The following is a 144,179-nucleotide window of genomic DNA, read 5'->3' as shown; positions in this document are numbered from 1 at the left end:
CCATGTCACTGATCCAGGTCTCCACACTTGGGGGCCTCGCATCTTTCCACTGCATCAAGATCCTCCGCTGGGCTACTAGGGACGCAAAGGCCAGGACACTGGCCTCTTTCGCCTCCTGCACTCCCGGCTCCAACGCAACTCCAAAAATCGCGAGTCCCCACCCTGGTTTGACCCTGGATCCAACCGCCCTCAACACCGTTTCCGCCACCCCCTTCCAGAATTCTTCCAGTGCCAGGCTTGCCCAGAACATATGGGCATGATTCGCTGGACTCCCCGAACACCTGGTGCACCTGTCCTCACCCCCAAAGAACCTGCTCATCCTAGTCCCGGACATGTGGGCCCGGTGCAGCACCTTGAATTGGATGAGACTAAGCCTTGCACATGAAGAGGAAGAGTTGACTCTCTCCAAGGCATCCGCCCAAGTCCCGTCCTCTATCTCTTCAGGATGGAACCCTCTTGAGAGACAGAGAAAACATTAACCTTCGATGGCAAGAATGCCTAAATCATAATCCAACCATAGATGAGGACATATAGTCATAGAGGTTCACAGTATGGAAACAGACCCTTCGGCTCAATTTGTCCATGAGAAGTTTTGAGGAAATCATCCAAATCCCCATTAAAGATGATATTGGACTCCCAATAAGCATGGATGAAGCCGAAGCCCCCATTAAACACGTGAAGAATGGAAAATCCGCACGGCTGGACAGGATCCAGGCCAGCACGGTAGCACGGTAGTGGTTAGCACAATTGCTTCACGGCTCCATGGTCCCAGGTTCAATTCCCGGCTGGGTCACTGTCTGTGTGGAGTTTGCACGTTCTCCCTGTGTCTGCATGGGTTCCCACCGGGTGCTCCAGTTTCCCCTCCACAGTCCAAAGATGTGCGGGTTAGGTGGATTGGCCATGCTAAATTGCCCTTAGTGTCCAAAAAATGTTAAGTGGAGGATAGGGTAGATACATGCGCCAGTACTCGATGGGCCGAATGGTTTCCTTCTGCACTCTAAATTCTATGATGATTCTATGATCCCAGCAGAGATTTTCAAACTTGGACGAGAAGAGATCACCGACCATCTTCTTCAGCTGTTTCTGCAAATTCTTGCTGACCTCGGGGATGCCGTCATTGTCACTGTCTTCAAGAAAGGAGACAAAGCGGACTGTGTGAACTACCAAGTAATCTCCCTACTCTCCATCACCAGGAATATCATAGTCGAATTCCCGGTAGCCACCTTCTGAAATGAAATGAAAATTGCTTATTGTCACAGGTAGGCTTCAAATGAAGTTACTGTGAAAAGCCCCTAGTCGCCACACTTTCTCCCCGTGTCTGCGTGGGTTTCCTCCGAGTTTCCTGCCACAGTCCAAGATGTGCAGGTTAGATGTATTGGCCATAATAAATTGCCCTTAGTTTCCAAAATGGTTGGCTGGGGTTGCTGGGTTATGGGGATAGCGTGGAGGTGTGGGCTTGGGTAGGGTGTTCTTTCCAAGGGCCAGTGCAGACTCGATGGGCTGAATGGCCTCCTTGGGCACTGTAAATTCTATGATTCTATGATTCTAAGAGAAAGATTCCCAGTGGAGTGAACATCACCAACAGTATGGAGGGAAAACCTTTCAACCTCAACCGGTTGAAATCCAAGAAGAAAACGACATTGACTTTGCTTGTGGAACTTCAGCATGCGGATGACAATGCCATCTCCACTCTCTCAAAAGAGAATTTCCAAGCCAGTCTTGACACCTTCACAGAAGCATACCAAAGAATCAGTTTCAACCTCAATCCCAAAAAGACTCAAGTCCTATAACAAGCTACCCCAGGGCAGGATCCGGTCACTTCCTCCATCAAGATCAATTAAGAAACCCTACCAAACATGGAACATTTCCCCTACCTGGGGCACCATCTCTCCTCTCAGGCTGGCATCGATGTGGAGATCCAACATTGTATCTAAACCTCAAGCGCCTCCTTCAGATGCTTAAGGAACAGTGTCTTTGAGGATCGTGACATCCGTACTGACACCAAGATCCTCTTGTATGAAGCTGTCATCCTCCCAACACTTCCATATGGCTTAGAAACTTGGACTACATTAGATGCTACCTCAAGGCCCTGGAAAGGTACCATCAATGCTGTCTGAGACGGATTCTCCACATCAACTGGGAGGACAGGCATAGTAACGTCAGTGTCCTTAAAGGTACCAAATGCACCAGCATCGAGGCCATGATCATACAAAACCAACTCTGCTGGGCCGTCCATGTGCTGAGGATGACAGATCCTGACTGCCAAAGCAAATCTCTTCGCCCAGCTCAAGGAAGGCTTCTGAACAAAAGGAGGACAAAGGAAGCACTTCAGACACCCTAAAGGTCTACGTCAAGAAATGCAACATAGATGTCAATGCTGGGAGACTCTTGTTCAGACCTTCACATGTGAACAAATACTTGGAGGAAGCTTCTGATTGAAGGAACAAAATTCTTTGAGGACACCTAACAGCAAGAGGCCCGGAAAAGGAGCCTGAGAATGGAATAGCAGTGATCTAGAGTCCAAGGGCCAAACCCACCTCCCAGAAACACCTGCGAAGTGAGCAATCGAAGATGTGTCTCTAGGATATGGCTCTTGAGCCATACAAACATCCACAACCCACGGCCAGGAACACAGAGTTTCTTTGGTGGGCAATCATACTTGTTCGTAAGTGATCACCGAAGAAGACATCATAAGTTAGTTATTTTTACAGCACAGAAGGAGGCCATTTGGCCCACCTTGTCTGCACCGGTTCTCAAAAGAGCAACTTCACTGGCCCAATTCTTCAACCCTATCTCTGTAGCTCTCTAAATTAATCCCTTTCAAATGTGTATCCAGTTCTCTTTTTAAACCTCGTGTGGAATGCATCTCCACCAGTCTCCCAGGCAGTGTATTCCAAATCCCAACAACTCTCTGAGTAAAGAAGTTTCTCCTCATCTCACCCCTCGCTGTCTTGCTGACCATCTTGAAATTGTGACCCCCCCCCAGTCATTGACATAACAACTTGTGGAAACAGAATATCTTTATTTACCCTGTCAAAATTGTTCAGTATTTTGAACACCTCAACAAGGTCACCTCTCACTCTTGTCTGCTCCAAGGAGAACAAGCCCAATTTCTCCAATCTTTCCTTGTGTCTAAAATTCCTCATTCCTGGTATCATTCTAGTAAATCTCCTGTGTTCTCTCTCTCTAGGGCTTTAAAATCTTCCCTTAAATAAGGTGCCCAGAACTGAACACAATACATCAAATAGTAGTTTGCCCAATGATTTGTAGGGGTGTAGCATCTCTTCCTTGCTTTCATACTCTATACCCCTATTTCTAAACCTAAGGGTCCTATAAGACTTGTTAACAACTGTTTCAACTTGCTGGCCACCTGCAGATAATTATGTGCTTGAACCCTCTGCTCCTGTACTCCCCTCAAAGTTGTGCCATTGAGCCTATATTGTCTCCCTATGTTTCTTCTACCATAATACATTACTTCACATTTTGTTGCATTGAAGTTTAACTGTCAGGTGTCTGCCCATTTGGCCAACTTGTCAATGTCCCTCTGAAGTCGCTCAGCGTCATCCTCTAGCTTAGTATCGTCTGCAAATTTAGAGATTTTGCCCTCAACACCCACCTCTAAATCATTTATATAAATCAGAAAAAGCAAGGGTCCCAACACTTAGTCCTGGGGAACACCAATTTCAAATGCCCATCTATACCTTCCCTCTGTTTCCTATCTCTTAGCCAACATCTAATCCATGCTGCCAAGGACCCATCATTCCCACACATTTTTAATTTGCTAACCAACCTGCCATGTGGCACCATATCAAATGTTTTCTGAAAGTCCAAATGTACAACATCCACGGCACTACCCTCACCCACTGCCGTGTCACTTCGTCAAAGAACTCAATTAAATTTGTCAGATATGACCTGTAGCCACCTAAGATGGACTCTGGGCTAAAAAATGGAGAACTGCTAAGGCTGCAGAGAAAAACCAGTCTTAGCAAGGACAAGCAGTTTGCAGAAGACTAATTAGCATTCTGCACGTACACAAACCAGTTTGTGGCCAGGTGCAGAGTCTCAGCCAAAGGTGTAAATGGCAACAAGATCTACATAGTAATGAGGTGATCCAGATCCAGACCCCACACAATAGAAACATTTAAGCATGAACGGATACTTTTGAGTAGACGCCCAGACAGAACGGCACCACTGTATCCAACACAAAGAACCATAGGGACAGCCCACCCATCGAGAAATGACCCTCAGATTGGGGGGTTTGGAAGAAATCGATTGGGAAAGGCCCAATCGATACATGGCAGGTAAAAGACCCGCCCCGAAGGATCACGGACTTCTAGGGACTATAAGAATAGACCCCGCACATGGTTCGGTCTGTTGCTTCCAGACTCCGGCCCAGACTTGTTACATCGCATCCTGACTCCAGTTTCAGCACCGGCCGTTGAGCATCAGCCATCGAACTGTAAGTGCCAATACAACGATCGCTACGTGATCCAGACTTTGCTAGACCCTGACAACTTTAAGTACCTGAGAGTTGCAGACCAAGAACGGGACGAAGGCCTTGCTCCCTGACCTTGACTGTTCCTGTCTAGATAAGTATTTTAGTTGTTTAGTATTAGAAGTAAGTTAGTCTCTTTAGCGTATGCATGTGTATTTATTATATTTGTCATAATAAATATCAATCGTTTGGACTTACTAATCGGTGTACAGATTTATTACTTTGAACCTGACCTTGATATACTTGTGAGGTGTCTAAATACGGCACCTGGCGACTCCTGAGCATAATTACATACACAGAGCCATAGCAGTGTTAAGCACACGGCCTTTAAACGGAGGCGTGTTAATACAAAGCCATATTGACAGTCGAGCATTAACTTATTTTTCTCTAAGTGTGTATTTATCTCATCTTGTATTATGGCCTCCATCAGGTTTCCCACTATTGATGTCAAGCTGACATTTCTGTTTACTGGGTTATCCTTTGCCCCTTTCTTAAACAATAGCATCATATTTGCAATCCTCCAGTCCCACAAGACCAATCCTGTGTTCAGAGAGGCCTGGAAAATTTCTGTCAACAGCTCCACAATATGCTCCCTTACATCTCTCAGCAAACTGGTAACTTGTCTACCTGCAGTGCTGCCAGCCTTTTTAGCGCCTGTTCTTTATCTATCACTATACTGCTAGTTGCTCAACGCCCACATTTTCAACTGAGCCATTCACATCATCTTCTAATTTGATAAAGGCAGAAGCAAGTACTCACTTAGTCCCACTGCCATACCCTCCGCTTCAGTGAGCAGTTTACCCTGCTTGTCCCTTATGGCCCCCACTCTATCTTTCACTAATCTTTTATCATTAATATGTTTGAAGAATATTTTGTTATTTGTTTTAGCACAGCCTGCCATCCTTTCCTCATGCTTCCTCTTGGCCTTCCTTATTCCAGACTTAGCCTCTCTTCTGCATTTAAGATATTCCTGATTTCTATTGCTATTATTATTCTGGCATGCATCATAGGCCTCTTTTTTCTTCCTTATTTTATCATTAATATCCTCAGTCATAAGAGTCTGTCTTTGAAAGTGAAATTGATTACATTGACCAGCCTTGTAAACTTGTTATATGCATTTCAGTGCTTTTCCAATGGAGAAAGCGCCATAATGCAGTGAAACAATTTACAAGACGTCCTGACAACGTCATCTTTTCGACTGTGATTTAAATGGCTCTGGCAGATAAAATAAACTAGATTTGACATTTGAAAAAATCTAACCACCTTCTCCCTTACATTAATTGACAGGCCATTGGCTTTGAAATTGCTATGAGCACCTGCCCTTCCCAAAGATTATTATATTATTTTCACAGCTGTGCCATTATCTTGCTTTTAAATAAATTTAGAGTACCCAATTATTTGTTTTCCAATTAAGGGGCAATTTAGCATGGCCAATCCACCTAACTTGCACATCTTTGGATTGTGGGGGTGAAACCAACGCAGACACAGGGAGAATGTGCAAACTCGACGCAGACAATGACAATGGGATCGAACCCAGGTCCTCAGTGCCGTAGGAAGCAGTGCTAACCACTGTGTGACCGTGCTGCCCTACACTGCCATTATCAAAGCTTGTCTGAGTTTCAAATGGTAAAATGTTTCAGCACAAAAGGTGTTCCATTGATCTGAAGATCAATGACAATATATATATATTTATTTTTTTTATTGTTTTTTTTCATTTTGTGCACTGTACAATAGACAACAGTATGTGAATTGGGTGCAATATTGATGATAAGAACAAAGAGCAATGCACCAAAGGGGCAGGCCCTTCGGCCCTCCAAGCCTGTACCGGTCATGATACCAACCTTGGCCAAAACCATCAGCACTTCCTTGTACCATATCCCTCCAGCAGCCGCACCCAATCCAAATTATTCAATTCCTGTCTAATGTTATCGTAATTTGCCTTTCCCCAGTTTAGCACCTTAATTCAAGGGTTACCCTCATGCCAATCCAAAAGTACCCGACAACTTACGGAATTGTGGTCACTACTCCCAAAATGTCCGCCTACTGAAACCTCTACCACCTGCCCAGACTCATTCCCCAATACCAAGTCCAGTACTTCCCCTTCCATGGTTGGACTATCTATATATTGCATCAAGAAGCCTTCTTGGATACACCTTACAAACACTGCCCCATCCTAGCACTAAGTGAGACCCAGTCAATATAGGGGAAATTAAAATCACCCTCCACAATAATCCTGTTACTTTTGCGCCTATCCAAAATCTCTCTACCTATCTGCTCCTCTTTCTCTCGCTGGCATTTGGGGAGCCTGTAATAAATGGCCAACATTGAGATTGCCCCCTTTCTGTTCCTAAGCTCTCTCCAGATTGCCTCATTGTATGAGCCCTCGAGGTGTCCTCCCGCAGTACAGCTATAATATTCTCCTTAGCCAGTAATGCTACTCTCCCACCCTTTTACATCCCCCTCTATCTCTCGTGAAGCATCCATATCCAACTACATTCTCCAACGTTCAGCTGCCAATCCTGCCCTTCCTTTAACCATGTTTCTGTGAGAGGCACATCATAATTCCAAGCACTAATAAGTGCTCTAAGTTCATCTACTATACTTGCTATACTTCTGATGTTGAAATAATTACATTTCAAACCATTGCCTTTGAGCAGACAGGGTGATGGTATTCTCTTATTTTTGTTCTCTATTTCCCCGTCAGTTATTACACCTTCTAAGCTAACGCTCTGGTTCCCACCCCCCTGCCATATTAGTTTAAATCCTCCCGAGTGACACTAGCAAATCTCCCAGCCAGGATATCGGTGCCCCTCCAGTTTAGATGTAACCCGTCCTTCTTGTACATGTCACACCCGCCCCAGAAGAGATCCCAGTGGTCCAGATAACGGAAACCCTTCCTCCTACACCACCAGTTTAGCCGCGTATTTAGCTGCACTAACTTCAAGAAATTTTAATAACTAATTGTCCCTTTGATCCACTTTCTGGTTTGTTGGCATAATCCAATAGGATAACCAATAGTCCAAGGTTTTTTCACATGACAGAATCCATTTTTCTCAGGATCAATTATATGGAGGTTTTCATTAGATAATGGGAGGTTTAGTTTTCCCCACAGAATATAAAATACGTTCCTTTGACATGGAATCGGAGGACTGCGCATGGTGTATACTGGGTGAATGCTATGAAGGATATATTGGGGGGTGGGGGGGGGGGGGCAGAGAGATGGCATAGGTGACCAGAGAGGGTATGAAATGAAATGAAATGAAAATCGCTTATTGTCACGAGTAGGCTTCAAATGAAGTTACTGTGAAAAGCCCCTTGTCGCCACATTCCAGCGCCTGTTCGGGGGACAGCATGGCCAATCCCCGAACCTACACATCTTTGGACTGTGGGAGGAAACCGGAGCACCTGGAGGAAACCCACGCAGACACAGGGAGAACGTTCAAACTCGACACAGTCACCTGAGGTTGGAACTGAATCCGGGTCCCTGGCGCCGTGAGCCAGCAGTGCTAACCAATGTGGCATCATGGGAGGTAAGGGGTCAGGTAAAGGGGGCTTTAGATACTGTTGCGATGCTGTTTTGCAGAACCAAGGTGAAGCTTCTAAGTGGCCTACGAGCACACCCACACATTTCACGCACTACACTACGACCCTGACCCTGGTGTGAAAAGACAACAATTGGCATGCAAAATCACACATCAATTGGGTGTACAGTTTGCTAGGCGTGGAAGTGCTCAGGTCAAGTTTTCCCAAGCCTCACGGACGATTTGGCACAAAACAGAATATTGACCATAGAATTTAACTCCTGCATTTTGTATAGTGCACCGAGACAGTGCAAAGAGTGATAACTTACTTGCTTCTCAATCAAAGTAAATTAACAGTAATTAAACACATTTTTACACAATTTGACCATATAGTAAAGGAATATAATGTGTGCTTTCAACAGGATTAAACTAAAGTTTTCCCTTCTCTTTTATTTGAATCTCAAAAGATGTTAGTTGGGAGATTACATCCCTTTTTTGCAAGCTATTTCATCTGTATTTAACAGTAATTAAAGCTGTCCAATACGAACTCATTTAAAATGTAATATAGTTCAAATAAATGTAACCATGAGTGATAAAGGCAATATGACAGAAATTACCTCTGTTCCTAAATAATGAGAACTTCAATTAGTTTGATTTGAACTCATCTGGAATGAGGAAGAATGCACTAGATGCGAAAAAATATAAATATATTAGGAATGTCAGAAATTGTTCTGATGGAACAGTTGTTAATTAGTTTGTGATGTAGCATTACTTCAGACTGATTTTGTAGATGATGATTATTCATATTTGTGCCTATTTTAATTATTACTTGATTCTGGTGCAATTTAATAGTGAGTACCCTGTTGAGGATAGGATTTCGATGTGCTGTTATTCTAATTTGTGCCAATTAAAGCTTTAGCAGGAGAGATCATTAAAATTATTCATTTCTACATGAATACTCTTGTTTCTCTTTGGCCTTCCCTCAGGTTAGAGGATGACTTGATTCCATTCTGGTTTGATGGGTTTTGAGATGGCTGATAAGTCCAATGTGCAGTCTGTGGACTCTGCCACATGTGGTGTGGATGGTGCTTGAAGGGTTGATGAGTTATTTGGAGGTTTGTGCGCTCCATCCGATACCTCAACTTCGCCCTGCACATTCTCAACAATGTCTCTCGATGTGTTCGGTCCCTTCCTGAATTTGCCTTCTCTATTTTGGTCAGGAACACTCCTATGAGAGGGTGGGGATGTTTAACCTCTTTAGGGATGCTTTGACAACATCCCTAAAGCATTTCTGCTATCCTCCTGGAAATCTCCTGCTGCAACCGAGTTCTGAGAAGAGCAGTTGGTTCGGGAATCTGGAGTCAGGCACACAAATGACATGTCCTGCCCATCGGGAGTTTGTTCAGAGTGATCAGTGCCATGATTCTGGGAAGACTGGCTTGTGAGAGCACACTGCTGTTAGACAGTCTTTGAATATTCCAGAAATTAGATTTAACCTAAAATTCAGACAGCAAAATGAGATTACAATGCTTGGATCATTTAAAAAAAAATTTTTTTTTAGCGTATCCAATTCATTTTTTCCAATTAAGGAGCAATTTAGCGTGGCCAATCCTCCTATCCTGCACATTTTTTGGGTTGTGGGGGCGAAACCTACACAAACACCGGGAGAATGTGCAAACATCACACAGACAGTGACCCAGAGCCAAACCGAGCCTGGGACCTCGGCGCCGTGAGGCAACCGTGCTAACCTCTTGCGTCATCATGCTGCCCCTTGTTTGGATCATTTAATAAGAAAGTTGACTTTTATTTTGACTAGCGATATTCCTGGGCTTATCCAGACTACCATTAATAACCAAGTACAATAGAGTTAAAGCTGAGGTGGCCGTATCTGCCACTCTCTTCTCACTGGCAGCAGGGTGAACCCTGCTGCTTTACCAACAGCTGAGATACACCCTCGACAAAAACTCAGTAATACTTGCAAAGCAGAGGTATTTTAGTAGCACAGAGAGCAGGGTGGCCGCAAAGACACCTTACTGAGTAAATGCTCTCAAGGAAGAAGCAGTGACCCTTTAAATTAAGCTTTCATTTATCTTTAGGCGGCATGGTGGCACTGTGCCTAGCATTGCTGCCTCACAGTGTCTGGGACCCAGGTTCGATTCCGACCTCGGGCGACTGTCTGCGTGGAAGTTTGCACATTCCTCCTGTGTCTGTGGGTTTCCTCTGGGTGTTCTGGTTTCCTCCCACAGTCCAAAGATGTGCAGATACGGTGGATTGGTCATCCAAAATTTCCACTAGGTGGGGTTACGGGGATAGGGTGGGGGGTTGGGCATAGTTAGGGTTCTCTTACAGAGGGCCGATGGGCCGAATGGCCTCCTTCTGCATTGCAGGGACTCTATGATTTAGTGGGCCATAAAGGAGCTGGAGTGCTTTTCTACCGAGGGCCCTCCACTGGTAAAGAACACAGAGAGGGAGGTGCTGTTGAAGTAACCTTGATGAGTTGCTGCAGTGCATCCTACAGATTGTATTTACTGCAGCCACACTGGAGCAATAATGGTGATATTGATCCTGGTAATAAGAATGTCAACCATGCAAACTGCTCTGTTCTGAAACCTATCAGACTCCTAGAGGTTTCTTAATTGCTGCATCTAGGTGATGAAGCTGACAATCTATCTCTTTCTGTTAATAGATGATTTTGTGGCTTCTAATGGCGGCGGCATGTAGGGTGAAGTCATGCACAATGTTGTGCTCGCCAGGTTACTTGTTACCCGGCCCTTTTTGGCTGGTTTCTGGGGTAATTCCTATCTACTTGAAGATACAAGGTAATAGATGATTTTGTATAGTTGCTAGTTCCAGTGAAAGGCACTCACAAGAAACAATAACCAGAGCAAATTTTCTCCCATTAAGGCCAAACATTGGGTGGATAGAGGTCATGACTCTAACTTCCAAACTCCCTTCTTGAGCTTCTGGAAAATATTTTTCTACTCAGATTGCTCTTCTGAAAATTAGTTTTGTTTGGCATAGCGTGTGAATGAATAAATATTTCCAGGATATAACTGCTGCTGCCAATAGATCAAATCTGAACAGTATGGATAAAAAGCAAAATATATTGCAGAACTCAGAAATCTGAACCAAAAACAAAAAATAAAGAAATACACAGCTGGTCTGTAAGCACCTGCTGAGGGAGATGTTAGGTTAATGTTCTGCTTTTTTTTCAGAATTCAGTGAACTTATCTGTGTGGTCCCTGTGTTTTCTGTTTTGGTAAAGTATAAGGACATGTACGATGGAGTTTACAGGCTTTTCCCTCAAGATAGATAAACGCTTTATGTATCTATGATAGTGTGCTTGTATGAATTTTAGGCTTTACAAGGGTTTGATAGATCATTTTTATGAATCTGTGTAGAATTCCCTTACCTTTATTAGTTATAAAATTTTATCTGACAATAAAATCTGTTTGGTGACATGTGCAGTAAACATTTCTTATTCCGTTTGTTTACAAGTGTAAAAAAAAGAACCTTTTTTGGAAGAGAAATGTTTCCAAGACCACATCTGTCATCAAACAGTACTTGGTTAATTTCTAAATGAAGATATATATTTTCTGCTCATCAGTGTTGTGGAATGAATTTACTTTTACATTTTCTGCCCATTCAGTGTCAACATGAAGAGAAAGCCAGCAGAGATTGGTAAACCGAAAAGGTAATAATCTCTGCATTACTACCTGAGCCATGAGCCAATTGCCATAGGATCAATTAGATTAAGGAGGTAAATGCGTGGCTCAAAGATTGGTGTGGGAGATATGGGTTTGAATTCTTGGGACATCAGCACAAGTGCTGGGGAAGAGGAGACCTTTTTCGATGGGATGGTCTTCACCTGCTGGCACCAGAGTCCTAGCGAATCAGGTAACTAGGGCTGTAGATAGGGCTTTAAACCAAATGTGGGTGTGGGGGGGGAGGAGGGATGGGGGGCAGTGGAGGGTTCAGTTGTCGGGGAAACTGGAAAACCCAATTTAAAGGAGGAGGTAAGAGTGCAGGTTGGCAATGTGGTAATGTGGTAGACGGTAATCAGAAAATAAAAGTGAGGGACAGAACATGTGACTGTCTTTGTGCACCAAGGAATTATGGAAGATATGGAAATCTAACATTAAAACAAATTTAAAAGCTTTGTATCTAAATGCAAGAAGCATTCGTAACAAACTTAATGAACTAACGGTGCAAATAGAAACAAAAGGACATGACTTGGTGGGGATTACTGAAACGTGGTTACAAGGAGACCAGGGCCTGGATTCTTCACCCCCGACACCAAAATCGCATTCAGTGATGGGGCGGAGAATCCGTTTTGGCGCACAAAATCAGGAGCAGCGGCGGTTCTTCAATCCTCTGCCCCCCAAAAATCGATGTACTCATGGAGTACACTGCGCCGAATGTCCACCGCCTCAGGCCATTGCCTGAGGCCTGCCCCATGTTGCTCCATCCCCAACAGGCTGAATTCCCGACGGCGTGAACCTCTCATGGTCCCACCATCCGGGATCCTCGGACGGCAGCTGCGGACTCAGTCCGGGGCCGCTACAGTCAGGAGAGGGTCGATCGCCGGGCAGGTGGGGTTTCATTTGGGCCTGGGGGCAATGTGTGTGGGCATTCCAGGACGCGCGCTGAGTCCGCCATGGAGCGCGGCGCAACCACTGGAGGCCGTCACCGTGCGCATGCGCAGCCTCTGACCCAGAAGTGCGGGGGGCCGAATCTGCAGCTCGAGCTGCGAGCTCTAGGATAGCTGCCTGCTAGCCCCCAGCAAAAAGGGGAATCTGTGGTGGTTTGACGCTAGTTTTCCTGGAGTAAAACCCCACAGTTTTCCCGACACATAGTGACTTAGTCCCAAAAATGGAGAATCCAGCCCCAGGACTGGGAATTGAATATCCAAGGGTATGCAGTATTTTGGAAAGATAGGGTGAAAGGAAAAGGAGGTGGCGTAGCCCTGCTGATGAGGAAAGGGATCAGTGCTGTAATGAGAAATGACATAAGCACTGGAGATCAAGATGTGGAATAAGTCTGGGTAGAAATGAGAAATAACAAAGGGAAGAAGTCCTTAGGAGAAGTAATCTATAGGTCCCCAAACAGCAAGTTCTGCGGGGAGCACAGTATGAACCAGGGAATACTGGGGACTTGCAAGAGAGGTACGGCAATAATAATGGTGATTTTAATATGCACATAGACTGGAAGAATCAAATTGGCAAGGGTAACCTGGAGGCAGAGTTCATTGAATGCATTAGAGGTTGTTTCCTGGAACAGTATGTTGGGGAAGCAACCAGGGAGAAGCTACTCTCAATTTGGTATTTTGTAATGAGAAGGGATTAATTAATGACCTCATAGTTTAGGATCCACTAAGGAGTAGTGACCATAGTATAGTAGAATTCCAGATTCAGGCGAAAAAGTGGAGTCCCACACTGGTGTTCTGGAATTAAACAAAGGAAATTACATAGGCTTGAGGACAGATTTGGCTCGTATAAACTGGGCAGGAAGGCTAAAAGATAGGACAGCTAATGAGCAATGGCAGTTGTTTAAGGAGATACTCAATTCCTCACAACTAAAAGATATCCCAGTGAGGAAGAAAGATGGGAAGAGGGGTAAAAAAAATCATGGCTAAACAAGGAGGTCAAGGACAATATAAAGACAAAAGCTAAGTTATATCATATTGCAAAGGCCAGTGGCAGACTGGAGGATTGGGAAACTTACAAACATAAACAAAGGGATACTAAAAAAGTAATTTTAAAAAGCTAAGGTAAATTACAAAAAAGAAAACTAGCATAGAATACCAAAAAGGATAGCAAAAGCTTCTACAGGTACATAAAAGGGAAGAATGTCGCCAAGGTAAATGTTGGCCCCTTGGAAGATGAAACTGATGAGTTAATAGTGGGGAACACAATACAAAAGTAAATCAATTCTTTGCCTCAGTTTTCATGGTAGAGGACACAGTACCATTCCTATGGGAACGGGCAATTTAGAGGTATTAGAAAGGGTGGAATTTGGAACAATCAGCATCAATAGGGAAACGGTACTCAATAAATTCTTGGGATTGAGGGCAGACAGGTTCCTAGGGCTTGATGGCTTACATCCTAGGGTGTTAAAGGAAGTGGCAGCAGAGATAGTAGATCCATTGGGTATGATATTCCAAAATTTCATGGACACGGGAAAGATTCAGTGGATTGGAAAAATGCTAACGTTATTCAAAAAAGGGAGGGAGGCAGAATGTGAGAAATTACAGTCCAGTTAGTTTAACATCTGTTGTTGGGAAATTGTCAAGGATGTAATATTAGGACATTTGGAAAGCCAACACGCTATCTATCAGTCTAATTTGCTTGAGTTCTTCAAAAATGTAACAAGCAAAGTGGATAATGGGGATCCTGTAGATGTAGTATATCTGGACTTCCAGAAGGCGTTTGATAAGGTGCCACACAGAAAGTTGATTCACAAGATGAGATCACATGGTATTAGACGTAGCTTATTAGCTTGGGTAGAAGACTGGCTAACGGATAGGATACAGAAAGTCAGGATAAATGGATCATTTTCTGGATGGCAAGATGTAACTAGTGGGGTGCCACAGGGTTCGGTCCTTGGGCCCCAGCTATTTAGAATCTATATTAACGACTTGGATACAGGGATAGAAGGTTCTAAAGCCAACTTCGCAGATGACACAAAATTAGGTGGGACAGTAAGTTGCAAAGAGGAAATAAGAACTATAAAAATGGATATCAATAGGTTAGGAGAGTGGGCCAAAATGTGGCAGATGGAGTTTAACATGGATAAGTGCTAGGTCATGCATTTTGGTCGAAAAAATGGAAAGGCAACTTATTATCTAAATGGGGAGAGACTTCGGGGTGCTCCGATGCAGAGGGATCTGGGTGTCCTTGTGCATGAGTCACAGAAAACAAGCATGCAGGTACAGCAGATAATAAGGAAAGCAAATGGAATGTTGGCATTTATAGCAAAAAGAATTGAGAATAATGGTAAGGAAGTGTTGTTGCAACTATACAAGGCATTGGTACGACCGCACCTGGAGTATTGTGCACAGTTTTGGTCCTCTTATTTGAGGAAAGGTATAGTGGCATTGGAGGCAGTTCAGAGGACGTTCACTAGATTGATTCCAGAGATGAGGGGTTTGTTGTATGAGGAGAGATTGAACAAATTAGGCCTATACTCTAGAGTTTAGAAGAATGAGGGGAGATCTAATTGAGATATACAAGATGACAAAAGGTATGGATAAAGTAGACGTGCAGCTGATGCTTCCTCTTGTGGGGCATTCTAAAATGAGAGGTCAGAATCTTAGAATTGGAGATAGCAAACGTAAAACAGATTTGAGGAAAAACTACTTCTCCCGACGGGTTGTGAATATGTGGAATTCGCTACCCCAGAGTGTGGTGGATGCTTGGACAGTGAGTAAATTTAAGGAGGAGTTAGATAGATTTTTAATTGGTAATGGGTTGAAGGGTTATGGAGGATGGGCAGGACAGTGGAGTTGAGGCCAGGATGGGCTCAGCTATGATCACATTGAGGATCTTAGGCTCGGGAGGCTAAATTTCCTACTCCTGCTCCTAGATCAGGTGTTCTAGGGAGGTGATGCTCTGACTGATTTCGCAATCCAGCTCTTGGTCTGTAACATTGTAAAGTAAGAAGTCTTACAACACCAGGTTAAAGTCCAACAGAGGAAGGAACTGCGCTCCGAAAGCTAGTGATTCGAACAAACCTGTTGGACTTTAACCTGGTGTTGTAAGACTTCTTACTGTGCCCACCCCAGTCTAACGCCGGCATCTCCACATCATGTAACATTGTAGGTAGCAGATGAGGAACATATCAGCCATAATAGAATGGTGGAGCAGACTCGATGGGCCAAATGGCCTAATTCTACTCCTAAACCTTATGAACTGATGAAGGGCAAGTGAACTTGATGTGTTATTTTGAAGTAGTCGTCGGGGGAATGTCTAGGGACGTTATTTATATTCACTTTCAAAAGAATCTGCAAAAATTCTTCTTACGGCACTGTTAGCTCAAGTTAAAGCTCATGTAATTAAGGCAAATTATTGACCTGGTTTGGAAATTGGGTGAGTGACAGGAGACAGAGATAGGGATAGTGGTTAGGCTTTCCGATTGGCAGGAAGTGACTCGTGGTGTCCCACAATGATCTCTGTTGTGCTCTCAACTATTCATTGTATTTATTAATGACTTAGATGATGGGATAGAATTCCACGTATCCACATTTGCTGATGACACAAAGATAGGTGGCATTGTACGTAGTGTACATGGAAGCATAAAATTGTAAAGAGATGTGATTAGATCTCGTGAATATGCAAACCTGAGCCAAATGGATTTCAATGTAGGCAAATGTGAGGTCATCCACATCTGTTCACTTACATATTATGCCTCGAGCAAAGTACTTTCGAAATGGTGAAAAGTTAGTAATGGTCCAATTGGAGGCCCAGGTTCACAAATCATTAAAATGTGATAAACAGCTGTAGAAAATAATCAAAAGAATGAATAGATATTGGCCTTTGTGCTACGAGGATGAGAATATAAAGGGTGGATGTTATACCACAATTATACAAAAGCCAGGTTACACCATGCCTGGAGTACTGGGAGCAGTGCTGGGCATCACACATATGGCGGCACAGTAGCAGTGGTTAGAACTATGGCTTCACAACGCCAGGGACCCAGGTTTGATTCCCGGCATGGGTGACTGTCTGTGCGGAATGTGCACGTTCTCCCCGTGTCTGCGTGGGTTTCCTCCAGGTGCTCCAGTTTCCTCCCACAGTCCTGAATGACGTGCTTGTTTGGTGAATTGGGCATTCTGAATTCTCCCTCTACGTACCCAAACAGGCTCCGGAGTGTGACGACTAGGGGCTTTTCACAGTAACTTCATTCCAGTGCTAATATAAGCCTACTTGTGACTGTAATAAAGATTATTATTATTAGGAAGGATATTTTGGACATGCAGAACGCACAGCATTAATTTACCGGAATAATGATTGGACCCTGGAGACTGAGATTGTTTTCCCAGGGATTCAGAACGTTAAGGGTGATTCTATAAAAATGAGATATTAAGGGGAACAGGTAGGTTAGTCAGAAACTCTTTCCACTGGTTGAGAATCTAGGACTGGGGGTGAATGGTGGTGGGGGAAAGGGGTTGGTGTTGGTGGCACAGTGCAGAAAATAGAGCCAGAAAACACAAAAGATGGTATCAGCTTGGAACTCCCTTCATCAGGACAGTACGGCGGCGCAGTGGTTAGCACCGTTGCCTCATGAAGCCGAGGACCCAGTTTCAATCCCGGCCTCGGGTCACTGTCCCTGTGGAGTTTGCACATTCTCCCAGTGCCTGCACGGGTCTCACCCCCACAACCAAAAGATGTGAAGGGAAGGTGGATTAGCCACACTTTTTACCCTTAATTGGGAAAAAAAGAAACTTCCTTCTGCAAATGGGAATTGATGCTCAATCAATTGTTAATTTCAAAGCTAAAATTGATAGCATGTTGATAACCAAGAGCTATGGAACAAAGTCAGGTGTATGGAGTTGGGTTGTTGGGTTAATTGGTTGGTGGGTTAATTTGGTGGGCAGAGCCTGGGAACATGGAGTTACTTGGAGGGTGTTTTCCACTGAAGTGAGTGACGCATGTGAAACTGCAAACACTTGGTGGTGACGGCATGAGGGGAGAGCAATGAGGAAAGAAAAACCCAGCTGGAGCAGAGCCTGGTACTGAGGTTATTCTACTGGAGGGATGGCGGCGGAGCTGAGGTTGGGATAGCATGGGACGGCTAGTTGGTGGAGGTAGAGGGAGGGGGAGAGGGGATGCGGTTGCTTAATGACCGAAACAAAGAAAGGTAAATTGGTAAGGATGGCATAGAAGGGGAGTTTGGACAAACACATACAAAGGGGAAATGGCATGAGATGGCAATGGCATAGAGGGCTGGCATGGGAACAACGGAATGCCATTGGATGGGCATGACGTGGTCGGAAGACAATTGCATGGGGGGATGGTATAAGGGATGGCATAGAGAAGGTGGAATGTCATAAGATGTGCAAAACATGGGTGTGTGAGGCATGGAGGGTGGCATGGGAGGGGAGTGGCATAGGAAGGGGATTGGGCTACAGCATAGGCTGTAGATGGCATGAGACAGAGGGGGTGGCACAGGAGTGGGATGGCATGGGGAGAAACAGGGAGAATGAGAGGTTTGTATGGCATGAAGGAGGAACAACTTGGAGGGGGGCAGCATAGGATGAAAAATGGTGGCATGAGAAGATGGAATGAATGTGAAGGATGACATGGAAAGATGGAATCCCTAATGTGATTGCCATCTGTGTCCAGTATGCCTCTTGTCTCTCAGTGTGCCAACCATTAAAGTCAGCCTCTTTGTGAGGGTGAAGACACTACTGTAGGAAAGCTAGCCCTTTTTTGATTTTAATCGTACCTGACTACTACATTCCAACAATCTGTGTTCACGGGGTTCTAAGTCTCTTCTGCTGCAAGCATTTCATTTCATTTCAGTGACTAGAGGGACACTTGTCACTTCCTTACAATTTGAATAAATACCCATTAACCTCAAGCTTCGACTTTCATCACCCAGCCAGCCTTATAACCAGCTCAATAATTTGCCTTCAATTCCATGGGCTTTGATCTTGGCTTAGTTACTTATGTAGAACATTACCAAATACCTACTGAAAGTGCACATAATGAAATGAAATGAAAATCGCTTATTGTCACGAGTAGGCTTCAATGAAGTTACTGTGAAAAGCCCCGAGTCGCCACATTCCGGCGCCTGTCTGGGGAGGCTGGTACGGGAATCGAACCGTGCTGCTGGCCTGCTTAGTCTGCTTTAAAAGCCAGCGATTTAGCCGAGTGAGCTAAACCAGCCCCTAAGCTAAACCAGCCCCTAAAAACTACATCCTATAAACTACATCCACAGGCATTTTCATGTCTGCTACCTTAGTTACTTCCTCAAAAAATTTAACTGGGTTCATTAAACATGAATCAGAATTTATTAAGTGATGTTGACACTCTCTAATTAGCTCCAATTTTGCTTATGTGTTCACTTACATTCTTAATTTTTGATCCCAATAATTTTCGGCAACAGGTGTTACACTAACAGATCTAAAATCTCTTGGTTTTTCACTTTCTCACCCTTCTTGAATAATGTGGTTGCATTTGCTCCTCGCCTCTTGCCTTAGCCTACTTGCACACTCCTGCTGCAATTGCTATGGAAGTGGACCAGAAGGGAAATGGAATTTCAGCTCCAGCTTGTCTTCTACCTGAAACCTCTGTCAACTTCAGTTCCATTGCTTTATCGCCTCTCCTTGCCATCAATGAATCTTCATTGATTCCCTTTCCCTCACCATGTAGATCTTGAAATTATTGTCCACATTCACATCACCGTGGGCATCTCCCGACCTGTGGAACCCGATCAGCTCTACATTGCTGCATGCACACTCATCTCTTCTAATTCCAGCTTCCTTCGCACATTGCCTTTTATTTGGTCCAGCTTCTATAGCTCAGTTCTAACCCAACTCAATCTTATCCAAAATGTGCTTTTGACTTTTCCCATGTTACATGGGGTCACCAAAGTGTTGGTTGATCGCGCTTTCATCTCCAACATCATTTGGCAGGTGGTTTTACAGCTGGATGTCCTTCAAGTCGTAATGCATCCCTGTTTATCTAGGCTAAGGACTGATACCAATATGTGCTGGCTTGCCCGAACCAGCACTTTAGTGCTGCACTATCCTCCACCATTTCACATGGATTAATTATTTCCACCCTTGCAGGTGTCAGCTGCATCCTCAGCCTTCAGTGCATGGAACTCAAAATCAGCATTCGCGACACACACAGAGGGGACACTACCACAGGGGGGCATTACACCAACCCATATATAAGGACACAGCACACATGATCTTCCTCTTTCCAGTGGAGACACTCAGTGAATACACAGGGTTGAGTTGAAACACATCACACCCACCATGTGGATTGTAGCAGACTGGTTCGTCAGTCTGAGTAGCTATAGCAGGATTAACAGGAGAGTCGAATCCAAGTAGGAGAATCGTTGAGCATAACAAAACATGGTACCAGTGAGTGACTGTTAAATCCATATAGTTACAACTCAGTAAACAGTGACAACCAGCAACAGTACCCAGGCAGGATGATGTTCAAGATTCCGATTCCACAGCAGCTCATGTACCATGGCAATCTCAGTGAAAACTGGCGTGCATTCAGGCAGAGATTTGAGATCTACCTGGTAGCATCCGACTTAGATGGCATGGCGGATGCAGGGAAAATAAAACTTCTACTTACCATCATGGGTCCAGAAGCAGGAGAAATCCTCGAGACCTTCAATTACTCAAAGGGGCAAAACAAGTACGACTTCCAGGCAGTCCTGGACAAATTCTAAGAATTCTGCGAGGAAAATACAAGATAAAACAGTAAAAGAGGCGCCAATATTAACCACAAGGCGAAGGTAGGCTTTCCATTGCAGAAAACGGCAGTTTTGATTTGCGGCCATATTGGAAAAGGAGCTGCGCATGCGCAATTGCGAAAAAGGCCCCAAGTAAAGGAACAGTGATCTGCGCACGCACAATCGCTTCCTACACTCTACGCACAAGCTTCGTGACGTCAGAGGCCCCGGACCATGCCCACTTAAAGGGGAAATGTCCCAAAACAAGAAAACATTTTTTAAAGCCTCAAAAAAAGATTCTTTCACCTGGAACGACAGCACAATGCCTGAAATTCGACCAGTAGCTGAAAGTAACATCCGCAGAACCCTGCAACAAGCAGTTAGCAGAGCCCTAGAAGATGATGTTTTTTGTAGACAATGACTCAGGTGAAGATTTAATCTTGGGAGATGGCTACCCCAGTACCAAATCCAAACTGCAATCAGAAGTGTACCGTGAAGACCCCGACGACGGGTTCTTCAGATTGGGGAATCCTCAGCCCAGCACATACGACATCCCAACTTGTGAGTGCAGGATTATGCTGCGGCCTGACGCCAAGAGACATGGAGTGGTACAAACCCACAGAGAGTGGCCTGCTGCCACACAGAGAGTGGTCCACGCACTGCGAAGAGTGCCCGACTCCACACAGAGAGTAGTCCGCGCACCACGAAGGGTCCCAGCCTCCATATAGAAAGCGATGAAAGACTCCACAGCGAGACAACTGCACATTTCCACACAGAAAGTGACTCCAGTGACACAAGCCTCCACAGCAAGCTCGTGGACAGCCTCCATGATAGAAGCAGCGCTAGACTCCAGAGCGCAGTCCTTGCATGAACAAGAAGTGATGACGGTCTCCACAGCGAGACCAATGCACGATTCCACACAGGGAACGCTGCAAGACTCCACAGAGGGAGTGACACAAGCCTCCAAAGCGAGCTCGTGGACAGACTCCATGATGGAAGGAACACAAGACTCCAGAGCGCAGTCCTTGCATGAACAAGACCATGAGGGTCTAGCAACCTCCTCTGAGCAACCTGCAGCAGATGGTGCGGGTCTGCCATGCCCAAGTGAGCAACAGAAAGACTATGACAGTCTGCTACGCTCAAGTGCACAGCAAGAAGTCTATGATAGTCTACCACGCTCAAGTGAACGGCAAGAAGACACTGAGGCTCTACTCACTGTATGTGCGATAAGTGACAACGGCATCCCACTTCACATACCAGATGTGCAACATGACAGACCTCAGCTAGTGTGTACAGAGGCACTCGACAATCACAGTGAGACTACTGGTGACTCCGGTGACACCACGTTAATTCAATCCTCATCTGCTCGAGCCTCTCCACAAGCAAATGCATTCCTGAACGTTTTGACTCCGGACATGGAGCATCAAGAAACCTCAGAAGATGCAAGTGAACCTGCAATGACTCCGGATGGGGAGCATCAAGAAACCTCAGCTGAATCAAGTAAGTCGGACATGACTCCAGACGGGGAGCATCGACAAGCCAAAGCTGATTCAAGTAAGCCAGACATGACTCCAGACTGGGAGTGCCGCGAACTCAGTGACGGCACGCTCAAGGAAACAGCAGATGCCACCAAGGACGCTGACACGAGTAACTGTGTGAAGGACTCGTATTATCCACAGACTGTGGTCCTTGAGCGCAGCAAACATGACAACAAAACCAACCAACGCAACAACATCAAAGACAATAACGAGAAGCGTAGCAAAGGCAACAATGTCGACAACAAGCACGACAAAAACAACAACAATGGAACTACGACTGGTACGACATGGTACAACTCTGCCCATGAGGGACGCTGTTACTGCTCAGCTCAGTACAATGATATACCATGGCAGGACGACACAGATTGCATACATCGCTACCACAAGCATCGAAAGAAAACAAGAGTCCACATCAGACAACAAAGTGATTTGACCACTTCTTGGTTCCTGTGGTGAATGAGATTCACACGGTATTATAGTTACCAATGTCACTCTGTTCCAAGTATATATATGTATCAATATTGTAAGTGCAGTTGCACTACCTGACCATCATGGGGAGTAGCTCTGGGAGTACTCGAGAGTTTGTACTGGGCTCCCCCTTGGCTCCGCCCAGAACTCCTCCCCCTGGAGCTGCTGTATAAAGATCTGTGCCACAGAGTCAGCCAGCCAGTTCGCCGAAAGTTCAACGGCTAACAGGCTGGCTCTGTTGTAAGTATATTAAAACCGCTATTCTAATCCTACAGACACGTGTCCGTAGAATTGATGGTTCCATCAGTTCCTTACACACAGGGACATTGATGGCGTTCACAAGGCCATGCCACCATCAACATCATCAACTCACCAACCAAACAAGAAAGCCACTAGACCATATTAATTTATGAACTTTGGACTTATACATATTATTTGGACTTATTGTTTAATGATCACTGTCATCATGATTTGTACATGTCATCATTTATCTACCTATTTTGTTCAATTTTCTTTAACACTGTACAGAAAATATGTAACATGGAAAAAGGGGGATGTGGTGATATGCATCACTGTAAATACACAAGGGGTTAATGTAGATACACTAGGACTCTGTAAATACACAAGGGGTTAATGTGAACACATTAGACCTAGCTAGACACTAGAGGGAGAACCAGAGACATCATGACACACAGACAGTCAACCAATAGGTCAGTAAGATAGGACACGACCAATGGGTATTCAAAACACACACAGAGGTGACACTACCACAGGAGGGCATTACACCAACCCATATATAAGGACACAGCACATATGATCTTCCTCTTTCCAGTGGAGACACTTAGTGAGTACAGACAGAATTGATTGAAACACATCACACCCACCACGTGGATTGTAGCAGACTGGTTAGTCAGTCTGAGTAGCTATAGCAGGATTAACAGGAGAGTCAAATCCAAGTAGGAGAATCGTTAACAGTTTAATAAATGTGTTAAAGCTATCTCCAAGTCTGAACCTTCCTTTGTCAGAGTGCACATCAAGGAAGCAGCTTATGCTACGTCAAGAGCGTAACAAAACAGATAGCATAGTGGTTAGCACAGTTGCTTCACAGCTCCAGGGTCCCAGATTCGATTCCCGGCTTGGGTCACTGTCTGTGCGGAGTCTACACGTTCTCTTAAAGGTTGTAAGATTTCCCGTCTCTACTACATGTTTTCTTATACTCTTGACGTAGCATAAGCTGCTTCCTTGATTAACATATTTATTAAACTGTTAACGATTCTCCAACTTGGATTCGACTCTTCTGTTAATCCTGCTATAGCTACTCAGACTGACGGACCAGTCTGCTACAATCCACGTGGTGGGTGTGATGTGTTTCAAATCAACCCTGTGTACTCACTGAGTGTCTCCACTGGAAAGAGGAAGATCATGTGTGCTGTGTCCTTTTATATATGGGTTGGTGTAATGCCCTCCTGTGGCCGTGTCACCTGTGTGTGTGTCGCGAATGCCCATTGGTCATGTCCTATCTTACTGACCTATTGGTTGAATGTCTGTGTGTCATGTCTCTGGTGCTCCCTCTAGTGTCTAGCTAGTCTATGTGTATTTACATTAACCCCTTGTGTAGTTACAGTGATGCATATCATCACACTACATTCCCGCTTCTACTATGTTCCAGACTCCCACCACCCTCTGGGTGAAAGATCTTTTCCTCAGATCCCCTCTAAAAGTCTTGCCCCTCACCTTAAAGTTATGCCCCCTCGACCTTGACCCTTCAGCTAAGGGGAACAGCTGCTTCCTGTCCACCCTGTCCATACCCGTCATAATCTTATACTTAATCTTCTCCATAATCTTAAATTTAATGTAAGGTAGTATTATTACAGTTGTACAGGCATTAGAACAAAGAACAAAGAAAAGTACAGCAAGAAACAGGCGCGTTGGCCCTCCAAGCCTGCGCTGACCATGCTGCCCATCTAAACTAAAATCTTCTACACTACCTGGGTCTGTATCCCTCTATTCCCATCCTATTCATGTATTTGTCAAGATGCCCCTTAAATGTCACTATCGTCCCTGCTCCCACCACTTCCTCTGGCAGCGAGTACCAGGCACCTAGTACCCTCTGTGTAAAACACTTACCTCTCCTCTCAACCTTGTCCCTCGCACCTTAAGCCTATGCCCCCTAGTAATTGACCCCGACAATGGGAATAAGTCTCTGACTATCCACTCTGTCTATGCCCCTCATAATTTTGTAGACCTCTATCAGGTCGCCCCTCAACTTCCTTCATTCCAGTGAGAACAAACCAAGTTTATACAACCTCTCCTCTTAGCTAATGCCCTCCATACCAGGCAACATCCTGGTAAATCTTTTCTGCACCCTCTCTAATGCCTCCACGTCCTTCCGGTAGTGTGCCGACCAGAATTGAACACTAATGAGAACAAATCTGGAGTATTGTGTACAGTTTTAGTCTTATTATTTAATAAAGAACATAATTGCATTAGAAACAGTTCAGAGAAGGTCACTCAGTTGATTCCTGGGATGAAAGGGTTAACTAATGAGGAATGGTTGAGACTGTATCTGTTAGGAGTTCAGAAGAATTAGAGGTGATCGTATTGACACATATAAGATCCTGAGGGGACTTGACAGGGTGGATACTGAGAGATGTTTCTCCTTAGTGTTAAATATGTTTTATTCATTTATGGGATGTGAGAGTTGTTGACTAGGTCAGCATTTATAGCCTGTCCTTAATGGCCCTTGAGGAGGTGGTGGTGAGCTGCCTTCTTGAACTGCTGCAGTTTCTGTGGTGTCATTTTTTCATTTCAGTACACTCCCAGAGCTGTTAGGGAGAGTGTTCCAGGATTTTGGCCCGGCCACAGTGGAGGAATAGCGATATATTTCCAAGAAAGGTTGGAAATGACTTGTCGGGGAACTTCCAGATGATCGTGTTCTTATGTGTCTGCTCTCTTGTCCTTCTAGATGGGAGTGGTCAGGTGTTTAGAAATGAAAAGAAAATTGTTTATTGTCACAAGTAGGCTTCAAATTAAGTTACTGTGAAAAGCCCCTAGTCGCCACATTCCGGCGCCTGTTCAGGGAGGCTGGTACAGGAATTGAACCATGCTGCTGGCTTGCCTTAGTCTGCTTTCAAAACCAGCAATTTAGCCCTGTGCTAAATTAGCCCCTGAGAAGGTGTTGCCTAAGGAGCTATGGTAAATTATAAGAGAGATTATACCTAGGGGGCACAATTGAAAGCTAAAGGGCCTGCCATTTAAGATGGAGATGAGTAGCATATTTTTCTCTCACAGAGTTGTTACCCTATGGCATCCTGTTCCCCAGAGGCAGTGTCATCGAATACTTTTAAGGGTGATTTAGAAAGATTCTTGATTAACAAGGGATCAAAGCATATAAGTATTAGACAAGAAAGTAGAGTTGAGGACACAATCAGATCAGCCATGATCTTGTCAAACGGCAGAGCAGGCTTGAGGGGCCAAATGGTCAACTCCTGCCCCTAGTTTGTATGTTTGTACGTATGTATGTTAATGTTCACTTCTAATCCTTCAAAGCAGTTTGGGACTTATTGAATGTATAGCTCTTTATAAACATAGATTGTTATGAGATTCATCATCTGTAAACCTGATGTATTTTTCAAACTTAAAACAATTGTGTGAACAGCCTTGTTCCACACTAAAAGAGGTAACACAAAAAAAAGAAAAAATACTGCAAATGCTTTAAATCTCAAATAAAAAAATAGCAAATACTGACAGTGGACCTGTAAAGAAAATTGAGAATTTATTGTTTTGGGTAAATCCCCAGAGATAATAACAGAAGATTATGCAAATATTTTAGTACAGTTGAGAAAAAACAGAAGCGAAGAAAAAAAACATACATTCCAATTATAAAAATAAGTTAGTGAGTTGGTTGACCTCCAATCTACTTAAAATGTTGATTCCACATTCACAAGATTCCCCTCCCAAGGGGAGACCTGGAAAAAGCGACAAAGTCTGAAGATGCAGGAATGCTGATTTTTAAAAATTATTTTATTGGATATGAATACTTGTTGCCTATTCCTAATTTCTCTCGAATGTGGTGGTGAGCCGCCTTCTTGACCTGCTGCAGTCCATCTAGTGCTGATACATCCACACTGCTGTTAGGAAGGGAGTCCCAGGATTTTGATCCAGTAGCAGTGAAGGAATGGTGATATTGTTCCAAGGCATGGTGGTGAGTGGCTAGAAGGGGAACTCGCAGGTGGTGGACGGTGCTCCCATGTAACTGATGCCCTGTGCTTCTAAGTGGTAGAGTTTGTGGGGTATGGAAGGTTGTCGAATGAGCATTGGTAGACTGCAACAGTGCATCTTACAGATGGTACACACTGCAGTCACTGTTCACTGATTGTGGAGAGAGTGAATCTTTAAAGTGATGGATGGGGTGTCAGTATAGCGGACTGCTTTGTCCTGGATGGTGTCATTTTTCTTGACTTTTGTTGGAACTGTACTATCCAAACAAGTGGAGAGTACGCCATCACACTCTTGACTTGTGTCTTGTAGATTATGGATAGGTTTTGGGGAATTCGGAGGTGAGTTACTCACCACAAAACTCTCAGCCTTTGATCTGTTCTTACAGCCACAGTACTTATATGGCTGGTCCAGTTCAATTTCTGATCTATAGTAATCCGGCAGGACGTCGATGATAGTGCATTTGGGGATGATAATGTTGTTGAAAATTAAAAGTATGGTTAAATTATATCTTGTTGGGGCAGCACAGTGTCGCAGTGGGTTAGCCCTGTTGCCTCACGGCGCCGAGGTCCCAGGTTCGATCCCGGCTCTGGGTCACTGTCTGTGTGAAGTTTGCACATTCTCCCTGTGTTTGCGTGGGTTTCGTCCCCACAACCCAAAGATGTGCAGGGTAGGTGGATTGGCCAAGCTAAATTGCCCCTTAATTGGAAAAAATTAATTGGGTACTCTAAATTTTTTTTTAAAAATTATATCTTGTTGAAGATGGTCATTGCATGGCACTTGTGTGACACGAATGTTACTTGCATCTTATCCGTTGACTAGATCTTGCTGCATATGGACAGGGATTGCTTCAGTCCCTGCGGACTCCCAAATGTTACTGAACATCGTGATATCACCAGTGAACAACCCCACTTCAGACTTCATCATGAAGGATGGGTAATTGATGACCCAAGATGAACCATGTTTGTGTTGAATGGCACAGCAGGCTTTATGGGCAGGCAGGGTGGTCTACTGCTGCTACGATTCCGTGTGAACATGGTTGGGCACAGGACACTACCCTTGGGAACGCCTGCAGCGATGTCCGGGGGCTTTAATGATTGATGCCCCAAACCATTTCCCTTTGCGCTAGGTCTGACTAAATCCAGTGGAGTTTCCCTTCAATTCACAATGATCTCGGTTTCGCTACGGCTTCGTGCTGCCACACTTGGTAAAACGCCGCCTTGTTATCTTGAATTCAGCACTTTTGTCCATGCTTCAATCAAGGCTGTAATGATAACTGCAAATGCTGGCAAACTGTAGCTGGAATAGTCATCGTAAGAGTCGAGCAGCATTGTGGTGAAGTATCAACTGCACCCAGATCATTAACCAGCAGCACCACCTAACCCGCTAACTCTCTATCATCAGAATCAACCAAGGGATGTGATGAATTCAGTCATCACTCTAAACAAGAAAGCAAAAACAATCTACATAGCTCTGATAAAAGGTCACCCCCCCCCCCCCCCCTCAGCAGATGCCGCCTGCCCCGCTTGATGTTTTTAGCACTCACGATATTTTTATTTTATAATGTAAATAATTCTGCCGCTTAAACTATTTCCACGACAATAACTGAGTTAATGTTACTAAGTTAGATTTCTGAAGTCCCCCATTCCTTGTTTGCTTTCTCTGCCAAATCTTAACGCCGTGATTTTGCAATTTTCAAATCTGGTAATTTGATAAGACTCTCTTCCCATCCATATGTATTCACTTTAGCCCTTTTCCTGCCTTTTCTTTGCCCATTGCCAGCATTTGTTAAACTCAAACTCAGTCTCATTAACAGCGATCGTCATCTTCCCGCCTGCTCCCTGCCCATTGTCAGCTCCTCGTTCTCCTTTATCCCCTCAAGTGCCTCGTTGTTCCTCAGACCTGACCCCAATTTGTCCGCACCTTGTTTCCCCCAAGCTGCATTTTACCTACCCACACTTGGCTTCTCCTGTGTTCACTCTGACTCCCCGAGTGAGGGAAAGGTGCTAGATTAAGCCCAAAGCGCGCAATAGTCAATTTTCACTTTCGAAATGTACGAACTGCATTAGCTCCCTCTCAATCGGGTTGTTTAAGTCGATACTTCTTGTGTTGCAGAACGTTTCCCTGACCAGTTGTGGTCATATTGTAGTTTGTCGTTCATTGTGGTCTTCGCAGCCTGCCGGGGGTTGATGTAGCTGCACCCAGCTCCTCATTCATCCCAAACCTCTCTCTTAATCTCCCTCTCTCACTCTCCTTTCCTTCACTCCCCCTTGCTCTCTTCTCACTCACTCGCTTTCCATTATTTCAACTTCCACTTACTCTTCTCCCTCACTCCCGCTTCCACGCTTCTCCCTCACCCTCCTCTCCCTCACCTTCCCTTGCACTCTTCTTCACTCTCCCTTCCACTCTTCTCCCTCAATCTCACTCCCCCTTACTTTTCCCCATCATTCTCCTCTTCCTCACTCCCTCTTGCTCTCTTCTCCCTAACTCACTGGCCCTTACTCTTCTCCCTCATTCCTCCCTCCTCCACTCCCTTTTGCTTTCTTCTCCCTCACTCAGTGCCCCCTACTCTTCTCCCTCATTCCTCCACTCCCTCTTGCTTTCTTCTCCCTCACTCGCTGACCCTTACTCTTCTCCCTCACTCTCCTCCCTCTCTCTCCTCTCTCACTTTCCCTTGTACTCTTCCCCCTCACTCACTTCCTCTTACTCTTCTCCCTCATTTTCCTCTCCCTCACTCCCTCTTGCACTCTTCTTCCTCCCTCATTCTCCCAACTTTCCCCTCACTGCCTTCCAGCCACTCATCTGTTACTGGTGACGTTGCCATTCCCCTCCTCCTCACTGTTACACTGAGAGTTCTGGTGGGCTCCCGCCCTCACCATCAGCTGGAAATGCACCGTCTTTGGGAATAGCAGCGCTCAGCGCCTTTCTCTCCGCCTTACCTCCGGATCCCACCTCCTGGGATCAAAACAAAACCGGATACCACCTCGCATCCATCGGGACCCACGGCGGAAAATAAAAGGTAACAGGAATTTCGGAGAGAGTGAGAGAGAGAGAGAGAATGGAAAAGCAAACAGCCAGTTGAAAATTCCATGCATGTTCTCCTTGTGTCCCCCCCGGGGTTGCGTTTCCAATTGGAGATTGAAGGAAATGACCCGGGAATGTGGTGTCCTGGGACCTCTCTGAGGGGCTGCCCACCAGGGAGGGTGCTTAGTGTTACTGGCTGAACCTTGCTGTAAATCATTCACTTCTGGGCTGGAGCACAGGAGGTTAATGGAGTTTAAAGTGACTCGGTTTGTTGGAAGCCCCAGGGTGGGGAGAGAAAGGGCTGTTTTGTCCCCCCCCCCCCCCCCCCCCCCCATGTCCCCCTGGTTAGTTCTCCCCCCAGATACTTTATGCCCTTTAAGAACAACCCCGGTGGACTCTGCCTGTGCAGGGAGAGGCTGCCAGGGATATGTGCTGACTGCCGAGGTCTGATTTTAACCCGTGTGCTGGTCGTTTCTCCATCTCCCCTACCCCGACTGCGGAAGGATTTCGGAGCCTCTGTCCGACCCACTCGTGTGGCGTGAGCCACGGAGCGGCCGGAATGGTCATTGAGGAAGCAGCAACCCCAGAGAGGAGGCTGGTTGTCTCCCATGCTTTCTACTCGGTGCCAGGGTGAGGGCGCACGGATCTCGTGTATTTTCCTGGAAACGTGAAGCTGCAAACAACTCAAACCTCATTTGTTTCCCTTTTTAGATTGAGTTGCCATAAACTGAAAAAAAAATGCTCAGTAAGCTTTGATAAAATCTTTTTCTTAACTCTTTAATCACTAGTTTCTATTCACTCCCTCGAAGTGGCATTATTGTATTCTACTGTAGAAATAGTGGAATAAAAACATGTGGCAGTGACAGCCCCTTATTAAAGACAACTTTCTCCAAACGAACAACTGGTACATAAATTTATAGAAGTTTACTTTGCAGAATGTGGCCGTTTAGCCCATTCGATTTCCGATGGTACCAACTCTACTCTGTGTGTAGCACAAAGAAAGGCAAGTTACAATCGTCCGGCAAACCTTAGTGAATCAAGGCAGTGTGTATCTACTGTCTTTGAATATTCAAAGCAGCAATCTTCAAAGTTCTATAACTTTAAATTTCTATTTAAAAAAAATTAATTTAGAGTACCCAATTATTTTTTCCAATTAAGGGGCAATTTAACGTGGCCAATCCACCTAGCCTGCACATCTTTGGGTTGTGGGGGTGAAACCCACAGACACAGGGAGAATGTGCAAACTCCTCATGGACAGCGACCCAGGGCCGGGATTCGAACCCGGGTCCTCGGTGCTGTCGGCAGCAATGCTAACCACTGTGCCACCGTGCTGCCCTAACTTTACAATTTCTAATGCATTCCCAGATTCCTTTGCTTTTCAAGTCCTTGAATGCATTGCCGCCTCACAAATCTGTCCCCAACTTTTGTGTAACTCCATGCTTGAATCCTTTCAGTGTGGTTTTCAAGCCTGCTGCAGAAAAGAAATAGCTCTTTTTCTTTTTCCAATTTATTTTTTGGCAATCCTTAATTGCCTCTCAGAAGGGTGTGGAGACCTGTCTTCTGAACCACTGCAATGCATGTGGTGGAGGTACATTCACAATATGGGATGGAGTTCCAGGATTTTTCCCCAATGACAGTGAAGCAAGAATGATATCGATCCAAGTCAGGATTGGATTGGAATTGGTGTGTGGTGGTGCCCTCATGCGCCTGTTAGCCTTGTCCATCTAAGTGGTGAAGGTCGTGGGTTCAGAAGGAACCACGGTGAGTTGCTACAGAGCACCTTGTAGATGGTGCATACTGCTGTGCAACAGTGCTGGTAGGAGTGAATGTTTCAGATGGTGATAAAACAAAGAACAAAGAAAATTACGGCACAGAAACAGGCCCTTCGGCCCTCCCAGTCTGCACCGATCCAGATCCTTTATCTAAAACCTGTCTCCTATTTTCCAAGGTCTACTTCCCTCTGTTCCCGCCCATTCATATACCTGTCTAGATGCCTCTTAAATGATGCTATCGTGCCCGCCTCTACCACCTCCGCTGGTAAAGTGTTCCAGGCACCCACCACCCTCTGCGTAAAAAACTTTCCATGCACATCTCACTTAAACTTTCCCCCTCTCACCTTGAAATCATGACCCCTTGTAACTGACACCCCCACTCTTGGAAAAAGCTTGTTGCTATCCACCCTGTCCCTACCTCTCATAATTTTGTAGACCTCAATCAGGTCCCCCCTAAACCTCCGTCTTTCCAACGAAAACAATCCTAATCTACTCAACTTTTCTTCATAGCTAGCACCCTCCATACCAGGCAATATCCTGGTGAACCTCCTCTGCACCCTCTCCAAAGCATCCACATCCTTCTGGTAATGTGGCGACCAGAACTGCACTCAGTATTCCAAATGTGGCCTAACCAAAGTCCTATACAACTGTAACATGACCTGCCAACTCTTGTACTCAATACCCCGTCCGATGAAGGCAAGCATGCTGTATGCCTTCTTGACCATTCTATCAACCTGCGTTGCCACCTTCAGGGTACAATGGACCTGAACTCCCAGATCTCTCTGTACGTCAATTGTCCCCAGGACCCTTCCATTGACCATCTTGAATTTGATCTTCCATAATGCATCACCTTGCATTTGCCTGGATTGAACTCCATCTGCCATTTCTCTGCCCAACTCTGCAATCTATCTATATTTTGTTGTATTCTCTGACAGTCCTCCTCGCTATCTGCAACTCCACCAATCTTAGTATCATCTGCAAACTTGCTAATCAGACCACCTATATCTTCCTTCAGGTCATTTATGTAGATCACAAACAACAGTGGTCCGAGTACAGATCCCTGTGGAACACCACTAGTCACCCTTCTCCATTTTGAGACACTTCCTTCCACCACTACTCTCTGTATCCTGTTACCCAGCTAGTTCTTTATCCATCTAGCTAGTACACCCTGAACCCCATACGACTTCACTTTTTCCATCAATCTACCATGGGAAACCTTATCAAACGCATTGCCTATCAATGATAAGTCTATTTTCTTCCAGATGTGAATAGATCCTATCCCTCAGTATCTTCTCCAACAGTTTGCCTACCAGGTCATTTATGTAGATCACAAACAACAGTGGTCCGAGTACAGATCCCTGTGGAACACCACTAGTCACCCTTCTCCATTTTGAGACACTTCCTTCCACAACTACACTCTGTATCCTGTTACCCAGCTAGTTCTTTATCCATCTAGCTAGTACACCCTGAACCCCGTACGACTTCACTTTTTCCATCAACCTACCATGGGAAACCTTATCAAACGCCTATCAATGATAAGTCTATTTTCTTCCAGATGTGAATAGATCCTATCCCTCAGTATCTTCTCCAACAGTTTGCCTACCACTGACATCAAGCTCACAGGTCTATAATTCCCTGGATTTTCCCTGCTACCCTTCTTAAACAATTAGCAATTCTGCAGTCCTCCAGGACCTCACCCGTGCTCAAGGATGCTGCAACGATATCTGTTAAGGCCCCAGCTATTTCGACCCTCGCTTCCCTCAGTAACCTGGGATAGATCCCATCCGGTCCTGGGGACTTGTCCACCTTTATGTCTTTTAGAATACCCAAAATTTCCCCCTTCCGTATGACAACTTGACCTAGAGTATTTAAACATCCATCCCTAGCCTCAACATCTGTCTTGTCCCTCTCCTTTGTGAATACCGATGCAAAGTACTCATTAAGAATCTCACCCATTTCCTCTGAGTCCACGCATAAATTCCCTCTTTTGTCTTTGAGTGGGCCAATCCTTTCTCTAGTTACCCTCTTGCTCCTTACATACAAATAAAAGGCTTTGCGATTTTCCTTAACCCTGTTAGCCAAAGATATTTCATGACCCCTTTCAGCCCTCTTTATTGCGCGTTTCAGATATTCCCGATATTCCTCCAAAGCTTCATCAGTTTTGAGTTGCCTCGATCTTATGAATGCTTCCTTTTTCATTTTAGCTAGTCTCACAATTCCACCCGTCATCCATGGTTCCCTAATCTTGCCATTTCTATCTCTCATTTTCACAGGAACATGTCTGTCCTGCACTCTCATCAACCTTTCCTTAAAAGACTCCCACATTTCAAATGTGGATTTATCCTTAAACAGCTGCTCCCAATCCACATTCCCTAGCTCCTGCCAAATTTTGTTATACTTGGCCTTTCCCCAATTTAGCACTCTTCCTTTCGGACCACTCTTGTCCTTGTCCATGAGTATTCTAAAACTTACGGAATTGTGATCGCTATTCCCAAAGTAATCACCGACTGAAACATCAACCACCTGGCTGGGATCATTCCCCAATACCAGGTCCAGTATGGCCCCTTCCCGAGTTGGACTATTTACATACTGCTCTAAAAACTCTCCTGGATGCTCCTTACAAACTCTGCTCCATCTACGTCTCCAACACTACACAAATCCCATTCAATGTTGGGGAAGTTAAAATCTCCCATCACAACCACCCTATTGCTCCTACATTTTTCTATAATCTGTCTGCATATTTGTACCTCTACTTCATGCTCGCTTTTGGGAGGCCTGTAGTAAAGTCCCAACAATGTTACTGCACCCTTCCTATTTCTTAGCTCCACCCATATTGCCTCAGTGCTCGAATCCTCCATCGTGCCCTCCTTAATCACAGCTGTGATATCATCTCTGATGAGTAATGCAACTTCCCCCCCCCCCCCTTCTACCTCCCTCTCTATCCCTCCTGAAGCATCTATACCCTGGGATATTTAGTTGCCAATCCTGCCCTTCCCTCAACCAAGTCTCAGTAATACCAATAACATCATATTCCCAGGTACTGATCCAAGCCCTAAGTTCATCTGCCTTACCTGCTACACTTCTCGCATTAAAACAAATGCACCTCAGACCACCTGTCCCTTTGCGTTCATCACCTCTTCCCTGTCTACTCTTCCCCTTAGTCACATTGAGTTTATTATCTCGTAACTTACTGGTGTTAGTTGCTGCTTCTTTACTGACCTCTAACTTCCTAATCTGGTTCCCATCCCCCTGCCACATTAGTTTAAAACTTCCCCAACAGTGTTAGCAAAAGCACCCCCTAGGACATTGGTTCCAGCCTGCCCAGGTGTAGACCATCCGATTTGTAATGGTCCCACCGCTCCCAGAACCGGTTCCAATGTCCCAAAAATCTGAACCCCTCCCTCCTGTACCATCTCTCAAGCCACGTATTCATTCTGACTATTCTTGAATTTCTACTCTGAGTGTCCCGTGGCACTGGTAGCAATCCCAAGATTACTACCTTTGAGGTCCTACGTTTTAACTTATCTCCCAACTCCCTAAATTCTGATTGTAGGACCTCATCCCTTTTTTAACCTATATCGTTGGTGCCTATATGCACCACGACAACTGGCTGTTCACCCTCCCCCTTCAGTATGTCCTGTAGCCGATCGGAGACATCCCTGACCCGTGCACCCGGGAGGCAACATACCATTCGGGAGTCTCATTTTTGACCACAGAAACGCCTGTCTACTCCCCTTACAATTGAATCCCCTATGACAATAGCCCTGCCAGTCTTTTTCCCGCCCTTCTGTGCAGCAGAGCCAGCCACAGTGCCATGAGCATGGCTACAACTGCCTTCCCCTGGCGAGTCATCTCCCCCAACAGTATCCAAAACGGCATACCTGTTTTGGAGGGAGATGACTGCATGGGACACCTGCACTGCATTCTTGCTCTTTCTCTGCCTTTTGGTCACCCATTCCCTGTCTCCCTCACCAATCCTAATCTGTGGTGTGACCAACGCACTGAATGTGCTATCCACGTCCTCCTCAGCATCGCGGATGCTCCAAAGTGAGTCCACCCGCAGCTCCAGAGCCGTCATGCGGTCTAACAGGAGCTGCAGCTGGACACACTTTGCGCACATGAAGGAGTCAGGGGCATCGGCCGGGTCCCTGAACTCCCACATTGCGCACGAGGAGCATAACACGGGTCTGGGATCTCCTGCCATTTTTACCCTTTACCTTAACTGACTACAAACTATACTATCAAATAATTAATAAGTGAAAGGAACAAAGACTTTACTTACCAATCACAATACTCACCAACACAGAAAGAGTTAAATTTCTCCCAGCTGCTGCTAATTGGAGCACTTTCCTTACCAGCCAATCAGGTCACTGCTTTGCTGTGATGTCACCCTTCCAGGTAAGTTTTTAAAGTTTTAAAGAGGTAAACTTACCTTCCCAACGACCCCTCGCCACTGCTCCCGCCGAGAATCTGAAGTCCGCTGCTCCTTATCAACAGTCTTTTGTTTTGGTTAGAGGAGGAGGGCGGGGTGGAGACACTACACGTGTAGTGTCTCGGGTTTAGCCGCTGCCCAAATATATCAGTTCACTCACCTTCCCAGAGCGCAATTCGGCCGCTCCCACTCAGCTCCTCCCACGCACCGCTCCTGCAAGGTAGGTTTTTAAAAATAGGGTAACTTACTGCTCCCGTTCAGCTCCTCCCATGCACTGCAAACTGCAAGGTAAGTTTTTTTTTAAAATAGGGAAACTTACCGCTCCCGTTCAGCTCCTCCCACGCACTGCAAACTGCAAACAGCCCCCTGGTTACAGCTCTCGCTGAAAAAAAAGCACACTCCGCGCTCCTGAAGTGTTGAACTAGGCTGTTTTGTCCAGGATGCTGATAAGCTTCTTGAAACAGAAGCGTTTAGCCATCTGTTTCCCAGCGCTCACAGCACTGAGAAACACAATGATACAAGGCACCCAGGTTAGATAGGGGGCCTCAGTGGAGAATGCATGGCTGAGGCTGCACATAGCCCCATTTTCTGCACCGAGGAGCTTCACTCGCCAGAACCCCTTCAGTGTAGCGCGAGGTCCCTGGAGCCCCTGAAGCCACTCTCTACAAGCCCCAATGTACAATGGGAGGGTCCTTGGGTCCCCCCCAATGCACTATGGGAGGGTCCTTGGGACCCCCCCAATGCACTATGGGAGGGTCCCTGGGCTGCCCCCGCCCCACCCTGCATACCCACCAAGACCCACGCAGGGCACCCCCGGCCCGATCACCACTGCACAGAAAAACGGAAGCATGGTACCTTGGCAGTATCAACCTGTACAGTGCCCCTTCCAGCTGACACCCAGGTAGCAATGCCAGGGTGCCAGACTGGCACTGGCAGGGTGCCAAACTGGCACTGCCCCCACCCTGTCCAAAAGGCATGCACCTGGGGGCCTCCAATCCCTGGGAGATGTCGATCCACCTGGTCCCGTTTACGGAGACCAGTACTGAACGGCGTTCGCCTGAGATCTCCGAGGTGAAAGGGATAGATCCCAATGCCTCGGGTACCCCGGATAACTGCATGTTAAAGGGAGACTAGATGTCTCGCTTTAATATGCAGATTTACTAAAATGTGATCCCGTCCACAATGGGGCGATCTAGTGAGACGTTGCGAGCCAGGTACATCACAGGAGTGGGGTTTCCTGGCTTCTATCGGCCACACTGTTCCACGATGAATTGCTTTTCGAGCATGGCATGGCTGTTCGATCATGCCCTATATCTTGTAGAAGGTGGACAAGCTTTGGTCAGTAAAGAGATGCTGTAGAATTCTCATCCGCTGACCTACTATTGTAGCCACAGTATTTATATGGCTGGCCCAGTTAAGTAATGGTAACTCCCAGGATGTTGTTTATGGGGAATTTTAGCAATGGTAGTGCCATTGAATGTTAATGGGAGATGGTTAGATTCTCTCTTGATGGACATGGTTAGTGTCTGGCACTTGCATGGCATGAATGTTAGTTGCACTTTAGTGGCCCAAACCTGAGTGTTGTCCAGGCCTTGCAGCATTTGGGCACAGGCTGCTTCTGTATCTGCAGAATAGAGAATGATATTGAGGACTGTGCAATCACGGGCAAACATCCCTACTTCTGATGGAGGGAAGGTAGTGATGAAGCGGCTGAAGATGGGAAGAGTAGGAGTCTGAGGAGCTCTTGTAGCCATATTCTGGGACTGCGATGATTGGACTTCAACAGCCACAAGTTCCTTTGTGTTAGGTATGCTTTTTGTCAGTGGAGAGTTCTCCCCATGATTTGCATTGACCAGGTTTGCACAGGACCTTTGTGTTAAGAGAAGGCCACTCTCACCTTACTTCATCTATTTTGCTCTGAATGCTTTGCATATTCAGAAATAGTGCCTTTAACTTTAAATTTGTTCTACTTTTCTCTGATGTAATCTGAGTCGCTAATATCCTCTTAACTTTGTTAAACTAACTGTCCATTTCTGCCCCACTTGGCTTATTTTTACGAGATTGCCACTTTGCACTATAGAGTTGCATATTTCTTTCTGCTTTTGAATGTACCTGTTCCTGCATCCTATTACACCCATGCATGCATGCACCAATAATTTAAAACCCTATCCACCAAGTTAGTTATTACATTTACCAGAACTCTTCTAGCCTGGTTTAAGTGCAGCCCATCCCATCAGAACATCTTCCCCTTTCCCCAGTACTGTTGCCAGTGCTGTCCCCAAAGTGGACTTGTTTTTCAACATTTAGTTGGAGGGAAATTTTACTCATAGACAAGCAGTGAATCAGGTCAGAGGTCGTGGAGGGATCGTGTGAAGTGACGGTCAGATAGAGCAGGGTGTCATCAACATAAATATAGGAGCTGTTATTAGGCTTTTGGACGATTTCACCGAGGGGTAGCATGGAGGTTTGAAATAGAAAGGAGTAAAAGGTAGATTCTTGGAGAAATCAGGTGGTGTGGGAGTGGGAAGAGAAACCATTACTGTTGATTTTATGACTGGGTGATAGATAGGAATGGAACCAAGTGGCAACAATCCCGCCCAACTTGGTGTTGGAGTAAAGGCATTGTACGTGGATCATTTGGTCAGCTGCGTCAAAGGCTTACAGAGAGGCAGAGGAGGATGAGGAGGCATAGTAACCACGATCACAGTCACATAGGGTGTAATTTGTGAATTTGATAAGGGCTGTTTCAGTGCTATGACAGGGACAGAAACTTGCCTGGACAATTCAGACATCTGCAAATGATGGGCAGAAATTTGGCAACATTATAGAAGATTCCAGGAATAATGATGATAGAATTTAGACCTCAGGAATGCATCTCTCCTATCCCCAGTTGATGATCGCTACAGTTTCTAGTAATAGGATGATAGGGTTCAATGGAAAAAGAATTACTAACCTAGTGATCATTAATCACTAATGTAGTGAAACTACAATTTTGTAGTATTAACAATTTGTCAAACTTAATAAAATGTATAGAACAGCAAATTTGTGGTTGACTCATTTTGGTTGAAGCCATTACTTGATGTCCTCTTTTCTTTATTCTTTCATGGGCTGTGGTATAAGTTTTAAGTATTATTTGAACTTAAATTTGAATTGTGTTCATTTTAGACCAGGGGTGGACAAACTACGGCCCGCGGGCCGCATGTGGCCCGCCAAAGGTCTTTATGCGGCCCACCAAGATCAAGTCATTAAAAAAAAAATTTTTTTTTAATTTTTTTTAATTTAAGGTTAATGGGGGGGCTGTTGGGTTACTGGTATAGGGTGGATACGTTGACTTGAGTAGGGTGATCATTGCTCGGCACAACATGTGTTTCATGTGCAGTTTCTACTTTAAAATATTAATTAATAAAAATTAATTGCTTTTTTTTCTTTAAAAACCTTTTATTTTGGCTATTTTAAATATTAATTATTTTACTTAATATACTATGCGGCCCTTTAAAATTGTGAATTTCTGAATGTGGCCCTTGCACGGAAAAGTTTGCCCACCCCTGTTTTAGACCATATAGATGGCAGGAGACAGTTTGGTGAAGTAACTTAGGGGACTTGACTAGTGTACTAGAGCTCTTGCTTCCAGTTCAGCCTTGAGCACAGTTTGACACTTGGTGTCTCTTCTTCCTCAGTATCTTCTGCTTCCCTTTGGACTGCAGGCACTTGAAATGCAACCTGCTCAGTGAAAACTACTGCTTATTAACTCTTTACAAGCCACAACTCACAGCGTGGTCAATGATTCTGATTGGCCTAATTGAGGGTGTGCTATTTCCTAATTTACTTAAGGGGTGTGTGATCAGTTTCTAATTGGTTTCTCAAGTGTAACGGTCATCTATTGATTTAATTTCCCATTGTCCCCTGACCGCTCCTCCAAGGTGTCAATTACATATGGGACCATCCCTCCTCTTAAATGCAGAACAATACTTTTCACTGTACATCAGTACTCTTAACAATAAATCTAAATCTCCCATTAACGTTTGTTTCTGTTACTTCTATGACTTCCTACTAAGATAAGATAATATTTTCATATTTTCCTTGCACTTGGGGAAGAGGCAATAGCATAGTGGTATCATCACTGACCCAGGATAATGCTCTGGGGACATGGGTTTGAAACCCGCTAGGGCAGATGGTGAAATTTGAATTCCATAAAAATATGGAATTAAAAAGTTTAATGATGACCATGAAACCACTGCCGATTGTTATAAAAACACATCTGGCTTACTAATGTCCTTTAGGATAGGAAATCTGTATCCTTGCCTGGTCTGGCCTATATGTGACTCCAGACCCGCAGCAATGCGGTTGACTCTTAAATGCCCTCAGGGATGGGCAACAAATACTGGCCAGCCAGTGACGCCAACATCCCATGAATGAATAAAGAAAAAAAAAATTTGTTCAGAATCGGGGAAGTATGCTGTCATGCCCTAATGATTGATATCTTGAGCTCATCGTCTCAGACTTCATTTGACTGATATTAAATCAGATCCCTATTAGTGACTCTGGACGGGATTCTCTCTTGCCTGACGCCAATGTCATAATTGGTGATCGGGCGAAGAATCAACTACGATGCCCAAATCGGGGCCTGTGTCAGTTTGACACCGGGCAGCCATGCTCCGCCCCCTCCGAAATAGTGTCATTGCGTCACGCGCCTTTGCAACAGCATTGGTATTGGTGCATCATTGGCAGGCCTTCCGCGATGCTCCACCCCCAATGGGCCGGATTCCCGACCACGCAGGCCATGTGTTGTCTCAGCGGTCGGGAACCTGGCCTGGCAGCTGCGGACTGTGCCCAGCGCCGCCATACTCAGCCGGGATCTGTGCCACAAGGCTGGGGGGCTTCTGCGAGGGCTCGGGGGACTGGTGTGGGGTGGCTTGTGGATGGCGAGTCAGGTCCGTGCATGGCCCTCACCATGTTGTACCGCGCGACCGCTGCAGGTTGTCGCCATGCACATGACCGGACAGGGACTCGGTCATTCTAGGCACAGGAGGAGGGAGTTTCACCAGGCGCCTCGGCTAGGCCCTCACCGGTCATGGAATCGGTGAGGGGTCTGCGCCAATTTATTCATTGTAAAACATCCACTAATTCTCCGTTCGAGCTGGCCATTAGCCGCTGAAGCGGAGAATCCAGCCCTCCATGTTTTGTACAGATCATTTGAACGTTGATGTTAATTCTATCTGTGGTTATTTAGAATGGGTAACTTTACATTTAAAACAATGATAGAGTGGTAAAGTTGCTTGCAACCTTAAAACTAATAAATAAGCTTAAAAAGTGGATTATATGGTATTCAGGGCAAATGTCCAAAATGTGTCAGAATATCTATCCAGAAACAGCCACTGAAGGCTGAAGTCCCGCCGCTGAGAGGCCAATCCCGCCGACGTGGTTTCAACCACCTCTGGTGGCGGCGGGATTGGTGGCGCGAGCGGGCCCCCGGGGTCCTGGGGGGGCGCGGGGCAATCGGACCCCGGGGGGTGCCCCCAAGGTGGCCTGCCCCACGATCGGGGCCCACCGATCGGCGGGTGGGCCAGTGCCGTGGGGGCACTCTTTTTCTTCCGCCGCCGCCACGGCCTCCACCATGGCGGAGGCGGAAGAGAACCCCCCTACCGCGCATGCGCCAGTGGTGACATCAGCAGCCGCTGACGCACCGGCGCATGCGCAAACCGGAGAAGGCCTTTCGGCCAGCCCCGACGCCGGGCGGCGGGCGTCAAAGGCCGTTGGCACCGGGTTTGGCGCCAGTCGGTGTGGCGCCAACCACTCCGGCATGGGCCTAGCCCCTAGGTGCGGAGAATTCCGCACCTTTGAGGAGGCCCTATGCCAGAGTGGTTGGCGCCACTCTGCTACGCTGGGACCCCCCGCCCCACCGGGTAGGGTAGAATCCCGGCCCATGTCTCCAGGCCCTCTTGATTACTCATCTAGTGATATCCCATGAATTAAATAACCAGTTTACACCAATCAACAACAGATGTCATAGCAACCATTACCAGGACTAGCTTTCAATTCCAAATGCATTAATTGAATTTAAATTCCACCAGCTGCTGTGGTGGGATTTGAACCTATTTCCCTCAGACTGGCATTTGGAATGCTAGTCCAGTGATATTACCAGTACATCACCATCACACCCCCCCCCCCCCCCCCCCCCCATTTTGTCCAACTGTTAGAAGTTTGTGTCACCTCCTAAAAGATTGGCGTGAATTGTGTTTTAAATTAAAACAGAAAACATACAAAATTGAAATTCAGAGATTAGCTTGTATCGAACAGAAAGTGAACTGGATTTGATTTTTATTACTGTGACATTGGTGCTCGATTTAGTGTTGTGGGGCTTTGAGCTGAATATATTTTAACAAAAAGTGGCTGTGCAGGTATACTGTAATTTCGAAAGATCAGCTGGCAGTTGGCAAATTAATTTACCTCCCTTCGAGCTTAGTGTTCAGCATGCAATTTAAGAAAAAATAATCAAACATTTTGTTGAGTTAACTTGCAGAAAAGCCAAAAGACTGTTAAAATGAATTGTAGATCTTTGTAATTGTCTCATCTGGATAAAGAGATGATGAGGCCAACCTCTGTAAGAGATGCAGTTACTGTGGCGACATGATCAGCTGCTGCCCCAACACTGTGTGCCCAACATGTTTGTGTGCCAGGGAATGCCAAGGCATTCAGCAACATATTAGATGCTGTTGAGTCTAACATCTGAGAATAATAAATTCTCCATTGAACTCTGTGATTCCTACAACACTTTACATTGGAGATAATTTGAGTGCAGTGCTTGTTATCAGTGAAAAACAAGGAAATATGGTTAACTAAAAATAAAGTGAAAACAAATTTTAATGAGTGAAATCTTTCAATAATGCTTTTTAAGTTTAAACAGCATGCCTCTTGGGAATATACCCTAAGAAAGAGGATAGCACTTTCAGAAGAGAGAGAGAGAAAACTCACAGAAGGAGGAGGGAGGGAATCAATTTTTTTAAAGTGCAGTCACGTACAGCTGAAAATAATACATTCCGATTGATTATGTAATCATTGCACTTCTGATTTATCGTATGCAGTTTCTGGCATTATCACTATCTATATTCTCATTATGCTTTAACATTTCTCATTAACCATCTTGTGTTACAATATTAATTATTCAATCTCACGCACTGTTGTGTTGTGCATGCTGACTTTTAATTTACACCTTCTCTGAACATTTTAAAGAAAATAAATGTATTTCTCATGCTGCTTTTTGTAAATCAGAGATTGTGGTTCATAAAACAAGCTGACAGAAATGGTCTTTTCTGTTCCCAGAAGGGCTGGAGATTCCTGCAACAAAATTGTCTCCCTCTCTTATGGCCTCAAGACAACATTTCCACCTCAAAAAAATCTCCTGAATCCTCTATCCTCACCAACTATCAAGCTCTTCTCCAACTTCCATTTCTTTTCAAGGTCCTTGGAACATGCCATTGCATTGCAAGTCCATGCCTACCTCTCACAAATTCCAGTGCCACCCCAACCATAGAATCCCTAAAGTGCAGAAGGAAGCCATTTGGCCCAGCGAGTCTGCACCAACCCTCCGAAAGAGCCCCCTGACTAGGCTCACTCCCCTGCCTTATCCCCACTTAATGTTTGGACACTGAGGGGCAATTTAGCATGGCCAATTCATCTAACCTGCACATTTTTAGATTGTGGGAGGAAATTGGAGGAAACCCACGCAGACACGGGGTGAATGTGCAAACTCCACACAGTCACCCAAGGCTGGAATTAAACCCACGTTCCTGGTGTTGTGTGCCACCCTGCCGCCCCAAAGTAACCAAAGTTACAAAAGGCATTTTCTCTGATTGTAGCCATGGTACATTACCCCATCTCATCCTCCTTGACCTTTCTTCCTTGCTTGGAATAGGCGACCACACCATCACCTTTCACCACTTCTTGTTTGTTGCCCAGTTCAGTAGAACTGCCATCACCTGGTCCTACTCTTAAATATTTGATCAGTGGCAGAGCATTCCCAAGGAACAACATTTCCTCCCAACTTCACACCATCACACACAGAACCCATTAAGGAACCGTTTTTGGCCCCTTCCTCTTCCTTATACATATGCTGCCAATTGGCAACACCATCCCAAAACATGGACTGTTTTCCATATGTATGCTGCTGACACTAAGTCTATCTCTCCACCACCTTTCACTGCCTGTTAGCAGAGTGATGAAAAAGCATTTAATGTTGGGTGAGAAATAATTTCTTCAAGTTCAACATTGGGAAGATTGGATATCACTTTGTAGTGCGTCACAGTTTGTGCAGGATGAGGAAGTTGGGTTGGAACCTTTTCTGGTGTGGAGCAGAGATTTAACATATGCGATATGATGCAACATGACGAAAGTAAGCTGTGTAATATTCTCAGGTGTGCTGGAAATGTAGTATTGTATGTTTTGAGATAATAGCTTAAGGCCTCCGAGGTGCTTATCTTGTTTTGAGTGGGATACACCCTCTTTTGTGCTCAGACTTTCACCTCTAGAAATGTTTTGTTCACGTTCTCATTACTTCCTACAATTCACTTATGACAACTGTCTACAGAACACTGCAGCAGTGGCTCCATCATTATAGTAATTGTACCTTTCAGGATATGGTAACCGGAAAGCAAACTGAGGGGCCACAATGTCAGTATTCGTTATAAATTGCAATACCAATTTTGTCATGGGTTAAAGTTTAAAGTTATTTAAAACAAAAATATTTTGTACTCAGTTTGTGAATGTGCCTACATAACTGCTCTGTGGCAAAGGGCATTCATTGATAACCACTGCCCACCATGTGGGCATGCGACAAAGCTATTAATGTTTTCGTTGCAGATGACATTTATTCATTTTTCTCTGCGCATTTAAAAATATTTATCATGTTGAGACATGAATATGAACGACATTTCAGGGACGGGATGGCGTGGCTCGTTTAGCTAGGTTCTGAATAACGTCAACAGGGTGGATTCAGTTCCTGTTCAGAGTGGCATAGACCGTGGCACCTGCCTCCCCCCCTCCCCCCCCCGCCTTGAAAGGCAAAGGCAAGTCACTATTGACAAAAACTGCAAAGCAAAACAGCTCAGAATAAAGCAACACCAGACTATCAGCTAAGAACCTGCCTTCTGGCCGAGCATGAAAGAAGACTGCTTAACATCGGTAGGAGGAAAAATGATGCAACCTCTACTAAAGGAAAAAAAGAAACTAAAAAACAAAAATAGAATAAAGAACAGTCATGTGTGTCAGAAGGGAAAGAAAGTCTTGCTTGACCAATCTTGTTGAATTCTTTGAAGAGGTAACCGAGAAAGTCCTTTGACAACACCTTCCCAACCCATGAACTCTACCACCGAGGTACATGGGGACACGACCACCTGCAAGTTCCCCATAAAGCCACAAACCACCTGACTTGGAACATATAGGGCGGGATTCTCCGGTCCCCCAGCCACGTTTTATGGAGCGCCGCACCCCCGCCGGCAGCGGGATTCTCTGTCCCCGCAGCCGGCCAATGGGGTTTCCTATTGTGGCCACCTCACTCCATCGGAAAACCTGCGGGTGTGGGTGCGCTGCCACTGATAATTCCTGACTGTTTCTGTCAAACCCCTTGGTACTCCCTCCCTAACAGCACAATAGGTGTACCTACACAACATGTACTGCAGCGGCTCAAGATGACTGCTCACCACCATCTTCTCAAGGGCAATTAGGGATAGGAAATAAATTCTGGCCTCGCGAGCAATGCCGACATACTGTGAAATGATAAAAAAATAAGCATAATGTAGCAGATGGAATGCATTTAGATTTCCAAGAGACTAATGAATAAGGTCAGAGCATGCAGAACCAGGGAACAAGTAACTTCGTTGAAGCCTACTTGAGATAATAAGCGATTTTCATTTCAAGTAGCTGAAAGTTTAGCTAGGTGGTGAGCTAGAGTAGGAGGAGAGATAGAAAGTGGGGCTCCCACAATACTTATGCTGGACGCGTTGGTGTTCAAAATCTGCATTAATGGGGCGGCACAGTGGTTAGCAGTGGGACTGCCTTGCTGTGGACCCGGGTTCGAAACCCGGCCCTGGGTCACTGTCCATGTGGAGTTTTCACATTCTCCCTGTGTCTGTGTGGGTTTCACCCCCATAACCCAAAGATGTGCTGGGTAGGTGGATTGGCCATGCTAAATTGCCCATTAATTGTAATAAAAATTGATAATTGGGTACTCTAAATTTCTTTTTTTTTTAAACTGTATTAATGATTTAGTCTTTGGAATCAGATTTAATGGAAAAGTTTCTGCCATTTGTGGTGGGTTTTGTTGGGGGTTTCCCATCGGCTCTGCTGGCGAGTGCCCCACCACTATCTAACCACACTTAGTCACTTTTTTGGGCCCTGGGGAGTTTCTCACCAATTTATCCCATGAGGCGTAGTGGCTGTCGGGTGCGCGACATGGCTGGTAGATCGCACCCACAATTTCTAAATTTGTAGAGGACACTAAAGTGGAGAAAGGGTGGGGATGAAGTGGGATAGTCCAAGTTTCTAATCTGTTCATTCATGGAATGTGGTGTCACTGGCAAGGCCAGTCCCATCCCTAATTATCCTTGACAAAGATGACTGCAACAGATTACAAGAAGACATGAATAGACTTGCAAAATGAGCATGAAATTAATTTGTCAATTGTAACACAGATCAATTTGAAGTCCTGTATTCTGGTAAGAAAACTAAGGAGGTCATAATTATTATTTTGCATAATAAGTAGTAGAGAAGAAAGGGGATCTGGAGCTAGAGATCCGTAAATCACAATGAAAGTGGTGACATAGATTAATAAGAACATAAAAAGCAAACCAACCAAACACACAACCACTACCGTTTAGAAGGACAAGGGCAGCAGATACATGAGAACGCCACCACCTGGAAGTTCCCCTCCAAGTCAATCACCATCCTGACTTGGAAATATATTAAAGTTCCTTCACTGTTCTGGGTCAAAATCCTGAAACTCCCTCTCTAATAGTACAGTAGGTTTAACTATACCACATGGAAAGTAGCAGTTCAAGAAGGCAGCTCACCACCACCTTCAGTAGGGCAATTCGGGATGGGCAACAAATGCTGGACTAGCCAATGAAGCCCACATCCCGTAAAAAGGAATTTATAAAAATATAATTATTTTATTTTAATAAATTTAGAGTGTCCAATTCATTTTTTCCAATTAAGGGGCAATTTAGCTTGGCCAATCCACCTAACCTACACATCTTTGCGTTGTGGGGGCGAAACCCACGCAAACAGGCGGAGAATGTGCAAACTGCACATGGACAGTGACCCAGAGCCGGGATCGAACCTTGGACCTCGACACCGTGAGACAGAAATGCTAACCACTGTGCCACCATGCTGCCCAAAAATATAATAATAATAATAACCTTTATTGCCACAAGTAGGCTTACATTACACTGCAATGAAGTTACTGTGAAAAGCCCCTAGTCTCCACATTCCGGTACCTGTTTGGATACACATAGGGAGAATTCAGGATGTTGGGTCCACCTAACAGCATGTCTTTCGGGACTTGTGGGAGGAAACTGGAGCACCCAGAGGAAACCCACGCAGACACAGGGAGAATGTGCAGACTCCGCACAGACAGTGACCCAAGCTGGGAATCGAACCTGGGACCCTGGCGCTGTGAAGCAACAGTGCTAACCACTGTGCTAACGTGCTGACCACTATGCTACCGAGACACAGGGAAGGGTGCTAAAAAGATCCACTGGAATTATACTCGAAATATCAGGTTATATCTATCAGGAAAGGATGGGTAAAGAGAAGGCTGTGAGATGATCTAATAGAACTAATTAATATTAAGAAATATTTTGATAGAATGGATGGAGAGTGTTTCCACTTTTGAGAAACAGCAGAATTTCATAAAATAGTCATGGAGAAATCTAATAGCGAATTCAGAAGAAACCTCTTCACCAGACAGTGAAGGGTAATTCCACGTACATGTCCTTGATTTTCTACCTACTTTTCATAATTCCTTGAACAGTAACCCACCTCCTGCTCCCTCCACTCCAACTTCCTTGTCTGTCACTAGCTGTCTAGCAGCTACAGTCAGTTTAACTTTGGTGGAAGCAAAGTTTTTAGAAATTATAATGAGGGACAAAATTAGCAGTCCCTTGGAAAAAAAATGGATTAATTAAGGAAAGCCAGTCCAGATTTGTTAAAGGCAAATTGTGTTTCACTAATTTGTTTGAATTGTTGGCTGGCACACTGGTTAGCACTGCTGCCTAACAGCACCAGGGACCCAGGTTCAATTCCGGCCTTCGGTGACTGCCTATGTGGAGCTTGCATGTTCTCACCATGTCTGTGTAGATTCCCTCCGAGTTCCTCCTACAGTCCAAAGATGTGAACTGTAGGTGGGGTTACGTGGTTAGGGTGGGAGTGGGTATGGGAGGGTGTTTTTTCCGAGGGTCAGTGCAGACTCAATGTATTGTAGGGATTCAATGTAAAAATGAAGTAACAGATGTGGGTAATGTAGTTGATATGGTGTACATGGACTTCCAAATAGTTCCATACGACAAACCTGTTAGCAGTTGAAGCCCATAGAACAAAAGGTATGGCGGCGTCATGGGTAAAAGGTTGCTGAGCGACAATAAACAGACAGTAGTGGTGAACGGTTGTTTTTTTGGACCAGAGAAACTAAGGAGAAGGTTCTGGGGAAACTGAAAGGTCTGAAGGTGGATAAATCATCTGGACCTACACCCCAGGGTTCTAAAGGAGATAGCTGAGGAGATTGTGGAGGCATTGGTGGTGATCTTTTAGAAATCACTGGCGACAGGAAGGGTCTCAGTGGACTGGAAAGTGGCTAATGTAACACCCTGTTTAAGAAGGGAGGGAGGCAGAAGATGGGAAATTATAGGCCGGTTAGCCTGACTTCAGTCATTGGTAAGATTTTAGAGTCCATTATTAAAGATGAGATTGAAGAGCACATGGAAGTGCAAGATAAAATAGGACTGAGTCAGCACGGCTTTGTGAAGGGGAGGTCATGTCTGACAAATATGTTAAGAGTTATTTGAGGAGGACATCCGGTGGCGGCCATGGAGCAGGAGGTCGCACATTTGGTAGCTTCCGCTCGTGACGGAACGTTTGGACCTTTTCCCCCGACTTTTTTCGAATTTTATTTGAAAAATCAGGAGTAGATGGGACAATGAGGAGGAATCCCACACCAGTATGTGGAGACATGGACCAGAAGTGGTTGTATAAGAAAAAGTTCTTTGAGGAGGTAACAAGGAAGTTAGACAAAGGAGAACCAGTGGATGTGATCTATTTAGGTTTTCAGAAGGCCTTTGATAAGGTGCCCTACGGGAGGCTGTTAAATAAGTTAAGAGCCCATGGTGTTAAGGGTAAGATCCTGGCATGGATAGAGGATTGGCTGACTGGCAGAAGGCAGAGAGTGGGGATAAAGGTGCCTTTTTCAGGATGACAGTGGTGTGCCTCAAGGGGCGATGTTGGGACCATAACTTTTCACAATATACATTAAAGATCTGGAAGAAGGAACTGAGGGTACTGTTGTTACGTTTGCAGATGATACAAGATATGCAGAAAAACAGGTAGTATTGCGGAAGCAGGGGGCTGTAGAAGGACTTGGACAGGCTGGGAGAGTGGGCAAAGAAGTGGCAGATGGAATACAATGTGGAAAAGTGGGAGGTTATGTACTTTGGTAGGAAGAATGGAGGCATAAACTATTTTGTAAATAGGAAAAGGCTTAGGAAATCAGAAGCACAAAGGGACTTAGGAATCCTACTTCAAGATTCTCTTAAGGTTAAAGTGCAGGTTCAGTCGGCAGTTAAGAAGGCAAATGCAAGATTAGCATTCATGTCGAGAGGGCGAGAATACAAGAGTGGAGATGTACTTCTGAGGCTGTATAAGGCTCTGGCCAGACACTAGTTGAGGAATTGTGAGCAGTTTTGGGCCCCATATCTAAGGAAGGATGTGCTGTCCTTGGAAAGGTTCCAGAGAAGGCTCACAAGAATGATCCCTGGAATGAAGCGCTTGTTGAGGACTGTGGGTCTGTACTATGAGTTTAGAAGGATCAGCGAGGATCTTATTGAAACTTACAGGATACTGAGAGGCATGGATAGCATAGATCTGGAGAGGCTGATTCCACTAGTAAGAAAAACTGGAACCCCAGGCCACAGCCTCAGACTGAAGGAACGATCCTTTAAAACAGAGACGAGGAGAAATTAGTTCAGCCAGAGGGTGGTGAATCTGTGGAACTATTTACTGCAGTAGGCTGTGGAGGCCAAATCCCTAAGTGTCTTTAAAACATAGATAGATAGGTTCTTGATCAATAAGGGGATCAGGGGTTATGGGGAGAAGGCAGGAGAATTGGGATGGGAAAAATATCAGCCATGATTGAATGGCACAGCAGACACGATGGGCCGAATGGCCTAATTCTGCTCCCAGGGGTTGGTATTTGGACCACTGCTTTTCAAGATATATATTAATGACATAGACTTGAGTGTGTTGGGTGCAATTTCACAATTTGCCGATGGTACAGAACTTGGAAGTATTATGAACTGTGACTAGGATAGCAATAGACGTCAAGATTACATAGGCTGGTGGAATGAGCGGATAAAATTTAATGGAAAGATGTTTGAAGTGATACATTTTCCCATGTCTGCGCGGGCCTCCCCCACAACCCAAAGATGTACACGTTAGGTGGATTGGTCATGCTAAATTGCCCTTTAAATGGGGAAAAAAAAGAATTGGGTACTTTAAATTAAAAATAAATTAACTAAAAAAAATTCAGTGATATATTTTGGTAGGAAGAACTAAGATGAACAATTTCAATTAAAGGATACAATTGTAAAGGTGGTCCAGGAGCAGAATGGCCTGGGGTAAATGTGCTCAATTCTTTGAAAGTGGCAGGGAAGGTTGAGAAAGTGATTAAAAAGGAATACAGACTCCTGGATTTTATAAATAGAGATACAAAGGAAGGACGTTATGGTGACACTGGTTAAGCCTCTCTTGAAGTATTGTGTCCTATTCTGGGCACCACACTTCAGGAAGTTTATGAAGGCACTGAAGAGGCACTGCAGAAAAGCTTTGTGAGAATGATTCCAGAGATGAGGGACATTTGGTATGAGGATAGATTAGCAAAGCTGGGCTGTTCGTTCTCTTTAGAGAAGAGAAGGTTGAGAATATATTTTATAGAGGTGTTCAAAATCATGAGGGCTCAGGGAAATGTAGATGGAGAGAAACCGTTCCCTTTGGCGAACAGGTTGAGAATGAGAGCACACCGATTTAAGGTGATTGGCTGAAGAATCAGAGATGACATGAGATAAAACCGTTGTGAAGTGAGGGGTTAGGATCCGAAATGCACTGTCTGAAAGTGTAGTGGTTCCTTCCTGGATTCCAGAAGGGAATTGGAAAATTATCTGAAGAGCAATAAATTGTAGGGCTACTCCGGCAGGGGAGTGGGGCCAGCTGTGTTGCTGTTACAGGGGGCTTGATTCTCCATCGGTGGGATCCTCCGTTTCGGCAGCAGAGCACTCATGCCCACGGCGTGGGGGTGCCCACAATGGGAAAACCCCATTGGCCGGCTGGCATGACGGAGAATCCTGCTGCAGACAGGGGTGCGTCACAATAGAAAACGGGTGCGGCGGGAGGGCGAATCCCTCCCAGAGAGTTAGTATGGAAGTGACAGGCCAAATGGCCTCCTGTGTTGTAACCATTCAATGATTCTCAGTGCAATGTGCTGTGTTGTTTTCTCAACGCATTTTATTTTTAATTTTAGTCCAATTGCAAAGTCAGACTTCTTCCTCTACTACCTGATGACTACCTAAATACCAGGGAGGGGATGCTGGTTCCAATGAGCTAATTACACTAGCAAGGGTTTCACTTCCCGATAATATCTCCACATCACCAGATATGCTCACAATATATTCAGACTCAAATTGGTAGGGATTAAGGGCCCGATTCTCCGCCCCCCACGACGGGTCGGAGAATAGTGGGAGGGCCTTCCCGACATTTTTCCCGCCCTCCCGCTATTCTCCCCCCCCCCCCCCCCGCCCAACTCCCGACACGAATCGCTGCCGCCGTTTTTTTTACGGCCGGCAGCGATTCACAGCTGTTCGATGGGCCGAAGTCCCAGCCCTTTACGCTGTTTTTACGAACGGCAAACACACCTGGTCTGGCCGTTCGTAAAAACGGCGGGAACAACTCGCTTTTTATAACCATGGCACCGATTGGCACGGCAGTACCACGGCCGTGCCAAGGGTGCCATGGGCCCGCGATCGGTGCCCACCGATCGCGGGCAGCGGGCCCGATGCCCGCGCACTATTTGTCCTTCCGCCGCCCCGCAGTATCCATTCGCGGGGCGGCTGAGGGGCATCCCGGCCCGCGCATGCGCGGGTTTCGCGCAAATACGCGATGACGTCATCCGTTAAGCCCGTGATGCCGGAGCTTGCGGCGTCGGGCTGCTAGCCCCGACCGGGGACCAGAATCGGTTCCCGGTCGGGAAGGGGCGCGCTGGCGTCAAACCCGCCCGGGTTTGACGCCAGCCTTACGATTTCTCCCGTTTTGGGAGAATCGCGCCCTAAGTGTTTAGTTGAGGTAACATTCTTTGATGCTGGGCACAAGGAATATCAGAAAAATCCTAAAAGTGTAATGGAGGTAATCATTGAAAAGCCTGAAACCCCTTTCACTTTCTCACTTCTCCAATTGTTTATTATGTCGTGGTCCAGTAGTTAATGTTTCAGCATTACCAAACGTGCTTGGAAATCCAACCACGTGTTTGATGATGCTGTATTCTGTAGCAATAGGAAGAAACTGTGGACAAAAGGGATACATTTTTCAGACATCTGTGAGCATCCTGCAATTTTCAGATTCCACATTGGGAACTGGTACTGTAATAGAGGTTGGCCACAATGTGTTGCCGATCCACATTCCGGCATGTGCACAAAATCTTTACCATGATAGAAATGCATGAATTTCCAGCAGGTAATAATCGGAATCATGAATGGATCTGACCAATTTTCTGCTTCCCAGCCAAGAGGCGCTCAGTACAATTGTAAAAGTCCCACTGCTGCTTCAACTGAGGTCAGATTACAACATAGGCTGGATGTCAAACCTCGCCTTTGTGGTTCAGTCACTTTCAGGATAAATTCACAGAGCCACTGGGGCTCAATTTTTCTTTGGAATAAACGCTTTGCTTGCTTCCTTTAATTTTCCTGCCCTTTGAGTTTATGTGCACTGAATACATTCTGCTCTCAGACCACTGTTTTTGAACTGAGAATCAACAGTTGGAGAAACATTTATGGGGCCTTTCCCCAGTGCGATTTTATTATGCCTGGTGAAGGCATAGTCACAGTGAATAACATCCTGCCACAGATAAACACTTTAATATGTAACAGATACAGAAACACAGCCACATATCCAGGGAAAAAGTAGCCCACCTAAATATATAAACAGGAAAATAAGGAGAGAAACTGGTATGAGCGTTGATTTAATTCATTGTTTTTTCAAACTATCGTAACAATTTAATTGTTTCCACTTTTGCATAGTACTATCTCTGGTATACACAGAAAATCTCAAGAAATTAAAGTATCTTAACATTATGCAGCTCTGTGGGAATAGTAGCTGTGTTGAAGGTACTACTTTGTTACATGTGAAGTAGTCTGTGGATGTAAACAAGTAGGGTGATATTGCATGGACAGTTAAAGGAAGTGTGACCATGTTATGCAAAGGTGACTGAAGTAGGTGTTCGGCTTATAATTTGCAATGGGCTTAGCGCCTGCTTCAAGCACGTGTCCAGGATGACTACAAAGCACTGTAACCAAAATGGCGACAATACAGTTCAGAATAAGCTCACCACATGTCATATTGATTGATTGATTGATATTTATTGTCACATGTACCAAAGTACAGTGAAAAGTATTTTTCTGTGGGCAAGGGAACGTACACAGTATGCACATAGTAGACAAAAGAATAATCGACAGAGTACATTGACAATAGTATGTCAAGAACTAGTGATTGTTTACAATGCGAAACAAGGGCCAACCAAGAGCAGCATAGGGCGTCATGAATAGTGTTCTTACAGGGGATAGATCAGTCCAAGGGAGAGTCATTGAGGGGTCTGATAGCTGTGAGTAAGAAGCTGTTCCTATGTCTGGATGCGTGGGTCTTCAGACTTCTGTATCTTCTTCCTGATGGAAGGCTCTGGAAGAAGGCAAAGCCTGGGTGTGAGGGGTCTCTGACAATGCTGTCTGCCTTCCTGAGGCAGCGGGAGGTGTAGGCAGAATCAATGGGAGGATGGCAAGCTTGTGTGATGCGAAGGGCTGGGTTCACCACTCTCTGCAGTTCCTTGCGATCTTGGACCGAGCAGTTGCCATAGCAGGCTGTGATGCAGCCGGATAGGATGCTCTCTATTGCACATCTGTAGAAATTTGTGATAGTCGATGCAGATATGCCGAATTTCTTTAGCTTCCGTAGGAAGTAGAGACGTTGTTGGGCTTTCTAGACTGTCGCATCAACGTGAGTGGACCAGGACAGACTGTTGGTGATGGTGACCCCCAGGAACTTAAAGCTATCGACAATCTCCACTTCGGAGCCATTGATGCAGACGGGAGGGGGGGGGGGGGGGGGGGGTGTCATGCTATGCTTCCTTGGGCCTTTAATTGCTTGTTTATTCATCTGGAAATGGGCATTGTGCAACTCAATTACTGGACAATTGTTTCAAAATAGCAGAATACATTTTTGAAAGAATATTATGTTACATCCATCTCCTCCATTATATTTAATAACTTGTGATTCAGTAAAAACTCTTCCAGTTGGGTCATAGATGTAAATCAAGTGCTTTCCATGTTAGATCTGACCCAAGCCTTGCAAGTTAGATGGAACTCGCATTTAATGTTTTGAAATGATCTGTTTCGTTAAATAATCAGTCTGACCTAAAGGTTATTAGCTTCACACTGTCCATTCTGTTATTTCTTGCATATGTCTGCCCATTCACCATTCCATTCAGACTTTCCTACAGTGGTCCTTTCATCTCGGTTTTTCTCCTCCACGTGGTCTTTCTTGGTTGGTAGCAATTCCCTCACAATTCAAGAGTACTAATTCTCAATCTTGGGCACACCCTCTCTTGATCCATTCCAATGTGTGTGTTGAGGTGGCTTTTATTTCAAGTAGGTGACTGTGTTTTATAATGATGCCAATTTGAAAATCCAGATGAGCAATTCCTTATTTGGATGAATACCCTATAGTGGCATCGGAGGATTTTTCTGAAAATCTGTCAACATGTGTCACTGCTAACTGGTTTGATCTTAGTTCATTACTTGTAAAATATAGAAACATAGAAAATAGGAGCAGGAGGAGGCCATTTGGCCCTTCCTACTCCACCATTCATTAATGCAGACTGCATTACTGCAGACTGTGGTGAACTCAGCCCAACGCATCACACAAACTTGCCACCCCCATATTGATTCTGTATACACCTCTCACTGCCTCAGGAAGGCAGACAGCATTATCAGAGACCCTTCCCACCCAGTACCTTCCATTAGGCAGAAGGTACAGAAGTCTGAAGACTCGCATATCCAGACATAGGAACAGCTTCTTCCCCACAGCTACAAGACTCCTCAACGACTGCCCCTCAGACTGATCTGTTCCCTGTAAGAATTCAAACCAATTACTAATGAGATCAATCAAAAGTTCTTCAAAACAGGAAAGCAACATGAAAAGGGTTAGAAACTCAAGGAATAAGAAATACCATCAAAAAAGAAATGGCGGAGATCGCTGACCTCGACTCCCACCAACTGATCATGGGGGAGACTTATCTGTATATTGGACCCTAAAGACTGTATATTGGACCCTAAGGCAGGTAGGTGTAGCCCCAAATCAGTGACTAAATCAGGTATCATGACAGAACTGACCATCTTCATGGAACAGACTATTCACAACGCCCTATGCTGCGCTTTCCCATGTATTTGCTCTGTTTGCTTTGTTTGGCCCCTTGTTCCGCACTGTAACTAATCACTGTTTTGCCGATAAACTATCTGTCGATGTTCTCTGTTGATTATTCTTGTGTCTGTTATGTACGTACTGTGTACGTTCCTCGGACGCAGAAAAATACTTTTCACTGTACTTAGGTACATGTGACAATACATCAAATCAAAATCAAATCAAATTATGATCATGGCTGGTCAACCAACTCAATATCCTAATCCCGCTTTCCCCCATATCCTTTGATTCCCTTCACCCTAAGTGCTATATCTAACTGCTTCTTGAAAACATATGTTTTGGCCTCAATTACTTCTTGTGGTAATGAATTCTACAGGATCACCACTCTCTAGCTGAGAAATTTCTCCTTGCCTCAGTCCGAAATGGTCTACCCCGTATCCTCAGACTGTGACCCCCTGATTTTGGACACACCCACGATCAGGAACATCCTTCCTACATCTACCCTGCCTAATCCTGTTAGAATTTTATAGGTTTCTATGAGATTCCCCCCTCAATCTCTGAACTCAAATGAATACATTCCTTTTTTAAAAATTTTAGTGTACCCAATTCATTATTTCCAATTAAGGGGCAATTTAGCACGGCAATCCACCTAGCCTGCACATCTTTCAGTTCTCCAACCGCCCCCCCCCCCCCCCACCCACCCACCCACCCAATCTGTTCCATGAAGATGGTCAGTTCTGTCACGATACCTGATTTAGGCGCTGATATAGGGCTAGACCTACCTGCCTTAGGGTCCAATATCCAGTCCTTAGGGTTCAATATACAGATACGCCTGCCCCATGATCAGTTGGTGGGAGTCGAGGTCAGCGATCTCCGCCATTTCTTTTTTGATGGTATTTCTTATTCCTTGAGTTTCTAACCCTTTTCACGTTGCTTTGCTGTTTTGCAGAGCTTTTGATTGATCTCATTAGTAATTGGTTTGAGTTCTTATTAGTGGTTAACTTATCCCCTTTTACACAGTACAGTGAGCCAAACTTCAACCTTTTATGTGTCATCTTTTCTATCTGTTGATGCCAGAACCTGTCCTTTCTGTAATGACCCAGACCATTATCCTGCGCCTCTGATTTGAAAGTAGCCCTTGCCCCTGTGGACCAAAGGCTGCTCTTCCCTTTTGAGAGAGAGAGAGAGAGAGTTGACTGGTTGTAATTTAACCTGAGGGAAACCACATCTCAGGCAAGGAGTGAGGTTGAGATGGTGGGGCCTTCATAAATAACCTCAGCAAGTACAGGAATTGAACTGCACAGTTAGCGTCGCTCTGCATTACGAACCAGCCGTCCAGCCAACTGAGCTAACCAATCCCCAAATCCTCTGGATTGCTAGCCTGGTGACTATATCATTACGCCACTATCTTCCCGGACTACCTGTGTCTTTGAGTTGTCAGGGACATCTTAAAAAGCCTACCCTTCAAAGCCCACCTCCACTAATCACATAGGTCTTGTATTCCGGTGGAAATGCGGATTTGCTATCCTTACGGCTCCAATTCCCTTTTATCGTGGAAGCAAGTAGACGGTTTAAAGCATAGTCTGACATTCTCAACAATTTTTTGGAACCTAGGGGACTCACAGTCTATCCACGCACATGTTCCTCCCATTGTCTCCAAGTGTAAATAGCTTGCACCTACATCCCAGTAAAAAAAAGACTGGAACTTCCTTTAATCTTTAACAGCCCCCTCACCCAGGTCTGTTGTCAGGCAGTTTTCAGGACAGGTCATATTACTCCTCTTTCATTTTGCCCTATACTAAAGACACAGTTCCAAAACATAACAATTTTATAAGATTCTTACAGGTTAAATTGGGTAACCCACATAAATAGGTGCCAAGCCTCAATACGTGACTGAGCTAGTTCAAGGTAATGAAGACACCAGGTCAACTTCATGCTGCATTGTATTTGTTAGCTGTAAGCACCAATACTGGGCCCAAAATAGTCACTGGGTAGCACCATTTATAGCTAGCCTGCACTACTTAAAGCAGGTGTATATTGTGGCTGCAACAAGTGCTGGCAGTTGTACAGGGCATCAGTCTGACCTGAGAAGCAGTGAAAATAGCTCAGCATGGGAGAGAGTGAGCTGCACCTTTGTGGAGAAGGTGGAATGGAGGGGACACATCCTTTCTTTGCTTAGGATTTTTCCTCTTGTGTCATCCTACTTGGATTACATGTCATCTCTTGACATTTGATATTCTCTACCAGTCTCCCATTGCTGATAATATATAATGCAGCATTCTATATTTGTCTTCTCCCATTTTTCTTCTTGGTGAGTGGCTAGCATGCTGGCTTTCCCTGGTTTCTAGTGTGTTTGCTTTAGAGGAACTTCTACCGCTGCAGTATTTTGCTAGAGTTGATATTGCCAATAGCTTGCTTGTTATAATTATCTTGTTGCAAAATTATTTCCTATCTAATCTTTTGGCATCCCTCACTGTGCTGACCAATATTACTTCCCGGTAATTATTTTCTTTGTTTTTAGATCAGTAAATTACTGATGAGGAGGGCCATTTGGCTAATTTTAATCCATCTATCCAAAGTCCCTACACTACACTATCTGATCCAATTTATGTGTTTACCAGTCTATATAGGATAAGTCCTAAATTTCCATTTGCTAATTTAAAGCATGTTATATCTTACCCCATTCTCACAATTTAATTTCTCATATTTTCTTGGATTTGCATTTTATACTCCTCTCAAATGATTTATTTCAGAGCTGAAGAGCCAAGCTGCTCCAGTCATTCCTCATAACTGAGACCTGGGACTGGGCATCATCTGTGTGGTTCTTCCCTTCCAGTCCTTGGAACTTTCCCCTGGTGACCAGGAATGGATGCAATACCCAGGACATGATTTCACTGTGACCTCCTCTGATTTATATTTAATTGTTTTGGCCACCTATATGTTTCAAACCTGGCAGCTTTGTTGATCGCTGCTTTTCATTGGTTACTCATTTTGGGTGATGAGTCCACTGAAGCTCCTGAATCTTTTCAACCTCATCCTCAGCTATCTCTCTATGGCTTTGCCATTTGACTCTGACTTCCCTATTTCTGTAATTTCCTCCACCTCTTCCTTCAGGCCTCCTACAGAGCGCTCCTCTCATGTTTTCAGCTGCTGAGGCCCAATTCCTTCCTAAAGCCCCCTGGTTCCCTCTTCTTTCTGACATTTCTTAAAACCCACTTCTTTGACCAGTTTTTCTTTACCACTTCTACGATCACTTTCATTGGCTTTAGCCTCCGTATTTCTTTGAAGCACTTGGGTTGATTATCTGTGTCACAGGCACAATTCACCAGCCCATCCTTTTTTTTTTAATGGGACGTGGGTGTCGCAGGCTGTGCCAGCATTTATTGCCCATCCCTAATTGCCTTTGAGGGGGCAGTTAAGAGTCAACCAGTTTGCTGTGGGTTTGGAGTCACATGTAGGCCAGACTAGGTAAGGACAGCAGATTTCCTTAACTAACAGACATTAGTGAACCAGATGGGTTTTCATGACAACTGACAATGGTTTCATGGTCATCATTTCGGACTTTAATTCCAGATTTTTATTGAATTCAAATTTCACCATCTGCAGTGGCGGGATTTGAACCTGGGTCCCCAGAACATTACTCTGGGTCTCTGGTTAACGAACCAAGTGACAATACCGTCACCATCTCCCCTAAAGCCCACCTGCCGGCGGGATCTCCTGGTCCTGCTGAAGTTGATCTGTCCCGACAGCGGCACGGACGGGGAATGTAAATGGCCATTGACCAGTAGATACTGCCGCCAGCCGATAGCGAGCTGTGGGAAAACCTGCCGCAGGTCGGGGGCTGGAGAATTCCACCTGTAGATTTGTGTTATTCTTACACCTCCTTAAATGTTCAGCTTTGTTCTGTTCCAAAAATATTAATTCCTACTGCACAACAGTGATGTCAAAAATACTGATTTATTTTTCAAATGATTGGAGATGTTCCATCTGTTGTTATCGGTGGTTTTCTACATGAGGGTAGATTTAGTAAAGTTGCAACCTTAATTTGAATCTTTAGTGCTAAAAGTGTGTATTGGGAACTCCAGCACAGAGGCAGAATGCAGGGTTCTCCATACTTCAAAATTCATGGATGGAAATTCTGCAGGGTTCGCTGAACTCTCTGCCTGAATTCCTGACATGTATTCCGGGTTGACATGGGGCTCCATGCTGAGAGTGCGGATGCATGGAATTACCTAATCTCATACGTTTGTAGTGCAAAATATCCAGATACGAGTGGATTGGAAAAAAGTCTGGTTACTTTTGATGTAAATTACATACAAAAGGTTAGCATAGAGCAACCTATGTACAAACAGATGGCAAAGTTATTCATGAGATATGTCAGCAAGCCAGAGTTGGGAAGGTTCATTTGAATAATTCCATTTGTTTTGAAATATCCATAACAACCAGCATTTGGCATTGGAATGGTGTAAACCTAAATTAAGGGCAAATTAATGGGACCATATTCTACAATAATTGCTGATGGAGGGAATGCAATATCATATTTTGTGGGGAATGAGATATTGGCTGGGATTCTCCAGTTCTTCGCTGGAGGCGGGATCAACACATCGCCGCCCGCGGAGTTCCTCGCGCGTGGGTGACTTGACAGCGGTGGGGACAGAGAATCCTACTGCAAGTGAACGACACGCCATCTCCCGCCTTCGGGAAACTTGCTGCTGGGGACCGGAGAATCCAGCCCCTTTTCTCGGTAATCCAGATCAAATATTTGAATCTTGTATCAGGATAAATGATTGTGATATGGCAGCCCAGCAGATTACTTTGGCCATCATAACCTCACCTTCCTTACTGAAATGAATTTAAATTTTGCCATGTGATATTGTATTAGCGAGAAGAAGCACGGTTTTGTGAAGGGGAGGTCATGTCTCACTAACTTGATAGAGTTTTTCGAAGAGGTCACAAAGATGATTGATGCAGGTAGAGCAATGGATATTATCTATATGGACTTCAGTAAGGCCTTTGACAAGGTCCCTCATGGCACACGGTACAAAAGGGGAAGTCAAACGGGATCAGGCGTGAGCTGGCAAGATGGATACAGAACTGCTAGGTCAGAGAAGCCAGAGAGTAGCAATGGTAGGGTGCTTTTCTAATTGGAGGGCTGTGACTAGTGGTGTTCCGCAGGGATCAGTGCTGGGACCTTTGCTGTTCATAGTATATATAAATGATTTGGAGGAAAATGTAACTGGTCAGATTAGTAAGTTTGCAGACGACACAAAGGTTGGTGGAATTGTGGATAGCGATGAGGACTGTCAGAGGATACAGCAGGATTTAGATCGTTTGGAGACTTGGGCAGAGAGATGGCAGATGGAATTTAATCCAAACAAATGTGAGGTAATGCATTTTGGAAGGTGTAATGCAGGTAGGGAATATACAGTGAATGGTAGAACCCTCAAGAATATTGACAGTCAGAGAGATCTAGGTGTACAGGTCCACAGGTCACTGAAAGGGGCAACACAGGTGGAGAAGATAGTCAAGAAGGCATACGGCATACTTGCCATCATTGGTCGGGGCATTGAGTATAAAAATTGGCAAGTCATGTTGCAGCTGTATAGAACCTTAGTTAGCCACACTTGGAGTATAGTGTTCAATTCTGGTCGCCACACTACCAGAAGGATGTGGAGGCTTTAGAGAGGGTGCAGAAGAGATTTACCAGAATGTAGCCTGGTATGGAGGGCATTAGCTATGAGGAGCGGTTGAATAAACTCGGTTTGTTCTTACTGGAACGACGGAGGTTGAGGGGCGACCTGCGTGTGGTCTACAAAATTATGAGGGGCATAGACAGAGTGGATAGTCAGAGACTTTTTCCCAGGGTAGAAGGGTCAATTACTAGGGGGCATAGGTTTAAGGTGCGAGGGGCAAGGTTTAGAGGAGATGTACGAGGCAAGTTTTTTTACACAGAGGGTAGTGGGTGCCTGGAACTCACTGCCGGAGGAGGTGGTGGAAGCAGGGACAATAGTAACATTTAAGGGGCATCTTGACAAATACATGAATAGGATGGGAATAGAGGGATACGGACCCAGGAAATGTAGAAGATTTTAGTTCAGATGGTCGGCACAGACCTGGAGGGCTGAAGGGCCTTTTCCTGTGCTGTACTTTTCTTTGTTCTTTATATTCATGAAGACTGCATTAACATTTGCTTGTGGAATTCCTTTGTCCTCAATTTTAATAAAGTAATTTGGTATAAACGTCAGGATTTTAGTTACAAGTAACCTAAGAAAGGGTAATCTTGCCAAGGAGGGAGCACAGCAAAGGTTCACCAGACGGATTCCTGGGATGGCCGGATTGTCATACGAGGAAGGATTGGGTCGACTAAGCCTGTATTCACTTGAGTTTAGAAGAATGAGAGGGGATCTCATTTAAAAGGATAACTTTAGTAGTCATGAGGGAGTCCGGAATGGTGAGTCAAAAGAATGGTTCATCAATCATCAAAAGTCATGGGCGCGATTCTCCCAAACCGGGAGAAATCGTAAGGCTGGCGTCAAACCCGGGCGGGTTTGACGCCAGCCCCCCCCTTCCCGACCGGGAACCGATTCTGGTCCCCGGTCGGGGCTAGCAGCCCGACGCCGTAAGCTCCGGCATCACGGGCTTAACGAATTTCGTTAAGCCCGCTTGCCCGAGTTAGCGCCGACTGACGCGTCATATGACGTCAGCCGCGCATGCGCGGATTGGAAGACTCCAACCCGCGCATGCGCGGATGGCGTCATCACGTATTTGCGCGAAACCCGCGCATGCGCGGGCCGGGATGCCCCTCAGCCGCCCCGCGAATGGATACTGCGGGGCGGCGGAAGGACAAATATTGCGCGGGCATCGGGCCCGCTGCCCGCGATCGGTGCCCACCGATCGCGGGCCCATGGCACCCTTGGCACGGCCGTGGTACGGCCGTGCCAATCGGTGCCATGGTTATAAAATGCGAGTGTTTACGGCCGTTTTTACGAACGGCCAGACCAGGTGTGTTTGCCGTTCATAAAAACAGCCGTAAAGGGCTGGGAACTCGGCCCATCTATCAGCTGTGCATCGCTGCCGGCCGTAAAAAAACGGCGGCAGCGATTCGTGTCGGGAGTTGGGCGTGGGGGGGGGGGAGAATAGCGGGAGGGCGTCGGAACAGCGTGGCCGTAAAATTTTACGAGCCACGCTATTCTCCGCACCGTCGGGAGTGCGGAGAATCTCGCCCAAAGTATTTACAAGTAATGGTCCCAGTCGGGACTATGCAGCAGCTCAGGTCCTACCCGGGTACTGCGGTACTGAGTTAACTCCCTGTATCTGGGGCAGGACCAGAACATGACACCTCAGGGAAGAATGGCCTCTTGCATCTATTAGTAATGTGCACTCTGTGCGCCACCTTGAGCTGCATCAGGCTTAGCCCGGCACAGGAGGAGGTGGAGTTGATCCTGTGCAGTGTCTCGATCCAGAGTCCTACCCCTATCTCCATGCCCAGCTCCTCCCTCCATTTCCGCCTGGTCTCGTTTAGTGGGGTCCTGACCTTTTCCATGAGTTGCCTGTAGATATCACCACATTTTTCGTCTTCCAACCAGTCCAGCCAACCATGAAATCCAGCCAGTCCAGAAATGTAACAATAATAATCATCTTTATTATTGTCACAAGTAGGCTTACATTAACACTGCAATGAAGTTACTGTGAAAATTCCCTAGTCGCCACACTCCGGCGCCTGTTCGGATACACTGAGGGAGAATTCAGAATGTCCAATTAACCTAACAGCACATCTTTCAGGACTTGTGGGAGGAAACCGGAGCAACTGGAGGAAACCCACGCAGACACGGGGAGAACGTGCAGACTCTGCACAGCCAGTGATCCAGGCCGGGAATCGAACCTGGATCCCTAGTGCTGTGAAGTAACAGTGCTCATTACTGTGCTACCGTGCTAATGTGTGTCCAGATCTCTGGGGGAAGATTTTTGCCTCCTTGCAGAGAGAGTCGCACAGTTGCAGGTACTTGAACTCATACTCTACTTTGGGAGTTGGATCCTCTCTGAGAGTTTCCCCAGGGGCTATCATCCATGTACAAATGCTTCACTCTCAGTGTCAGTCTGTCCTTCATCTACATCACAAATGTGGCATCTATCCTCTCCGGTGTGAACCAATAATTGTTGCAGATGGGGACCTCTATTGGCATCCCGCCAAACCTGAAATGGTGCCTGAACTCGTTCCATGTCCTTAGTGTAGCCACTACCACCGGGCTCCTGGTTGTGTGTGTGTGAGTGTGTGTGTGTGTGTGTGTGGGGGAGGGTGGTCGCGACCAGTGCAGTGGCTAGCGCTCAGAGAGCTTTGACAAAGCGTCATCCAGACTTGAAACGTTAGTCTCCTTTTCTCTCCATAGATGCTGTCAGAACTGAAGAGTTTGTCCCATATTTTCTGTTTTTGTTTCAGATTCCAGCATCCGCAGTAATTTCCTTTTATCTTGGAGAGATGTCCCTGTGCAGGAGGCCTCCTTTATTTGGACCCAGTCCCCCTCCGTTCCCTCATCCTCTCCATGTTGCCACCCAGTGGCCATGATTAATTTGTCGAACCTCGTGAAGAAGGATTTGGGGATGAAGATCGGGAGTGATCTGAATACAAATAGGAACCTAGGCAGCACATTCATTTTGACCGTTTGTCCCCTTCCTGGTAGCAAAAGGGGAGTGAGTCCCATCTTTCAGGTCCCTAGTCACCTCTTCCACCAGGCTGGGCAGGTTCCATTTGTGGAGCCTCGTCTAGGTGTGGGCCACTTAGATCCCCAGGTGCCTGAACTTGGTTTGGGCCACTTTACCAGTAGTTTTTTCAGTTCCTCTCCTCCCTCTCGGGTGTTCACCGGGTAAATTTTGCTCTTTGCCAGGTTGAGAAGGCGCCGAACTCCCTGAGGAGTCCAGTTATCGCTCCCATGGTGGCTAGAGGCTTTGACACGTAGAGGAGAAGGACATCCGCATAGAGCGAGACTCTACTGCCCTCTCTGCCTCCTCTCCAAATGCCCATCCGCCATTTCGGCAATCTGAGGGCGATGGCCTGTAGTTTGATTACAAGTAAGAACAGTAGCGGGGTTAGTGGGCACCCCTGCCTCGTTCCCCTGCAGCCGGAAGTATTCGGAGCTGGTACCGCTCTTCCATACACTCACCAGAGGGACACTGTATAGGAGCTTCACCCACGTGGGGAACCTTGCTCCAAACCAAAACCGTTCAAGTACCTCCATGGGGTACCTCCATTCTACTCAATCAAAGGCTATCTCAGCATCCTAGGAGATGATCACCTCTGGTGTCCTCTCCCAGGATGGGGCCGTTATTACATTCAGCAGGCGCCTGATGTTGGCTGTTAGCTGCCTGCCCTTGACAAACCCGGTCTAATCTTCCACAATCACTTTTGGCAGACAGATCTTCATACACCTCGCCAGTGCTTTCACTTGGACTTTTGCATCAGTGTTTAAGAGAGAGATGGAGATGTATGATCCACAGGCTGAAGGGTCTTTGTCTTTTTTGGGGATCAATGAGATTGAGGCCAGTGTGTACGACAGGGCACCCTTCGACAGTGAGTCGCAGAACATCTCCTGCAAGTGCGGGCCAGCGCTGCTGCAATTGTTTGTAAAAGTCTACCGGGAACCCATCTGGTTCTGGTGCTTTCCCTGACTTTCCCTGACAAATGCATTCCATGATTCCGCCCAGCCCTAGCAGTGCTTCCAGCCCTTGTTTCCTGCCCTCCCCCCGATATGTCTAGTCTGTTGAGGAACTGTTCCATCCCCGAAGTTTGCAAAAGCCTCGTTAACCTCTTTGGTATCTGCTACCACACGACCATTTCTGTCAGTAATCTGCGCTATTTCTTGCGTGGCTGCCTGTTTTCTCAGCTGGTGTGCTGGCATGCGGCTGGCCTTGTCTCCGTGCTTGTAGAAGGCCCCCCATGAATGGCAGAGCTGGTGGCTGCCTTCCGTGTGGAGAGCAGGTCAAATTCCATCTGCAGCTTTTTCCTCTCTGCCCGCAGTTCCACAGTTGGGGGCTGTGGAGTGCCGCTGATCTACCTCCAGTATGGAGTCGATCAGCTGCTGCTTGGCTGCCCTTTCTTTCCTGTCCTTAGGAGCTCTATAAGTTATGAGTTTGTCCCTGATCACCACCTTCAGTGCCTCCCACAATGTTGCAGGTGCGACCTTCCCATTCTGGTTGCAGGTTACATAACTGTCGATAGCTTGGGATATCTTTGAAAGAATTCCTTAACGTCGAGGAGAGCTGCATTGAGCCTCCATGGGGGGGGGTCCTTGGGCCCGACCCTTTTCCAACATCAGGTCCATAGAGGGCGACACTTGGTCGGAGATTACAATTGAGGAGTATTCACCCTTTGTTATCCCTGGAAGCACCATTTTCCCTATGACAAAAAAGTCTATGCGTGGAAGAAAAAGGAAAATTCTTTCTCTCTCAGGTGATTGAACCTCCAAGAGCCTACCCTCTCACGTTACATGTTACAATCTGGATGGGGGGGTGTTGCTTCCCCATCCTCTGGGGTCAGTATACTCTATTTTTATAAATTTTGATTAGCCAATTATTTCTTTTTCCAATCAAGGAGCAATTTAGCATGGCCAATCGACCTAACCGGCACATCTTTTGGGTTGTGGGGGGTGAGACCCACGCAGACATGGGGAGAATGTGCAAACCACATGGACAGTGACCCAGGGCCAGGATGGAACCTGGGATCTTGGTGCCGTAATGCAGCAGTGCGAACCACTGCACCACCATGCCGCCCCTACTGGGGTCAACCATTCTCACCTTGTAGGCCTGGCCCTGTTTGGCCGAGTCTACTGTTGCTCACGAGCCTTTCAAGATAGCTGCCAACTACTTCCTCATTTTTGTCATCGTCGCAGGTGACCTGTTGCAACCACCACTCGACCCCCCCCCCCCCCCCCCCCCCCCACCCCCCCACCCCCATACACACACACACCCTCTCTCCGTGCCTTGGCTTGTGTTCAGCCTTGTTCTTCTCGATCTATTGCAGCCCGCGTTCTGGCCCCTGCCTTCTACTGTTGTTTCCCAGTCCATTTTCTGGACAAACTTGTTAATAATGCTCTTTTGCCAGATATGTGACCCAAGGTTTGGCAGTGTAGAGCATGCCAAACCACACTCCACTGTTATAGAGCACGGATTTGGCACCGTTAAATTCTGCCCGGTGCATGGCCAGGTGAGCACCAAGCCCTGGTAAAGGAGGATGGAATGTCCTTCCCACTTGCATCCTCTTGCGCTCTTTGCCACCTCAGGATCTGTTCTTCATCTTCATATCTGTGGAGCTGCATAATTAATAGTCGTGGTGGTTCCCTAACCCTGGGCCACTGCTGAAGCGACCTGTGGACATGGTCTACCTCCAGGGGCTTGACAAAACCCTACTCGCCGACCAGCTTCCGAAGCATCACTGCTACTGTTCATGGGGTTTCTCCCCTCCGTTTCCTCCAGCGGCCCAATGATTCTCAGGCTCTGCCAATGCGATTGGTTCTCCTTGTTGTCGATTCTGTCCTTAAGCACTTTCTGGGTCCTGACCAGGCTCACTACCTTGGCATCAAGTGCCGCGATCTTGTCACCTTGGTACGTGGTGGTTTATTCAAGGCCCCTCGCCGTTTCCTGGGCTACGGTCTCTGCTCCATATTGCCAATTGCCTCCATTTTGGGAACCATCGCGGCCTCCACTGCCACCTCGACGGCTGCCAGGTCTCTTCTCATCTTCTCCCTGTCTCTCTGGAGCTCGGAGGTGATGAAGTTTGTCAATTTGTCCCATCAAACCTGGGTCCATGCTGGGAGCTCTGCGGGGTTGACCCTCACTGGCTCTGCACCTCCACGTGTGGTTCCCTGTTCTGAGGCTGAGATTTCCCCCCCTCCTCCTCTCTGCTGGCATTTCGGCTGGGTGGTTGGTTTTTTCCCATCCTGGCTGGCAGTGTGGTCAACTGGGGGGGTTATAAGTACTTTTGGTGCCCGTTTGTTGGGGTTCAAAGGTCGTAGTCGTTATTCTTAGACGAAAGCCACCTTTCGTGTGACCTCTCAGCTCATGGCAGCCACTGGGAGTGAGTTGGAAGGACTTTGTCAGATCATAATGTGTACAGACTGGACCTCAAACCCCATGAAGTTATGTTTAGCTGGGAGTATCCATCCTGCTCGGTGACCCTCACTGGTATTCTCATCTCTGGTACTGAAGCACAGTTAGTATGGTTTGACTCGAATGAAGCTGACTCAAAAATATTGCTAGTGTGACTATAATAAGCAATAAATTTCAGTATGAATCAGCAGTTAATTGATGTTTGTATGAGGTCTTAAATAACACAGCTGTTAATGTTTAATTTAACTGGGCAGGATTTCTGGGCGGTGGCAGGTTAATGGTCCACTTCTCTCCCACGTCCACAATTCTTTTCCTTGTTCTCATGAAACCCCTGGTGCATGCTGGATAACCTGCGCAGGTGCCAGATCATCCCTGGTATTATGCTCATAACTGAATCTTGGCAGTGAGCTTTGGCAGGCTATCGTAACATGGGCGACATTGCAACTATGCCTAACCCTGCCCTTTGCTGCTGTCCATCAAGAGGGACTTGGAGCACCAATTCTGTTTTGTGACGAGTACTTTTCTTTTTCAGAGTTATTGAAGATGATTTGGTCGGAAGTCGGGCTTGGGGATCTGATGCCACAATGAAGACATACACACATGGTGTACCAGTCGTATTTTTCATCAATTTGTTCTGCTGTCTATTATCATTCACTGTAAGTGAAAAATCTGGTAGTCGCATCCACTTCATGAATGGGAATTATGATGGTCACCCCATGCTATACTTCACTAAAGGAGATGTGGAGGATCTGCGGCTCAAGGCAAGAAGCACTCACCGGCACATTGCGAACAAAATTCGGGATGCAGGACAGATCATGCTATCAAGCCCAAAGGAGTACTTACCTCCCTGGGATCCTAAACGTTTCAGTGCCCGTTGGAATGAAATCTATGGCAACAATCTGGGAGTGCTGGCTATGTTCTGTGTACTGTTTCCTGAAAGAACCGATGCTGTGGAGTTTGCGATGAACTACATGGAGAGGATGGCATCTCAGCCTAGTTGGTAGATTTTTGTCTTGTTTTTCTAAAGCATTTGTTTCTGCCTTTAGGGAGTTGCTTCATTGTTATCTGTAAGTGCTCAACAAAAAGCGAAATAGGGCAGCACGGTGGCGCAGTGGTTAGCACTGCTGCCTCACGGTGCTGAGGTCCCAGGTTCGATCCCGGCTCTGGGCCACTGTCCGTGTGGAGTTTACACATTCTCCCCGTGTCTGCTTGGGTTTAGCCCCCACAACCCAAAAGGTGCAGGGTAGGTGGATTGGCCACACTAAATTGCCCCTTAATTGGAAAAAATGAATTGGGTACACTAAATTTATAAAAAACAATTTAAAAGATAAAGCAAAACTCTGCATTAGTAACAGTTAATCTGCTGTTATGGTGTACTCTCAGAATTTTATTCCCTACATGCTATAATATATATATAGATAAAGTTATTAAAAAATGTCAGCTTTGTCAGAAGTTGACATCGTGTTTATTTTTTAATCAATATTTAAAGTTGTCTTTAATTCAGGAATATCACTGGTCAGTCATCAACTGGGTAGGGTGGCAGATGGATGAGGCCTCATGGTAATAGGCTCGATACAGCGGACAAAGGTTTAAGACCTCTTTGGGGCGTGTTTCAGGTTGTTTCTCAGTGGCTTCAGCGCGGTCGCTGAATCGCGCCTGATATTTTTGACTTGTGTATTTGTGTATGATTGTCAAATATCCAGGATCGTTCTGTAGCCTCCAGAAATTAAAGATACATCTCTCCAGATCACTGCTGTGAGCAACCTGGGAGAAAAATCAGAGGGGCATTGAAAAAAGTTATTTAAAAATGTTTTGAAAATGTTTGTGTATTAGTCAGAAAGGTATTTGAGTTGAGAAAGTTGGTTGACTAACGAACAAAAAGGATCAACCAATCTAGTAATGAAGTGTCACTTCTCTTAGCAATTGGTGTGGGATGTTGGAGTGCCCTGACAAAGGCCAATCTGGTGCTTGGAGGTTGGATTAAGCCTCCAGAAACATGTCCAATCAAAGTTGGATATCAAGATAACTTAACTACTCTTCAAATACTGCCTATGTGTTATCCACCTGAACAAACAGGCAGGGCCTGTTAAATCTCATTTAAAAAGCAGCATCTTTCTCAATGTAGTGCTTCCCGAATCTTGCACTGATAAATGGAGTTAGATTGTGGATTAAGGCCCTCTGCAGTGGGGCTTGAATTCAGGGCTTCCTCGTTCAGAAGTAAGAGTGCTACCTCTGACTCAGGCTGCTAGCTTTAATATTGATGGCAATATTCAGCATAGGTGCAGAAAAGTAACGTAGTTCTCTAAGACCCTAAGACCCACTTGATGAGAGAAAGGAGAGTTTGGGACATCCCAAGTTGCTGGCTGCTGTGCTTTTTTCAGACATTGCTGACTTTTGTCAATCCTCCAAGTTATATTATGGATTACAATAAAGTCAATAAAGAGTTTCTACCTCCCACACTCAGAAGAATGTTGGTAAGGAAGTTTTTTGTTCAAATTTGCGCTTTAAATATTTGCAATCTTCTTTGGGGGTCTGAATCGTGTTTCGATTGCGATTTTATTGGCTACTATAACTGTGCGATTGATGGACTGGACTATAAGATATTAAATACCGAATAAAATCAAGTCTGAAATATGACCTCAAGTTTAATCATAAAAGGGTGTGGGAAAGGATTATTGCAAGGTAAATTTTAGGAAGTTCTCTTATTGGAGATATTGGAATGGAGCCAAAACCATGTAGTAATTTAAGAAGCAGTTGGATAGTATGATGGTGGAGTTCACAACTTGTTTCAGAATGAGATATGATGAACCAAATAGTTCTCACCATCTTAATCCATTTTCAGTGATGTGTTGGTATCAGTTAAAACTAGTCAGCCAGTACCCTTGTACTTTTGTCAGTAATCAATGTCAAATTAATACAAAATTAGGAATTGGGATGACACTTACCAATATATTTCACTCAGGATCTGTATTGTTGGCAGAATACCAACTTTCATCTAATCAAGTCTGACTTTTAAGATGAAACAAGTTTATATAAAGGAAATAATGCATTCCGATACTTGGCTACGGGCAGTCCTCATTGTTTGCTAAATTATGCAGCTTTCACGTATCTTCGTTGTAAATGACAAATGTAGAAAATGTTATAGGTGATGGACATAAGTAGTGGAATTTTCCATTTATGAGATGAAGTGGGTTGGTGTGTGGTTTTTTGCTGCACCACTCCGCTAGCAGGAATGGTGAGAATCTGCAGTTGGAAGTTTATTAATTAGGTACAGATCGGTATCGAGCCAAACAGGCTGGCGGGTCGGGAACTGAATTGTTTGCCTACCGTCAGCTTGTGGGATCGAAGGTCTGGGTACCATATTTAAACGGCAGTCCAATTCATGCACCTCACTCTCTCCAGCCTATCTACTGTCAGGAAACTTGCAGAGATGTCTTTCAGCCTCGAGAAGAAGACTGAAAGCCTTGAGATAAAGGCAGTGTCCTATTTCACCCACCAGGCCCTCAAGACTTTGATACGAGGAGTGCAGGCACACAGGCATATATTGTACCCTAGGGATGGCTCCAGGAACACACTCTGGCCTAGGATTCCATCGCAAAGCATGTAAGCATGACTGGCAAGCGTGCCCAAATTTCTAACCAGTGCGGGAAGAGGATGCATGATCTCATCCGCTCTGACAAGATAAGTCATCCTTCAACTTCCTCCTTTATAAAACTCTCATGATGGCAACAACCTTCAAATTGATACTCTCTTCATGGATATCACATATCCATCAGTGAGGGACACATATCAACATTCATTGTTCATGCTCACATTCATGCTCACAGAGATTTCCACATAACCACCATCCTATCTAGCATGTTACTCAAACTCCTTCCTCTGGACCCTCCGGGGAGGGCCCACCACACTCAGGGAACATGCATTTCACCCAGATTCTGCTCCATCACTGTTCACCACATGCCTTTCTTTCATCTTCATATCGGCCACAACAGGCAGGAAAGATCGCAGACTGGGGTGGGACGGCCAACACCATTACCCTCACTGAGTTCAAGGAGGCCGTAGCCACGTTGGCTGGGGAGGACAGGGATTGCTCCTGTGGGGTAGAGGAGAGTGGCCTCTCCCAGCAACGTAGTATGGATCACAGCACTATCAAATCAAACAAATCCTGACAATTACTGTGAGTCACATGCAGTCTAATAGAGCTCATGCTCATCAGCTGAAACTCTATTCTCTATTTTCTAGGCACCAGCAGATTGATGCCCTAAAGGCAGCTGAGTACCTGCCCAAGCCCACAGACCATGTCCGAAGAGGAAGCTCTGGAAACTCCTCTCAGTGTACTCATCCGCACCTTACACCAGCGCAGATGCACATCTCTGTTGGGCACAGCTCCAGACTAAGCTCAGGCCCACTTTCTGGAGAACAACTCAAGAGTCCCCTCAGATGTTGGAGGCAGGGACAACCCAGGTCTCCAGCATTTGGAGGGCTGCTGGAGACCAGAAAGCCTCCAGGCTTCGGACCACCAGAGGACATCCACCAAGGTCATTGCAGACATCAGGATGTAGCAGTCAGCAGGTTGCTTCCACCTCGGTTACAGATGTCGGGGCTGCATCCAGCTGTAGTGATAGAGTTAGGAAAGTTAAGAAATGGTTATGTCGCTTTTGGGTCATGGGTGTGGTACCAGTAAATAAATTGCACTTTGTGAACACAGTTGATGGCTATACGAATGTTTTGGTTAACTGAAGGCATTGTGAATCCGTACTTTGGAATCCTCTTTTGTTGAGCTTTAGTCATCCTCCCAGTCGGTGATGATGTCCCACTGTGAGACTAAGATTATGTGATATCAACCTGAGTTGAACCAGTCTCCACACCCTTGTGTTTCAGTGGGATACGTTTAAATCTTTATTTGAAGTGTGCGATGTAGGCGTTTATAACGTTTCTTCCTCAAGGATTACCATTGAGTGAGGACAGCATTGATTTTCTAGCAGTATTTGTATGCCCTCAGTGTTAGTGGCACGGGAGGAGGAGATCCCTAGGCATGTCCTAATCTCCTCTCAGTGGCAGCAGTGTTTGGATCATTAGATGATGGCGAAAGCATCAAGTCTTCTCTCACATCGCTCTCGTTCCCCATTGGATTCTCAGTTCCCAGAGTGAGCTCATTAACCATGGACCGAGGCAGAGATCACAGTCTGGTGATTCATCAAACCAGAACACACAAGTGTGAATGCTGGACTCATTCTCGCGATGAGTGATTGAACATCTCCTGAGATGAAAGGGAATGGCATTGAGAGCTCGGAGAAATGTGACCATATTTCCTAATTTAACATTACTCTTCCTGGAACTTGCCAGTAATTAGAGTATCACAGGCATGTTTTCCACGTCATCCTCCATGGCATAATTGTGCTCAAGCTGACCATCAACAGCCTCCTGAGCTTCCTGGGCCTGTGGATCTGAGCTCCCATCCTCCTCCAGTTCACCCTCTGGCAAAGGGCCTTTCTGTGCATTGCCTGATTGTGATGGGTGCAGTAAACTGTGTGGATGCAGAAACACTATCAGGAGTGCATCGGAAGTGAGCCATCTGAGTGGTCCAAGCATCTGAAACACATCTTCAGAAGCCTTTTGGTCTACTCTGTAAGGGAGAGTGTGGAGCTGTGAACAGCATTGTACATCCCTCAGAATGATTATGAAGGAGATACACCAGAGTCATCAGCTAGTGCTTCACGAAGCCATCCCTGCAGACACACTGGCCCCTCAAAAACCTCAGGCATCTGGCAGTGATTCAAGGTGTAGGAATCATGGCAACTCCAGAATACTGGGCAGCGAGGCAGTTAGTGGTATTGTCACTGGACTAATAAACCAGAAACCCAGGGTAATGCTCTGGGGACCTGGGTTCGAATCGCGCCACTGCAGATGGTGAAATTTGAATTCAGTAAAAATTTGGAATTGAAAGTCTAGTCATGACCATGAAACCATTGTCGATTGTCACTAATGTCCGTTAGGGAAAGAGATCTTACCTGGTCTGGTCTACATGGGACTCCAGATCCACAGCAATGTGGTTGATTCTTATCTGCCCCTCAAGGGCAATTAGGGTGTGAAATAAATGCTGGCCAAGCCAACGATGCCCATGTGCCATGAATGAATAAAACAAATCTGTGCACAGACGTCCGATGACGAATTGTGCATTGATGGTATGGTTGCCCTTGCAATTTATAAACATTAGGGGCTGCTGCCATATAACCTGTATAACTACATGGGTTCTGTCTATTGCACCCTGCACTCTCACTCTTGGGAAGCGTGAGATGGTGGGAAAACTGGTGAATCTCGCAGCTTGGCTATCTCCGTCCAGAGCAAACCTGACGTAATGATGGGCCTGTCTGTAAGTGACAACTGTGACCTTCTTTATGCAGCTGAGTATTGTGAACTAAGAGATGCTGCACAGGTCTGTCGTTGTTCCCTGGAAATTCCCAAAGAAATTGAGTGCTGTGGTTACCTTCAAAGCCTCCAACCACCATGGGGTGTCAGGTCTTCCCATAAATTGTGGCATATGTGATGGACTAGATCTTGGGACAGGTACAGGTATGACCAACATTACCTCTCACTCGTTTGTAAATAGGAGACTCTTTTACGATAAACCTTAGGTCTAGTGATTCATGTCAGTCTTCTGGGTCTGTCTGCCTGATCCTACAACTCATGCTCTGGCTCTCATTGACCATGGGCGGAATTCTCCGACCCCCCGGGTGGTCGAAGAATCGCCCAGGGCCGTGTCAATCCCAGCCCCGCCGTGTCCCGAATTCTCCGCCCCCCGAGATTCGGTGGGGGCGGGAATTGCGCCGGTCGGCGGGCCCCCCCCACGGCGATTCTCTGGCCCACGATGGGCCGAAGTCCCGCTGCTGACAAGTCTTTCCCCACCGCCGTGGTTTAAACCACCTCTGGTAACGGCGGGATTGGCGGCGCGGATGGCCTCCGGGGTCTTGGGGGGGGGGGGCGCGAGGCGATCTGACCCCGGGGGGTGCACCCACGGTGGCCTGGCCCGCGATTGGGGCCCACCGATCGGCAGGCGGGCCTGTGCCGTGGGGGCACTCTTTTTCTTCTGACCCCGCCAGAGACCCCCTCCCCTGCGCATGCGCCGGTATGACGTCAGCAGCCGCTGACGCTCCAGCGCATGCGCGGACTTACGCCTGCCGGCGAAGTCCTTTCGGCCCCGGCTGGCGTGGCGCCAAAGCCCGTTCACGCCAGCCGGCGGAGTGGAAACCACTCCAGCATGGGCCTAGCCCCTAAAGGTGCGGAGAATTCCACACCTTTAGGGGCTAGGCCCGACGCCGGAGTGGTTCACGCCACTCCGACATGCCGGGATCCCCCACCTCACCGGGTAGGGGAGAATCCCGGCCCATGTCTCTCCGGATCCTGATGGAGCTGTGCTTGGCATCACCTCTCCCTCCTTTGACCCATCCATTGCATTAGGATCTTGACAAAGGCAGCATTGAGCCCTGGTTCCATTTGTCCTTTTGCCTACTCTCTAAAATAAAACTTTGAAGGCAATAATGATGAAAGAATCAATAAAGTGAAACTCTGACTATAAAACCTACGGGAAAAGTAAGGTTCCAGAGCTTTTTCCAGTCTGACTTGCATGTTGACTGGTGTATCCTTATCCCAGCGATGCTAGAACACACATTGAGGTGACCAAGGTGGCATCCCAGAAATCTGACATCCAGAGCCCTGCATGGGATGATAAGGTGTGAATGAGATAACTGATCCAAACTAACTCTGTTCTCCAATCTCTGATGTGGCATTTTAATAAAGTGGATGCCCTTTATTATGAATGCCAATTCTGCTGAACACGTGATTGGCCTTCATTGATGGAATGCCATATGTGATGCAGCTGTGCCTCTTTCACTGTTGCCTCCATTCTCAAACTCTACCTTCCTGTGTGTAACTCTTGAGAAGCAGCGACTGTGATGTGGAGCCACTGGGTTCTGACTATCGCTTTAACAGCACTAATGAAGGCATTGGTTTTTGGTTGCTTTCTTCCCAGGAGGTCAATCTCCTTTCTCAGATCACCCCTATTCACTCTTGCAGAATTTCCATGTTGGAGGGCACCCCCAGGAGGGAACCCTTAACCCAGCATTGCAAAATCCCACATTGTCTCAGGCCCCTCCTGATCAGACTCACTGTTGTTTTATGTTTTGAGTCAGTGCCATTACTGTGGCACAGCAAGATGGTGGTACTCCCACATGTCAGATGTTGATTTACCTTCAAACATCTGCGTCCAATCTAAATTCTTCAGTTCCTGCATTATATTGTAACTATTAGCACCTTCACCTGACGACTCCTCTCACCCTTATCCACAAGTACCTTAAAACGTACTGAATTATGGTCACTGTTCCTGAAATGATCCCCTCCTGAAACTTCGATCACCTGGCCGGGCTCATTCCCCAATACCGGGTCCAGTACAGCCCCTTCCCTAGTTGGACTATCTACATATTGTTTTAAGAAGCCCTCCTGCATGCTCTTTACAAATTCTGCCCCATCCAAGCCCCTAGCACTAAGTGAGTCCCAGTCAATATAGGGAAAGTTAAAAATCACCCACCACAACAACCTGTTGCTTTAAATCTTTCCAAAATCTGCCTACATATCTGCTCCTCTATCTCCTGCTGGCTGTTGAGAAGCCTGTAGTAAACCCTCAACATTGTGACTGCACCCTTGCTATTCCTGAGCTCTACCCATATTGGCTCACTGCATAAGCCCTCTGCAGTGTCCTCCTGCAGTACAGCTGTGATATTCTCCTTGGCCAGTAGTGCAACTTCTTTTACATCCGCTTTTACATCCCTCTCTATCCTGCCTGAAGCTTCTAAATCCTGGAATGTCTGGCTGCGAATCCTGTCCTTCCTTTAACCAAGTCTGTAATCATAGTTCCAAGTACTAATCCAAGCTCTAAGTTCATCTGCGTTACCTGTTATACTTCTTACATTGAAACAAGTGCACTTCAGACCACCAGTCCCAGTGTTCATCAGCATCTTCCTGCCTGCTCTTCCTGTCTTACTGGCCGTATTCACTAGTTTTCCCCTCAGTTGATCTATTGCTCTGGCTTCCACACTCCTGCCACACTATATATTGGGACACCAGTGTTCCCTGTGCAACCTGTAGAGACAGCTTAGCATTTCATCCTTGTATGTGAGATCATGATAGGTGGCAGGCATTTGAATGTCAGAGTTGGAACTGCTGGTTCACCTTGGGTGGTATTGTTCTGTTTTTCTCCCACTTTGGTTGAAGAGAGACTTGGGACGCGATTCAACTATAAGGGAACATCCCATAGCGAGTGCGTTTAGCTGTGTATTTCCCAGTGCTCGCAGCACCGGGAAACACATGGCCAATAAACACCACCTGCGTTAGATAAGGGGCCTAAGTGGGGAACGCGTGTCCGAGGCTGCACATAGCCATGTTTGGTGTACTGAGGAGCATCGCTTTCCAGAACTCCTCAGAGCAGGGAGAGATCAGGATGTCATTTTTAAATGGCGTCCTGATCTCCGAGGGCCCCAAAGCGGTCCCTGACTGCCCCCTCCCAAAGACCCAACGCAATATGGGAGGATTTCCAGCCCACCCAATCTCTCTCCAACACCCGTTCAGGGCACCTCCAGCCCAATCACCAGCACACAGAAAATGCCAGCTTGGCACATTGACAATGCCACTTGGGCACCTTGGCAATGCACAGGTGCCAGGGTGCCCAGGTGGCATAAGCAATGGCAGGGTACCACCCTGCCCAAAGGGCATGCACCTCAGGGCCTCCAATTCCCTAGGAGACCTCCACAAATGCCATTCCATCTGGTCCACATCTGTGGCAACCAGTGCTGAACAGCACTCACCAAAGGTCTCCAAGGCAAAGGAGATAGATCCTAACACCTCAGGTACCTCAGGAATATGCACATTAAAGTAAGACTAGCTATCTTGCTTTACTATGCAGATTTGCTAAAAAATGATTCCACCCACAATGGGCTAAATGTACATCGCGACATCTCGTGGGTTCGCATTAGATCTTGCAAAACGTTGTGAGCTGTGTTTATCCCGGGAGCAGGTCTCGCGGCTTCTATCCGCCATGCTGCACCATGACAAGCTGCTTTTCAGGCACAGCAAGGGCCCTTGGATCACGCCCCTGCTCCAGCCTGGAGTTTTTATCTAGCAATGTGGGAACAGGACAATGTACATACAAGAGAAGTTGTTACGTTCTGAGATAGCGATGTGAGTCTTTCCTTCCTTTCAAGAACATTCTCTTTCCACTTTTCCACGTGATGTAGGTTTGCCAAGTTTAGTCTTAATAACAGCACTGCTGAATGAAACTGTGACCTAAATGTTCATACATAGGAGCTAACTCATTAAATATTTATCAACTGAGCTGAGCACAAAGATGCAATCATGTAACTCATTTCTTATTTCACTTCCTTTTCTGTGCTTTAGGAGCACCTTTAGATTTACTTAATAACTCAACAAATAGAACATAGAACATAGATCAGTACAGCACAGAACAGGCCCTTCGGCCCTCAATGTTGTGCCGAGCCATGATCACCCTACTCAAACCCACGTATCCACCCTATACCCGTAACCCAACAACCCCCCCCCCCCCCTAACCTTACTTTTATTAGGACACTACGGGCAATTTAGCATGGCCAATCCACCTAACCCGCACATCTTTGGACTGTGGGAGGAAACCGGAGCACCCGGAGGAAACCCACGCACACAGGGGGAGGACGTGCAGACTCCACACAGACAGTGACCCAGCCGGGAATCGAACCTGGGACCCTGGAGCTGTGAAGCATTTATGCTAACCACCATGCTACCCTGCTGCCCTTAATGAAGGTAAATGAAGGTAATGACTGAGAGAGTGAACCATATGGACCAGAAAAGCGCCAGATCTGATCAGTATTTGGCAGGATGGGTTTCACAATTGGCTTCAGCACTCCATTTGTAGCTCTGGATTGCACAAGGTACCTGGTCCTGATTGCTGTCCAGAAATATGCTGGAATCGATATTGAGTGAGTTTCAGCATGACTGTAATGTTCACACAGCAGCAAGTATGTTTCTTTAACGTAATAAAATGTCACAAGATACTTCACAGGAGTGTTATAAAACAAAATTAGACGCTGAACTACGTAAGGAAATATTAGGGCAAATGCCAAAGCATCATCAAAGAGTTAGGTTTTACGAAACGTCTTAAAGGAAAACAGAGTCTGAGCGGTTTAGGGAAGGAATTTTAGAGCTCAGTGTAAAGAAAACAAAGGTAGTTTTAAGGGATTTATATAATAACAATCACAAGACCCACAGGGATGATCCAATTGATCATGAGCTCACAAAAATATGAGCTCCCCCACTGAGGGGCGGAGGCCTACCAGCTGGGGCTAATTGAACCGGACAGTTAAAAGCCAGCCAGGGTTGGAACTAGCACTTTGGATTGGGTTGGGTTGATGTACTGCCCGCTGCGGCCTCGTTTTCTTGATTGGAATAAACCTGTGTGTTTAAATTTTAGGTGAATATTATATATTGGTAAACATTAGAAATAAGGTATAGTTTTAAGTGGGTTTAATTTGATGATTCAGTGCTTGGAAGGGTAAATCCAAAACTTAGTTTCATGCTGGACAAAGGCGTTTTTATGTGTGGCGATTTGGATCTGCTTATTGTCACGTGTACTGAGGTACAGTGAAAAGTAATTTTCTGCAAGCAGCTCAAACATATCATTTAGTACATGAAAATAAAATAAAAGAAAAAGAAAATACATAATAGGGCAACACAATGCAAATACATAGACACCGGCATCGGGTGAAACATACAGCGGTGTAGTGTTAACAAGTCAGTCCATAAGAGGGTCGTTTCGTAGTGTGGTAACAGTGGGGAAGAAGCTGTTTTTGAATCTGATTGTGCGTGTTCTCAGACTTTTGTCTCTCCTGCCCGATGGAAGAAGTTGGAAGAGTGAGTAAGCCGGGTAGGAGGGGGTCTTTGATTATGCTCCCCGCTTTCCCCAGATAGCATTAAGTTCCAGTTGTGTTTCTATTGTGCTTAGAGAGGGCTATGGTATGAAGAATAAATAAAAGGCTTAAGCATGAGGGTGTTGCTTAACAACTGGGGCCTTTTAAGGTGGATAAGGTTTTAAGATTTTGGTTTGTTAATTTATTTACAGTTGAAGATAAGTAGTGAGAGAGAAGACCGCTCTCAAATCTCTCCTAGAAGCAGTTGGTTCAGAAGGCTAGAGAGGGAAGATCTCTCAGCTTTACTCAAAGAAAAGCCATATCATAGCATAATTGTTAAGAATTGTGCAGAAATCTGAGGAGCAGCTAGTTAAGGAAACTAGAGATATGAAGAGAAGTGTCCAGAAAGTCTGGAGTTAAGTGAACAGAGAGCAAGATATGGGTCAGAAGAATGCAAGGAAAAGTAAACAAATTGTTTTGAGTCAAACAGACAATTGCAGCAACTAGTTTTGAAGTAAAGCAGCAGACTTCAGAGGTAGATGAAACGATTGATATCATTTTTACCACTGTCTGGGAATAGAGAGTTAAAGCAATTGTGAGTGGCTTGCACAACAGTCAAGAAAAAAACCTCAAGTGGTTGGTGTAAAATCCTGGACTGGATTTCCTGTTATAAGTGGAATGGAAGCTTTGATGAAACGTGCCATTTCGGAATGCAAATCGTTAAGGGAAAACATTATTATGAGAGAAGATTTTAAAGCAGGTTTTCGGGAGTGGAGTTTGGAAACTCTCATGGGATCATCAACGCGGGGGGGGGGGGGGGGGGGGGGGGGGGGTGTCTGAGGAGAATTCCATAGACACTAACTTGGGTTCAGAGTAGAGTCCGTGCATTTGACCAGCATCATCTTGTGCGCTGAAAGGAGCTTTTTTGCATTAATGACATCATTATCGCTATTAATGACATCATTTTGTACTCTGTAATCCATGTTAATCTTTAAATATGTGTGGTATTTGTTAAGCTAAGGGGGAGTATTGTATAATAATCCAACTTTTCATGTTTAATAAATGTTTTTTTCACGCTGGTAAAACTAATTAGCGGTTGTGTGACTCTGTTCCTCCAGGTCTTATAAAAAAAAGTTAAGTTACATGGCGCAATTCTCCCATCGGGAGACTAAGTCCCGATGCCGGAGTGAAAACTGGAGTGTTTCACTCCAGCGTCGGAAGCCGCTCCCAGCCCCCTATTCTCCCGCCCCCGGGGGGCTAGGAGCGGCGCCACGTCATTTACGCGCACCAGGCCTTGGCGCCGTGTAAAAGCGGCGCCGCATACATGACGTGGCCGGCGCCGCGTAAATGACGTCACCCGCGCATGCGCAGATTGCCGTCCTCCCAAGAAGATGTCGGATGTATCTTGCGGAGCGGCGGAGGAAAGGAGGTCCTCCTTCAGAGACACTGGCCCGCCGATAGGTGGGCACCGATCGCGGGCCAGACCCCTTTTGAGGCACCCCCCGGTGCAAGAATCCCCCTCCCCCTCCCACAGGCTGCCCCCCCAGCATTCCCGCGCTGTTCCCGCCGGCACCAACCAGGTGTGGACGGCGCCGGCGGGAACCTGTCGTGCCGGGCGAGCGGCGATTCTTCCAGTGGCCAGCCGTGAATCTCGCCGGTTTGGTTGTGGGAGAATCGTGTGCGGCTGCTGGGGCAGCGTGGCGGGACTTGCTTGGCGATTCTCCCACCCGGCGTTGGGGGGGGGGGGGGGGGGGGGGACAATTCCGCCCACGGTCTTTTGAGCCAGGGTTCCATTCTGGATTCTTCCCGTCCAATTATAACATCAACTGGGATTGTAACATTAGTAATTGAGGCATGGCCAACAATAGTGAGCAATTAAAAACAGGGATGCTGAATTAGATGAGCAACGATATCTCAGAGTTGTGGGGCTGGAGAGGTTAGAGATAGGGAGGAGTAAGATCGTGGAGGAATTTGAAAAAGGTCCTGTGGATTTTAAAACTGTGTCAGAGAGGCTGGTTTAGCACAGGGCTAAATCGCTAGCTTTTAAAGCAGACCAAGGCAGGCCAGCAGCACGGTTCAATTCCCGCACCAGCCTCCCCAAACAGGCACCCAAATGTGGCGACTAGGGACTTTTCACAGTAACTTCATTTGCAGCCTACTTGTGACAATAAGCGATTTTCATTTAATTTCAATGTGGATCAGCAAGCATAGGGGTAATAAGTGATTGGGACTTAACGTGAGTAAGGACAGGGGCACCAGTGTTCTGGATACCCTCGAATTTAAGGAGGATAGTATGTGGGAAACCAGCCAGGAGTGGGTTGGAAGAATTTAGTCTCGAGGTAACAAAGGCACAAATGAGAGTTTCCCAAGCAGATGAGGTGGATCAAAGTTTGGTGTTGTTGCAAAAGTGGAAAGAGGTGATTTTAGTAGTCAGGATCTCATCTTGGGGTCAGCCATGACGGCATGGTTGCAAACAGTCATCTTTAACAGACAGTCGTCCACTGAAAAGGATGGAGCAATAGTTAGGGAGCCGAGTTTGGAGCAGGCACTGAAGAAAATGTTCACAGATGATTGCACGATGTTCAACACCATTTGCGATCTTCAGATACTGAAGCAGTCCGTTCCCATATGCAGCAAGAACTGGACAATATTCAGCTTGGGCTGATAAGTGGTAAGCAACATTCAATCCACAAGTGCCAGGTAGTGGCCATCTCCAAGAAGAGAGGATCTAACCATCGCCTCTTAACATTCAATGGCATTAACTGCTGAATCCCCCACTATCAGCACCCTGGGGGTTACCATTGATCAAAAACTAAACTGGACTAGCCATATAAATACTGTGGCCAAAAGAGCAGATCAGAGATTAGGAATTCTGTGGAGAGGTACTCTCAACTCCTGACCTTCAAAGCCTGTCCACGATCTACAAGCCACAAGTCAGGATTTTGATGGAATATAATTCACTTGCCTGGATGAGTGCAGCTCCAATAACACTCAAGGAGCTCGGCACCTTTCAGAACAAAGCAGCGCGCTTGATTAGCATCCCATCCACCACCTTCACAATTCTTCACTCTGTCTATCATCAAAGCACAGTGGCAGCAGTGTGCACCAAATGTACTGCAGCAACTCATCAAGACACCTTCGACGGGACTTTCCAAACTTGCGGCTTCTAACATCGAGAAGGACAAGGGCAGCAGATGCATGGGGACATCACCACCTGCAAGTTTCCCTCTAAGCCACTCACCATCCTGACTTTGAAATGTATCACCATTCCTTCACTAACGAACCCCCCCCCAACACCATTGTGGATGGACCTGCGCCACATAGACACAGCAGTTGGTTCAAAAAGTAGCTCACCGCCACCTTCTCAAGGGCAATTAGGGATGGGTAACAAATACTGACCTGTACAGCGATACCCACATCCCGTGAATGAATTTTTTAATAGTGGTTTCAGTATTCTTAACAGTTAGTTGGAAGAAATTGCTGCTCATCCAGTGCTGGGTGTCAGATAAACAATCTGATAATTTGATAGGGTAGGAGGAATCAAGAGAGTTGGTAGTGAGGTAGAGCTGGGTTTTGCCAGTGAATCTGTGATAACTAACACTGCTTTTGATGATGTTGCCGTAATGTAACATTGTAGATGCCAAAAAGGTGGTAGCCAAGGACGATTCTTGGGGAACACCAGAGGTAGCTGTATATGATCAGCAAAAGAAGCCATTGCAAGTGCCTGCAATCAGATAGATAAGAAGCAGGCAAATGCAGTTGCACCCAGTTGAATGGCAGTGGAGAAACGTTGGAGGTGTGATTAACTGTGTCAGACTTCAGGCAGGCCAAAAAGGACAAGGAGGGATACATTTTCCTTAATCACAGTCACACAGTATGTCACTTGTGACGTGTATTGTATTAGTAAATGGTTGACAGCTTTCCTTGTTTTGATTCACATATAAAAAGGGTGGCTAAGGCCTGTGCAACAGTGACCCAATGAGGGCTGGGTGTGGGGGGAAGAATTGGAACGGAGCAATGTTCAGTAAATAATTTGCTCACATCATTCAAAAATGTGCAATGTCACCTTGGAAAAATGGTTGGCAGCACGGTTCTTCTTTATTGCCAAATTCAGAGCGCAACAATGATATAAGTTGCGCTAAAGGCCATCATTGCATAGGTTCATGACGTATTTTAACAAAGCAGTGTACAACTCTTCTACGCATTTCTGCCCCCTTCCAAAATAAATGCAGTTTTCCAAAGAAACCTTTCGAAACTGATTTGAATGCTTTTTTTCACAACCCAAATGAAGAGCTAATTAGAACAGAGCAAATTGAATTATGGGTTAAGATAAGCTTTATGCTTTCCAGACATTGTGACAGCAGAATTAATTTGATCCAGCTGTTAAAACAAAGCAGATATTAAGGTATTGTTCAAGTAATTCAGAACCTGGTATTTTGCCACTTTAAAATCAGATTAAATTCCTTTTACATTGTCGGAAACATTTCTTGGTGTTTATCTTTAGTAAAATCAATGAAACCCTCTGTCTAAGCTAATACTGTAACATTACACTGGTACACATCAGCAAAGATGGTTCAAGTTGAAGGTAACTGTGCCCACGGTTCCACAATTCCCGACATGAGTCCCAAATGGCATGTTGACTTCCTGATAACAGGGTAAAGAACATCACTAAATGGGCACAGACTGTTTTGAAGTCAGGGAAGTTGGGGGGGGGGGGGGACAACCAATAATTAGGATTCATGTGAGAATCAGTGCTATAGGGAGGAAAAGGGTGAGGTGCTGCAGTTAGAGTTTCAGGATTTAGGGAGGAAGTTTTGAAACAAAACTAGGCTTACTCCCAGTATCAAGTACAAGTGAGTGGGATAAACGGGCGGCACGGTGGCGCACTGGTTAGCACTGCTGCCTCACGGCGCCGAGGACCCGGGTTTGATCCCGGCCCTGGGTCACTGTCCGTGTGGAGTTTGCACATTCCCCCTGTGTCTGCATGGATCTCACCCCCACAACCTAAAGATGTGCTGGTTAGGTGGATTGGCCATGCTAAATTGCCCCTTAATTGGAATTTGTTTTAAAAATAGTGAGTTGAGATAGTGCAGGATGGAGGGTTTCAGATTCCTTTGGCATTTGGATGAGATCTGGCACAGGTGCAACTTTTTAGGGTTTATGGTTGCAGCTCAACAGAGCTGGGATCGATGACCTTGTTCAAAGGTTATTCAGTGCAGCGGGTGAGAGTGAAAACTAATTTGGGAATGGGATGCTAACAGGATGAAACATTAGGGAGGATCCCAGAGAATTCCAAGAGGCAAATAGGAAGGAACTGACAGGGAGGAAATGCAAACCAGTTTTAGTAGGTTTATCGCGCATGTATGTGAACACATGAGGCATGGTAAATAAGGTAGTTAAACTGCAGGCACAAGCAGCCGCATGGGCTCTCATATAGTGATAATAGCAGAGAGCCAGGTCAAAGAAAAGAATGATAGGGAATTTAATATTGTTGGCCACAAGGTATTCAGGAGGGATGAGGATGAAAAAAGGTGGCCTGGCAACATTGATCAACCAAACTATTTTAGCATTGGAGATGGATGATGTAGTTGAGGAGTCAAAGGCAATCTATTTGGTTAGAATTAAGGAACAACCGAGGAACTGTTGAGTTGCTGGGTGTATACCACAGGCAACTAAATAGGAAGGAAATTGTGAAGTTAAGTTTACAGGTAGATTACATCAAGTTGCAAGAACTATGGATCAGGAGAATGGAGAATAATATTCTGCCTGTTAAAGCCAGCAGGATGACTTCCGGTCCTGCCGATGCCCCCCCCCCCCCCCCCCCCCCCCCCCCCCACCCCCACCCCCACCCGTATCCTTCTTACTAAAAGGGACAGTAATATGCTTAGGAAGACACAATGCCACAGTGGTTAGCGCTACTGTCACACAGTGCCAGGGACTCGGGTTGAATTTTGGCCTTGCGTGACTGTCTGTGGAGTTTTCACTTTTTCCCTTGTCTGCGTGCCTTGTTTTCCCCCCACAGTCCAAAGATGAGCAGGTTAGGTGGGATTACAGGGATAAGGCGGAGTGTGGACCTGGGTAGGGTGCTAGAGGGTTGGTGCAACTTGATGGGTAGAATGGCCTCCGTCTGCACTGTAGGGATTCTATGATTCTATGCTCAACAATCAACTTAATTTATTTCTGACAGTCATTAATCTAAAACACCCTCACCAACCATACAGAATATTGAGATTTACCTGGTGTCTAAAATTTACTCTGTGCAGATTTAGTGAGAAATAGGAAAGGTGGTTTCACTACACCTCAGGATTTCTTCTCCTTTTTCTTCAATCTCTAACTAAGCAAAACATAGCATTTTGGTTTACTGTCCTCTTCAAATGCAACCCATGCCTCATATTTTACAACTACCCATTTGTTTCAAAACGTTTGCCATTAGGAAATGAGATGCCTCAGTCATACACTTTTAACACCAGAGTGTTACTACTTATTTATTGCGTCCCCCTCCTCAAAACCATCCTTTGATGTAAACCATCTTCTGATGTATGGAGTCATCACAACCCCTGCTGCGATAAAAGCCTGTGTTCCAGAAGCTTCTCTTATCAGCGGTTTTGAGATGGGCTTTTGAAAATGCGATTTAAAGAAATCTGTTCCACATTATATTTTGTCTCTCTTAAAACAAAAGTAATGAAAAACATATTGATATTCTTGCAATGGGGAAAGAATGGGGGGGGTGGGGGTTAAATATACAGTTTTACCAAAGGCCTCGTGCAGGCACAGTGGGCTCAAAGGCCTCCTCCGAGTTGAATTATTTTACAATTCTATGATGGTTGTCGTCTGTTTATTTAGGTTTTTAAATTATCTTTTAAAATAGTCAGCTCAGTTCTTTCTAATAAATTTGGGTCTGCTGCAGATGCTTTTGTGGGTTAATTGAGCATCAACTTAACTTTACAGAGTTGATGCACACTGTATTTAAAAAGGCATAATCCATCAACTGTAACAATGCACACCTCTTGGCACATGAACTGGATATTGTCTTTCACACATGCCCTTATTTATATATGCTTATTAAACCTTTCAGTAAGTGTACTGTTTAAAGGTCGTTGAGATTAGACCGGAAAAAGCAATTGAGATATTCTATTTCGCATCAGCGAGTGAAAGTACAGAGCAGCAATTCTGATCAGATGCAATTAACTCAATCAGTGTAAAACCTAGCAACGTAACTACAGCCACGGCACAGAAGTTGACCATTCGGTCCACCATGTCTGTGCTGACTGAGGAAGAGTTACCAGTTTAATACCACCTTCCTGCCCTTGGTCTGTAGCCCTGTAGTTTATAGCACCTCAAGTGACTATCCAAATGCATTTCTTAATAGGATAGGATTTCTGCCTCTATCACCCTTTCAGACGGAGAATTTCAGACACTTACCATCCTCTGGGTAAAAAAATTACTCCTTTTTAGTAGTCACAGAGGAGCACGGAAGGGAAAGTCAAATGAATGTTTTATTACAAAAGTAAAGTCTATACAAGTAACAGTCCCCCCTGTCAGGCCTACACTGCAGCTCAGCTCCTGCCTCAGCCAGCATTTAAGGTGCTGAGTTAACTATCCCACTGGTGGGCCTCTGCTCTGCAGTGGGGGAGCTCGTTCTCCACAGGTCTCATGGAGAGGTTAATCAGGTCATCCCTGTGGGGGTTATAACATCCATCCCACCCAACTCCCCAAATCTGTAAGACCCTCCGAAGAAGATAGAGCAGGAGAACTTTGCCCGTGACTGCACTTACAGTGGCTGCGGGGATGGGTCGGATCACGTATAGTGTGTCTGGGAACACTGTTTCCTTGATGACTCCCTGGGAGGTACTACCCTGGTGATTGATCCTTGGCCAGATCGATGTTGGGAGCATCAGCTGTCTGGGTCTCCGTTTCCGAGTCGGAGTCTACCACCTCTCGCATATCGGTATGGGCAGCACGGTAGCATAGTGGTTAGCACAAATGCCTCACAGCTCCAGGGTCCCAGGTTCGAATCCCGGCTTGGGTCACTGTCTGTGCGGAGTCTGCACGTTCTCCCCGTGTGTGCGTGGGTTTCCTCCGGGTGCTCCGGTTTCCTCCCACAGTCCAAAGATGTGCAGGTTAGGTGAATTGGCCAGGCTAAATTGCCCTCAAGGTCCAAATTGCCCTTAATGTTAGGTGTGGTTACTGGGTTATGGGGATAGGGTGGAGGTATGGGCTTGGGTAGGGTGCTCATTCCAAGAGCCGGTGCAGACTCGATGGACCGAATGGCCTCCTTTGCCACTGTAAATTCTATGAAATATCGGTGTCGGAACCCCCACAGGATGATGGGGGTGACTGGTGGGGCGTGGTCAACGTTGGTCCCCTGCTCCTGAGGTGGCCCAGGTGCTTCTGCACTGTCTGTTTTCACACGCCTTCACCTGATACAAAACTGGTCTGGTCTGTCCGGAGCACTGTCCCTGGAATCCATTGGGCACCTTCCCCAAAGTTTTGGACATAAATTGCATCCCCTGGTTTGAAGCTCCTGCTCTGCGTCCATTTGCCTTCGCTTTGCCTATGCAGGTCCTGAACATGTTGTACTTTCTCATCAATACTGGGGAATGCGAGACTGAGGCGGGTCCTGAGCCTCGGTTCCATCAACAATTTTGCTGGTGCTACGCTGGTCGCTGAATGCGGCGTGTTCCCATAGTGGAACAAAAATCTTTCAAGTCGCATTTACACGGACCTCGTGGTCTGTTTCGTCATCCTTCTCTTGAAGGTCTGTACCGCTCGCTCGGCCAGCCCGAGGAAGGCTGATACCGGGCCATGCGGATCTGTCGTAGCCCTTTTGTCTTCATAAAATGATCAAACTTGTCGCTGGTGAAGGGGGTGCCATTGTCTGTGACCAGTACCTGCAGAATGCTGTTAGTGCTGTAGGAGAGCCAGAGCCTGTCAACTGTACCTTCGGCATGGTGGACGACATCGATAGACTTCCAGCCATTCCCATGGATGTAGCAGGGCGGCAGTTGGGAGTTTCTGCTGTTCTTGGCATGCAGTACACTGTTGGGTCAGTCGTTCACTTGTGCCATCCAGGCCTGGCCACCACACATAAATACAGGCTAGCTTCTTATTTTCGACTCCACTTGGTGTCCCTTGTGCAGATCCTGAAGGTTGGCATCTCTGCCCGGTTTGGGACCATGATGCGAGATCCCCACAGAAGGATGCAGTTTTCCACACTGAACACCTGCATTTTGGTTTCAAAGGCCTGTAGTTCCTCAGGAAGTTTCTCTTGCTGGCTCCTGTGTAAGACAATATGGTGGACTCTCGCCAATGCGGAGTCTTTTTGCATCCAGTCACGTATCTGGGCAGTGCTGACTGGCAAGGTGTCCATAAAGTTAAGTGTCAAAACGACTTTCTTGGTGGAGACGAGAGGCACATCCGCAGTGGGAGCCTGCTCAACGGGTCTGTATTTGTATTTTGTGTGCCTGGGAAATGCTCAAAGGTATACTCATACGCTGCGAGTAACAGGCGCATCGCTGAGTCCGGGCAGACAATGTTGGCTGGATCACCTTGTCTTCTTTAAAAATCCTGAACAATGTCTTATGATCCATCACAATGGGGAATCGACACCCGTAAACCTACTAATGCAATTTCTTCACCTCGAGTATGACGGCCAACCTTTCCTTTTCTATCTGGGCAGCACAGTAGCATAGTGGTTAGCACAGTTGCTTCACATCTCCAGGGTCCCAGGTTCGATTCCCGGTTTGGGTCACTGTCTGTGCAGAGACTGCACATTCTCCCCGTGTCTGCGTGGGTTTCCTCCGGGTGCTCCGGTTTCCTCCCACAGTCCAAAGATGTGCAGGTTAGGTGAATTGGCCATGCTAAATTGCCCTTAATGTCCAAAAAATGTTAAGTGGGGGTTACTGGGTTACGGGGATATGGTAGCTACATGGGCTTCAGTAGGTGCTCTTTGCAAGGGCTGATGCAGACTCGATGGGCCGAATGGCCTCCTTCTGCACTTTAAATTCTATGTACTGGCGGTAATTGTGCTCCACTACAGCAATGTCCTAGACACGAATGCCATCAGCCTTTCTCTTCCGTCAGCCATGCAGTGGGACAATACAGCTCCAATTCTTTAAGGCGAGGCACCGCATGTCACCAACAGAGGCTTGGAGGGGTCGTAATATGTCAATAATCCGTACAACATTAGCTGCTGCTTCACCCTGGGAAAAACGTCCTCCTGAGGTTGTCTCCTCGCCCATTCTTGGTCCTTCTTCAGCAATGCATGCAATGGGGCGAGGATGGTCACTAGGCCAGGAATAAATTTCCAGTAATAGTTGACGAGTACAAAGACTGACTGTAACTCTGTTTCGTTTTCCGGAGTGGGGACTTACTTTATTGCCTGCACCTTCTGAACCCTATGTGGTCCGTCCAGATCCACACAATACCCCAAGTATGTAAATTCCCTAATGTAGAAAACACACTTTCCCTCTTGAGGCAGATCCCTGTCTCAGAAAACCGCCGGAGAACTTCCCCCAGGTTGCTCAAGTGCTCCTTGTCCGTGGCTCCAGTGACCAGGACGATGTCCAAGTAGATCGCTACATGTAGTAGCCCCCTCAGGATGTTCTCCATAATGCGTTGGAAAATTGCGCAGGCCGACGACACTCCAAACGGCAGTCTTGTGTACTCGTAGGGGCCCTGTGGGTACCAAGAACAAAGAACAAAGAAAAGTACAGCACAGGAACAGGCCATTCGGCATTCCAAGCCTGTGCCGACCATGCTGCCCGTCGAAACTAAAATCTTCAACACTTTCTGGGTCCGTATCCCTCTATTCCCATCCTATTCATGTATTTGTCCAGATGACCCTTAAATGTCACTATCGTCCCTCCTTCCACCATTTCCTCCGGCAGCGAGTTCCGGGCACCGGACGATCAACTTACAATAATCGGCTTACAGTGTTATCAGATTTTAGTACCGGGACTACTGCCGCTGGCCAATTAGCAAACCATACCAGTTGGATGATCCTGAGGCCTTCCAGTCTGCTGAGTTCATCCTCAACCTTCGGCAGCAGTGCATAGGAAACCAGGCGGGCCCAGAAATACTTAGGCTGGACCTCAGGATCCACATCTAATTTGGCCACAGCTCCCTTAATTTTCCCCGGGCCTTCCTGGAAGACTTCAGGGTACTTCCCCAATATTTTGTGAAGTGCTCCAACACCCATCCAGAAGATCTGTTGCCAGTCCAGCCTGAGGCATTGTAGCTAGTCACGGCCCAGCAGACTCAGTCCGGAGCCCTTCACTATTTTTAATGGCAACTTAATGGCCTGCTATCCATAAGTTACTGGTCATGCCCGCTATGGCTAGAGGTCCCCCGTATAGGTCGCTGGCCTTGCCTCAATGTCCCGCAAACACAACTGTTGAACTCCAGTACTGATTCTCTCCAAAGTCTGCCTCCCAATTACTGAAACTGTGGTGTCCGTGTCCAACTCCACCTCTAATCGGTGGCTGTTCACCTGCACAGTAATCCTGATGTGGGCAAGTCATGGCGCAGCAATGCAACTCAATTGCATTTTTTCCTTGTCATCAGATTGTTCTAAGTGGAGGTTCCGGGCTCTGGGCTGGTGTCTCCCTCGGATAGGGCAGCAGGTTTGCGATTTCGCCAGCCACAAGTGCCGCACCTCCTTGGATCATGCTTCATTGAGTCAGGGGAGATGTCCTATCTGGCTGTAGCGGCCCTTGTCCAATGGGCCTGGTCCCAGCAGCGTTTGGGCCAGGGCAGGGTTCTGGAGTTCCTAGATTCCCTTATGCACATTCTCCCATGAGATGGCGATCTTGGCTGCCTTATCTAGGTCCAGCAACAGTTCAGCTAGCAATTTCCACTGTGTTACAAAATTATTTACTCCACATACAAGGCAGTCTCTTAGAATCTCGGGTAGTCAGAAAACTCTGGCAATTTGCACAATCGTGCCAAAAACTCGGTAAAGGACACCTTGGGGTCCCTCGGCCGTATTAAATCGGTACCTCTATCTGTAAACTGATGGTTTGGTGTTGCAATGTTTTCCCACGAGCATCACTCGCTCTTTGAATGCCTTGGAGTCTGGAGCCGCAGTGTACATAAGGCTCATTATGATGCTGAAAGTGGGGGCCCCACAAATGGTCAGAAGAATTACCAATCTTTGATCATCCCCAACGATAGCGTTTGCCTTGAAAAATAACGCATAAGCTCCGCATACTGAGTCCAGTCCTCTACACCCACTTGAATGCATAGAGTCTGCTAAAGAGCAGCATTTTCAAAATGGTGCAAACCTTATTCCCTTGTAAAGGGAGGTGGCTGTATGACAAATGGTTAGGAGCGCCAACTGTAATTCTGTTTTATCCTCATCGCCAATTTAGTAGTTACAGAGGAGTTTGGAAAGGAGAGTCAAATGAATGTAAAGTATATACACGTACAGTCCCAGTTCCTGCCAGGACTACTCTGCAGCTTGGCTCCTACCTGGGCCAGCTCTTAAGGTCCTCAGTTAACTATCCCGCTGATAGAAAACAACATAGCCTTTCTTTATACTTTTTCATAACTACAATTCTCCAATCCTGGCAACACCCTCATAAATCTCCACTGCACTCTTAATGCAATCAAATCCTTTTTATAATGCATTGACCAAAACTGAAGGCAGTATGCTAGTTGTGTCCTATACAGTTCAAACATAATTTTCCTATTCTTATATTCAGTTCCTCAGCCAATAAAGAAAAATATCCTATATGCATTCTTCACCACCTTGTCAACCTCTCCTGCTACCATCAGGCATCTGTGAACATGCACTCCATGGTTCCTCTTGTAACTTGTTTTTATACGATAATACAAAATGATGATTGTACTGCGCATCCCCATATTGGTGAGTTGTGTTGCTTGACTTGAACAAAATTACTTTCAACTACTCTGACTCTGTGTGTTTCGCTCATGATTTTATCATCCTCTATTCACCAATAGAGGAGAGGATAACCCCAGCCTTGTGCTTCCCAAAACAAGTGGTATGAGGTAATTATTGATTATGGAGACAGGCTGGCAAATTGCCACATATTTTCAGTCTTTCATGAAGGAACTTCAATAGACAGATAGATTATTAGCATCTGAACTACCTTTCAGTGTTTATTAAAATTGAGTGAAACCCCACAGCTAAGTATAAAAATCCTTACTGTGGGGAAATGGACAGAAACTCACTATGAGGATGTAGAGGAAACGATGTTCTGGGTTGATATCAGCTTGGACTGTTCCAATTGAGCATTTCTGCTCCATAATATGTTTATGTTGTAACCTTCCTGGATCCTATTGGGGAGGCACAATTGGTTACCCCTTGGAGAATATGCTTTTTATTAAACAGTCAATAATACCTTTAAACAAAAGATACAAAGAAACAACTGAACAGTACACATCACAGTAACCATGAATCAACAAGAAAAAGGCACCGTGCCACACACGGGCAGTTCGAGTCATTCCTTCCCTCTCTTCCCAGCTGGCAGCTCTCAGCAGCAGACTCTCAAGGCATTACCTGAAACCTCTTACGCAAACTCTGTATCAATCAGTATATGTGTTCACCCATGCCTGAATGGGGGAAGAGGATACATCATAAAAATGCAAGAGGTGTACTAGAAAGGTCAGGTACCTTTCTAACATATTCTTCCATCAGTCTAACGTGGATGAGCCTAAATATTGATTGATGTCATAGAGTTTGGGTAAGAGAATATTCTCAACTGTCATTCCAAGTGACGTGGAAAGAACAGTCAAAATTGCATATTTCGCAATTTTTCATTTTTACTATTTTCACTGAAAAGAAGTTTGTTTGTAAAAAATTACAAATTTTCCATTCTTTTTCCACCCTTTTCCTTCAATGTTCCCTCCTGATTCATCCGCTAAAACAATAACTCGGAAGCTACAACATGGTATTTTAGGCAGTGGGGAAGACAAACCTGGAAGATTTGAGGAATCTGAAGTTGTGAGTCGCTCCTGTGGTGTCGGACTGAATATTTACAATTATCCTGAATTGTCACATTGTGGACAAGATATCCCAAAGCTTACTTTTGACCGAGCTGTGAAGAGCAGTAGCTAACAATGGCTTTTTTATATATTAAAGTAAACAAGCAGCTTTAAAGTGCTTGGCATTTGTATGTTTCAATGTACTGATGACAGTTTTCCTCCTCCAAAGGCTGGTGAAAGATGCTCCGTGGGATGAGGTTCCACTGGCTCACTCACTGGTGAGTTTTGCCACTGCATATGACTTCTTGTATGAACAACTGAACAAAACTCAGCAGGAGTCATATCTGGAGGTCATCGCTGATGCCTCTCGCTACATGTATGAAAAGTCTTACAGCCGAGGATGGGGATTTCAATATCTCCACAACCATCAACCAACCAACTGCGTGGCCTTGTTGACAGGAAGCCTCATTCTCATGAATCAAGGTATGTAATGCTGGTATTTGAAAATGTGGATTTCAGAAAAGTTATAAAGTTTCTTATGCAATCAATAGAAGTAAAAACCTGGAAAGATGCAAAAAGATGCAAAAGAGCTATCCAGCCCATTTTCCGCAGTTAGACCAGGAAGAGAAATTGTGGGACCTGGTGCTTTTCATTTCCAAACTCCCTAATCACCCCCTCCACCCTTAATCCTCCCCCTCACATCCTTCAGGTGGCCAGAGTTGGGAACCATAGTCACAGTGGAGTTGAACTATTTAGATATAGGTTTAGCAAAACTTCTTGGCTTTTGCATTCTATGTCTCTATTTATAAAACCCATTGAAAGCTTAAGTTTCACTATGATATATTTAGTCAGACAATCACACGCAACTTAGTCATTCATATATACACATTTGGGGTGCGGCACGGTGGCACAGTGGTTAGCACTGCTGCCTCACAGCACCAGCGACCTGTGTTCAATTCCAGCCTTGGGTGACTGTCTGTGTGGAGTTTGTATGTTGTCCCCCTGTTTGTGTGGGTTTCCTCTGGGTACTCCGGTTTCCTCCCACAATCCAAAGATGTGCAAGTTAGGTGGATTGGCCATGATAAATGACCAGTGTTCAAAAGGTTAGGTTGGGTTGCTGGGGTGGGGTGGAGGCATGGGCCAAGATAAGGTGCTCTCTTTGAGGGTCAGTACAGAATTGATGGGCTGAATGGCCTCCTTCTGCACTGTGTGGATTCTATGATTTTATGCAACAAGCTCCGCTTCTTTGAACCTAGTCCTGTGCAATATCCAAACATCAGCTCAAGAATAGCTCCTTCCCTGCTACCATCAGACTTTTGAATGGACCTTCCTTGTATTAAGTTGATCTTTTCTCTACATCTTAGTTATGACTGTAACATTACATTCTGTAGTCTCTCCTTCCTTCCCTATGTATGATATGCATTGTCTGTATAGCATGCAAGAAACAACACTTTTCACTGTATACTAATACATGTGACAATAATAAATCAATCAAATCATCATCCAAGAGACTTGAACCTCACAAGAACCAAAACTAACAATTCCAAATACAAATGACAATACCATTAACAGTGACAAATTCTATTGGCGCAAGACTCCTGATTTCACGTGCAAGGTTAAAAATGGCAAAATCTCCCAGTAAATTAGCATCAACAAATTCATCTTCCGTAATCTGCTATTTGTATCCAAACAAGTGGACACGGTTAACATAAAAAATACACTTGACATTGAGGGAGAAATATTTTCTCATTTTAAATTGAAACTAACCATACGAATAGTGCCCAGCACGGAGCATATAATAGGAGAACAAAGTAGTGAATATGCTGTAAATCTTAAATCTAAACAGAAAATGCTGGAAATACTTGGCAGGTCAGGCAGCATCTATGGGGAGAGAAACAGATTCAATGTTTCAGGGCCATGATTTTCACCAGCCCTGGTGAAGGATCACTGACTTCAGTTTCTCTCTGTACAGATGCCGCCAGACGTTCTGAGCATTTCCAACACTTCCTGTTTTTATTGGATCAAAAATAACTTCTTTTGCCAGTCCTCCAAAAAATAATCAGGCTCTTATGAGCCTCTCATTCCCCTTCAGCAAGAAACCCTGCAGCAGTTGCCTAAGATCTGGTTTGGCACAACTCTGTTGGGAGAATTCCGGGAGAGTCCTAAAACGGGATTTGAGCCGGCCGCAAGTCAGTTTTCCATTCACCTGGCCCACTCCAGTTGGCATGATCAGGATCTCACCCAGTTTGTTCTGATTTGCGAGATTAAAGCTGAATGCAATGGCCTTCATTCACCCCCCCCCCCCCCCCCCACCGCTCCGCCCCAGAATGGGAAGTCACATGGATGCGAACCACAATTGGACCCTAAAAGTGGGGACCATGCGTTATGGCCCGTCCTTTGATATCTTCCAAAATGTTTTCACACACTCATGTGGACGCTGGGATGACGTGGGCATAAAAGGGGTCAGGTGTAAGGAGCATGGAAGTTCTCCCAGAGTGCAGACAGATACACAAAACATAAGAGCTGCTGAGTTACTGTAATAAATATATATTGTGGCTAGTTCCTGATCTCCAGTTATTGGAACCCAACACTTCTACATGGTGTCAGGAATTGGCAGAACGGCAGAGGGTCTTTGCTGCATTGACCTGCTCGTTTTTGATGAAAATGTCGCAGATGACTGGATAAAATCCGAAAAAAGAGAGGCATTTCTACTTCGGTGCTGGCCAATTGGACAAATCAAAGAAGATACAGGTGAACACTCTCCTAAATTTAGTGGGCTCCGAGGTGGTTGAGAAATTCGACTCCTCTCTTTCTCAGATGGAGGAAGAGAATCCTGAAGTATTGCTGAAAACTTTTGAGCACATATGCATGCCAGTAAAGAATGTTATACCGGATGGTCACATTCAATACTAAGTTTGATGAGTCGTATTCATATGCTGCAGCTTTAAACATTCTAGCAAAGAATGTGCATTTGACACCCTCACTGAAGAACGTGGAGAGATTGCATTGTGTGTGGGGTCCATAGTGGTTTGTCTGCAAGAGGCTTCTTCGCAAGAAAGATTTAACGCTGGGATCTGCCATCAGCATCTGTACACTGAATGCACAGAAAGAAGCAACAAAGAGTTACGGTAGGAAACAAAGGTTTTCATGCCCTTCCCCAGCAGCGGCCGCGATCACTCAGAGAATAGAACAACAAGTCTGCCATTTGGTAAATGCTGTAACAAGTATGGAAAATGGAATCACCTTGTGAACTACTGCAGATCCAAGTCACAGCAGTCTGCCCATGCCACCAGCCACACAGCAGTCGCTCAGTTCTCCATGTTCCTGAGCACAGAGTAAATGAATTGGAGTGCAATCAAAGTAACTGAGATGTGGAGCCTCCAAACACACTTTACCGTGAGAGCGTTGACATCCTGAAGGAGAAGGGTGAGATTTTCATTACATTAAACATTGTTTGCAGCAACTCAATAAACTAAAAGATCAACACAAAGTGCAACGTCGTTCCCAGGCTGTTCTTGCAGTAAATCAACCCAAATGCTGCACCAAATCCCAATACTCAGGTGGACCTGATGGCATAAGGTGGACAAACTGTCCATGGCATGGCCACTCTTTCACTGCATGCAGGGCAGTTTCCAGTTTCATGTCATTAACCAAAACATAAACCCGCTGTTGGGTTTTTGGGACAGCATCACACAGGGCCTAATCCACATTGGTCCAGATGTACATAGATGCACTAGGGTCCAGAAGTGATAGAATACAAAGACCTATTCACCTGCAAAGCCATTGGGTAGCTACCTGTAATATATCATATGAAGCTGGATGACTCAATTCCATCCATGGTCTATGCTCTGAGAAAAGTACTCCTTGCGATGAAGCAGAAAGTAGTCGATGAGCTGCACCGCATTACAACACTGGGTGACATAGCTCCCGTAGACTAGGCCACAGGTGGATTTCAGCAATGGTGGCTGCAGTTAGGAAAGACAACTCGGTCAGGGTCAGCATTGAGCCAGTTCACCTAAATAAGGCACTGTTCAAATCTCAGCACCCTTTGAAAATGGTTGAACAGATGATAGCTGACATGCCCAATGCCAACGTTTTCAACACCTTGGGTGCGAAGTGTAGGTCTTGGCAAATCCCGCTAGATAAAGAATCCTTGAAACTCACTACACTCATGTTTCCGGTAAGGGGGCAGCACAGTAGCACATTGATTAGCACAGTTGCTTCTCAGCTCCAGAGTCCCAGGTTCGATTCCGAGCTTGGGTCACTGTCTGTGCGGAGTCTGCATGTTCTCCCCGTGTCTCCGAGGGTTTCCTCTGGGTGCTCCAGTTTCCTCCCACAGTCCAAATATGTGCAGGTTAGGTGGATTAGCCATGCTGAATTGCCTTTAGTGTCCAAAAAGGTTGGGTCGGGTTACTGGGGTAGGGTGGAGGTTTATGATTGGGTAGGGTGCTCTTTCCAAGGGCCGGTGCAGACTCGATGGGCTGAATGGCCTCCTTCTGCACTGTAATTTCTATTCTATGAAACATACTGTTTTCTTTGCATGCCCTATGGGATCTCCACTTGCAATGAGGTCTTCAAACGGTCAAGGAGCAACTGTTTGCTCCTTGAACAGGCTGAAAAATTATCGGCAATGACACCCTGATCTGGGGTCGAACAATGCAGGAAAAGAACACAGATCTTTGTTTAATCCTCGACAGAATCAGGGCCATACAGTTAAAACTCAACCCTGCTAAATGCAGATTCAGGGTCAATCAGATTCCCTATGTGGGCCACTAGCTCACAGCTGATAGTGTGAAGCCAGATGCAGACAAGGCAACAGCTATATGATAGATGTCCAATCGCAAGGACAAGCATGCCTTGCAGTGTTTCCTTGGTATGATGAATTATCTTTTCAAGTTCATTCCTTGCTACAGAGAGGTCTCTGGACCTCTTTGTCAGCTCCTCCACTAAGATGCCGAATGGTGTTGGCAGGAACACTTGCATTCAACAAGCTCAAACAGGCACTCTCAGCACCTCCAGTGTTACAACATTTTGACATTCAAGCCCCTGTACTCCTATCAGCAGATACTTCCCAGCACGAATGGCAGGATGGCAGACCAGCAGCCTTTACATCATGGGCCCTCACTGACACTGAGACTCGTTACGTCCAAATCGAGAAGGAACTCCTCGCCCTTTTCCTCGCTTTTCAGAAATTTCATGACTTGAAACTGGTCATCAGCCTCTTCACACTGCTTCTGCATGATTGCAGTGCAAGATGCCCAAGCTGTCATCTGCAAACAAGGTAAGGAGCTGTACGCTGCACCTTGCTGATGATCTTTCCAGAGTCTTCCAACCTACCACTGACCAGGCAGATTGTGTGGAGGATATCATGACCATACAGGTCCTCTCATCTCGACAAATAAAGGAACTGAAGGGTGTCTTACAAGCGGATCTCATCTGCAGGCAACTATACAAAGTCATTATGAAAGGCTGGCCCGAGTCCTCAACGGAGCTTCCCCACAAGCCATGCACATTCTTCTCCTTGCATGTGGAGCCATTTGTACAATATGGGCTGATACTGCGTAGTCAGTGGTTTGTCATCCCCGCCTCTGTGCAGAGGGACTACACCTAGCAGCTCCACCAAGGCCACCAAGGGTTGGAGGCAACCAGGTACAGGGCAAAGGAATCCCTATACTGGCCAACAATGTGGACATGGACTGAGGGGTACCAGGTACGTGCCATGCAATGCAATCAAGCCGCATCAAACCAAAGAACCACCGCACCTACCTAAGGTCCTGGATCTCCCATGGTCGTTCAGATATTTTTTAATGGAGCAGCACTTGGTTTGAGTTGACTCATATTCTGGTTGGTTTGAAACTCCAACCAGACATAAAGAGCAACATGGTTAAATTCCAGCTCAATAGACATTTCGCTACTCACGGCATCCCACAGCGTCTAATGACAGGCCGTGCTTGTCAGTTCATTTCCTGAGAGTTAAGGAACTTTTCACGTATGGGACTTTGAGCACATCACAAGTAGTCCATCATCCAATAGCCTGGCAGAAAGGACAGTGTATTCACCCAAACATCTGCTTGAGAAATGTGCCTGAGGCTAGACAGACTTCTAAGATATAATTCTCAGCTTGCAAAATATGCACAGACAGGTCTGCCATTATCAGCACATCACAATTTCTCTGGGTGCACCAGGATTACAAATTTCCATTGCCAAGTCCTTCTTGCATTGAAAAGCCAAAACAAACTTGAGTGGGGCCCTTATGAATGAAGGGGACAGATGTATTATGATTGAAATGTTCACAAACACTCTACTCTTTAGAACCTGGTCAAATAGAATCCAGACTATCCGCAGACACGACAAATTGGCAGTGATATACAGTCACGCTCCATGGCCAAACAGTCAAGTCGTCTCCTCAGAAGATGCTCAGTCCCTGCATAACCTGAACCATCACCATCAACCAACACCATACCCCATGTATCTAGCCTGCAATTCAGGCCCCCATGCGAATGGAAATGGAGACCCATCCAGAGGCCAACGCATCAAGCCCTGTAGCCTTAGGGTACCACAAGAACATCTGATGCTATTCGCACTGAAGACACCAACCCAAGGGCAACTATTCTGTACATTGTAAATGGTTAAATGTTGTTAGCCCTGTTGAATTTTATATGCGGTCAATAGTTTACACCTTGTGACTGTTCTCCTACATTGTTACACCTCAGTACTACCGGTTGTCCCAAAGCAAATGGGGGAAGGTGTAGATTGGGTGGTCACATGGACATTGGGATGCTGTGGGTATAAAAGAGGTCACAAGTCGGAAGTGTGGGTGTTCTCCCAGAGCGTGGGCAGACATAGAACACGTATGAGTTGCTCGATTGCTGTTAATAAACACCAATTGTTGTTAGCCTCAGTTATTGCAACCCAATACTTTTACACTTACCATCAATATTATGTCCAATTTTAGCATCATCTGCAAACTTCTTAATCATGCTCTCAGCATTTAAGTCTAATTCATTGTCCAAGTTAGGTAGCATCTGTGCAGCGAGAAATGAAAGTGAAATTTTCAGGCCCATGACCTTTATAGCCAGTTCTGATGAAAGATCATCAGCCTGAAATGCTAAATCTACATCCCACGCCATGAATGTTGCGAGATCTGCTGAGTATTTCCAGCACTTGCTGCTTTTTGTTTTAGATTTCCAGCATCCACAGGATTTTGCTTCTTGCTCTTCTGGTCGAATCAGGAGTGGGGATTTTCATTCAGCAAGCATTAAGAGCTATTAGAGCTTTTTGTTTATTCTTCAATTGATTCCACATTTTATTGCATAAGATAATTGTAAATCTTTGGATCAATTACATCCGAGAAATAGACATGAAGTGGGTATAATTGAATAAAAATTCCGCTAACTATTGCTTACACTGGATGCTTTCCAATTTAGTTTCCAACTTCATTTTCTGTTTGGGTCTTCAAGTGTGAGTGTTAGTCTAGTTAGTTTCTCAGTTCCAAAATTCAAATGAGGTCAGTCAGGCAATTTTCTGACATTTGCACTGGAATAGCCCTGAGTCATAAGCCTATCCTTATATAGTAATTATCCAGGGCAACAAAAGGTTGCAACAAGAGGATGTTTCCACTTGTAGGAAAAACTAGAACCAGAGGACACCATCTCAGACTAAAAGGACGATCCTTTAAAACAGATGAGGAGGAATTTCTTCAGTTAGAGGGTGCTGAATCTGTGGAACTCTTTGCCGCAGAAGGCTGTGGAGGCCAAATCAGAGTCTTTTTAAGACCGAGATAGATAGGTACTTGATTAATAAGGGGATCAGGGGTTATGGGGAGAAGGCAGAAAATGGCGATGAGAAACTATCAGCCATAATTGAATGGCGGAGCAGACTTGATGGGCCGAGTAGCCTAATTCTGCTCCTATGTGTTATGGTTGCGTCATTTTAGTGCTTTTAAAGAGGCCTTTAAGACCAACTGTGTATTAAAGCTTTCCTCCCCACTCCCACCCCTGTTTTACCATTTTTCTTCCTCCTCTGTTAGCGTGTTTGGCAAGTAATTCCCTCAAAGTGTCGGAGGACATAACTTTGACAGAAGTGCAGTGGAAACCATGATTCCTCACCATACAGTACTTCTGAGAAACTGACAGTTGAGAGCTGGGCTCAAAATCCAAGGAAATTCTTGGTTCTGCTGTTTTGACACTCCTGTTTTGGGGACATCCTCAACCTTAGTCCAATTGCTTAGGTGTTTTGAGCAAATAGAGGAAGAGCACTGGAGGATACGGTCAGGCAGAGCAAACTGCACCATCAAGGTGACCCTCCAATCTGATCTTACAGGTAGAGGCAAACTACTTGAATTAATAGCAGGAACTTGGTCCTGCAGATACTCTGATTCATCAGGGACATGGCAGTAGAAGTGGAGCATCTACTGTGAGGACATGCTGCCTGTCACAGAAAAGGCCAGCTGCCCACCCAAGATCTGTGCCTTTGAATCCTTTAAGCACATAGCACAGTTGTAGAATGGTGAACAGGGCTATCTGCTTTGTACCAGTATCATCCATCATAGCATTGAATATTTAGCCATGATACAGTAGGCTGCTCTCTCAGACTTGGTTTTGTGGCTGCATAGGTGATAGATTTTTGTGCTGGGTGTGGGAGCAGTACTTCAAGAAAAAAAAAACTGCAAGGAGTTGCTGAGCAGTACTGTTGCATTGCTCTACTTTCTGTCAATTCATTTAAATGATGGAGCATTTGCCACCTATAAGGCATTTCTGTCAAGGTTTCTTTATGTCTGTTCATTTCCATTTCCTGTTTTCAGTGACAGAGGCGAAACAGTAAATTGCTGGCTTGCAATGTTAATTGGACTAACACATTCAAATCTGCCTTTGTTGCACTTAGTTTGATGATACACCATTTGTGGAATCATATTTTTGATCAACTTATATTACCCCAGTATTGAATCGTACTTGCTATTCAACTATCCAATTCCAACGTGATTGACGGTTTATTTGAACAGTGCAGGTTAAGTACAGCAATGCAGCACATTGGCTGCTCAAGCATACTGCTCAAGCATACAGCAGAGAATCATGTGTGATGATCAGTGGACCTCACAGGATTTCCTGTCCCATTGTGGATGCCCCCCCCCCCCCCCCATCTCTGTGCTTGAATTCTTGATGCCTACGTCTGGTGGGTGAAGCTTTTCTTAAGAGCACAAGATTGTGCTATTTGTCCTCAGATGTCACTTCAGAACATGGTCCTTTTCTCTCTCAACCTCACGTCACCATAGACATAGGCATTTTGCTAACGACATGTTTATTGAGGTTGTTAGTAACGTGATTGTGAAACACGGGAACGCTTCCTTAAGATGACAGCTGTGCTACTTGGAAATACATCTTTAACGACACTGTTTCCTTTCCAACCCTCACCGCCAGTGTGAAAATCTGATTAGTGTTAAAACCTGTCTCATGTCATCAGTAAGAGACATAAGATGAGACTTCGTTGAACTTCTCATGTGACTGACTCGTGTGATTTTGTGATCCAATGCTTGCCAAGAGTGCATCTTAGGAAATTGTGGCTAGGCAGCTGTAATTTTTTCCATCTCTAATGATATACCTCAACCCCCTGAGCATGCAAAATATAAAGCTTTCAAATCCTTTAAACGACTCTGGCAAAGTTTCAGAACAACAATAATTATTTATGTGAAACAGAGATGTAATAAACTTTTGTGTAAAATTAAAATGTTTGAAATCAGTTGCCAGTAAATGTTTTGGAGCATTGACTTATTACATAATGCCTTAAACACAGCAACCTGAGAAGTAGGAGGAGGAAAAGGCCATATGTTCATGGGGCCCCCTCAGACATTCAGTAAGATCACAGTTGAACTTTTGTATATCTGCTCACAAAATCCCTTATCCGCGATCGACACCATGTCCAATCTCCAGCGGAGTCACTGAGAGCGGCTTGACTCCAACATCAAGTCCACAAAATGCAGATCACGATCCAATATCACGATTGGCAAGTACCCCACCCACCACACCAGGGAGAAATGGCCTTCCCACCACGAAGAAGCGAATCTGGGAGTAAACCCAATGGGATGTGGGAAGAAAAAAATCACCTCATCCCTCGGAAACTTAAGTCTCTATGGGGCTGCCACCCCCGTCTGTTCCATGAACACCAATAACTCCTTCGCCACCCCAGATGGACTCAGAGACTTGGGACTCTACCTATCCAAACTAGGATCTGAAACACAATTGAAGCCCCCCACTCCCCCCTCCCCCATAATTAACCACATTAAATCAAGGTCTGGGATAGAAGCCATGACCTTATTAATAAATGCCATGTCACCCCAGTTAGGTGCATGCACATTAACCAATACCCGCCAGCGACCCGCTGATCGGTGGCACAGTAGTTAAGACTGCTGCCTCACAGCTCCAGGGACTCAGGTTCAATTCCGGCTTCGGGAGACTGCGTGGAGTTTTCATTTTCTCCCCGTGTCCGCTTGGGTTTCCTCCGGGTGCTCTGGTTTCCACCCAGAGTCCAAAGAAGTGCAGGTCAGGTGGATTGGTCATGCTAAATTGCCCCTCAATGTCCAAAAGGTTAGGTCGGCTACGGGAATAGGGTGGAGGCATGGGCTTAAGTAGGGTACTCTTTCCAAGGGCCGGTGCAGACTCGATGGTCCGAATGCCATCCTTCTACACTCTAGGGATTCTATGATTATGTACCTGCCACCTGAGTCTGCTAATATATTAATAAAGAAAAAGTTACCCTCTTATTAATCAATACAGCGGTGGGTTGACGCGCCTTACAATCAAAACCCGAGTTATATACCTGTCCCACCCAACCCTTCCGCAGCCTTGTTTGATCTTTGATCTTCAGATGGGTCTCCTGGGAAAACCTCATCTGCCTTCAAACTCTTCAGGTGCGCAAACAGCCAAGACTTTTTTACTGGTCCCCCCTCGCTGGGTCACTCATATTCAACCCCCTCACATTTCATCTAATCAACCAGACAGGGGGCCTCTGACTGTGCCCCCCCCCCAACCGAAGATCAGCCATATCCACGCACTGAGGTAATCCAGCATTGCCCCAACTTGCGTCACCTCCAGGCCCATCCAAGATGGCTGCCACATCCCCATCAAGCCAGTCCAAACACAAAGCCCTTTCATTTTGGTTTGATCCAATTTCTATTAATAACCCCACAGAAAACTTGATATTGGGTAAATTCAGAGAGTTAGTTTATTTCCATACACAAACATGAGAGGAAGAAGGCAGCAATGCTTCCTTTTCACTCATACAATAAAAGAGAGGGATAGAGAAAAAAAGATGTACAGGGAAAAGACCACAGAGTAAAGAATTATTATTTCACGTGAGTTAAGAGTCCAGAATCAAAATGTAATGGTATATTACTTCACACAGATCGGCAGCCTAAAAACGTCCTGGATAATAGAAGCGACGTCTGTGATGAGATAGGCAGGCAGAGATGAATTTGTCCTTTAGGCAGTGATATAGGAGTTAAGGAGTGCCAGTAGAAATGATGTAGATGGGGCCAGGTATTCAACCTGGACAAGGCCCCTTTCTATGCTGCTGCTTGGTAGGTGAAAGATAGCAGACTGATTTATAACACAGCAAGACACTAAAACTGGTCCTCCCAGCTAAGGGAGCGGGTCGGGGTCATATCACATGACACCCACCACTCTATTTTAGCTTTGACAAAGGGTGTATATTTCTTTGTCTGGGTTCCTGTCATTGTTAATGTTCAAACCATTAAGAATTTGTAAGAAATATTGCAGGGTCCTTTCTCCTAGCAAATGACTGGACTCCAGTGACCAGGTCAAGCTTAGGAAATGTAGATGGCTTTTATATATTTCCATTTGAATTTGGCCTAGTCCACAGGGTTTGCAGCAGGAGGCCATTCAGCCCTTAGAGCCTCCTACACCAATAATTATGATCATGGCTAATCATCAAGTTCAATACCCTGATCCCGCCTTCCCCAATATCTCTTGGTCCCTTTAGCCCCAAGAGCTATATCTAATTCCTTCTTGAAATTACACAATGTTTTGGCCTCAACTGAATAAAATCCTAACCGGTTTAGTCTCTTCCCATATGACAGTCCCGCCATCCCAGGAATCAGCCTGGTAAACCTTCGCTGCATTCCCTCCACATATTAGCCTCTTTTCAGAGATGAGGAGCAAACTCTTTTGGTACTGCCAGATTAGTTCCTATTGTTTGAAAACATGGCTTCAGTCATTTGAAACGGTCATTGTCCAGTTCTAGAATTTTAGGAATTAGCCATGTTTATTCAAAAAAAAATAGTGTGAAGCCTTATCCCTGCTACTCCAGCTTCACTCAACTCTCCACTGTCTGAACAGTCACACATCACAGGGCAATTCTCACTCTTCAGCAGTTAAGCACGTTGCTGATGATCAGTTCACCTGTACTTTCCAAAAGAATTGTTTGCTGGACAGACTTATTTATTGCCATGACTACCTGTATAGTCCAATGCTCCAGCTCTGCTGGCTGGACAGCTGGTTCCTGACACGGAGTGATGCCAACAGCTGTCGTTCAATTCCCGTACCGGCTGAACGACCTTCATAGGCCCCGCCTTCTCAACCTTGTCCCTCGCCTCAGGTGTGGTACCCTCAGGTTAAACACCACCAGTCAGCTCTCTCTCTCAAAGGAGAGCAGCCTATTGTCCTCTGGGACTCTGGCAACTTTCAATCCAATGCTCCTTCTAGAGCTATTTGATGATAGGGGCATGGGTTATGGCTGAAGATTAACTGTGACTGGGAACCTCTTGGGACAGCTGGTTTCCCGTATTTATAGGGAGAGAGCAATTCTAGCTGGGCCATCGACACGTCCAAGTGACCTACTGAAATTAACTCCAGGGCTTATTTTACCTGATTGACATTTTGACTCCATTGGGGAATGGAGAGGAGGGAAGGAAGAGGCACAGGGGCAGGGGTGATCACAGTCAAAGTTGTACAGTGTGGGGGGGCAAGACCTTGGCGGGAGATTGTGAGCCAAAGATTAGGGTATGAGAAGTGTCAGTTGATCATGGACGGACGAGCAATTAAGCATATTTGTTCCCTCATCCAAATCATTAATATATATTGTGGACCCCAGCTATTCACAATATATATTAATGATTTGGATGAAGGAACAAAATGTAACATCTCAAAGTTTGCATATGATAACAAATTAGGTGGGAGGGTGAATTGTGACGAGGATGCAGGGATCCTACAGCAAGATCTGGACAGGTTGGGCGAGTGGGCAAACCAATGGCAGATGCAGCATAATTTGGATAAGTGTGAGGTTATTCATTTTGGAAGCAAAAACGGGAAGGCAGGTTACTATCTGAATGGTTGTAAATTGGGAGAGGGGAATGTGCAGCGGGACCTGGGTGTCCTTGTGCACCATTCGCTGAAGGTAAGTATGCAGGTGCAGCAGACGGTAAAGAAGGTTAATGGTATGTTGGCCTTCATTGCAAGAGGTTTCGAGTATAGAAGCAGGGACGTGTTGCTGTAATTGTACAGGGCCTTGGTGAGGCCACACTTGGAGTATTGTGTGCAGTCTTGGTCTCCTTCTCTGAGGAAGGATGTTCTTGCTCTCGAGGGAAGGCAGCGAAGGTTTACCAGACTGATTCCAGGGATGGCGGGACTGTAATATGAGGAGAGATTGACTAGGTTGGGATTGTTCTCGCTGGAGTTCAGAAGAATGGGGGGGATCTCATAGAGACTTATAAAATTCTAACAGGACTAGACAGGGTAGATGTAGGGAAGGTGTTACCAATGATGGGTGTGTCCAGAACCAGGGGTCACAGCCTGAGGATTCAGGGTAAACCATTTCGGACAGAGATAAGGAGACATTTCTTCACACAAAGAGTGGTGAGCCTGTGGAATTCATTACCACAGGACGTAGTTGATGCTAAAACTTTGAATATATTCAAGAGGGGGCTGGGTATAGCACTTGGGGAGAATGGGATCAAAGGCTAAGTGGAGAAAGCAGGATTAGGCTATTGAGTTGGATGATCAGCCATGATCGTGATGGATGGCGAAGCAGGCTCGAAGGGCCAAAAGGCCTCCTCCTGCTCCTATCTTCTATGTATGTATCTATCAATATTTTAAAAGCAAAGTACTGTGAAATCTGAAATAAAAACGCAAAATGCTGGATAAACGCAGCAGGTTTGGCCGCATCATTGGAGAGGGGAGTTAGCGTTTCGAGTCTGTATGATTCTTCCTTAGCCCTGAAGAACAGTCAGACAGACTCAAAACCTTAACTCTGTTTATCTCTCCACAGATGTTGCTGGACCTGCTGAATTCATCCAGCATTTTCTGTTTCAATTTAAGAAATTAAGTTTGTTGGTGCAGGCGGGCTTCTCTCCGGCCTGAGGCAATGCTGCACCTACTTTATAGATTCAGCCTTTCACACCTCCTTTTACCTGCTGGGTTTCCCCAGCCCTAAGAAACACAACCACAATGAGTTTTTTAAAAAAAATTAAAATCTCTTTAAATGGAGGCCTCCTGGGGCCGTTCTCTTGCTCGCTTCCTTTAAATCTAGAAGTTTGGAGTCAGGTTTGATATTTCTACATATTTTATTTTTCATCTGCACCCAACCCAATCAGATCTTGGGGGTTAATGTTCAAGCCTTAGGGCTGGGTTAGCCATTGCAGGCTGCCTGTTTTGCAGCTGCCGGAGCAGCATGTCTCTACTACCTTCCTGTGACATCGAAGGGGCAGCCAGAGGCCTCGCATGTGTTGCTGTTATGTGGGTCAACAGCATCATTTATGCAAACTCCTCCAAGCTTTTGGCATGAGGCCTGGGTTGTCCACTGATCAGTGGGAGGGCTGATCATATGTTTTGTTGAATTCCTGGATGTCCTCTTAATTCACTGGAACTTCATTAATGCCCATAGATACTCATATTGAAGTCAGGAGAGCCAAACATCTGTCAAGTGGAGCCATCTAGTGTTAGTTTACATGTTTGCATTATATTAGTTTGACACAGGCATTCATTTCTTTTAAAATGGGAGTAATGTGTGTGTCTAGATGTTGGGTAAGATACGAAACACAGCCAATATCGCACACTGTAATTATCTCCCCGGCACCCAAATGTATATTTGCCTCCCCAACCACCCCCCCCCCCCCCCCCCCCCCCCCTTTGCCAGGTGTACAGAGCTGCCGCTGTCGTGCTGGTGCACAATACCCTACCAGTTATTCTATTTCATTTTTTATTGTATTTTTTTTTACTGTGTACTATTTTCTTCTCTTTGGTATGTTTGGGTGTGCCTTTCTCTTCTATATATGTGTATATATATGTTTCTTATCCTGTGTACATAACGGTAATTATACCTTGTTCAAAAACCCAATTAAAAAAGACATTTATAAAAAAGATACACTTTGGCATTGTCTGTCGTGAGCCTCACCGATTTAACAGGCTGCACACACTTTACATTCTATGCTCAAGGTTAAGGAACCACTGCCTTGGGGCACAGGGGCCGGACAGTTTTTCGGCGTGCGAGTGCATGAAAGACAAGTGGTGTGCAGCCCACCACCTCCCCCCACCCCCCAGTTGCCTCACATGCAATGGGTGGATGGGCTCTAAAATTAGTAGCCCGCCAGCCATATTTAAATAAATAATTTAAGATCAATTGAGCTTGCTACTAAGCCAACCAACCAGGATAAAACATTGCCCACAGCATAACATGGTTGATTTGGGCAGGCAGGCAGCAGTGGGCATTGTGTTTAATTAGGTCAGGTTGAAAAAGGGCCAGAAATAAGAGGGGGGTGGGGTGGCCGGCATATAATGCCGGGGGTACTCTGTGGACATTGAGGACACCCCCGCAAGATGTTACACTCCCCTTTGTTCCTTGCCACCTGCCCTCCAAAACACAATCTTCTCACCTCACCTCCCCCTGCCCCCACTCCCTGAGTTCTCAAACCCCTCTACTCCCTAAAGCCCAGGACATACTCATCTCCAGCAGCCATTGCTCTTTGTATTGCTCCTCCTTGCAGTCCCAGCAGGCTCCAGTTATGGGTTCTGGTGCTGCAAGGACTGACCCAGCTGCCTGCCAACCTGGAGGCAGGGCTATCACCCACTTAGGGGCAGAAATCACACTCACACCTAGCTTGGCCCTCTGGCAGCGAGTTATGGCAATGCGTTGGCTATCAGCCAACTTTTCATCTCGGAGGGAGAGGATGATGCTTTCCATCTGGCGGCATGCCCCAATCCTTCACCCACCCCCATAAAATCCAACCTCAGGTCTTGGCAGAAAGTCAAAAGGAGAAAGTAAAGGAGGACATTTTTTTTAAATGCCAGCAGGTCGAGAATGCAGAATCACCAGAGAGTTGTTCTTGTTTTAATTTGACCGGCTGCCTAATGTTGTTTTGAAGCTATTTTGGTACCTGACTTTTCAAAAGAGGACTGATCTACCATTCATATACATCTATAAGTTATTGTTTTGTGAACACAGCTTCTGTATAGTGCAGCGGGAGGCCATTCAGCTCATCGAGTCTGCATTGGTTCTCTGAAAGAGCATTTTATCGAGTCCTGCTCCCCTGCTTTATCCAGAAAACCTTATATATTCTTTCTTTTAAGAGAGTAATCTAGTTCCCCTTTGAATGCATTGATCAAACCTGCCTCCACCAACCTCTCAGGAAGTTCGTCCCAGACTCCAACCTTCCACGGGGTGAAAACATTTTCCTCACATCACTCCTTTTGTAGAATATTTTGACTTTGTGCCCCCTCTAGTTCGTGATGCTCTCGAGTAGGAACGGTTTCTCACTATATACCCTATCCATACCCCTCAGGATCTTGAATATCTTTATCAAGTGTCCTCTCAGCTTTCTTTTCTCCAAGGAAAATATTCCCAATCTCTCTAATCTATCCGCACAGGTCAATTTGTTTATCCCTGGGATCATTCTTGTTTATCTCTCCAGTGCCTTCACGTCCTTCCTCAAATATGGCACCCAAAACTAGATGCAGTACTCCAGATGAGGCCTAACATATTCAACATGATTTCCTTACTCTTATGCTCAATTCCTCTATTGATAGAGCCGAGGATACTATATGCTTCATGAACTATTCAACAACATTGCACTTATCAACCTTCTCTGCCACCGCCTCAAAAAACTCCAGCAAATTAATGAAACATGATTTTCCCTTCATGGTGACCCCATTCTGCCTTTAATTATCCTGTACTTGTCTCCTGTACCTGTCTAAATGACTACTTATTTTTGTCCCAAACCCCAAACTAGAGTTTCCAGAAGTTTCCTAGCACCCGTTTTTGAACAAGAGCGTAACATTTATGATTCTCTAGTCCTCTGGCACCACCACTGTGTCTGAGGAAGGCTGGAAGATTATAACTGGTGCCTCTGCAACTTCCACTCTCATTTCTCTCAGTACCCTGGGATGCATCTCATCTGGTCCTGGCACCGTATCAATTTTAGTAAAGTAAAGTAAAGATAGCTCCCACCTCAATTGTAAATTCTTCTGGTGTACCAGTTAACTCCTCTCTCACCCCAGCATGGGTTGCATCTTCTTCCTTTGCAAAGACAGATTCCAAGTACATCTGCTATTTCTCCTGCCTCCCTGACCTACGCGGTCCTACTCTTTCTATCTCCACCCTTTTTTATTATTTGTATGTTTATAGACAACCTGGGGATTTCCTTTTATGTCAGCTGCCAGTTTCTTTTCATGCTCTCTTCTTGCATTTCTTGTTTTTACACTTGATGCCAAGCATCTCTCGTTATCAAAAATAAAAAGTTGCAATTTTAGGAAAAAGAAAATTGAATTGATGTAGTTCCTTTTAAGGCTTTCCACTAACCTTTTTATGGAAATGATTTTGGAATATGTTTAATACTTGGTTTGAGTCGTGCAGTTTTACTCAAAAGAATATGCAAAGTCTGGGACTAGGGGGCATAGTCTAACAATTGGAATCAGGCCTTTCAGGAGAGAAATTTGGAAACACTTCTAAACACAAAGGTGGCTTTGACGCTTTCTTCCACAAAGAGCAATTAATGCTCGATCAATTGTTAATAGAAAACAGAGATTTTCCGTTATCCAAAGGTATTAAGGGATTTCGAGACAAAGGCAAGTATATGGAGCTAGATCTCAGATCAGCCATGATCTCACTGAATGACAGCACAGGTTCGAGGGGTTAAATAATGTACACCTATTCCAATGGGGTGACTCAATGCCTGGTCCAATGGGTGAAGAGAGCACAGTGCTTTCTGCATAAATTGGCACCTGAAAATTGCATTGCTGCCTTAATTAAATACGTCATTTAGTTTATTACGAGTGTGTTCTACCTGAAAGAGGCAGGTGCCTGGGTTGCTCATGGAAGCTTCCCTTCCGACCACAATGCGGAATCAAGAGTGGCAATAATGAACTTTGGCCTGCCCACCAGTGGGATTTTCCAATTCCTCTGAGAGTGAACCCCTGTCAGTTTCTGGCAGAGGAGGGTGTAAACAGCGAGAACCCTCATTGAGCCCGCCACTGGCCAATAGCAGACTGTCCCCGCCACTGTGAAACACACCCTGGGGGCACAGAAAAACCCACCCTAAGTCTTTTACCATGAATTTGAGACAACATCCCTCCCATTCCACTCAATAATTAGGACCAGGGAATCAAAAGCAGCAATAGAGACGCAGGCAATCAGTGAGCTCCAGCAAAAAGCAGAGTTAAGGAAAATAGTTAAGTCACTTATACAGAGACAAGTCAAACCGATTGAGTGAAATTAATCAAATCAAAATTGCAGCTCAGCAATTCTAAATCTGGTCAGGTGATTATGTAGTCCACTTTTTACAAGAGTTGCAAATGTGAAAACACATGAAGAGATATAAATATCTGGTTCCGATCACAAGGGGGTGCTATTGTTACATTTGGATTACAGTACAGTATCATGAAGTTGAGAATTGAGAAGTTTGAACTTACTTTGGCATATGCCATGTGGGAAGCAGGAGTGACAGACATCGTAAACAAAATAATTTGTAACAACGGATGTTTGGCTTTATTGAGGGGGCACGGGGAGAGGTGGAGGAGGAAGAAAATAAGATCAACAGTTCACATAATTTTTGGCGCATGATATTTTCATTTCATTTTCTCACAATATTTGGCAAATATTTTGGCAAACCATTGTCAATCAAATATTATTTTTTTTAAATATTCTAAAATAAACTCATTCCAAAAATAACAAAAGTTCTGTTGTCAAGATTAAGATAACCTGTGTTTAATTTATAGCTTCGAGAGTATCTTCATTTCCAAAAGTTTTTAATAAGGTCTGGGATTCTCTGTTTCTGCCGCTTTTCAATGTGATTTCCCATTGAAGCCATCCTGTGTAGCCAAGAAACCTGCAGGTGGGGTGCACTGGTAGCGGGAACAGAGAATGCCAACGGCTGGAAAATTCCGGCCAAGGCACTCAACATAGCTGTACAAGGGAAAGCAAAATTATATCAAATATTTTGAGCATTATGCGGTCTACTTCCACTTCCATTACTCTCCCTGCCTCAGTTCATCTGCGACTGAAACCCATATCCGTGTCCTTGTTACCTTTAGGCTTGACTATTCGTGCACGTAAACCTATGTAAACCTGATGCCAACCAAAACTCTGCTGCCAGTGTCTTAACTGGCACAAGATGTGTCCACCCATCACCCCTGTGTTTTCTAACCTACATTGGCTTCTGGTTAAGCATTACCTCCATTATGATATTGTCACCCTTTGTTTCAAATCCCTCCAAGGCCACACCTTTTCGTACTTCTTATGACTCCAGGCCCACAAAACTCCATCTCGGGCCTGTTGCGCATCCAAGGCACTGAGTTCTGGAATTCCCTTTCAGAACCTCTCCGCCACTCTACCTCTCTTTCCTTCTTTAATATGCTGTTTTAAACTACCTCTTTGACCAAGCTTTTGGGCATCTGCCTTAATATCGCCTCGTGTGACTGGGTGACGTAGTTTGATTGATGATACTCTTGTAAAATAGTTTAGAATGTTTTACTGAGTATGATATATGTATATTAACACACAAGGTAATAATGTGTGCAGCACAGAAATAGACATTTACATCAACTGGCGCCAGCAACAAATTTGTTTCCCCCCCTTTGCTTGTGTGAGTAGCTAATCTTAACCCTTGCTTCCTGCTTGCTGTTTTATAGCCAGCTTGCTCTTCATTCTGCTTTTTATTTCCTGACTCCACATTGTCTATTTGTAGTCATTAATCCACTGTCATTTAGAATTTAGAACAGTACAGCACAGAACAGGCCCTTCGGCCCTCAATGTTGTGCCGAGCCATGATCACCCTACTCAAACCCACGTATCCACCCTATACCCGTAACCCAACCCCCCTTAACCTTACTTTTTTATTAGAACACTACGGGCAATTTAGCATGACCAATCCACCTAACCCGCACATCTTTGGACTGTGGGAGGAAACCGGAGCACCCGGAGGAAACCCACGCACACAGGGGGAGGATGTGCAGACTCCACACAGACAGTGACCCAGCCGGGAATCGAACCTGGGACCCTGGAGCTGTGAAGCATTTATGCTAACCACCATGCTACCCTGCTGCCCATTGTATCATTGTATCTTGTCGAAGACCTTGTCAAAGTGCATAATCAAATATGTTACATCTAGCACTTCATTATTACTCTTGTGTATTCTTTATTCAATTATTTGAAGAATGAACAAAAAATTGGTCAAACATGACCTTTTGAACTTATTTATTAAGTTTTTCGTTTCTGATGTTTTTCTGTCACTTCTTCCAATAAAGCTTCCACTTTCTTACCACTGGTTTTCCGCTATATCGACTATTGTTCCCAGGTATTCTAGTTTTCTTTTTAAGCACAGGAATAGCACTAGTGGTTTGCCTGTCCTCTGGCACCATCTCCATTTCTAATGAATTTTATTGAACAAAAATCAGGCATTTGCTCAAAGGTATCATTTTGTAAGAGTTGCTATTGTTGAAATTGTCATTTTAGTATGTCATCAATTTTACTCAGATGCTTTCTTTCTCATTGTGATCCCTAGGTTATCTCCAAGAAGCTTACCTATGGACAAAACAAGTCCTTGCTATTCTGGAGAAGTCGATGGTCCTACTAAAAGATATTAAGGATGGCTCCTTGTATGAAGGCGTGGCTTATGGCAGTTACACCACCAGATCCCTATTTCAATATATGTTTCTTGTACAAAAGCACTTCAATATCAGTCACTTTGATAACCCCTGGATCAAGCAGCATTTTGCTTTCTACTATAGGACTGTTCTACCGGGTAGGGACTTGTCATTTAAAAATTTTTTAATTCCATATTGTTTTTTTAAACACAAGGAGCTGCACTTTAAGGTCTACAAAATGTTATGTTTCACACAGGTGACAAGGTGATACATAAAATGTCTATCCAAATGCATTTTAAATAAGTATTCATTTGGTGTCCATGATTACCCTAATGATAAACTCATAGTCCCAGTTGTGCTACTAAAAGGATACTTCACAGGACATGAGATGAAACAGCTGGTTTAGCACAGTGGGCTAAACAGCTGGCTTGTAATACAGAACAAGGCAGCAGCGCGGATTCAATTCCCGTACCGGCCTCCCCGAACAGGCGCCAGAATGTGGAGACTAGGGGCTTTTCACAGTAACTTCATTGAAGCCTACTTGTGACTGTAAGCTATGATTATTATTATTAAAACAGAAAAGGAAATGGTCAGATGGTTGGAAATTGGGTGCTCAACACAAGTTTTTTCCTTTAACCAGACCATTGCTTCTTTCAAAAGTGTTCTCCATTCAAAGGAAGGGATCATTGGAGTTAATGATATTTGCCGAATGCAATATGTGCAAAATACTGCAGCAAAACAAAAATCCGATGTTTTATCCAAATGCGTACAAACTTGTGCAAATCTTAATTATGGATTTAAACCTGGCAACAACAAATTGAATTCATATAGCATCTTTAACGCAGTAAAATGTCCGAAGGCTGTTCACAGATTCATTGTAAAACTATTTTTAAATTTTATTTATAAGTTTAGAGTACACAATTATTTTGTTTTCCAATTAAGGGGCAATTTAGCATGGCCAATCCACCTCACCTGCACATCTTTCTGTTGTGGGGATGAAAGCCACGCAGACATGGGGAGAATGTGCAAACTCCACACGGGCAGTGACCCAGGGCTGGGTTTCGAACCCAGGTCCTCAGCGCCGCAGTCCCAGTGCTCACCACTGCGCCACATGCCGTCCTGTAAAACAAAATATGGCGCCGTGGAATAATTTAACCTGCCTTTTAAATGTGCAAACGGTCACATAAATGCCACCTGGACATGGAGTTTTAGGGTTTTCAGATGATAAGATTTTTTTTTTGTTCATTTGCTTTATTTGAATCCTTAGATTGTTGCAACTCATTATCGTTACAAAACAATTCTGATTTGAAAATATGTAGGGTGCGATTTAACTAAATGAGAACAAAGTCCCATAACGAGCGCGTTTAGTCGCATGTTTCCTGGCACAGCATGGCATCCCGATCTCTGGAGCCCCTGAAGTGACTCTCCCCTCAAGCCCCAAAGCATTATGGGTTGGTCCCGACTCCTGCAAAACCCCAAAGTTCTCCACCTTAAAGACAGACTGGCCTGACCTCACCCCACTATTCTGGATAAAGTCCCAAACAATGCCTCACAAAAGCTCTCCAGCTTCTCACAACCCCAGAACATGTGATTATGATTCCAAAGACCCCGTTCACACTTCTCACACCCGTCGGTCACCCCCTGGAAGAACCCACTCATCCTCGCCTAGGTTATGTGCACCACCTTGAACTGCATCAAGCTTATCCTCGCGCAGGAGGAGATTGAGTTCATCGCCTCACACCAGAGTCCCCATCCTATTTCCCTCCCCAATTCTTCGTCTGACTTAGGGCAGCACGGCGCCACAGTGGTTAGCAATGCTGCCTTATGGCGCTGAGGCCCCGGCTCTGGGTCACTGTCTGTGTGGAGTTTGCACATTCTCCCCATGTTTTGCTTGGGTTTTGCCCCCACAACCCAAAAGATGTGCAGGCTAGGTGGATTGGCCACGCTAAATTGCACCTTAATTGGAAAAAATTAATTGGATAATCTAAATTTATTTTTAAAAACTCATCCTCCAACTAACGCTTTATCCTCACCCCCTTGGCGTTGTCTTGCTCCCCCAGCTGCCAGTATATGTAACCAATCCTACCCTCCCCCAAGTTGTTAGGGAGCATCAGTTGTCCAACAGCATGTACTCCGGTAACTGGGAACGCCTGCCACTCTTTTGTGCAAAGTCCCACACCTGCATGTACCTAAACTCGCTACCTGATAGCAGCTCAAACCTCTCCTGCAGTTTGGCCAGCGCCACAAACCTCCCCTCCGAGAACATACCCCTAACCCGCTCCAGCCCCACTTCCATCCACTTCCAATCCACCCCCCCTGCCCCACCCCCCCCCCCCCCCCCCCCCCACCCCCCCACCGGCTTAAACCTGTGGTTCCTACAAAGTGGCGTCAGCCGACTTTAAATGCCTCTTCAACTGGTTCCATTTACTGATAGTCAACTGCACCACCAAACTTCCCGTATACGTCTCTGGGACTAACGGAAAGGGGGCTGACACCAGAGCCCTCAGACTTCTGCCAGATTCCTCCTCTAACCAAGGGCAGAATGGTAGCATAATAGTTAGCACAGTTGCTTCACAGCTCCTGGGTCCCAGGTTCAGGTCACTGTCTGTGCAGAGTCTGCACATTCTCCCTGTGTCTGCGTGGGTTTCCTCCGGATGTTCTGGTTTCCTTCCACAGTCCAAAGATGTACAGAGGACACCATCTTAGACTAAAGGGACGATCCTTTAAAACAGAGATGAGGAGGAATTTCTTCAGCCAGAGGGCGGTGAATCTGTGGAACTCATTGCCGCAGAAGGCTGTGGAGGCCAATTCACTTTAAGACAGGGATAGATAGATTCTTGATTAATAAGGGGATCAGGGGTTATGACAAGAAGGCAGGAGAAAGGGGATGAGAAAATATCAGCCATGATTGAATGGCGGAACAGACTCGATGGGCCAAGGGGCCTAATTCTACTCCTATGTCTTATGGTCTTATGGGTTAGGTGGATTGGCCATGCTAAATTGCCCTTAGTATCCACAAAAAGGTTGGGTGGGGTTACTGGGTTAAATGGATAGGGTGGAGGTATGGGCTTTAAGTGGGGTGCTCTTTCTAATGGGCCAAGTGGCCTTCTTCTCGATGGGCCGAATGGCCTCCTTTTGCACTGTAAATTCCATGAAGTCTATGAATCTAAGCCACTCTGCCTCCCCCCCCCCCCCCCCCCCCCCCCCACCTCCCTCCCTTTCTGTCTCTGCCTCTGTAGCAGAGCACTCTTCACCCATGGTACGGTACCTTCCCCGCCCATATAAACTCCAAAATCAGTGCTCCACCCTCTGGTAGAATAAATTTTAAAATTACCAACACCACTGGGTGGCATATTTCCATGGAATCAAATCAAAGGATAAATTCCTTATTCCTACACGACAATCATGAAAATCATGCCCAAAGGGAGTGCAAGATAAACGTGGGGTAATAGTACAATAGTCCTAATTCTTCAACCCACACCTTGTGAACATGTCTTTCCCTGAGGGCTGTAATTTACTTTTTTGTGTGTGGTGTTGGCAATTTTAAAAAAAGTTGTGCACTTGTATAGCAGCTTAAAGAAACATTCCAAATCACTCATATACAATGAATTGCTTTGATGTGCAGTTGCTGTGTTATAAAAGTGAACATAACAACCATTTTATATGCAGCAGAGTCCCTGAAACAGGTTTGGGACACGAGACTGATTAATCTATTGCTGGTGGCATTGGCTGAGGAAGGATCATTGGCCAAGACATTATCTTCTCTTCTTTGATTAGTGGCCTAAAGCACTGAAACACTGATACAGGCAGACAGGGTCAGATCGGAAGACCTCTGACAATACAGCACTAACTCAGTACTTCAAAGTTTAGTTTATACATACAGTAGATCATCATTTTGAGTGCTCTGCCTGAAGGCAAGCCCTTGATTCATCATGAGCCATTTTTTTGACAGTTCCATACAGTAGATACTAGGGTTGAATTCATAAAATCACTCTCCCCAGTAGTAACATCAGTAGTTGAATTTGGCTATATTTCTAATGTTTTTCCATATATAAGGGTATAACATTGTGAATAGCCCCTGCCAAAGTTATCAGTTATGCTCTGAATTGGTAAAGCTGCCTGGAGGGAATGTGGGGCTGGATTCTCTCGGCCGAGGCTGGGCCGGAGAAACGCCGCGACCAGAGCAAGTCACGCCATGCCGCCCCAATCTGTGGAGAGTCGGCTCCCTTGGCGCCAGCGTGGTCAGCGCGGCGCCGGTCGGGGGCCACTTTGCGGGGCCCCCATGGCGATTCGCAGCCCAGGATGGGCCGAACGGCCTTAACAAAAAACCCGAGTCCCGCCGGCGCCGTTCACACTTGGTCTTAACTTGCGGGACCTCGGTGTGGAAAGGTCCAGGGGTCGGCCTGTGGGCGGGGGGAAGGGTCCTCCGCTGTGGCCTGGCCTGTGATCGGGGCCCACCGATCAGCGGGCCAGCCTCTCGGGCTGGGGGCCTTCTTTCTTCTGCGCCGGCCCCTGCCCCCGTAGCCCTGCGCCACGTTGCGTCGGGGTCGGTGCGGAGAAGGGAGCCACTGCACATGTGCGCATTGGCACCAGTGCCACTGCGCGTGCACGGACCCCGCAGCACCCTGTTGACGCCGGGATCGGCTGCTGGAGTGGGGTCGGTCGCTCCAGTGCTGTGCTGGCCCCCTGTAGGTGCCAGAATTGCTGATCCTGGGGCCATGTTGACGGCGTCAGGAAACGCGTCGGCCTTTACGACGGCATCAACACTTAACCTCAGGATCAGAGAATTCCGTCCATGATTTTTGTAAGTGACCTATGATGGGACCAGATTTGATCCATGTTTAAGAGATTGGTTTATTTTTTGTACTTATAAGAGAAAACCTCAATGACAATTTGGTAACAATCTAAGCAATTGAGTTATAAGAATAATCTTTTATAATAATCTTTATTGTCACAAGTAGGCTTACATTAACATTGCAATGAAGTTACTGTGTAAATCCCCTGGTCACCACACTCAGGCGCTTGTTCGGGTATACAGAGGGAGAATTCAGAATGTCCAAATTACCTAACAGCACATCTTTTGGTATTTGTGGGAGGAAACCGGAGCACCCAGCGAAAACCCACGCAGACACGGGGAGAACGTGCAGCCTCCGCACAGACAGTGACCCGAGCCAGGAATCAAACCTGGGACCTCGCCAAGAGGAGCCAATTATTTTTATTTTTCCAATTAAGGGGAAATTTAGCATGGCCAATCCACCTAATCAGCACATCTTTGGGTTGCGGGGGTGTAACCCACGCAGACTTAGGGAGAATGTGCAAACTCCACACGAACAGTGACCCAGGGCCGAGATTCGAATCCGGGCCCTCAGACCCGCAGTCCCAATGCTAACCACTGTGCCACTTGCCACCCGAAGTTAATGTGGATATCTAGTGGCACAAATATCTTGAACAACATTGATGCACCCTATCAGTCATGCCTCTCATTTTAATGGTCCTGCTTTCCGAATTACCTTTGGGAAAGCAATGTTCAATTTAATTTTGTTTTACTGTTACTTCATTCTGTAGTTTCTGTTTGACGCTAAATTTTAATTTTGGTGTCGTCTAGGCTTCAGAAGAACTGTGGCTATTGCTGATTCCAACTTCAACTGGTTCTACGGGCCTGAAAGTCAATTGGTGTTTCTGGATACCTACGTACTGCGCAATGGCAGTGGCAACTGGTTAGCAGAGCAAATCAGAAAGAATCGAGTACAGGAGGGACCGGGTACACCAGCCAAAGGACAGAGATGGTGCACACTCCACACTGAATTTCTGTGGTAAGGTGACAACAAAACCAGTGAATGAAATAACCTGGGGTAAAATAAACAAGGAAGCTGGTCAGTCATTGGTTAAGTGGAGGGCCTTGATTTGAGTTCTCCCGAGGTACCAGGAGCTCCTCATGGGCAGCATTGCAAGCAACATTCACGATAAAATGCGTACGCTGCTGCCATCCTCTTTACCACATTGCAGGAACATATTGTGCCTATGGCGAGGTGCCTCTGGCAAAGAAGGTTTCAGCAGCACCTAACTGCCCCTCTCTGCCTCACCTCTCCTGGGAATCAAGCCAGATGCATCTGAGCATATGTTGACTGTCACCCAAAGTTTACATGTTGCTTCATCAGCTATACAATTTGCACCTGCCTTCAGTATGATGGAAGGAACGACACAGGTAACTTCCGGCTTGGCAACAACCTTCATGTTTGAGACACGAGCCCAGTGTTGTATAGCACGTTTTCTAATCACTTTAACCAGGTCTTCAAGCGAAGAGCTTTGGCAAATGAATGTATCTATTGTGAGACCCATTCTATCGCCTGGGAACTCAGTGACATAGGAACATAGAAAAAAATAAAAAAGGACCTTGAATAGACCACTCGGCCCTTCGAGCTTGCTTTGCCATTGATCATGATCATGGCTCATCATGCAACTCAGTAACCTGTTCCTGCCTTCCCCCATATCCTTTGATCCCTTTCACCCCAAGAGCTAGCTCTAACCTCTTGAAAACATACAATGTTTTGGCGGTCAACTACTTTCTGTGATAGCAAATTCCACTGACTTCCCATTCTCTGGGTGAAGAAATTTCTCCTCATCTCAGTCCTAAATGGTCTACCCTGTATCATCAGACTGTGACCCCTGGTTCTGGACACCCCCACCATCAGGAACATCCTTCCTGCAGCTACCCTGTCTAGTTTTGTTAGAACTTTATAACTTTCTGTGAGATCCCCCCTCATTCTACTCAACTCCAGGGAATATAATCCTAACCGACTCAATGTCTCCTCATATGTCAGTCCCGCCATCCCAGGAATCAGTCTTGCAAACCTTCGCTGTACTCGCTCGGTAGCAAGAACATCCTTCTTCAGATAAGGAGACCAGAACTGCACACAATACTCCAGGTGTGGTCTCACCAAGGCCCTGTGTAATTACAGCAAGACATTTCTGCTCCTGTACTCAAATCCTCTTGCTATGAAGGCCAACATACCATTTGCCTTCTTTACCGCCTGCTGCACCTGTATGCTCACTTTCAGCGACTGGTGTACAAGGACACCCAGGTCTCGTTGTACATCCCCCTCTCAATCTATGGCCATTCAGATAATAATCTGCCTTCCTGTGATTGCTACTAAAGTAGATAACGTCACATTTATCCACATCTGCTATGCATTTTCCCACCCACTCAACTTGTCTAAATCACACTGAAGCATCTTGGTATCCTTCTCACAGCTCATACTTCCACCCAGCTTTCTTTCATCTGTAAATGTGAAGATATTACTTTTAGTTCCCTCATCTAAATCAGTGTTTTTCGAACTTTTTTCCTGGGATCCACTTTTGCCAACCAGCTGACCATCGCAACCCACGCCATCAACCTTCAAGACATACGCCAGGTTCACTTACCTTTAATGCAAAAGAGGAGCCTGTTTGGTCCTCATGATCAGGTTCAAAGGAGGCGAGGGCAGTGTGCATATCAGGTGTACACTTCAGCCAGTTCCTTTGTGCCGTCTTCATCTTTATGAAAATAGAAAATTCTACCTCGCACATGTAGGTAATTGTGAAGGGCAATAGCAACAAAATATGCATTTTATTCAGCACTGGATAATCCTGGGAGATGCTCCTCCAGAATGCTGACAGCCTCATGGGTTTTTGATGTGTTTTAATGTGGTATTACAGGTCAGCTACAGCAGGGTCGTCTTTTAATTTGGAGTCAGCTCTAAATTAATAACTGACAACTGACTCTGGGGTCCCAACCTCAAATGGAATTTTTCACCCACCGCTTTTCTTTCAAAATCTGAAACTTCTCCTCTCATTTGCCTGTATTTCACTACATATAACACACATGCATTTTGCATCCTAATTTGCATTGCCACACTTGACAAAACCATACCTCAAGAAATCATCTTTATACTGTTTTGGTTAACAGCCTCCAAAGAAAAAACCTGAGGCCCCGGAGCTCTGGTCAGAGCTAACACCAGCACTGCGTCATTCTGCCCTGGACTCTCCTGTGTTGCTCTCTACAGCAGATTCTGTTTTGAGAAACTGCCCAATAGGTAAATTGCCTATTTGAGTCTCTGGTTGGCTCTTACTTTTAAGAAAACCATTCCTGTTCACAGTTCACTTGCCTTGCTTGCCAGCAGCTTGAAAATGGAAGTAGCACTGCTCCTGAATCCTGACGTAATTTCAGAAGATCCAAACTAGCACTCTGCTCTCAGTCTCACTCTTTCTTGCACTCCTTTATCCATCCAGCTCAATGCTCAGTCTCGCTCCTTTGTCCTCTCGGCTTCACCCTGTAATTTGATCTTTTTTTTACTTTATTACCTTGTTTCACCTCAACTTGATCCAACTTTACTTCCCTATTGCTAGTGTTCCGTACTGAAATTCAAGGAGCTGCGTCTTTATAAATGATATGTTGTTTTCCAGTTAACGCATTTTAAACACATTCCCTAACAGCAGCTTCTCACCAGTCAGTTAACTTAGCATTTTCCTGTGCTGTCACTCCTGGATTTCTTTTTCACACTCAGCCCGCTGCCTTAGTACAGGGTGTCTCTCGCAGGTCCAGCTGTCTCTGATCCCAGGAGGAAGGGTTGGTAGACCAAAGCCCTCGCTCCCAGATATAATTTTTTCTTTTAGCTGCAATTGAATCTTCTGCTTGAATCTCTGTATCTTGCATATGAGCATGAGAACGTATTTTGTTGGACTCCTATGAATTGTGAAACACAGAGGATAATAAATAGATTATTTTGAGGAAGATATTTTCACCAAGGAATGGTTGTTTAGCGGATGAAACAAAGGAGAGCTTTTATTCCATATGATATCAAAAATCTGTTGTATTTCTTTGTTGCTGTAAAGAGAAAAGGTATGGTGGTGCCCACACTCTGGATTCTTGTAACACACGATGAGAGGTTCATTAAGGCTTGTTGCTCATACACTCAAAGATGGTGATCTGCTCAAAGCTCGTACAAACACTCTGCTGTGTCGCTACACATTACGTGACATAAAACCAGAAAGAGTGTATTCCCAGATACATAACAGCCCTCCCTCTTCCCTCCCTCTTTACTTCATTGGTGAAACAACAACAATTAATATTTATAGGACAGATCCCCTGATATTTTGGGTGGGATTTACCAGCTTCTCGTGCCCAATTTGGTGATGCAACGAAGCCGTTCAATCTAGTCAGATTTGTGACACTTGAGCCATCACGCGAGATTCAACTAAACCTCATGAGATGTCGCGATCTGAATCTTGCCCACACATTTATACGGCCTAAAGCTTGTAGTTAAGGGTTAATGCTCAGTGAAAAGGGTAAAATGACACCCGTAAAGGGAATAGTGGAACCTTCTCACACCGAAAGTGATGCTCCTTTTCTAGCTGAGCTAGTAAAAGTGTATGAAACAAATGCTATTGGTCGTTATCTCCTGAAGGTATAATATGTAAGATGACTGTACCAACCTCTCAGGGTGAGGCATCGCAAGCTAATTGCACTTCATTTTTGGATTACAATGAAACCAACAGCTCTGACTTCAGTAAAGATTCTTTCATTTCATTACATGCATTCTCATGTTTTTCTGACCAGTGCCTTGCCTGTTTGTCACATAGCCAAGTGTGTTCAGCACACATTTACCATAATAGTTGATCAGTCTGAAAAACAACCTTAATTATGTCACATTTTGAGGATGTGGTGCTTCTAAGATATCTGACATTTTCTTAGGTTCTTTGTGTAATCCATCTTTGTCGATGATATGACCAAGATAATTTATCGTTGGCTTTAAAAAGTCACACTGTTCCTTTTTAACTCAGGTTGTGGCTTTGTAACCGCTTCAGAGTAGTTTCCAAATTTTCCAATTGTTCCTGTTCACTCGAACCGGTGAGGAGTATGTCACCTAAATAACATTGCACTCCATTCAATTCACTTAGAATTTGATCCATGGATCTTTGAAAAAGAGCAGGTGCAGATGTTATTCCAAAAGGAAGACTCTAAAGAAACAAACCTTTGTGCTTTGTGTGTTATGATGGTGAGTAGTGGCTGTGATTGGGCAGCCACATTCATCTGCCTGTGAAAGATCAATTTTATTGAATTTCTGTCTTCCAGCAAAAAGTCCAGCAAACAAGTCTTCAATCAGCAGCAGTGGATAATGATCTACACACAAAACTGGGTTAATAGTTTTAAAATCTTCACACATTCTCCCGTTTTAATACAGAAACAATTGATGTTGCCCAATAACTTGTAGCAACAGGTTCAATGACTCCTGTCATTACTAATCTATCCAGTTCTTCAACTTTAGGTCTGATGGCCTATGGTATGGGTCTACCTTTGAGACATTTGGGTGTGCTGTTTGGCTTGATTTTTAGGTGTAGGCTAAACTGCAGTCATAGAGCCTAGTGAATCTGCAAAAACCTCGGGTGCGATTCTCCGCACTCACGACGGTGCGGAGAATAGCGGGGGTCGTAAATTTTTACGGCCACGCTGGTCTGACGCCCTCCCGCTATTCTCCCCCCCCCCCACGCCCACCTCCCGACACGAATCGCTGCCCGCTGTTTTTTTACGGCGAGCAGCGATTCTCAGCTGGCCAATGGGCCGAATTCCAAGCCCTTTACGACCGTTTTTAGGAACGTCAAACACACCTGGTCTGACCATTCGTAAAAACGGCTGTAAAGTCGCGATCTGGGGAACCATGGCACCGACTGGCACGGCAGTACCGCGGCTGTGCCAAGGGTGCCATGGGCCCGCGATCGGTGCCCACCGATCGCGGGCAGCGGGTACTTTACCCGCGCACTCTTTATCCTTCCGCTGGGGCGGCTGAGGGGCATACCAGCCCGCGCATGCGCGGGTTTCACGCAAATGCATGATGACGTCATTCGCGCATGCGCGGGTTGGAGTCTTCCAATCCGCGCATGCGCGGCTGACGTCATGTGACGCATCAGCCGTTGCAAACTCTGGCAAGCGGGCTTAACGAAATTCGTTATCAGCGGGGAAGAAGCTGTCTTTGAATTTGTTTGTGCGTGTTCTCAGACTTTTGTATCCCCTGCCCGATGGAAGAAGTTGGAAGAGTGAGTAAGCTGAGTGGGTGGGGTCTTTGATTATACTGACTGCTTTCCCCAGACAGCTTCAAAATCCCTGTTGCTCACATCCCGTGCGTGGACACTGCAGCCCAGGCCCCACTCACTTCAACGCAAGCAAGCCTTCCCCGACTGTCGATCTTCTCACTTACAGTTGCAATTGAACACTTTTGTTAAACCTTCACATCGGCAGCAGAGTTTTGTCCGACATCTATATGCGAGTCCGGTCTCCAGAATCTTCTGTTGTTCCCAATGCCGTCCCACAATTCTTTCCAGCGATTTTTCTGCCTCTATTCTCGTCACCCTTTTTGTCTCCTGTTACATTTATTTGTTGCCGTAAAGTCAAAAGGTATGGAGTTGCCCACACTCTGGATTCTTGTTAACACGATGAGAGGTTTATTAAGGGTGGTGCTCATACAATTAAAATGGTGCCCTGCTCAAATCCCACATAAACATTCTGCTGATACCATTACACATTACATGACACAGGACCAGCAAGGATGTATTCCCAGATACAAAACAGTTTCAGACAAGCTAAAGCAATACTTGCCTTTAAATTCCACTTCTTTATATAGAGGGTAATTTTACAAATTTTCCACTGCTAACAGAATTTTATCCATTGGGAATTTATGTCAGAAATGGGGGGGCACGGTAGCATAGTGGTTAGCACAGTTGCTTCACAGCTCCAGGGTCCCAAGTTCGATTCCCAGCTTGGGTCACTGTCTGTGCGGAGTCTGCATGTTCTCCCTGTGTCTGTGTGGGTTTCCTCCGGGTTCTCTGGTTTCCTCCCACAGTCCAAAGATCTGCAGGTTGGGTGTTACTGGGTTTCGAGGAGAAGGTGGAGGTGTGGGCTTAGGTAGGGTGCTCTTTCCATGGGCCGGTGCAGACTCGATGGGCGAATAGCCTCCTTCTGCACTGTAAATTCTATGAAATCTTTTGAGGCTTGTCTGTACACTAATTTTAATTGACAGATAATCCTACAAAGCCTACTGAGCTCTAGCATCTTGGTGAGACCTCATCTGGAGTACTGTGTACGGTTTTGGTTTCCTTATTCGAAAAGGATTTGAAAAAAGAAATAATTGCGTTAGAAATAGTCCACAGCAGGTTCACTCAACTCATTCCTGGGAAAGGTTGAACAGGTTGGGTCTAAACCCGTAGGTGTTTAGACGAATGAAAGGTGATATTATTGAACCATACAAGATCCTGAGAGGACCACATTGGGCGGATATTGAGAGGATGTTTCCTCCTGTGGGGGAGACTAGAATGAAGTGACACGATTTAAGAATAAGAGATCTCCCTTTTAAGATGGTGTTGAGGAGAATTATTTTTCCCTCAGAAAATCATTAGACTGTACAATTCTTCTCCACAGAAAGCAGTGGATGCAAGGTCACTGAATTTATTCAAGGCTGAGTTAGATAGATTTTTGATGGACAAGGAAGACAAGGGTATGAAGAAAGACAGTAAAATGGATTGGCCTGCAACAGGATCAGCCATGATCTTATGAAATGGTGGAGAAGGCTCAAAAGGGCCGAATGAATTACTCCAGCTCTTAAGTCTCACGTTCCTATCTTTCTGCAGCTGCAATAGCCAAAAACTTTATTTTAGTTAAATTTATACAATCTTAAAATGTTTCTTTGCAGCACATCAGTTTCTTTGCAGCATATCAATATCTTATGCACAAACTATAAATAAAATGTTGTTAAGACGAATAGTCTTGATAAATAGTCCAGAGGTTTCATTCCAATTCAACAGATATTTGATGGTCCTTTTTTTTGTGGAGCAGAAATTAAAACATTGAAAAAATACTCAAGGGTCTGAAGTTGACGATATTCGGGGTTTTGGAAGACCCGGTAGGGCAGGGGAGGAGAGAGGTTGATGTTTTGGCCTTTGCCTCCCTAATATCCCGGAGACAGATTTTGTTATGTTAGTTGGTCTCTGAGCCGCTAAAGGTAGGGGTGTGGGTGAGCAACTTGACAGAATTCCTGTGGTTAGAGTAGATCAAGTTTGCTCTGTAGGAGTCGATAGGAGGGTTCATGCAGAGGTGGAAACCATTAGGGTCATCGAAGGGGGGGGACTTTCAGGGAGGGTAAGTGGGTTAAAAAAGGGGAAGGCAGGACGTGGTTGGGGGTCAGTGTCTGAGCACTGGAGGGTTGGAGTTGTTGTGATGGTCTTTTGATGTTCTTTGGATGTTCTTTTGATATTTTGTATATTTACTGGAAAATATAATTTTTTGAATAAAAATATTTTAAAAAAAGACTCGTTTTGATAAACTTGGCACGGGCTCAAAATCCAGAGAGAAGTGAAAAATGTGATTCTCTCTGGCATGATTGGCTTTTGGAATCTTATCCAACCCCCTCGCAAGTGGAATAGTGCGTGGCCTGAGCTCAGGAATTCCATTTTAATACATTAGAATGTCATTATCGAATACTCTCTCCAGATCTTCCTCCCTCTTGACCCGGCGTGGGTGTGACATTGCGTCGGTGACATTTGCACCAAGTCTGTCCAGGCTTGAGGCAGTCGAGAGTATCCCTCTGGGTGTGCAGAGGTAACTATAGCCCAGGAGGGTGGTGGTGGGGGGGGGGGGGGGGGGGGGGGAAAGAGCCGGGTAGAGGAACATTCCCGGGCAGTGCCAGGGCAGGACCCTAGTGGGAGGGGGATACATATATGTGTGGTGGGCGAAGAGCGGACATAGAGTGGGTATCTGCCACAATGACTGCCGGGAGAGGGGAGAGTGTGACGGGAGGGTTGGGGGGGGGGGGGGGGGGGGGGGGGGGGGGGGGGAGGGGGTTGAGGATATCTGTCGGAGATGACGGTCAGCAAGGAGACACTGACTGAGGCACATTTTTGGCTAGAGTGGAGGCAGTTTCACTCTGAATCAAGCTGGTGTTATAGATTTGATGTTGATGCTCTTGGGTTGCAGAAGTGTGCACCTGCATCAGCAGAATAACTATGTAAAGTGAAGAGAAAGGTGTTGTTGGTAAGATATGTCATAAACATTCAAAGAATAGATGATTAATAACTTGATCATTATTGATCTGTGGTGATCAAATTGCTAAAGATGAGAAATTCAAAGTTATATTTTGTTGAATTTAAGTGAGATTTCAATGCCTTTTTAAACTTCAGGTTTTTTTTCCTGAACCAATAATCCTTGTAATATGATTGCCCTTATTTCTGCTGTCAACATAACTTATCTTTTTCTTAAATTTGTTACCAGGTACGATGGCTCCCTGGCTCCAGTCCCACCTCTGGATTATGGGTTACCAAAATTGCATTATTTCGAAGATTGGGGCGTTGTGACCTATGGAGGGGCTGTACCAGCGGAAGTTAACCGACCCTTCCTGTCCTTCAAATCGGGTAAACTGGGCGGACGTGCAATCTACGACATAGTGCATCAGAAGAAATATTCACAGTGGATTAATGGCTGGAAGAATTTCAATGCTGGTCACGAACATCCTGATCAGAACTCTTTCACGTTCGCACCCAATGGTGTGCCTTTCATCACAGAGGCTTTATATGGCCCCAAATACACGTTCCTCAACAATGCATTAATGTTCTCTCCAGCCACGGCAGACACTTGTTTCAGCCCATGGGAAGGGCAAGTGACAGAAGCTTGTAACTCAAAGTGGTTGGAATATAAACATGGCATTTCAGGGGATTGTCGTGGTCAGGTCACTGCAGCTTTCGAGCAGAATGGAATGGTCTTTATCAGAGGGGAAGCAGCAGGCGCTTACAGTCCTAGCCTGAAACTAAAGAGTTCCCAAAGGAACCTCCTCCTTCTGCAACCCCAGCTTTTACTCCTAGTGGATCAGATCCACTTACACGAAGACAGCCCCCTTGAAAAAGTGAGTGCATTTTTCCATAACACAGATGTGGCCTTTGAGGAAATATCTGAGGATGGAGTGAATGGAGCATTTATTAGACAAAAGGATGGTCAGTATACAATGTTCTGGATGGATGATAAAGGCAATAGTGAAAAGGCTGGACTGGCATTCAAAACGTACCCCCGTGGATACCCATACAATGGAACAAATTATGTGAATGTCACAACCACGCTGAGGTACCCAGTCACCAGAACAGCCTATATCTTTTTTGGACCTTCTGTGGAGATTCAAAGCTTTAGCATTCGAGGAGATTTGGATCGAGTAGATGTATATCTAGCAACAAATGAAAAAACCTATACAGTTTATCTCTTAACTGGGGAAACTGCCATGAAACCACTGTTTGCTATGGTACTAGCCGGCCGCCAGAAAATTGTGTTTGACAGAGCTTCTGCAATCAGGGATGTTTCAGTGCAGGAGGTGGAAGATTACATGACCGTTGTTGAGGAAAATCTTCAACACGTAAAACCCGTGTTTCAGCAGCTAGAAAAGCAAATCTTGGCCCGAGTCCTGAACACCGATAACTTTCGAAAGACGGCCGAGCGGCTTCTAAAACTATCAGACAAAAAGAAGACAGAGGAAGCTGTTGAAAAGTTATTTTCAGTCTCGTTTGGGCGAGGCAAGGCTAAAAAAATGAAGAAAGGCAAAGGTGATGGTGATAAATTTCCCAACAACCTTCCAGATATTTTTGCACAAATTGAAATGAATGAGAAAAGGGAACGAAAGAGGTTACTGCAGAAAGTGCAAGAAGAAACTTCTGATGAGAGAAATGAGGAATTAAAGGAGACTTTTGACTTTGCTGACTTTTCTGATGACAAACCAGAACAAGGTACAAATAACAATGTAAAAACTGGTTCTGTCAAACCAGGAGCCACTGTTCGAAGCACTGCACAATCCCTTTCGGCTTCCTACACAAGAGTTTTCTTAATTTTAAATATAGCAACCTTCTTTTTCCTGTTAGCTTTGCAGCTAATTCGTTTTCAGAAAGCTCCAAGCTTGTACGCCCAAAGATTTCTCTACGCAGTGCTTCTACTGGATAGCTTTGTACTGCTTTGTTTGTACTCCTCTTGTTCCCAAGCACAGTGCTAGACTAAGGAAACCATCTCGTGAAAGACTAAATAAAAGTGCAGTACTATTACTAAACTGAGTGTGTAACACAAGTACAAGATCTACAGATGCATTTTCACAGATTTTTACGAGAAGATACTTAACAGGAAAGCCAAAGATTTGCTGAATCCCTGTTAAAAATACAGATGAGTGGAAGAATTATTATCTCCACACTCCTATTATCTGCCTTCCTGATTATCTACCAGATTTTTCCCAGGGCAAGGCCTTGATTGATGATGCCTCGTTGCACAGCTCCTTGTGTTATTTGTATTTCACCCCCTTTTCTTGTTGAGTAAAACAACATAATGTTTATTTTATTATTGTACTGTACTCACCTTCATTCTCATTCCAAGTGTATTGCAGTGTAAGTCCAGAAATCTGTGAAGCATTGTTAACTCCCAATCTTCGTTATCTCCCTCAGGAGGCTTCCTTTCAATAGGTTGGGTCAAGACATTCCAGTGAACAAAAGTGTACCATTATTAGTACAAGCCCATTGCTTTTAAAGGTTTCGCTTTGACTTGTCACAACATCGTCTTCATATATAATGTGTGTGTAAATGGTGTTCAGGTGGACCTGTGCCTTCTCTTTAGTTTTGAAAGTTTTGTATAATTTTATCATCACGTTTCCCCTGGTAACTGGTGAGTTCTCAGTGAACAGCAACGACTGCGCACACATTGTGTCTACTAACTGCAGCTGGATTGTTCAGTTTGTCATCCTTTCCTTGATCAATCATTAAAGCACAAATGTTATCATGAATTCCTTAAACTTTTTTTTAAAAAGGTAGCTGACTGAGACATTTTTCTTCAAATAATTTGAGTTATGATTTATTGTTCGTAATGGGTGGAATATAGACCACTTGAGAAAGTTACCCCAATGCATCCTTTCACTTCTTATTCTGAAAATATACGGCTTTGCATTTGTCTGCCTTACCATCTGTCCCATTTTGTGTCCTCATGCAATGTCCTGCGATCTTCCTCCGTTTGCCATCAGGTTCAATTGCTTTTTCTCAGGAAACACCAAAATCCTTCCTCATGTGTCAATAAATGAACTAATGGAACAGAGGTGAACTTCAGAGATCCATAGAGCATATAGAAATATAAACATTGCCCCCAAATCCCACCACTCCCACACTCACACAATACCCATAGATTCCGAGTAAGAAGTCTTACAACACCAGGTTAAAGTCCAACAGGTTTGTTTCAAACACAAGCTTTCGGAGCACTGCTCCTTCCTCAGGTGAATGGAATTCACCTAGGAAGGAGCTGTGCTCCGAAAGCTCGTGTTTGAAACAAACCTGTTGGACTTTAACCTGGTGTTGTAAGACTTCTTACTGTGCTCACCCCAGTCCAACGCTGGCATCTCCACATCATAGATTCCTAGACATGTCTATGAGGGGATTTACATTTCTTCAGTATGATGCGCCTTCATTATCGTAATGAGCCCCTTCTGAATACCTTCCCAACATTCTTTGGCGGGATTTTCCATTGGATGATGCCGAAATCGCAAAACGCTGGAACATTGGTCAACATTGTAGCTGGTGCTGGGGGCACGGCAGAATGTCATGTTCCAATGGCGTCAATGCATTCTGCTCCGCACGTACCATAAAGGCAATTTGCATATCATTGGTGGGCCTGAACCGATATTCCCCGGAGCCTCTGCGATGCTCGTTCTCTGCTGGCGCGTTTCCCTTGCGGTTTAACGAAAAATAATATGTCGGGAAACTGCCGGCGTGGCTGATGAGGAAGAGAGTGAGGCAAGACATGCAGAGGCACGACCGTGGGCTGCCAGCCACTGCTGGCATGTCTGGCTGGGTGGGGGTGGGGAGGTGGGCGCACAACAGGGGTGACCAGGGGATGGGCCATGGGGTTGGGACCGGGCTCCCAGGCCCGGATCGCCCTGCCACCGCTGGCATGGAAACCATCTTACTATGCACCCCACTGACCGCCCATTTTGGCCCCTGGTTGTATAGAATGACACTGGCCGCATGGGTGTCCCTCACCCCTGCACCCACCCTCCGCCCCACCACCTCCGCACCTCCACCCCACCAACTCTTCCCCCCCCCCCCCATCTCAACTAGCCACCATCTTCACAGAAAATCCACACGGTTAGACAGTTGCACACATGCAGAACAGGGATAGGTAGCTGGTGGCTTTCATGGCCAGGACACCCAGTCATGTGGGCCGGTATGGATGCTGGCAGGTGGTGCAGGGTGTGAGTTTTGTTGCCCTCCTGGTGGGGGGGGGGGGGGGGGGGGGGGGGCACATGGGTGGGGTGACGGGTTTGTGGGCCGGGGGGTTAGTGTCAGGGGCACAGTGCTGCATACTCACCCCGAGGAGGTTGTGCAGTTTCTTACGGCACTGCTGGCCGGTTGTGGAGGTGCTGCCCACGGCATCTCCCAGCTGTGCCTAGGCCCGATGCATGGCGGCGAATGGCAACCTCCTCCCCACCACGGGTACAAGGAAGCCCACCTCTCCCGCACGACGTCCAGCAGTGTCTCCAGTTCCGCATCGGTGAAATGGGGTGCCTTTTCGTGCTGCCATTTTGTTGGCTGGGATGTGTATGTGTGGGGAGTGGAGTGTTTATATATGGCTGTAGCTCATCAGCCTCTCGAGTATCAATCCTAACTCCGGTGAATCAGACACCGTTTTCATTGGAATCAGTCGTGTTCCAAGTGCCACTGATGCTAGTCCATAAACAGTTGATGAATTGCTCTGGGAACGGCACCAACTTTCCTGTCACAGAACACCACCAATTCAGTCCCGGCGTCATCACGTATTTTGTGAAACAGAGAATCCCACCGCATACATACCACATCCACTTTGAGACCATGTGAACTACTGAATTCATTCACTTCAATTGACCAGGCACAATCTGCCCTTTCCAAATTCATGCTTCCAAAACCGTTCACTAATTTCATCATCTACTTTGGTGGGTTAATTTTGAGTCCTTGTTGTCAGTGGGTAAGCTTACCGATGCTGCCATAGTTTGCACCATTTTGAGATCACAGACATAAAAAACACGTGTGTCTGAATTTCTAGGGCGGGAATCTCCGCTCCCCCAGGCACATGTTTCTCGGCAGCATGTTTTTTGCTGGCGACAGGATTCTCTCTTCCTGCTGCTTGTCAACGGGATTTCCCATTGAAGCTATTCCACGTCACTGGGAAACCAACAGGCAGGGCAGGGATGTGCTGACAGTGGGGGTAAAAAATAATCCCAATTGCCGGAGAATTCCGGCTCTAATGCGCGCTACCAACAGTGAGACCCCCCCCCCCCCCCCACCTCTCCCCCACTGCCAGTGTGCACTTTAAAACTGGCCTTACAGCTTTACCCAGAATCATATTAAAATCGTCCGACAGTTTTAAACAACAAAGAACAAAAAGCATACAGCACAGAAACAGGCCCTTTGGTCCTCCAAGCCTCCACCGACTATACTGCCCATCCAAACTAAATCCCTCTACCCTTCCAGGGCCATATCCCTCTCCTCCCATCCTATTCATGTATTTGTCAAAACGACACGTAAAAGTCACTATTGTATCGGCTTCCACCATCTCTTCCGGCAGCGAGTTCCAGGCTCCCACCACCCTCTGTGTAAAAAGCTTGCCTCATATATCTCCTCTAAACCTTGTCCCTTGCATCTTTAACCTATGCCCCCGAGTAATTGACTCTTCTACCTTGGGGGAAAAAGCTTCTGACTATCCACTCTGTCTGTGCCCCTTGATGTGACCATCAATTCACAAGACACGTGGTTGGAGGTGAACAGTGGTTTTAATAATCTTACAACAGAGCCTGCCTGCGACGAGATGAACTGGCAGCAGGCTCATGACTGCAGAGCTTTATACTTCCGGTTAGTGGGAGGAGCCATGGGTGGAGCCAAGGGTGGAGCCCAGTACAAACTCCTCATCTCCCCTTATGAGCGCAACGGCTCGTATACAGAGCCCACAAGGACACAATACATATAATACAACACAGTGTGAATTACTAGGTTTATTATTCACCACACCCCTCATAATTTTGTAGACTTCTATGAGGTCACCCCTCAACCCTCCCATCGTTTCAGTGAGAACAAACCAAGTTTCCCCACCCTCTTCTCCTAGCTAATGCCCTCCACACCAGGCAACATCCTGGTAAACCCTTTCTGTACCCTCTCCAAAGCCTCCACATCTGTCTTGTAGTGGGGCGACCAGAATTAAACACTATATTCCAAGTGCGGCCTAACTAAGGTTCTATAAAGCTGCCAAATGACTTGCTAATTTTTAAACTCAATGCCCCGGCCAATAAAGGCAAGCATGGCATATGCCTTCTTGACTATCTTCTCCATCTGCGTAGCCGCTTTCTTTGACCTGTGTACCTGTACATCCCGATCCCTCTGCCAATCAATACTTACAGGTTCTGCCATTTACTGTATATTTATCATCTGTATTAGACCTTCCAAAATGCATTACCTCACATTTGTCTGGATTAAACTCCATCTGCCATCTCTCCCCCCAAGTCTCCAACTGATCTATATCCTGCTGTATCCTCGGACGGTCCTCATCGCTATCTGCAATTCCACCAACCTTTGTGACATCTGCAAACTTACTAATCAAACCAGTTATACTCCAAATAATTTATATACACTACAGACAGCAAATGTCCCAGCATTGATCCCTGAGGAACGCCACTAGTCACAGCCCTCCATTCAGAAATGCATCCTTCCACTGCTACCCTCTTGTCTTCTATGACCGAGCCAGTTCTGTATCCATCTTGCCAGCTCACCTCTAATCCTGTGTGACTTCAACTTCTGTACCAGTCTACCATGTGGGACCTTGTCAAAGACCTTACTGATGTGCATGTAGACAACACTACCCTCAATCACCTTCGTCACTTCGTCAAAAAACTCAATCAATTTAGTGAGACACGACCTCACCTTCACAAAACCATGTTACCTCTCACTAATACGATTACTTATTTCCAAGTGGGAGTAAATCATGTCTCGAAGAATCCTCTCCAATAATTTCCATGCCACTGACGTAAGGCTCACCGGCCTATAATTACCCAGATTATCCTTGCTACCCTTCTTAAACAAAGGAGCAACATTGCCTATTCTCCAATCCTCTGGGACCACCCTGTAGCCAGCGAGGATACAAAGATTTCTCTCAAGGCCCCAGCAATTTCCTCCCTTGCCTTATTCAATATTCTGGGGTAGATCCCATCAGGCCCTGGGCACTTATCTACCTTAAGGTTTTTTCAAGACCCCCAATACATCCACCTTTTCGACCTCAACATGACCCAAACTATCTACACATCCTTCCCCAGACTCATCATCCACCATCCTTCTCTTTGGTGAATACTGACGCAAAGTACTCATATAATACCTCGCCTATTTCCCCTGTCCTTGAGTGGGCCAACCCTCTGGCTCTTTATATATGTATAAAAAGCCTTGGGATTTTTCTTCATGCTGCTGGCCAATGACTTTTTGTGACCCCCTTTAGACCTCCTGACTCCTTGCTCAAGTTTCTTTCTACTTTCCTTGTATTACACACTTGCTTCGTGTATTCCCAGCTTCCGAGCCTGGACAAATGCTTCCTTTTTCTTTTTGACTAGGCTCACAATATCTCTCGTTATCCAAGGTTCCTGAAAGTTGCCATATTCCTTCATCCTTACAGGAACACGCCAGTCCTGAATTCCTATCAACTTACACTTGAAAACACACTGGGATTTGTATGGGCAGGGAAGTCCCCGCGGGTGAAGAGGGTGATGCTTGAAAGGAACAGAGCAGAAGGGGGGCTGGCATTGCCGAACTTCAGCAACTATTACTAGGCAGCCAACATAGCGATGATAAGGAAATGGATGGTGGGTGCGGGGTCGGTTTGGGAGCGGATGGAGGCTGCTTCGTGCAGGGGCACTAGCTTAGCAGCCCTGGTCACGGCGCCTCTGCCGCTTTCGCCGGCACGGTACTCCACCAGCCCGATAGTGGTGGCGGCTCTTCGGATCTGGGGCCAGTGGAGGAGGCATGTAGGGGAGGTAAGAGCATCGGTGTGGACCCCAATCTGCGGCAACCACCGATTTGCCCCGGGGAACATGGACGGGGGGTATCGACTGTGGAGGAGGGCGGGATTGTGAGGATGGGGGATCTGTTCCTGGAAGGGAGCTTTCCGAGCATGAGGGCGCTGGAGGAGAAGTTTGGGCTGACGAGAGGGAACGACTTTAGATACTTTCAGGTGAGGGATTTTGTACGCAGACTGGTGCCGTCCTTCCCACGTCTCCCGCCGAAGGGGAGGCAGGACAGGGTAGTTTCTAGGGGAGAGGGTAGAGTTTCAGACGTCTACAAGGAGCTAATGAGAGTTGAGGATACGCAGACTGAGGACCTGAAGCTTAAGAGGGAGGAGGAGCTCGGGGGACGGGGGGGGGGGGGGGGGGGGGGAGCTGGAGGACAGTATTTGGGCAGAAGCACTGAGCAGAGTAAACACGACCGCAACATGCGCCAGGCTCAGCCTGATCCAGTTTAAGGTCGTGCACCGGGCTCGCATGACGGTGGCCCGGATGAGTAAATTCTTTGGGCTGGAGGACAAATGTGCTAGATGCGTCGGAGGGCCAGCTAACCATGTACACATGTTCTGGTCGTGCCCTAAACTCGGGGGGGGGGGGGGGGGGGGGGGGGTATTGTCAGGGATTCGCAGATATCGTATCCCGGGTGTTGGAAACTGGGGTGGTAATAAACCCGGAGGTGGCAAACTTTGGGGTTTCAGAGGACCCGGGAGTCCAGGAAGAGAGAGAGGCCGATGTTCTGGCCGTTCCTTCCCTGGTAGCCCGGCGACAAATACGGTTAGAATGGAGGGACTCAAAGTCCCCGAGGGCTGAGGCATGGCTATCGGACATGGTGATCTTTCTTGGCCTAGAGAAAGTCAAGTTCGCCTTGAGAGGTTTGCTACTAGGGTTCGCCCGAAGGTGGCAGCTGTTTATTGACTTCTTCGCAGAGGAGTAAGCGTCAGCAGGGGGAGGGTGGGGGGGGGGGGGGGGGGAAGGCTAGGGTAGAGTAGAGCAGGGGGATATTGAGGCAGGTCCGTGCGTGAACAGAGCCATGGTTTGCATTATATTTAATGTGGAATTTGTGTCTTGACTTCTTTTTTTGTTTGTACTGTACAATGTCATTTTTTCTATATGCCTAAAATACCTCAATAAAATTGTCTGTAAAAAAAAAACTTACACTTGAAAACCTCCCATATGCCAGATGTTGATTTGCCCTCAAAACATCTGCACCAATCTAATTCTTAAGTTCCTGTCTAACATTGTTGTAAATAGCCTTCCCCCAATTTAGCACCTTCACCTGAGGACTACACTTAATATCTATCAGTACCTTAAAGCTTACTGAATTGTGGTCACTGTTCCCAACTGCTCCCCTACTGAAACGTCGACCACCTGGCTGGGCTCATTCCCCAATACCAGGTCCAGTAAGGCCCCTTCCCTAGTTGGACTATAAACATACTGTTTCAAAGCTCTCCTGGATGCTCCTTACAAACTCTGCCCCATCCATGCCCTGAGCACTAAGTGAGTCCCAGTCAATACAGGGCAAGCAGACCACAACAACCTGTTACTTTTACACCTTGCCAAAGTCTGCCTACATATCTGTTCCTCTATCTCCCGCTGGCTGTTGGGAGGCCGTAAAAAGGCCAATATTGTGACTACATCCTTCCTATTCCTGAGCTCTGCCCACATTGCCTCACTGTATGAACCGTCCGAGGTGTCCTCCAGCAGTACAGCTTTGATACTCTCCTTAAACAGTAGTGCAACTCAGGCAGCACGGTGGCGCAGTGGCTTAGCACTGATGCCTCACAGTGCCAAGGTCCCAGGTTTGATCCCGGCTCTGGATCACTGTCCGTGCGGAGTTTACACATTCTCCCCGTGTTTGCGTGGGTTTCGCCCCCACAACCCAAAGATGTGCAGGCTAGGTGGATTGAACAAGCTAAATTGCCCCCTAATTGGAAAAAATGAATTGGGTACTCTAAATTTATTTAAAAAAAAGTAGTGTAACTCACCCAACCCTTTTACATCCCTCCCATCCCCGCCTGAAACATCTGTATCCTAGAGCATCAAGCTTCCCTCCCTCCTACACCAGCTGTTTAGCCACGTGTTGAGCTGCACTATCTTCCTATTTCTAGCCTCACTGACACATGGCACAGGGAGTAATCCTGAAATTACAACCCTCGATGTTCTGCTTTTTAACTTTCTACCCAATTCCCTAAACTGCTGCTGCAGGACCTTGTCACACTTGCTACCTATGTCATCAGTACCAATATGTATCGCTAACTCTAGTTGTTCACCCTCTCCCTTCAGAATGCTTTCTGACCATTCAAAGACATCTTGGACCCTGGCACCAGGGAGACAACCTGGTGCCTCATTCACGTCCACAGAAACACCTATCTGTACCCCTGACTATAGAGTACCCCATAACTATTGTTCTTCAGTGCCACTGCTCTGGCTGCTGCTTTCCCCTGATATGCTATCACCCTACCTCCCCCCACCCCCCCCCCAAACAGTATCCAAAATGGTATACTTGTTAGAGAGGTGGATGACCACAGGGGATTCCTGCACTGGCTGCCTGTCCCTTCTAACAGTCACCCATCTATCTGCCTGCACCTTGGGTGTTACCACATCACTAAAACTCCTGTCTATGATGCTTTCCACCACCTTCTTGCTCCTAAGTGCATCCAACCTACCCATGTGGTCTATGAGAAGCTGCAATTGGGTGCACTTCCTGCCGGCATAGTCATCTGAGACGCTCAAAGCATCACTGATCTCCCACATCTCACAAGTGCAGCACTTAACCCCACAGACCGATATTTCTATCACCAATTACATTATTTAAGAAAATTTATTCAACTCATAAAATCACTTTTTGTTGCAGAGACCCACGGTAGGTCTGTATATCACTGACCTTCCCAGAATGCTGTCTGGATCTCTCCCTCCAGATTAACAGTTACAAAGCAAGACAAAACCAAAACAAAAAGGGAACAAGCACCTCCACCCACTCTGCACCAAATTACCAAATTTCAATCCCACTCTGGCTGTCTCACTCAGGCTGTCTCTCACTTCACATGTACAAAGGTTACTGAGAGTGCACTTATGCCTCTCTCTTATATGGAGCTCAGCTGGGCTGAGATGACTCACACACCAGACAGGCTTCAAACAGAAGAATGCAATTTACACCTTTTGCCTCTAATCAAGCTTCTGGTGATTAACAGATAACTGCCCCTCAGCTATTTGGGTGGGGGAGCTCTATTTTACCAACAAACTAGACCACTAACTTTATAACTGAAAAAAAACCTCAGGAAAATTAGATTTAGCATTTACCTCTTTAATGATGATGTGGAGATGCCGGCGTTGGACTGGGGTGAGCACAGTAAGAAGTCTTACAACACCAGGTTAAAGTCCAACAGGTTTGTTTCAAACACGAGCTTTCGGAGCACGGCTCCTTCTTCAGGTGAATGGAAAGGCTTGTTCCAGAAATGTTTATATAGACACAGTCAGAGATGCCCCGGAATGCGAGCACCTGCAGGCAATCAAATCATCAAAGATGCAGAGAGAGAGGTAACTCCAGGTTAAAGAGGTGTGAATTGTCCCAAGCCAGTTCAGTCGGTAGGCCTCTGCAAGTCCAGGCTTGTTGGTGGGGGCCGAATGTAATGCAACATGAATCCCAGATCCCGGTTGAGTCCGCATTCATGCGTACGGAATTTAGCTATAAGTTTTTGCTCAGCAATTTTGCGTTGTCGCGTCTCCTGAAGGCCTCCTTGTAGAATGCTGACCCGGAGATCAGAGGCTGAATGTCCTTGACTGCTGAAGTGTTCCCCAACTGGAAGGGAACAGTCCTGCCTGTTGAGTCCTGCAAGTTTGAACAGGACTTCCTCACCACACAGGACTTTCAACCGATGCTATACACCAGATACATCGATGACATTTTTTTCCTTTGGACCCACGGCGAGACATCACTGAAACGACTACACGATGACATCAATAAGTTCCATCCCACCATCAAACTCACCATGGACTATTCTCCAAATTCAGTTCCATTCTTGGACACACTCGTCTCCATCAAGGACGGTCACCTCAGCACCTCGCTTTACCGCAAGCCCACAGATAATCTCACGATGCTCCACTTCTCCAGCTTTCACCCGAAACACATTAAAGAAGCCATCCCCTATGGACAAGCCCTCCGTATACACAGGATCTGCTCAGACAAGGAGGAGCGCAACATACACCTACAGATGCTGAAAGATGCCCTCGTACGAACGGGATATGGCGCTCGACTCATTGATCGACAGTTCCACCGTGCCACAGCAAAAAACCGCACCGACCTCCTCAGAAGACAAACACGGGACACCACTGACAGAGTACCCTTCGTCGTCCAGTACTTTCCTGGGGCGGAGAAACTACGACATCTTCTTCGCAGCCTCCAACACATCATCAGCGAGGATGGACATCTTGCCAAGGTCATCCCCACACCCCCACTACTGGCCTTCAAACAACCGCGCAACCTCAAACAAACCATTGTTTGCAGCAAATTACCCAGCCTTCAGAACAGCAACCACAACACCACAAAACCCTGCCAGGGTAATCTCTGCAAGACATGCCAGATCATCGACATGGACACCACCATTACACGTGGAAACACCACCCACCAGGTACGCGGCGCATACTCGTGCGACTCGACCAATGTAGTCTACCTCATACGCTGCAGGAAAGGATGTCCCGAAGCGTGGTACATTGGCGAGACCATGCAGACACTGCGACAACGAATAAACGGGCATTGTGCGACTATCAACAGGCAGGACTGTTCCCTTCCAGTTGGGGAACACTTCAGCGGTCAAGGACATTCAGCCTCTGATCTCCGGGTCAGCATTCTACAAGGAGGCCTTCAGGAGACGCGACAACGCAAAATTGCTGAGCAAAAACTTATAGCTAAGTTCCGCACGCATGAATGCGGACTCAACCGGGATCTGGGATTCATGTCGCATTACATTCGGCCCCCACCAACAAGCCTGGACTTGCAGAGGCCTACCGACTGAACTGGCTTGGGACAATTCACACCTCTTTAACCTGGAGTTACCTCTCTCTCTGCATCTTTGATGATTTGATTGCCTGCAGGTGCTCGCATTCCGGGGCATCTCTGACTGTGTCTATATAAACATTTCTGGAACAAGCCTTTCCATTCACCTGAAGAAGGAGCCGTGCTCCGAAAGCTCGTGTTTGAAACAAACCTGTTGGACTTTAACCTGGTGTTGTAAGACTTCTTACTGTGCTCTTTAATGATCACACTGCTCCAAATTACCAAATTTCAATCCAACTCTGGTTGCCTCTCTCCAGGCTTTTCTCCCACTTCATGTGCACAAAGCTTACTACAGGGAAAGGAACTAGCTAGTTTAGTGAGTGCCTGGTAAGTTTAAAATAGTACACAGACTGGTGGTAATGTTAATAAAATATCTAAGAAAGCAAGATCAATGAGTGAATAATGGAATCAAGTAATTCATTGAAGCATATTATGGATGGCAGGACAAGTGATATGTCAAGGCTGATTCATGTGAGAGCTCCTGGATAACATTGTGATCCAGGGCAAACAGGTCTGCAGTAAGTGTTTGCGGCTCAAGGAGTTTCGGCTTAGTCATTGAGCTGGAGGCTGAGCTGTAGACACTGCGACATATCAGGGATGGAGAAAGCTATCTTGACGCTTTGTACCAGGAGGCAGTCACATCATTTAGGATAGAGTCTTCTGATTTGGCCATTGGTCAGGAACAGCGAGGTGAAATGAAAAATGAAATGAAAATCGCTTATTGTCACGAGTAGGCTTCAATGAAGTTACTGTGAAAAGCCCCTAGTCGCCACATTCCAGCACTGTCCGGGGAGGCTGGTACGGGAATCGAACCGTGCTGCTGGCCTGCTTGGTCTGCTTTAAAAGCCAGAGATTTAGCTGAGTGAGCTAAACCAGCCCCTGGTGTGACTGCGAGTGAAGCAGACAAGGAGACCCAGGGATCAGGGGTGTCAGCCTCTGCAATTGTCCAATAGACTTGAGATTCTCTCGGGTTGTATGTATTAGTCTGGGAGCTGCATGGTGGATGAAAAAACTGACCATGACACTGTGCTGCAGGAAGCCATCCAAATGACGGGAACCAAAAGTGGTGCTAGGAGGGAATACTGTGATGAACGTGATTGACACTGTTCTCTGCAACAAAGGGCAAGAGTCCAGAAGACTGCCTTGCCTGCCCGGCATCATGGTTTGGGACATCTGCTCAGGGGTGGAGAAGAGCTTGCAGTGGAAGGGGAGGATTCAGAAGAGGATCCATGGAGGTCTCAACAATATAGGTAGAGTGGTGAAAGAGGGTTGGCTAGGAGGGTGGCGAGGAGGGAGCATTGAGAGGTCGTTTGCAGGGTGGCATGGTGGCACAGTGGTTAACGCTGTTCCCTCACAGTGCCAGGAATGTGGGTTCAATTGCAGCCATGGGTCACTCTGTGTGGAGTTTGCACGTTCTCTCCGTGTTTTTGTGGGTTTCCTCCGGGTGCTCCGTTTCCTCCCACAGCACAAAAATGTGCAGGTTAAGTGGATTGGCCACGCTAAATTACCCCTTAGTGTCCAAAAGGTTAGGTGGGGTTACGGGGAGAGGGTTAGGGCCGAGGCCTATGTAGGGTGCTCTTTCTGAGGGTTGGTGCAGACTCTTTGGGCCAAATGGCCTCCTTCTGCACGGTGATGATTCTGTGATTCTTGAGTTGGGGGGAGAGGGGAGGAGGTAGAGTACTGATGGTAACTAGGGGTTTTTCATTGTCTCACCTTACGGGTGGGGTTGGTGGCCATCTTGGGTGGGTCTTGGCTCCGGGAACTTGGAATAGGACGGGATAATTCCCCACGGTGGAAATGGCTGACGTGAGGGGGGTGGGTGGGGGTGAGAGACCCCCGATCAGATTAGAATATTTGAGGTCTGAGAGACCTCGTGAAATGAGTGAGAGTTTTCACTCATCTGAAGAATTTAAGGGCCAATGTGGTTTTGCAGAAGTTCCACCAGCGGGTGAAGGATCAGACTAGGCTCTGAAAGGCATGGGTGAGCCAGGTGTTCCACCTCAGTTTGATAGCAGAGCTGGGGGGGGGGGGGGGGGGGGCGGAATTTTAATTTAAAAAGGGTCCATTATAGAGCGGGAGGGCTTGTGATGGATCAGGGAGGTAGGTATGTGATAGTCATTGTGGCGCTGGAC

At 45.8% G+C, this 144,179-nt stretch overlaps 1 protein-coding gene across 2 annotated transcripts; it reads left to right on the top strand.

The window, feature by feature from the left end:
• The first annotated feature begins 29,359 nt into the window (after window positions 1–29,359).
• On the top strand, window positions 29,360–131,720 carry dse (dermatan sulfate epimerase). Of its 2 annotated transcripts, XM_038799635.1 has the most exons (6): window positions 29,360–29,676; window positions 68,455–68,922; window positions 94,047–94,300; window positions 114,819–115,058; window positions 120,506–120,713; window positions 129,194–131,720. In XM_038799635.1, exons 2-6 carry the CDS (start codon window positions 68,507–68,509, stop codon window positions 130,944–130,946), a joined length of 2,871 nt encoding a protein of 956 aa, XP_038655563.1. In that variant the 5' UTR covers window positions 29,360–29,676; window positions 68,455–68,506; the 3' UTR covers window positions 130,947–131,720. The 2 variants fall into 2 exon arrangements, with proteins under 2 accessions (XP_038655563.1, XP_038655564.1); XM_038799636.1 differs by lacking the exon at window positions 29,360–29,676 and having other exon boundaries at window positions 68,795–68,918.
• Window positions 131,721–144,179: the final 12,459 nt, after the last annotated feature.

The sequence above is a fragment of the Scyliorhinus canicula genome, chromosome 6 (genome assembly GCF_902713615.1).
Source record: "Scyliorhinus canicula chromosome 6, sScyCan1.1, whole genome shotgun sequence".
Classification (NCBI taxonomy): domain Eukaryota; kingdom Metazoa; phylum Chordata; class Chondrichthyes; order Carcharhiniformes; family Scyliorhinidae; genus Scyliorhinus; species Scyliorhinus canicula.
This window is presented reverse-complemented; position numbering and strand designations above follow the sequence as displayed.

What these genes read in the sequence shown, in the direction of transcription:
- dse (XM_038799635.1), top strand. Translation starts at nt 68,507, where the DNA reads ATGAAGACATACACACATGGTGTACCAGTCGTATTTTTCATCAATTTG. An exon ending in CCTCATTCTCATGAATCAAG is followed by an intron (nt 94,301 to 114,818) that starts GTATGTAATGCT and finishes TGTGATCCCTAG; the next exon opens with GTTATCTCCAAGAAGCTTAC. An exon ending in CTCCACACTGAATTTCTGTG is followed by an intron (nt 120,714 to 129,193) that starts GTAAGGTGACAA and finishes ATTTGTTACCAG; the next exon opens with GTACGATGGCTCCCTGGCTC.